This window comes from Bemisia tabaci, chromosome 6 (genome assembly GCF_918797505.1).
Source record: "Bemisia tabaci chromosome 6, PGI_BMITA_v3".
Taxonomy (NCBI): domain Eukaryota; kingdom Metazoa; phylum Arthropoda; class Insecta; order Hemiptera; family Aleyrodidae; genus Bemisia; species Bemisia tabaci.
Window position 1 is genome coordinate 48,614,941 of NC_092798.1, and position 111,250 is coordinate 48,726,190.

The 111,250-nt window shown below is 40.9% G+C and overlaps 1 protein-coding gene across 2 annotated transcripts; it reads left to right on the top strand.

Annotated features, from left to right (window-relative positions):
• Positions 1-24,057: 24,057 nt before the first annotated feature.
• LOC109031349 (uncharacterized) lies at positions 24,058-92,868 on the top strand. 2 transcript variants are annotated; one of them, XM_072301785.1, is made up of 3 exons: positions 24,058-24,433; positions 55,747-56,108; positions 91,166-92,868. In XM_072301785.1, the coding sequence occupies exons 1-3, from the start codon at positions 24,082-24,084 to the stop codon at positions 91,589-91,591; spliced, it is 1,140 nt and encodes a 379-aa protein (XP_072157886.1). In that variant the 5' UTR covers positions 24,058-24,081; the 3' UTR covers positions 91,592-92,868. The 2 variants fall into 2 exon arrangements, with proteins under 2 accessions (XP_072157886.1, XP_018898351.2); XM_019042806.2 differs by having other exon boundaries at positions 24,060-24,385.
• Positions 92,869-111,250: the final 18,382 nt, after the last annotated feature.

A 111,250-nucleotide genomic window follows, 5' to 3' on the forward strand; every position in this document is an offset into this window, starting at 1 on the left:
CTGCATGGTCTTTATTGCAGCAACATGTTCTATGGTAAAATTCACCACGTATTCAAAATATATGATATGATGTAATATTACCGCATTTACATCTGTAAAATTGTACACATGGGCTAAACAATACAAGCAAACACTTTGATAACTATCTTCAGATTTTTCATTTTTTTACCTTTTTTGCCATAAGGATTGTCAGAATAGAAATATTAAAACAATCACGTTAACTGTTATGTCATTGATAGATAGACAACGTTAATATACCAGATAATCCCCTATTGAAACTCATTTTTTTAAAATTTATATCACAAATGAAGGGCTTGGAGGACAAGGCGCATAAATGTAGTTGTTGCTATTTTGAGAAAAACGTAATTGAAGTTTCGAAATTGCATGGATCCTTATGGCGGAGAGAAAGTTCAAACTGACTTTTTAGTGCTTAAACAGAAGAAGTTGGGAGCGAATTTTTGACAGAATATGCATTAAGACTAGTACTACTTCAAATCATTGATACCTCGCATTTTTTTTCAAAAACTGCACTTATGCACATTGTCCTCCAAGCCCCTTAAGTACAATTTCCCTCGCCGTTTCTTGAGATTTCATTGTTTCTTGAGTAACTCAACTATTTTTATTGAGCAGGCATATTTTGTGTAATATGTCTTTGAGTTATTTCGTGGATCCTTGTTTAAGAAATGAATCGTGCATTTTTTGAAAAATCAGAGTGCATTTTGCTTGCCATCAAACACCAATATCGTGGATTTCAGAGCAATTTATGAAAAACCAATATTTTGAATTAACCAAGAATATTTTCAATAGCTTTTTTCGTGAGCGTGGTCTACTGAATGCAATGCTCGCAATAATCTAAATGTTCTTATTCGAAAAATATTTTACTGTAATCACAACCTACAATTCTTTGTCTACACAGAGTGACAGCTCGCTAATACACTTTTAAAAATGGTGTAAATCAAAATTACTCAGTGATACTTTGAGATAAATGCAAGATAAAACTATTCTAACTTCTTCGGAGCTTAAATATTGAATAAGCAGAAAAACGAAGGTGCACTCAATTTCACCAGGAAATCAATGAAAGGGACAAAATTAAATAAAGATGTACTCAGAATAAATCGGAAAGCTTAATGAGAATCTCCAATATGACTTCACATTTGGATATCCATCCAATTTTAACTTATAATTTATGCTTCATGGTTAGGATTCGTTCCTCTGTATCTTAAAATACAATTTTTGAGGAGAAATTTTGTTCTCAAAGCACGCCTTAGGCCCGATCAGTGGCGATTTTTGAAAGATAGCAACACTATTTTTCCTCCATTTAAATCTATTAAAAATATCGATTCTAAGCTGCCGCACCAAGTATTGATTATTTAACGTGCATTTAAATGGCGAAAAAGCAGTGTTGCCACCCTGCAAGAATCGCCATGGCCACAGGGTCCGGTCGAGGTCGAAAATTGGTTAAATAATTGTGAAATTCGTTCAAAAAAAGACCATAGCATCAACTCCATTAAAACTAGAGTACCTGTATAGGGAGAGTAGCGACAGATCGGTTCATGGAGGGCTTAGGGCCCAAAAGTGCAGCCACCCTTCTGAGCAACTTCTAACACACAAAATTTCACTGCCAGCCTACAGATTTCAATTCTAACCAAGATGGCTAAGAATGTACATAAATGAGCGTTCTTTCGCAAAAATAAGTAAATTTATGCAAAAAGTAAACCAAATACATGCTTTCTAAACGACGGTTCGTAACAATTGTATTTGTAAATCGCTCTGGACATTCGAAATTCATAGGTTGGCTGCCCTTTTGGGCCCTAACTTTATTCGCGGAGGCATCGGTGAAGGCCTGATGGACTTTCGGAGTTTCAGATCTGTCGCTACTCTCCCTATACAGGTACTCTAATTAAAACTGGTTCGACGAACATTTGTCCAATCATTATACTAAAAGGAATAACCTCATCATTAGACAACTAGCCGGAGTATTACTTCCAAGCATTCCGGCGCGGAGCCTTATATCTCAAATAATGAAATGAATTAGTTACAGCCCATGACAGAAGGCACCTTCTTTTCGCCCTTTTCTTGTCTTTGGCATCGTAAAGGCCAAATTTAATACCAATTAAGGCAGTTTTTTTTTTTCTAAATCGCACCGGGAAAACAGCAGGAAATGTGTCATTCCCTAATCTTCGTATAGTTTATTAAAACATTTTTATTTTCATTTCTTGTAGAGTTTCATCTCTTATCAACCGTTATTTACGTGCCTAACTGACGTTTGCTGAAGGCACGTTTCCTGAAAATTTTGGGACTATCTCATGCGAGCGACAAACACACACGCACATTCACCCACCCTTACACATGTAAAAATGATAAAACCATCGTCATGCGTCATTCACTTGAGCGCCTTCAAAATTCGCAAGTAATGATAGTAGGATTATTCGTAATATATCTCTCAGATAACAATATCTAAGTTTCAAGAGTATGCGTCACGCAAATCCACAGGAGTATGCTCTGTTATATATAAATACACATGAAATGGTGGCAATAGTATCACAGTATTTTATTGCGACTTGCGTTCATATCCCGGTGCATTTGCTGTTGGACAATCTGTGACTCTCGCTTGTGAAAAATGTTTGCGTTGAGACAGCCGATCAAGTTCTTCATTTACCTCTTTACGTTTACATTCATTTCTTCCGTGATGGTCAGTGCGGAACTTAAGGCAGTTGAAACTGAAAGTGGGGAGGGGCCGGACGAGTGCACTCCACAGTGGTGTAGGTAAATTTTTGTCCCTCTACTTCTAGTTGCAGAACACACCATGGACCTGAGATCGATCATTGCATTTGCGGATGTGAAAAAGCAAAGCTATAAACCCTGTCTAATTGGGACTTGTTTGTCTCATAATTTCTGGAATATTAATTGTTTATAAAATATTATTGGCAAATGTGTGCTCATGAATAAAACAGTTATTCCCAATTTATTTCATTTTGTTTCGAAATAAAGTAACAGCAAAAGTATGTGCCTGGTGTTTTTTCTAACATTTTGATGACCAAATGCAGACACCTCGGAAAAATGTTTTTAAAAATCTATCACACTTATTAATGGAGATATCACCGTCCGCGGAGGAAAGAACCTTTTGCACGCCGCACAGTGGATTGAATTGACGGGAGAGGTCTGACAAAATTTGAAAACTTTAAAAGCTTATAACTTCAATCATACGAAACTTTGAGGTTTCAAATGTGGTTCCATTGATTATCTCGTGAAATCTTCTTAACAAAACACCTCTTAAAATTTAGCAAGTGATGAAATAAATCATTAAAATTTGCCGTTTTTGTCAAAAATGTCATGTCCGAGCACTTTCCTTTACTCGATTCATTGTGCGCCGGAGGAGATTTTTCACAATAGCAATTTTTTTTTTCAAGTAGGGTGACAAAAGTGAAATTTAGATTTTTCGACAGACAAAACTCTACTAGCCACAGAATGGGTTACCAGAATTAGGTATTTAGGAAGGGCGTAAGTTACGTCTTTAAGTTAATACGTCAATTATTTAGCCATTTTAATAATGCCTATGTCTTACCTAATCTGTATTTGCTCAGTATTTGCGTACATTTTCTCATGGATCTGGTTACAAAGGTGGAAGAGTGGGGCTTTCACTAGGGTTGAATATTGTGGTATGTTTAACGAAATTTTGCAGTAAGGAACAAATATTTAGACGTATTTCTGCTTATCAGAACTTGCGTGCGTGAGGGATTTGCGATTTAAGTATTATTATATGCGTACAATTTCACGAGAAACAAGATGATGCCACTGGTTTTCTCTGCAATCAACTCCGAAGCTAAAAAAATCTCACAAAGTTGAGGCAGGAGATATCCAACGCTACCCTGAGAGTCGACCTTTATACATATAAAGACATACTCTCTATGCAAAGATAGGGAGCAAATACATTAGCAGGGTTGCCGTGTTTCCAGTTTTGGGGTTCTTAAATAGAGTGGCAACCCTGTTAATGTATTGGCTCCCTATCTTCGCATGAGAGTTTATCTTGATATAGAGGCGAACTCTCATAGCGTTGGATATCCCCTTCATTACGTCCTCAACTTTGTGTGCTTTTTTGAGCTTTGGGCTTGATTTCAGAGGAAACCAGTGGCACCATCGTGCATCCGGCGAAATTTTACAGATGGATCAGTTCTTAAATCGCAAATTCCTGACACATGTAGGTAAGAGCTCCATTGGCAGGAATCGAGGTATTTTAGTCTACTCTGACCCCCATCTAGAATTCCACCGAGCGATTAACCCCCCAATGAGTGGCAAAAATTTCTCAGGAAAAGGAAACGTTTAGCAAATAAAAAGGGGCGGGGCCAGAAGACTCGACGGGGTAGCGGAGACGATTGGCGCGGTTTGTTTACATAAACAATATCCCGTTTCATAACTGGAGAGCTGCGGTCGTCGGACGTTGCCATTTGGACGAATTTATGCTAAAAGGAACTTTTTATGAATAATGATTTACGCGCTACCGCTACGTAGTTCCTCTTGTAGTTCCGTTTTAACGTGAGTCCTTGTAGCATGAATGCATGTGTTTAGACTTAGTTTAATAGAGAGAAATCGACAGCTAGAAAAGATATGGACGTATTTATGCAAAAAGGAACTTAATGTTACACGCAAACCCTATGCACATAGTTCTTTTTAGCATAATACGTCCACAAAGTTTAACAAAGTACACTGAAAAAAAAATCTCGGTGTATTTACTAAGAAAAGGGTGAAATTACCAAGAATTCAGGGTTCTACTTGATCCCAGTTTTTTCTTGGTGTAAATCAGTGAAGCAATTATCTGCTATTTCTCGTTGAAACTGTCTTTAACTGCCATTGATTGTGTATGTAACGGAATTTCTAAAAGTAAGATGTAAGTAAAATATCCACGACTTTCATCAAAAGCATTTAATAATATAAGATGAGTGGATTTTAGAATCTACAAGGTTTGTCGCAGCATCTGGATGCTTGAAATTACCATACTAGTCAGTCGGGAACGCCACACTGGCACTGTGTCGCATAGTGTCAGCCGTATCGTGTTATTTACCATACCGGTATATTGGTAACTATGCTGCAGCTTCACTGTGTAAAAAATCAAGTAGACAGTATGGTAAATAACACCCAAACTCTGGTAAATCCCACCGATTATTTTTTTCAGTGCACGAGAAACAAGATGATGCCACTGGTTTTCTCTGCAATCAACTCCGAAGCTAAAAAAATCTCACAAAGTTGAGGCAGGAGATATCCAACGCTACCCTGAGAGTCGACCTTTATACATATAAAGACATACTTTCTATGCAAAGATAGGGAGCAAATACATTAGCAGGGTTGCCGTGTTTCCAGTTTTGGGGTTCTTAAATAGAGTGGCAACCCTGTTAATGTATTGGCTCCCTATCTTCGCATGAGAGTTTATCTTGATATAGAGGCGAACTCTCATAGCGTTGGATATCCCCTTCATTACGTCCTCAACTTTGTGTGCTTTTTTGAGCTTTGGGCTTGATTTCAGAGGAAACCAGTGGCACCATCGTGCATCCGGCGAAATTTTACAGATGGATCAGTTCTTAAATCGCAAATTCCTGACACATGTAGGTAAGAGCTCCATTGGCAGGAATCGAGGTATTTTAGTCTACTCTGAACCCCATCTAGAATTCCGCCGAGCGATTAACCCCCCAAAGAGTGGCAAAAATTTCTCAGGAAAAGGAAACGTTTAGCAAATAAAAAGGGGCGGGGCCAGAAGACTCGACGGGGTAGCGGAGACGATTGGCGCGGTTTGTTTACATAAACAATATCCCGTTTCATAACTGGAGAGCTGCGGTCGTCGGACGTTGCCATTTGGACGAATTTATGCTAAAAGGAACCTTTTGTAAATAATGATTTGCGCGCTACGTAGTTCTTCTTGTAGTTCCGTTTTAACGTGAGTCCTTGTAGCATGAGTGCATTTATTTACACCTAGTTTAATAGAAAGAAATCGACAGCTAGAAAAAATATGAACGTATTTATGCAAAAAGGAACTTAATGTTGCACATTAGTGCACATAGCACCTATGCACATAGTTTTTTTTAGCATAAATACGTCCACAAAGCTTGACAAAGTACCTTGTATGCTCCGAACCAGGAATTTAATCCCACAAAAAACAACATTAAATTGCGTCGTTCAGTTTGGAAACGACCCAACTCCTGAAATTTTAGAAATCCATTTTCTTGCTGAAAAATTACCTATCCTGGGACTCATGCAATTTCATTTAATTTAATTTTATTTCTTCATTTTTTAAGATATTATTTCTCTTTGACCTCCCAAAATGTTATTATTGGTAGCTTTCGGTGAGTCCAAAACCAGCCCATCTCTACGGTATTCAATCGCTAATATTTTAAATACGTAAATAATTGAAAACTTTGGTACCACTACCTACTATGCCTAGAATCATTCATCTGCGTCATACCATAATGTGACTTGGCTCTTTTCAGTGAAATTCAGTTCCGTCGATGCATAATATAAAACTTTCTCAAAGAATCGTTTCTGAAAATCTGAACTGGAGTTATTCCAGTTGTGCTTCCGTGTTTTTCGCGAGGAGGAAGTTTGAAATCATAGATCTCAAAATAAAATTTCAAACGCTAAGATCTCGCTGAAGAGGCAAAATTCTACATTTTCAACGTTTTATAAATTTAACTATTCTAGGTAGCCTCGTTTTGCTTGTCTGGACGATCTCTCAGTCTCAGAAAGTTATTTTTTCATATTTTCTTTTTTCTAATTTTTTTTTTTACGCGTTTTTCTGTTTTTTAAACCGCAAAAACTTCTCACTTTCAAATTGCCTGTACCTCACGCAAGATTCGACAACATCGGTCTGAGGTTTCCTCCATCGTTTTGTGGGAATAGCGATTAGGCGGCCATTTAGCCGACTCGGAAAGGACGCCGCGAAGGAAACTGTATCCAGAGATTGTCGCGGTTGTAATGATACAATGGATGTTTGTTGTAAACTGAGACTGTTTCCGGCATTTGAAGAGGCCTATCATTAGCCGCACAGACTCGCTGCAGGACGCCTTTATTTCAGCCTTTGCCCCCCCCCCCCCTCCTCTCCCGACCACGGGTCATTCCGATGCTGCGGTGCAAAACACGAGCGGTCGTTTTCATGTCGGATGCTGATTGCATCTCAGTTTTTTTTTTAATTCCGGTCGTTAGTTATTGCTTTTAATTTCGATACTCGACTCGGAGCTTTTGAGCCTCGGGTTCGAAATTCGAAGGCAGAGAAAATGTCATGCTCGGTGAGTGAGATGACTCTGCCGTGCTAAGGAAAAACGCCGTATGAACATTCGAGAGTTGCAAAATTTCCCTCGATAAAATGTTTGTTTTTTAGGAAAGCGATGTATATTTTCCCTTGAAATTTTCCAGAACTTCTGGTGAAATTGCTGATAAAATTATCTGAAAAATTTATAGAAAAATGTTTAAAAATTTTCTCGAAAATCCGTGATTTTCTAAAAGAAATTTGACAATGCCTAAAGGTTCATGCGGCGTTTTTCCTTAGCACGGCAGCGGTTGCGTCTAGAATGGACACCGCTCAGTGTAATGGGTTTGTGTACCTATCTGACGGAGCTCTTACGAATTAGGTTGGAAAATCAGTTTAAATGGATGGAAAAAACACCGGTTACGGTTCCGTAGATACGTTTTACTTTAGAACTTGCTAGTTTTTTATTTCCTCGACGCGTTAACCTTTTATTGAAATAAAATGATAAAATGTTAGTGAAGCTGTAATTTATGTATCATATGCTGTAGTTCTTAAATTGAATTCAGGTATGACCGTACTTAGTGTGGGGACTTCAGTGTCAAAAATTGCATTATTAACGCTCAAACCTGAAGGGTGAAGGGGTTCAGAAGAGGGAAACAATCCTTGAGTAAAGGATTTTGTCGAAACATCTGAGTAATGAACATTTTTAGCAGGAAAAATTGTTAATAATGTACACCGTACCAAAATTACAAAAAATGTTACCGATAAAATGAAAGTTAAATAGTTTATTATTTAAGACTACATTCTGCGTAACCCCGCGGAGACCTTTCGGAACTTTGTCCCAAAATAGCTCATGAGTCTGTAAAAACGATATATATTCTGCGATTGGTTTCTTTTCATATATGCGTTAACTATATGTAGTATAGCCATATGAAAAGTGGGTAAAAATAATGATGCTCTCTAAATCAGGAACGAGAGTTTAATGGATTTTACCACAGCCCAGTACGAGAGAAAAATACAGAATTAGGAATACGACTATTTCAACTTCAACTGCCCTGGTAAAAATTGGCAGTAGAATCTGTGTTCCAAAATATCATAGACCTACAGCCGGCTGTAAGATTTCCAATAGCTTCTATAGCCGGCTACACAATTTCTTATAGCCTTTTATAGAAGATGGCGATTAAGCAACAGCCAGGCGATAAAGAGTATGCTAAACGTTACTAATTACGGATACTAGGACTTGGTGAGTTTTTGGACTACTGCTCTCTTTTTGGGTCGTAGTATCTTGATTTATTTTACCAGGAAAGCTCCGTACTTTTGATGGATGCCTGCCATTCCTAATATATTAGAGCGCCTTTAGTGTCGTATGATACTGTGCAATACCTCTGGTGTGAAATAGTTGCTTCAAGCGCCAAGGCACGCTGCGGTGCGGCAGACGGGCAGCCAGCGCGAAACGCGCATTGGCGCCTACAAACCTAACAGGGATACTTCACGCGTTGCGCAATGCGCGAAGTATCCCTGTTAGGTTTGTAGGCGCCAGTGCGTCGCCGCTCCGCTTTGTGTTAGGCTCTTACATTTAATCTGGCGGAGTAAATACACCGAGAGTTTTTTTCAGTGCACACTACGAATGTCCTTTTTAACTGGTTACTTTCCAAGATAACGAATTCCCGATAAAGGAAGGTTTCCACGAGCACGCCAAGTGCCCTAATGTGAGCCGATCCCGCGGAAATCCTCCATGATAGGATTTTTAACCCCGCGCAGGGAGCAAGGGATCAGCTTGATCCCTTTTAACTCTTGCCCTCACTTTGAAGCTCTCGAACTTCGGAGCCTCTCTCTCGCTCCTCCAGCCCTAACATCTCTCCATCTCTCTCCGCCTCATGTGGCGCGGCACGGGGCTCCCCACCGCGAAAATAATTACTCCACCGTCGCTTTTATTGACTCTCAAAGGGAACATGCCTGATGCCGCGATGAGGAAAAACAACGCAAGCACATCGAGACGTTGCCAAATCTCCATACCTATAAAAATAGGATCATCTATAAAATCAATGCGTGTTTTTCTTCGCCATTTTCACGGAATTTCACTCGCAATCCGAGCTATAGGCTTCGGAAAAATCAAGGGAATATATTCAACGTTTTTTCGAAAATACACATTTTATCGAGAGAAATTTGGCAATGCTGGGATGTATATACGACGTTTTTCCGCAGCGCGGCGGAGTTCATAATAATACGGCCGAACGGTTGACATCTGCGATGTCTCTCTTTCCCGGCAGAGCGGAGCGGCTTAACATGATTTCATAATCTGCATCCAATTTGGTTTGTTGCGATTTGATTTAACGTCATAACACTGGCTAACGCAGTCACATCCAACTTTACACTTCCTTTCATCGCCGCTCGCCCCCGCCCCCAACCCCCCGCGCCCACCCTTAGCTTCCTCGTTCTTCCCCCTAGTCGATTCCACCGGTGATTAAGTCTCGCTTCATGTGATGTACAGTTTTCACCCTTGTTTTCTACTCAATCGTCCGTATGTTACCTTCTTCTGGCCATTGAAATAAGTGGACTGTAATTTTTTCTGAGTATTTGGTTTTCTCTTTGTAATAAAACTTTTTTCTTCTTCTTTTTTTTTAGAAATCGCGATTTGTTCAATGTTCGGCCGGAGAGAAGAGGCCGTCCATAAATTTCGTAACGCTCCAGAAGGGGGGAGGAGTTGATAAGAGCGTTACGCCATTTTGTTTTTACGTGTTAAAGATGGAGACCTACGTCGCAAACGCGTTACAAGGGGGAGAGGGTCAAAAATGCCGAGAAAATGTGCCACGTAATTTGGACGACCCCGAAAATATGCCCAAAGAAATGAACCAATTAAAGCGTGAGATATGTGTATTACATGCACAAATATGACAAAGGGAAATACACGGATAAAAAAATTCGTAGCACCTATAGGAATTGCCTGTTGATTATTTTATCCTTGGATTTCATTAAATTAGTAGATTATGAACAAACACATTTTTTTTTATGATCAAATATGAAAATTTATGACGTTTTGATCAGGAATATGAGCTTTTTTCAAGTATGGGGAAACAAAACATATTATGTAATCAAAGAAAATCAATGCTTGATCAAAATTTTGAATTTTCCTTTGATTGATTTATGAGTTTCTCTGCTTCACAAATTATGGGCACTTATCAAGTAATCGCTAAAAAGGTAACTGAAAACCTATTGCCTTCACTTCATACACTTTTTACTGGAATTTTTCCTTAAAATTTTGTCTTATTTTCTTGTCTACGAAGCTCATTCTGAAGCAAAGGGATTCTTACCAAATGCGAAAGACACTTATACAATCTCAGCAACATGTGATGGCACTTACTAGATTTTAAATTTCCGCACTCTTCTTATCGATGGCTAGAGTGAAAGATCTCGTACCTTCATTGCGATGTTTCAAAATTCTCGCTCTTGCTTTATTTTTTCGAAGAAAACAAGTCAACTTCATAACTTGAAATTTATACAAAATATTCTGCTAGGAAAGAAGAAAAACCAAAGAAGTTTTCACGAAATCATGTTGACTATAGCTTCCTAAAGAAAAATAGAGTATGACAGGAAATTTGCGACTTTGCGATCAAAGGTACGTGGTCTCGCACTCTGGCCATCGACGTGATGATAAGGGTCAATCACTGAAAAAAGGATGCCAAAAAATTTTTGTTAATTTTTGCCTCATATCATAAATTCTGACAGAGCCATTATCGGGAAATTCAGTATGACAGAAAATTTGCAACGTTGCAAACAGAGGTACGTGTCTCTGCACTTTGGCCAGCGATATGATGATAGGACCAATCACTGAAAAAAATATACTTAAAAAAATAAATTTCAATTTTTGCTCCATATCATAAATTCCGACAGAGCCAGTGTCAGAAAACTTCGTTAAGCTTTTTTTGGGTGTCTTCTAGATTGATAATGTAAAAATGACGTCATTACACGTTCATATGAACTCGTATCAAGGGCCGCTCCGCTCCGTCTCGTCTGGGGCCTGGAAGTCGCTTTAAAGGGATGCAAGGGACGGTAAGTGGGAGCGTCGTGGATGTAAGACTCAAATAAATTGGAGGATAAGAACAGACGACGACGATGATAATTTGTCACCAAAACGTGCGGGGGCGAGGACGGAGGGGGAACGGACGAAAAACAACGGAACGGATATAACTCCCGTGATAACTCCTGTGAGCTTAAGAATGAAATATTACGAATAATAGGAAAACAAATTGATGGTGTATTAGCGTCGAGCATCCAGCGGTGGAGGGGGTGGGGGGAGGGTGCGGGCCAGGAGGGGAGCCAAATAAGCGTACAATTCAATTTATAACTCATTTCATCACAGATGAGAACATTAAATAACAATAATAATCATAATAATTCTATTTTTTCGTCCCTCGGCGGAGCGCGTTTAGCGTAGTTTTGTCGCCCAGGGCTGGGGCCGGAGAGGAGGGGTGGTCCCGTGGAGGGGCGAGGAATGGAGTCGGGGGGTGGGGAGGGGTGGATTTGGCCGAGTGGCGCGAATACAATGCGCGACAAACAATAACATTGCAACTGGCTAAAAACGCAAGTTGTCCGCGCGGGGTATCTGGACGAACCGCGGTGGTGCCCGATGGGCCCTTCCCCGATTTTTGTTTGACTTTTTAAAGTCGAATTTAATCATATTTTGAGATGTAGCTAGGATATTGGTGCCAGATAATCATCAAAATTTTTTTAAAAAAAAAAAAAAAAAGAACCGGTAGGGTTCCTGCCAGTTGCCTTGGCTCCTTGAGGGTGCCTCGCCGGTCAGAAAGGGGAATTTTATTTTTATTATTAAGTTAGACCTCTATGAACCATTTTCAGGGGGATATTCCTTGTCACTGGGGAAAAAAACTTGGAAACATATTTTTAAAAAAATCAAGACATGCTATTTTGAGATTTAGTCAAGGTATTGGTAAAACACAAATAAAAAAAATAAAGAAAAGGAAAAATTAGGTTTTTTTTCGAAATGTTATATTTGATAATATTGGAGGTCAGGTTTGATCAGATATGGAAGCTTTTAGGGCTCGAGGGGGCAGCCAACGTTTGAACTCAAACTATCCGAAATGTTTACCTCTACAATTGATAATTTCCTTAATAATATAAATATTACGGCATGTATCAGACTTTGTTTTTACGTCTTCTCATTTCGTGACTTGTTATATGCTCTCGGTTTTGCGGAGAAACGCTCATATATAAACATTTTTAGCCATCATGATTTGACATTTATTGAATGTGACGGTTAACAACGGCGTTTCTTCAGTATTTTTCGCACAGGGGGGACCAAGGTGGCGTGAGGGGCGCACGACCCCCCGTTCGCCCAAAAAAGGGGGAAGAGAGAAGGAAGAAACGGAGGAAAGAAGAAGTGACGCTAAAATTTGGTACGTGCATTCGTGACAAAATTGACTCCAACTGCACATTAGATACTTTAAAAATTCAAAAATTTCCCCGCAACCCCTTTCCGCCTTTTTTGTCTGGATCCGCCTATGTTTCTTCGTGCGGGCGGGTTAGCTGCCCTTTTGGACACTAAGAGCTCTGTTCCGACACGTTTATACTGCCGTGCTAAGGAAGAACGCCGTATGAGCATTCGAGGGCTGCCAAATTTCCTACTGTAAAATGTTTTTCCTTATATAATATTTCCGTATAATATTTTTCCTTGAAATTTTCAGACTTTAGATACAATTACATACAAAATTATCTGAGAAATTGGAAGAAAAATATTCATAAGTTTACCAGGGAATTCGTGTTTTATCGAAGAAAATTTGGCAACGCCTTATGGTTCATACGGCGTTTTTTCTTAGCACGGTAGGATTGGAGATTCGTATTTGAGCCTCATTTATTAGCTTTTCCCCCGAATCTGACTGACACCTCATTTGCAGCATAAAACTAGGCATTGCGATTTCACGCCTCGCGTCATCGCGCCTTCAATTCTGCAGATACAATACGGACATTCATCAAGTACGAATAGTTGTATCTCTGCGCCGTCATCAATGCGCGTCCTTTCCCGTGCTCTATTTCCATCTTGTGTTGGTTCCGTTCATCTTATTTATTTAGTGTGGTGCTCCAAGGGCTATGTGAGCAACACAGCCGAAGATAGGAGCGACGTACACAGGCCTCGTTTTTTAACTTTTCTCCCGAATCTGAACGTCACCTCAATGGGAGCATAGAGCTGAGCATGCGATTTCACGCCTCGCGTCATCGCGCCTTCAATTCTGCAGATACAATGCGGACATCCATCAAGTACGAATAGTTGTATCTCTGCGCCGTCATCAATGCGCGTCCTCTCCATTGTTCTATTTCCAGGTTGTGTTGATTCCGTTTGTCTTATGTGTAGTGGTGCTCCAAGGGCTATGTGAGCAACACAGCCGAAGGTAGAAGTGACGTACACAGGCCTCGTTTTTTAACTTTTCTCCCGAATCTGAACGTCACCTCAATGGGAGCGTAGAAATGAGCATTGCGAGTTCACGCCTCGTGCCATCGCACCTTCAATTCTGCAGATACAACACGGACATCCATCAAGTACGAATAGTTGTATCTCTGCGCCGTCATCAATGCGCGTCCTCTCCATTGTTCTATTTCCAGGTTGTGTTGATTCCGTTTGTCTTATGTGTAGTGGTGCTTCAAAGGCTTTGTGAGCAACACAGCCGAAAAAGGGAGATGCGTAATCGAGCCTCATTTTTGTGAGTTGTATGAATATTTGTCCTTAGCACGACAGAATATTCCTCAGTACGTAGATATGCTCTACTCCCGTTGTTCCACTCTGCCATGCTGAGGAAGAATGCCGTATGAGCCTTCAGATGTTGCCATATTTCCTTCTATAAGAAACGAATTTCAGGGAAACTTGTAGAAAATTTTCTTCGAATTGTGGAATGAATTTTATTCGCGCAATTTAATCTGAAATACCCGCCTGATTTTTTCAATAAAAATTATTCACAACTCACAAAAACGAGGCTCGATTATGCCTCTCCTATCTTCGGCTGTGTTGCTCACGAAATCACGTAGTTCTTGAAGCACCACTACACATAAGACAAATGGAATCAACACAACCTGGAAATGGAACAATGAAAAAGACACGTGTTGATGACGGCGCAGAGATGCAACTATTCGTACTTGATGGATGTCCGTATTGTATCTGGCAAATTGAAGGCGCGATGGCGCGAGACATGAAATCGCAATGCTCCGCTTTATGCTACAAATGAGATGTCAGTCAGATTCGGGGGAAAAGTTAATAAACGAGGCTCTAATACGTCTCTCCCATCTTAGACTGACTCAACACTAGTAATTTTTTTTTTCTTTTTTAAATTGTCTATCTGATTCTTGATTAAGGATGTATTTACACATCTAGATCTAAATCTCGTAAATACCGGCGAAATATTGTGAAAACTTATCTTTAATTGCGAGAAATTTTTTCCTCCCAATTTAATCCACAATAGCTGAAAATGCAAGGCAAAATATGCATAACTCTGCACAGAAGTAAATATTTTATCAAGAGAAATTTGGCAATTCTCGAATGTTTATCCGGCGTTTTTCGTTAGCACGGCAGCATAAGGGATATATTTTCCCTCAAAACGGCAACAAGGCAGAGGACACGCCGAGTGATTTTGCGGATGTTAATAGTAGCAACTAATGAGTCAACTCGAGGCATGATTCAATTACTTTTTGGGCCATTACAATTTCGTCCGCTTCGCTTTTATCCTTGGCGTTTTTTATGTGCGCGCCTGTCATCGACTTCATCGTCGGCGTCGTTTTCAACAATATCATTTATAGCTACGACTGACTTCGTTAGAAACACCTCTCAATCAACCCCTGGGTTGTTTCGATATTCTGATTGTTTATTCATAATCCGATGGCCTCTTGTTCAGCTTCGAAGTTTCACCGCAGAAATCTCTGACGCGCCCCCTTTTAGCGTATCAGCACGTACTCGTAAGCAGGGGTGCGCTGAAAAAAAGTATGATATCATAAGTCTACTTAGTTTTTTACACAGTGAAGCTGTTTAGTGGAAATAACCAGAAGTATAGCAGTATTCGCTAAAACTCTGCCACAACTGCCACACACAAGCCACAACTGCCGTGCTAAGCAAGAACGGCGTAAATCCATCAAGATTTTCCCGCATTTTTTGGAACTTAACACTTCATAATATAAAAGCTGCTTTACCTATGCACCTCAAATTTTCAGGTTAAGTTCTTGATAGCATTTGAGACAGAATTCTGTAAAAACATTTTCCAAAAGTACACGAGTTTTTTTGCTCTGATACATTGATTCCAAAAAATGTAAAATGGCACTTACGGCGTTTTTGCGTTGCACGGTAGACATGAGAATCGATACCTGAAACACATGGAGCACCTCAAAGGAGGCGCACACACGTGGGTTTCATCCGAGTCGTCGGGGGCGAATCAATCGATGCACCTAGCGATAAGTTTATTACCCGCTCCGAGAGCGTGGAGGGGGGGGGGGAGGCGGGGAGTAAAAATAATGGAGCACGTGTTCGAGGCAAGATGTTTGTAAGCGAATTTCCCGCTCACAGCATGATTCCCGGTAATGGGCCCCATTTCCTGTTTTTCTTTCCGTCGACCCGGCTCGGCGCCGCACAGTGGAACGAGGCAACGGAACTGCCGTGCTAAGGAAAAACGCCGTATGCGCCTTTAAGAGTTGCCAAATTTCCTGCAATAAAACACAAATTTCCAGGTAAACTTACGGTTATTTTTCTTCCAATTTGTCTGATAATTTTGCTCAGAATTTCACTAACAATCCCTGAAAATTTCAAGGAAACATATTTATAATTTTACTCAAAAATCAACATTTTTTGAAAGGAAATTTCAGCAACTCTCGAATGTTCTTACGGCGTTCTTCCTTAGCAGAGTAGAGAAGAGGTGGGACATGGAATTTTTTGCTAAAATTTCAAATTTTCATGTTTATTCCATCCCAAAAATCAATTTCAAGAGATGTTTCTGAAAGCATATTTCACGGAAAAACCAATGGAACCACTTTTAAGCTTTTTCGCTTCGTATTTTCGAAAATTTAAGCTTTCTAAGTTTCCAGATTTTGTTCAACTTTTGCTACTGACTCGGCTCACTGTACGGCGCGGCGCCATCCCGGGGCATGCGCCCGGGGATCCCGCGTATGGGCCCGGATCATCCGGCGGGCACACACGACGCGACACGACGTCCTGACCCGTCAAACGCAGCTCGACACTCGACGTGATTGAAGTTCGACGAATGGGTTCCCGAGCTCGCATGCCCTGATGCCGAGCAAAATCAAGTTTGTATGCAAGGTAAATATTTTCCGAGGATTTATCATCATACCATCAATCCCAGTGGATCGTATTCGATAGTGATTCGATGTATCGTTTGGATCAAAACACTAGAACATAACCACATACAAACACTGGAAAAAAACACATCGGATCTAGAGTCCGGACTCTTAAAAACATCGACAAGAAAAAATACTCTTGATTCAATCGGATTTTTGCTTAAATGTGATTTGAGCGGATTTCCTCTTGATTTAAGCAATTTGGATCGTATTCGATGTATCGTTTGGTTCAAAACATTCATTACCATTTTGTACTTAGAATCAAACATCTATCACAAAAAACCCATTCACTCAGATTACTAGATTGACTTTTGAGGCTGTGTTTACATACTATGTTGAACCAATTAATTGATATCAATACAATCTCACCTGTTTGATGTATCGAATACCATCTGTATACATTTTTTCTTTTTTTCTTTTTTCCTGTTTTTATTTTTTATTTTATTTTTCTCTATTTCTTTCTTTCTTTCTTTCTCTCTTTCTTCCTTTACTACTACTTCCTTTCTTTAGAGGTGTAAATGGCCTTAGATGCTAAAGCACCGCTTTAAAATAAACTTATCTTACTGTTTTTTTTTTTGTTTTTTTTTGTTTTTTTTTTTAGCAAAATATTACTATTGACCAAGTAGCCTCAGTCAAACGGGGATTAGACTAGACCTCGGTATTAAACGTCGACGCATATACCGCAGTTGAGATTTACCAAGTTGAGATACCGAGCGTTTTTTTGGTTTCACCATTAATGTATGCTGAAATGGGTGGATGAGAACGTTGACTGCAACGTGGTTAAACAACGATGGGTGTGTTTAAAGTTTGCGCAGCTTCTCCGGCAGAAATTACCCGGATATTGGAGTCGCTTGATTTTGAGCCCGTAGTGAATTTAATTAACTCCTGTGTATGGAGCTGATGCTGTGGAAGTGCACCACTTACGGTTCCGTCATGCGTTGAGTGAAAAGTTTTTACCGAAAATACCATACACATTAATTAATTCTGATCGGGAGCTTACTGGCAGTGCTTGAACCAGTCTCATTAAGGAAATGCATCTGGTTTTACTCTAGATGATATCCTTTGTTAATTTGAAAATCATATCGACGGGGTGGGTCCGCAACCACGTATCTCATTTGCGGTGTTTCAAAATTTCCACTCCTGTTTTATTTGTTTAAAGGAGAACAAATCGACATTGTTCCATGAAATTTTCGCAGAATTATTTTCACAGAGAGAAGATTATCGCTGCAGTTTTTAAGAATTACCGTTCAGCAGTTTGCCATTTAGAAAATAAAGTGTGACAGAACGTGTGCAACGTCGCAACCCGAGATACGTTTTTGCGGACTTACATCCTCTGCGGTAAAAATTGGCAGTAGAATCTGAGTTCCAAAAAACCATCGACCTACAGCCAGCTGTAAGATTTCCAATAGCTTCTATAGCCGGCTACACAATTTCTTATAGCCATTTAGGCGATGGAGACTAAGCAACAGCCAGGCGATAAAGTGTATGCTGAACGTTACTATAATTACGGATGCTAGGACTTAGTGAGTTTTTGGACTAACGCTCTCTTTTTGGGCCGTGGTATCTTGATTTATTTTGCGAGGAAAGTTCCTTACTTTTGATGGATGCCTGTCATTCCTAATATATTAGAGCGCCTTCAGTTTCGTATGATACTGTGCAATACCTCTGGTGTGAAATAGTTGCTTCAGACGCCGTGGCACGCTGCAGTGCGGCAGGCGGGCAGCCAGCGCGAAACGCGCATTGGCGCCTACAAACCTAACAGGGATACTTCACGCGTTGCGCAATGCGTGAAGTATCCCTGTTAGGTTTGTAGGCGCCAGTAGGTCGCCGCTCCGGCTCCGCTTTGTGTTAGGCCCTAATATTTAATCTGGAGGAGTCAGCGTTATTCAACTCATGATTTTGAAATGTTTGCACATCCTGTATGGATTATTCTTATTTTAATTGATGAAAACAAATATGTATTAAAGGAAAATATAATGTGTATGTAAAGTGGTTCCGTATCAAACTTAATGATTTCCAAAGCACACAAATTTCTACACAATTTCTTATAGCCTTTTATAATCGATGGCGAAAAAGCAGCAGTCAGGCGATAAATTGTACAGCCTGGCGATAAAGTGTAAAACCCAGCGATAGAAACTGTAGCCCGGCTGCATACTTTTTTATCGCTTCGTATAGCCCGGCCGTATGATTTTCTCCGCATTCTACAGCCAGCTATATGATTTTCTGTAGCCTTCTTTAGCCGGCTATAAGAATTCCAATGGTATTTCGAAACGCAGCTCTCATCGCCAATTTTTACCTGGGTCGTCGATGGGTAGTGGCAGTGATTCTCGATTTTGACATTTTTCATCCCAAGCCTGAAATAATCACGTGTTGCAAATGTTTTCATTTGGTTTAGAGATTAGGTCTGGGCTAAATTTCTCTCTAAACGCCCCTTTGCGCCCCCCTTCGTGTATATGTCGCAGGCAATTATCAATCGCCGGCAATTTGCAAGCAATAAGTGAATCAATAGAAAATAATAGATTTTAGAAATATAGTATCAGGATTAAAGTACTGATATTTATTTACCCTTTAATGGGAGTGGACATTTTTCCCTCCATAAAAGCATGGTAGTAACAGATAAATTCACGAGAGCGTGTGGTGGAAACCATGAACTTAGTTGGGTTCAGTTGGGTCACGCAACTAAACTAACACCTTGACAAAGCGTTGAGTATCACAAAAAATGAAGGCGCTCCAATACGAGATCACGCTTTTGAAGGCATTAACCCATCAGGCCTTCATTACGCTGATTCGTATCGAAACAAATGTAAACGCTTGCTAACTGCCGGCGATTGCTAATTGCCTGCGACACATACCATCTCAGTAGAATAGCATAATACTGCCTCATCAACAGATAGACCATCTAAAACGCTTTCCGGACTTCTGAAGGTTGAATTTATAATTCCGATAAAAATTGACGAATTTCAAATTTTATGAAATTTATTCGAGCCTTTTGAAATTTCCTTTCCATCTCTGTCCATGACTCGATCAAACTCACACTGAAAAAAAAATCTTGGTGTATTCACTAAGAAAAGGATAAAATTACCAAGAATTCAGGGTTCTATTTGATCCCAGTTTTTTCTTGGTAAAATTACCATTTATGGAATCGGTAATTTTACTGAGAAATCTCGGTAAAATCATTGAACTTTCTCGATAATTTTACTGGACCTTGGTAAAAACGCCAATATTTTTTATCGACTGTGGTAGAATTACCGAGGTAAAATGGCAAAGTTACCGGGAATTGATTACCAATAAAAGTGGTATTCTTACCTGAAAAAACAGTAAAAATACCGGTTTTTAGGTAAGCTTACCAGTCTGTCTTGGTAAAATTACCAATAATTGGTAAAAAAAAGTGAGATGGTAAAAGTTCCAACGGACCCTGGTAAAAACGCCGAGAATTATTTTTCAGTGCAACCTCCAAAATTACCGACAAGCGGCCAGGGGAGCGCAGACCCCCTAGTTTTTGCGTCGGAGGAAAAAAAAACTACTCTAATTAAGGTCCCAGGTGCTGTTTGAAAGCCGCGCAGAATAAATTCAAGTCTGACCGCAACCCCAGCACCGAGCGCTAGCCTCCGGGCTCGAGGTGGTTTTTCATTTAAATCAAATGAAACGAACAAGCGGGGGAACCGAAGCGAGAAAAAAAACCACTTTATTGTCTCTTGTCTGTTCGAGAAATGGGAAATGGGTCGGTGCACAAATGCTTGTCCTCTGTTTTTTCTTGCGTTATTTGATTTGCCTCGCTCTAAATACATGTATCAATGCCAAGTATTAAAAACGCCGATCCATCGGATTCCGACGAAACCGCACTGAGACAATTTCCTGTCGCGCTGAGCATCCTATATCCGGTTTCGGATGTTCGTTCGTTGGGTTTTTTTTCATTTCTCCGGGGCGGGGGTGCAGGGTTATTTTTTACGCTCCAATCGAGGTTCGAGAAAAACGGATCCTTTGAAAATTATTCAGCATGATTTATTTCCCTCTTTGATTTTTCAATTACTTTCGGGCTGCCCGATACCAGTTCATAGCCTTACCCTATAGCCTCTCAATCTTTCTTTACGATCCTTGTAGCACTGTCCTCCCCAGTGCAGTCGGTTCTTAAGTCCAGCATCATCTGACAGCATGCAACTTTTGGAATGTTAAAAACTTGACAGTAATTGAACCGATTCTTCTCCAAGTCCCGTAAGCGCCAAAATTTCGAATGCGATAAGAACAAGAAAACCCGTTTTATTTGCTTTTTGGACATTCTTCAAATCCCAAGAATGTACGAGTATGTTCTTTTAGAAGGCTATTTGGAAATCAGAAATGATTGATTATACCTGAGGAATTAAAGAAAAAATAACTCCTTTACCACCAAAATAGAGACTGGCGCTTACTTGATGTGGAAAATAATCGGTTCAATTTAATAATGAAAAACCACATCGCACACTTTATAAAACGAATTGAGTTGATGCAACTTCATTCCGGCATTGAAATATACAGAATATCAAATAAGGAAACAAGGGAAATAGTACGATAAAGCTTTTTCAGTTAGATGGGCCTACATACCGGCATGCATTGAAAAGCTCTCCTTCTTTTTTCTTAAAGTAAATTATTATTCTCATTCACTCTTACGGCTAGAGAACTGAGGAGCACACCCCATTTTTCTCTTCTGCAAATAAATATGTTTGATAGAAATACATCCAATTCTCAATGTAGTGTCCCGAGTAAAAAGGTAAAAATGGCCAAGACAGTTTTATTATTGCGTTGTGAGCCAAAGTCCGAAAATAGGTACTTATACCAAATTCTTAAGTTAAAGATGAAGGAAGGCAAAGGCCCGTGAGAAATTGTGAGAATAAGGAGAAAACTAGAGAGTTGTGAAACTTAATTGATTTGTTCAATTGAGTAGTTTTAAATGAGATATTATTTTTTATTTTATTTCTGCTGCAGAATTTCATTTTTTCTATCTGATCATTTCACTTACACTCCCTTCGCCTCACATTTCTTGCAGAATTTAGTAAGATTATGGTACCCTAAATCACCAATCCTTTGCTGTTACATGCACAGAGAAAAAGTTCTATTTAAATCAAGAAAAGCTCCAATTGAATATTTCCTGCAGTTTATACAGGGTGTCTCACGAAAAACGAGCCACCTTGAATATCTGCCGAACGCGTCGGAATTTCGAAAAACGGTAAAAGACGTGTTCGTTTATATCAAGGGGGACACCTTTTGGCGTATTCGACATTTTCCCAAACCGCGGGAGGGGCGCGGGGCGGGGGGTGCCCCACCCGTAAGTCGAACTTTTCAAATGGCACCCCTACTTTTTTATTTCAGAAATCAATTCTACGCAAAAAAACAAGCCACCCTGTCCAAACCGAATGTAAATCGGACAATTTTTCAGTGATTGACAGAGTTTGAAACATTTTTTTCATGCTCTTTTCAAAAATTTCCCACGCCCAACGGAATCGCTGTATCAAACCAAACTCTCCGCCAAAAAAATTCTTAAGCATGGCACTTTCGATAAAAAAATAAAAAAAATCTGCTGCACTCGAAATCTGGAGCACGCGGAGCCCTTCTTTGCGGCATTAAAATTCGTTATACCGAACATTTCCGAGGGGCGCTCATCGGGAGGGAGCAGTAAGTTTTAGACAAGAATTATTAATCTTTTTTCTGAAGCATAAGAAACTGTGTCCATGAAGAAGCAGTTAAGTAGAAAAACAAATGGATTAGCTTTTTTGGGGGGAGGGGGGGGGGGTCAATGACTTGAGCCGGACCTTGATACTTCTGAGGACGCTATTTTTCCGCGGTGCGTTGTTTTTCTACTTAACTGCTTCTTCATGGACACGGTTTCTTATGCTTCAGAAAAAAGATTAATAATTCTTGTCTAAAACTTACTGCTCCCTCCCGATGAGCGCCCCTCGGAAATGTTCGGTATAACGAATTTTAATGCCGCAAAGAAGGGCTCCGCGTGCTCCAGATTTCGAGTGCAGCAGATTTTTTTTTATTTTTTTATCGAAAGTGCCATGCTTAAGAATTTTTTTGGCGGAGAGTTTGGTTTGATACAGCGATTCCGTTGGGCGTGGGAAATTTTTGAAAAGAGCAGGAAAAAAATGTTTCAAACTCTGTCAATCACTGAAAAATTGTCCGATTTACATTCGGTTTGGACAGGGTGGCTTGTTTTTTTGCGTAGAATTGATTTCTGAAATAAAAAAGTAGGGGTGCCATTTGAAAAGTTCGACTTACGGGTGGGGCACCCCCCGCCCCGCGCCCCTCCCGCGGTTTGGGAAAATGTCGAATACGCCAAAAGGTGTCCCCCTTGATATAAACGAACACGTCTTTTACCGTTTTTCGAAATTCCGACGCGTTCGGCAGATATTCAAGGTGGCTCGTTTTTCGTGAGACACCCTGTATAGCATTTTTCCAAAGAGAATCTCTCTGAAATAAACTGGAATCCTTTTTAAAAGAATCGGACTCTCCTAAAACAAGTATTATTTTTTGAAAAAACTAAAAAATTTTCGGGAAAAAATAGGAGCACCCCCTGATTCAAATAGACCTTCTCACAGCGAGAGCTCCATCATGATACACAAACTCTTGATATAACGATATCATTTAAAATTCAAGCGACTTTTAAACTGCCGTTCTAAGGAAGAAAGGTGTATTACTCTTAGGGCGTTACCAAATCTCTTTCAAGATATATAATACACATATTCATGGTAACTTCCAGATTGTTTTCTATACAAATTTCCAATAAAATTTCAAACGCAATTTAATTTAAAGTATAACTGAGAATTCCGAGGAACGACATTCATAACATTCCTCAAAAATCATCATTTTATCCGAGAAAATTTGATAATTTGAATTTGCCGAAATATCTCAAGCGCCATGAGACGTTTCAAAATTTCCGCCGCCATTTTACTCTTTTACAGAGATTTTCGGTTGAATTTGTTTAAGAATTTCACCAAATTTTATCGGCAGCACAAAAAAATTCAGTAAAATTTTCAGACAGCTTGGTTAAACAATTTCTCCGTAAAAAAACAAAATGGCGTCGGAAATTTTGAAACGTCGCATGGCGCTCGCGACACTCCGGCCGGAAGGTGACGACATGTGTTAGGCGGCGCGACCATCATCCTGCCCCCCTCCCACTCAGATCTAATTCCTCAAACCGCAAACACAATAGCCCACTCACAAGCGCGGCCCCTCGAGGAGCCGCGGGAGGGGAGGGGCGCCATGAATGGCAGAGGAGCCGAGGTGTCTAATAATCACTAACAAGTTTATTACCGCCGACAAAACGACGAAAAACGGAGGAAGTATAAACGACGAGTTTAAAGCCTATTACTCGCTCCTTCTGCGAGGGGGTGAGAGCGCGAGCGGCGCGGGGGGCGAGGGGTAGGGAAAAAAACACAAATGTTTGGATTGGGCGGAGTGGTTTGGATAAGCCCCTCCCACTGGACCAGCCCGATGGGCCCGGGCCCGGGATCCGTGACTCGGGTAGTGTGCTCATGGATTCGGAGTGTAGCAGTGGCTCGTCGGCCCATTCGCCGCTCTCGGTATCGCTGTCCGTTTCGCCCTCGCCGCCCCCCTCCCCGAAAGGCGCCTCCGAGCTCCAGCTCATGCTGCTCCAGCACAGGGCGCCCCTCGCGACGCCCTTCGGGCACCCCATGACGAGCATCGGGCCCGGCCCCCCCAAACAGCACACCATCGACGCCATCCTCGGGCGCCCCCGGAAAAACCCCCACCCCCACCCCCTCCCCCACGGGCTCCCCGATGTGCGGACTATTAATAATAATAACAATGAATCCAGTGGTAAGTGCATTGTCGATTTCCTTGCGTTTTTTGCCAGACAGAAAGGTGGTAAGTCCAGAATCTTTTCTAATTTTCTAGGGATTACATCTGTTTGGGGCAACAAATTAGAAACTTATGAACCACACTGGAGGAAAAAACACATTGGATCTAGAGTCCAGACTCTTGAAAACATTGACAAGAAAAAGTACTCTTTAATTCAAGCAGATTTAAGCTTAAATCAAAAGGAAATCCGCTAAAATTAAGAGGCTTGGTTCTTGATTTAAGCTTAAATCTGATTGAATCAAGAGTATTTTTTCTCGTCGATGTTTTTAAGAGTCTGGACTCTAGATCCAATGTGTTTTTTTTCCAGTTCAAGTAAAAAGTGAAAAATATTACTAGAATGCCTGCAGGACGGTGTTTCACTGGATTGATGTGTTATTTTTCATGTTCATTTGAGAATTACATCAATTCGGGACATCAAATTACAATTTTTTGGGTTTAATCCTGGCAAAAAGTGAAAAAAATGGGTGGGTTGCTAGGGGGCGGTGTTGTATTGGATTGATCCATTATTTTTCAATATTTATGGGAATTACATCATTTTGGAGGAATAAACAATAAAGAGGCCGGTGTAAACCAGAGTAACTGCAAAACAAATAGCTTGGAAGCATAGGGCAGTAATTCTTGGGTGCATTTTTGTTTTTAACACCTATTTTTCAATTTTCTTTGGGAAACAAAACACACCAAGAACTGGTTACATGGCAATGAAATGTTTCGGATAGGTATTTCAACGAGGGTGGTGATCTAGTTTTTTTGGATTCGTTACCAAATTTTTGTGTGTTTTGTTTTGTTGAGTTTATGGACTATTAGTAGGTATTTTCTCCTCAGAGATCAAATGAGCAAAGTTTAACAGAAAGGAAAGGAGTGACATTTTCAATACAAATGAGTTATGAGTGATTTTAAGGTCATCATCAAATACGTGACATTTCGTCGTTTTCCGGACGAAGTAAAGTAACTCCATTCCAAGACTGTAAAATTGACTCAAACGGTTAATGTACTTGCGCTATTTCTGTTCAAAATTTGTCTGATTTTTGCCGAAGATCAGAGGAAAAATCGGTGAAATTTTCAGTTTGAAATGTCCAAGATTTATCTGGTAAAAATGCAGTTTGCGAGGGAAAATTCGGCAACATTAAAATATAGTTACGTTCTGTCGTGAGGGAAACGAAGACATGTCTGCTGAAAAATCAAAGCCGCTGAACTCTTTTTGATAGTCAAAATATGGCCAGAAAGTTCATTTTTTCAAACTTAACGCGGCACGGAAACATGAAACTTTGAACCTTTTATATCCTCTATCATAACTTAATGTGACTCGATTCAATTCTGCTAAGTTTAGTTCATTTTCTTTGGGAAACATAACATAAGAATTTGGTTATCAGGCTAAAAATGCTCGGGACGGTGTGATGTTTCTGTCTCTGATGCCGCAATCACACGCTGAATTTACCAGCTCAATCTGGTAGGCAACAGTCATCGCCCAACGGCTAAAATTTCGCAAATTCGAGTCATTTTCATCCAGATGTGTATCAATCTACTCGAAGAGATCAGACAAATCCAACATTAGTCCGATGGTTGCTGAATTTTGCGCGTCACGCGCAAAATTCAGGCATCGGGCCGTTATGACTTCCACATTCAAGCCACATTCAGCGAGTGATTTCGGCATTAGACTTGTTTCTTTCATTTTTTGTGTTTCCGACATTGTTGAGTTTTCAGGATATTCGATATTCGATTTCGTTATCAGGATTCTATCATCTTCTAAGGGAGAAAATGCGCACAAAAAGAATTATTTTAACGAGGGTAGAAGAAGAAATTTATTATACTTGGAACCTCGCGCATATCTGAATTGTGGCTTATCATTTTTTGCTCCTCTTTTTTTGTTCACGGAAAAAAATCACGAAAATATATTAAGAAACTACGTCAATTAGCATTCTCCCTCCTAAAATATGAAGTATGACAGTAGGTAATAGGTTACGTAAAACGCCCTTAAACTGATAAACAGGGTTCCTGATGTTGAGCTATATCTTTATCTAGAATTCGAAAAACCATATTATTGAGGGTGTTTGCCCATGTCTCCATTGCGGTGTTTCAAAATCTCCTCTGCCATTTTATTGTTTCGCAAAGAAATAAGTAGACTCTACAGCTTATTTTTTATGAATATTTTGCTGCACTGGAAAAAAAAAACCACATTGGATCTAGAGTCCAGACTCTTGAAAACATTGACAAGAAAAAATACTCTTGATTCAATCGGATTTTTTGCTTGAATCAACACGAAATCCGCTTAAATGAAGAGGCTTGGTTCTTGATTTAAGCTAGATTCTGATTGAATCAAGAGTACTTTTTCTTGTCGATGTTTTTTTTTTTTTTTTTCTAGTGTGATAAAGAGGAAAAATCAAGGAAATTATCAGGAAATTAAGATTACTAGTTGTCCAATGATAAAAAAAAACACCTGGGTGTTAGATTTCCTGTTTTACTGGTAAAACAGGAAATCTAGAACGTCGCAAACTGAGATACGTGGTTTCGCACTTTGGCCATCGAGCTCATGGTCTAAGATAAGTCGTTTTTTTATTGTGAGGAACGACCATCGATATGTCTTCTGAAAGCTCGGTAAAAGTATTTATGAACCCTTTCTGTAAAATTTTACAAAGCTTATCCGTACATTTCCCAAATCGTTGCTTCTGTTGATGAATAAATGCAAGGAATTTAGAACAGAGTTCTAAGTATATTCGATGTTCAATACTGCCGTGTTAAGGAAAAACGTCGTATGACCATTCTGCTGTCGTAAAATTTCCTCCGGCAAAATATATATTTTGGGGAGAAGTTATGCATATTTATTTATTTTAGTTAAACTTTCAGATGTTTTAGATTAATGTGTGAACAAAATTGACTAAAAATTGGAAGAAAAAAATATTCAGAATTTTTCCAGTAAATTCGTTTTTTATCAAAGAAAATTAGGCAACGCCTGAAGGTTCATATGCCGTTTTTCCTTAGCGCTGATTCATCGGTACTGAGACGAATTACACTATCTTCGACTATCCTTTGATTCAAACTGGTTATCCTATAATGCAAAGAAGTGGGTTCAAAATGGTCTATTCTGAAATGATTCGAAATTTGTTCAAATGAAATGTCATCTTTCCTGTTGTGAAGAATAATCCAAGGATATTTTCATCATCAGGGTGGACATAGATTCGAACAAACCTTTATTACTTTACTTATTTTTAGCGAAACGTGTCCACATTGATAGAATCAACTAGCACAAGAGTGTAATCATTATTTTAGCAATTTGTATGGCGTGGTGAAAACTTAAGAATACTCAGTTTTATGGCAAGATGCTTACCTATCGCTTCAAGAAATAGTGCGATCCAACATAAGAATAAAAATTGTCTAATAAATGCAAAAGACAGGGCTATGTTGTTGCATATTGCACATTTTTTTAAAATTTTATCGGCACTACACTTATTTGATTAACTTAAAACTTTTTTGAAAACCGATTATATAGCACTTACTAAATGTGCCCGCTCGAAATGGCCATAGTGCGTAGAGAACAATAAGAAAGTATGGTCTGTATAATCGGTTTTAAAACAAGTTTTAAGCTAATCGAATAATAACAAAAGACAAGAGAAAAATAAATAAATGAAAATAATAACGTAGATATGACTCATACTCTGAAGCGATTATCGCTGCTTGGAAAAAAGAATGAGATCCGTCGTTCCTCGAACGAAAAAACGTCACTATACTTCGACGTTGCTTAACTTCTTTTCGCAAACTATAATTTTACTAGGAAACCGTTGGGCATAAAAAAATTGAGTTGTTATTTGATCCGATTTTACACCCCAGGAATAGGTATGATGCGCTTATCCGTCTGGGAAATGACAATTTACATTTCATTTTAAATTACCAGAATCCTAGATCTTGTTGAAATGGTCACGTGAAATTGCATTGGATTTTTTTAAGGGAAGATCTTAAGAGGCTCTTAAGGAAACACAAGGAAAAAATTGTATAACAATTTTTAATCTTTAAATGTTGCATTTCAACAACGATAAACCTTTTTTTTGGCTACACAGTTAAAAATAAAAATGTATTACACTTTGTGACTCCGCCAGTGAGGTACTATAAATACGCCCTACTTACTTGACTTGCCGAGCCACAAAATATAATTCGGAACCAAGAAACAAAATAAAATAAAACATTTGTCGTTGGTTGACATGCATCATACAGACATTAAAATTTGCAAAGTAGTTATCCCTTTACCATGTATATGGACTGCATTTTGCAAAAAGGAACCAAGAGCATTGCAATGTTCCTAAGATTGTGCAACTTCTCTTGTCTTGGAAGAAAAACCTGTTCATCTACAAACATTTTCTACTTCACACGCTAAAAACTGTAAATTTAAGACCAAAATTACCATGTAAATTTCATATTTTTGCATGATTACAATAATTTTATTGCAAAGGGTGAAGTCGCACAATCTTAGCAACATGGCAATGCTTCTGGTTCCTTTATGCAAAATGCAATCCATATATGACTTCCCATCGCTAAAAGACTGAAATTTCTTAGAAGTGGGGCAAGAGGAGGTTAGCGGTTCGCGACATTCGCAGTTGGTTCGGATGCAATTCTGCAACGGCATGCAGGGCAGGCGTGGCGTGGGGCAGAACTGGAGGCGCAGCAATTAAAAACTCATTTACCATGACTGTGGCTCTGTTTAATTGCAAACTATGCATATCAGAGGAATCAATTAACTCAAGGTGTGTTACCTCGCCTTCCCCGGCGATAAGTCTCCTGGCAAACATGGAATTAAAGCCAGCAATAATTAATCATTTTTTCACAGTGAGACCTTTGTGGTGTTTTCCTACTTTCCTTTTAATTTAATCAATGTCCCCTGATGATAAGAACCAAGTGTAATCTCAACGACGATCGCGAGAAGCTGGGAACATAATTCTGTTCTACCACACGCAAATACCGCCGTGCTAAGGAAAAACGCCGTATGCACCTTCAGGCGTTGCCTAATTTCCTTTGATGAAAAACGAATTTACTGGAAAAATTCCGAATGTTTTTCTCCCAATTTTTCGGGCAATTTTGTTCAAGATTCAATCCAAAACATCTGAAAGTTATAAGGGAAAACACGCATAACTTCCCTCAAAAATAAATATTTCGGCAAAGGAAATTTTCGACAGCGGAATGCTCTTACAGCGTTCTCCCTTAGCTCGGCAGTAAAGTGTGGCTTTCACTTCATCTCTGAATGACATCGATACATTATTCATTGGACGTATTTTGAATGTGCGAGTAAGTAAGATCTTTCATGGATTTGATTACAGATCGTTAATGCTAGAAAGAAGACTAAAATTTCATTGGATGGAGTATACTCTACTAACTCTAATCTAATTTCACATTTTTTTAAAAATTGTTCCACGGAAACACTCAACAGAGTAGTTTTTCTTTCTTTCTTGGACCTAAATTGAAACTGAGTGCATTGAATTTAGCAGTAAAATTAGAACATTGCTAGTATCATTAATAGTTTGCAAAAAAATCCATGGGACACCTTACATGGGCAACTTCAACTTAGGTATACATGTACAGTATTACTATGAATGTCGTGTAAGGCGCTTTGCCATGTAAGATTGTTTCAGTGGTGGAAGTGATCATAGAAACTTTTCTGCCTCTATATTCGCAGTCCAACATTATATCATGTATTTCTTGCAATAATTTCCAATCGGAATTTAGGATGACATGGAGCATTACGGAATGAAACCCTGTAAGCTAGGACAGGGGATCGAGCTGAGAGATTTTCTATCCCAAAGAACGGAACTTCCTCAGGAATAATTGGCTGAAATCAACTTCCCCGGAAGATCTTGAGAGAGAGACAAATATACACCGGCGCGTATGCACAATATATCGACGGTGAAACTACCAAACCACGTATCTCGGTTTGCGACGTCGCAGACTTCCTGTCATACTTTATTTTTTAAATGAAAAACTACTTAACATCCAGTCTTGAAAATTTCTGTGATTTTTCCTCTTCGTGCGGAGAAAATTCTGTGAAAATTTTAAGGAATGATATTGATTTGGTCTACTTCCAAAAAATAAAATGCGAGCGTAGATTTTTAAACACCGCAAACGAGATACGTGGTTTGGTAGTTTCACCGTCGATATTCTCTTACACTTTCAAGGGCCATTGAAAATTCACGTTCCCCATTCCGACACTTAGCTTCTCCGGGCAATTTCCCTCCTGCTAGAGATAAAAAATTTTGATCCGATTTTGGATCCAAAGTCTTCTTTTAGGTACGTCGGAATTTTCTCCCGTAAAACTCAAAACTCCAACTTTTCCAAATTATGATCTCCTGCTAGGAACATATGGACGTATTTCTGCCAAACGGAACTACCTATGTTGATCATGACGTGAGCCCTGTCATTCGTATATTCCCATGGGTTTCGGGGCTCATGTCTTAATGCACATGGTTCTGTTTGGCAGAAATACGTCCATATAAAATGCTCCTAAAGGTCAAAAAGCGAAGTTGGAGATCCGGAAATCTTTTTCGACTTATTTCTCCTTGTTTTTACAAAAATATTCTATTTGAACTACAAGAATTTTGCGATCAAATCCCATAAAAAAATGACAGTAGTTTTACAGAAAGGTGAAGTATTTAACCTAACCATCGATATTTCCCAATTTGAAGCCATGCTAAAGAATCGATTATTGAGGTGTTTGTCGTGAACACCCTGTCTATCGATCCTTTCCCATAGGTTTAAATGGCAGATACATCGATATACCGCATAAGAACTCCACGCAGTGTCGCTGTCATAAATGGTGTGTTGCTCCATCTCTATGCGGTCTAGGAAGATCATTCGAGTTCCGGACGCAACCACCCGACATAATTTTGGTCTGCGTAATTAATAGCGGAACCGGAAACAGCATATTAATTCGCGGAAGGAGGGGGATGGGAAGGGTGGGAGGGGGAAGGGGTTGACCTCATGCGTAAAACGCGCTGCGTTTACCCAGATGAGCTGTGCGATAATGGAAACGCGATCCCAGTCTCCACTGATCACCTTAACCTTTAAAGGCCAAGGTCTTGCGGTCAAAAGGAGGGATTAGAAGGTGTAAGTAGTAAAAAAATAGATAATTTTCCGGGTGAAAGGAAGAATTTTTCACAAATTATTGGCAAACAAAATGTTTGCGAAAATTTAAACCTCAGTGCTGAAATTCCTCTCAAAGGCTTGCAGTAATAAGTTTTTCCTCGCTATTTTACAGAAATAGTCGACTGTGACTGAATTTCATTTGCCGCAAGTACCGTAAAAAATTATACAATTTTATCAGAATTAGAGGTTTCATCTCCTTCCGCTGAAAAAGTCCACGATTTACACATCTGAATTCACTTTATTCGTACCCTTCTCTTCTCTCATCGCACCATCGCCCGCTCTACCGTGCTAAGGAAAAACGCCGTATAAACCTTTATGCGTTGCCAAATTTCCTGCTAAACTTATGGATATTTTCCCTCTAATTTTACAGATAGTTTTGCTCGCAATTTCAACCAGGGCTCCTGATACTTTCAAGGAAAAATAATTTCCTTAGCAATTAACATTTTATCGAGGGAAATTTGGCAACACTCGAATGCTCATACGGCGTTCTTCCTTAGCGCTATCCTCCGTGGGTCGCCATGCCCCACACCAAAAGGTGTGAACACACCATCCATTCGTAAACGGCTCATGGCGCGAATTAAAATTTCACGCCAGCTCAGAGAGGCGGACGGAGGGAAGAGGCTCATTTGGAAGGGAGACAGCGCGGAGCCCGGGGGGGGGGGGGTGTCGGGGGGCGGGCCAAGATGGAGATCAACCGGGTGCCGCTTGCCACTCTTGGTTAGCCCCCCCCCCCTCCGACCCCCTTCCCCTCTCCCCCACCATCGTTACCGTCTGGAATCCGAGTTTGACTTTATTAAGTCTCTTTGTTTAGGTTCCAAACTTAATTGAATTGTATCTCAAGTCTAATTACTCGGCGGGTTGCGTTTATAATTACAACCCTTCCTCTTTTTTATTGACTTTCCGTGCAATCTCCCAGTAATTTACCGTCACCCCCTCCCCCCCTCGCCCCACCGGTTTTCGCTCCTCTTTCGCGCTCTGTCGCTCTCCTCTCTCTGTTGCGCCTGCGCGCTTTGCTTTCTCTAACAATTAAATGTATTGATTTTTAAGGTCGCGCGCAGATTGTCACTTTGCTGTTAATTTCCGAGGGAATTCCTGCGTGCGCTGGTTGCGCTTGTGATGGAGATTGATGAGCCCGTGCGATTTGTGCGAGGAGTAGGGTCGTGATACACCAGCGCAGTGGCACAGTAAATACGCTCCTCCGTTAGCGACGTTTCAAATTGCTGCCATACACTGGAAATAAAAGTTTCTTTAAAAAATTTGACAATAAAAACAGTACTCTTGATTCCATCTGCACTGGAAAAAAACACATTGGATCTAGAGTCCAGACTCTTGACAACATTGACAAGAAAAAATACTACTGATTCAATCAGATTTTTGCTCAAGTCAAAATGAAATCCGCTCAAATTAAGAGGCTTGGTTCTTGATTTAAGCAAAAAACCGATTGAATCAAGAGTATTTTTTCTTGTCGATGTTTTTAAGAGTCTTGACTCTAGATCCAATGTGTCTTTTTTTTCAGTGTGATTTTTTCTAGAATCAAAAGGAAATCTGCTTAAATTAAGAGGCTTGGCTCTCGATTTTAAGCGAAAATCCGATTGAATCAATAGTGTTTTTCCTTGTCAATTTTTTTAAGAATCTGGACTCTGGATTCAAGAGACTTTTACTCAGAGTATTTAAATTTAACGAAACTAAACTTTTGAGAATCATCAATCGACTTATAATAGGGATCGTTGATTCTTGAAAGGGATAGCGGTAGCATTTGATGAATTTAGGCCAAACACCACGGCTTAAAGGAGTTAATGCTGCATCATTATGACGCAAACAAAACCTTTGCTGTTCATTTCCGAGGGAATTCCTCGACGTTTTAAAATTTCTGCCATACACATGCAAGAATAATGTTGGATCCAGCGTCCTGACTCAAAAAATTTGACAAGAAAAAATATTCTTGACTCAATCGGATTTTCGCTTGAATCGAGAGCCAAGCCTTTTAATTTAAGTGGATTTCCTACTGATTCAAGAAAAATTCCGATTGAATCAAGTGTATTTTATCTTGTGAAATTTTTTGAGAGTCTGGATTATGGATCCAAGTAACTTTGTCCTCAGTGTATTTTAATTTGATGAAACTAAACTTTAAGAGTCACTAAATAACTTTTATTGGGGATCGTTGATTTTTGAAAGTGACTGCGATAGTGTGTGATGAATTTAGGCCAAACACCACGGCTTAGAGGAGTTGATTTTGCATCATTCCGCGCAAAGAACACCACAAATTTTCCAAAAAATGACCTTTAGAGAGCTGATTAAAGATAAACAGAGAACGATAAATCGCGAACATGAGAAAAACACAGATCAAGTTTGGCAGTGCTCTTTTAGCTTCAGAAACTGTTGTCAAAAGCTTATATGGACGTATTTCTATCAAACGGAACTATGTGCATTATGACGTGAGCCCTGTCATGCACATATTCTTATGGGTCTCAGGGTTCATGTCTTGATGCACATAGTTCCGTTTGATAGAAATACGTCCATATGCACGTAATAGCTGATTTCATTTAGAGAGTTATTCTTGAGTGGTCCTTCAGCTACTGTTATTTCTATGCCACGGGCTTGAATTCAGAAACTTTGGATACACCCTGTTCTACATGGAGAGCAAGGGTGGAAATACGAAATCCAGGAAAAGGACAAATTCAGTCGCATGCCAGCGGCTGCTCAGGGGAGAAAAGAGACAGAGACAGAGAAAGTAACACACGAATCACGCGAGAGTGAGAGAGACAGCGGATTCGGGGATCAAGCGGGAGAGAGTAATCCTAGCGGGCGCGGGCGCACGTCAAATTAATAGAGCTGTCAGTCTTTCCTTCTTTTTATTAACAAGCCTAATCGCAAACAAAAAGCCTCTTTTTCAGACATCTTCACTCAATTAACCCGCTCGAGGACTTAGAGTCGCCCTTTCGCGCGCGCACTCCCCCGCCAAGACCCCGGCTGCCTTGTCGCCCAATTTTAGGGACTGCTCTGAGTTTTCGGGGGTGAATTTGAGACGAGCTTTGTGCTTTCGTCAATTCTGTGGCCTTTTTTAAGACAAAAATCTTGTTGGACCTCCAGGTTTTACCCAAATCTCGGCCGAGAGAAAGTAACGTTAACTGAATCAGTTGTTTCCAAAAGGGAAAATGACAATTTTTGCATGAGCCTTGGGTTGCCTAGAAGGGCATGCTAACAAGATCATCAGGAATAGAACTGTTCCCTTTTGAAAACAACTGATTCAACTATACTGTTAAGCAAAAACGCCGTATGAGCCATCTAGGCGTCGCCAAGTTTTCCTCACCAAACCATGAATTCTCAGAATTTTTTTTTTTTTAATATCCTCTCCAGAATTTTCAGAGGATTTTGTTCGCAGTTTGATCTGAAATGTCTCAAGTTTAAAAATTCGATAGGAAAATAAATCATTACTTTCTGCAAAAATAAACATTTTCTGAGAGGAAATTTGGCAAATTTCGGATGCTCATACGGTATTTTTACTTAGAATGGCGGTATAGTTGAGGGTTGATTTTCTTTGAAGATCTTTAAAGATTCTTCGAGTTAATTTTGTAAAATTTTCAAATTTGTAAAATTTCCACTCGCAAGTTTGTTTTTCACTAAAATAACGTTAGGAGGCTCTCATTGTGAGTTTTTCATTAAATTCCTGTCGTACTTTGTAAGAGAAATTTTAAGTCGGAAGTGCTAATCTCTCATTTACCATTTAATTTTCACAATTTTAACGAAGTCAGCATGATTTTAATGAAAAGACGCGTTGCTCTCATGACTATCCGTCTGACGGCCCTAAGTTTTGAAAATTGCGGCAACATGTGCCTTGGATTATTAGCGGAAGACGATTCCAAACCAACGCTACTTGGTCGCTCCTCTGACGTAAAGGCGTATCTCGGTTTCCACATGAGACCCAGAATGCATGAGTTCATATGTAAAACAGGGCTCACCTCGAAATTGAGATACGCCCTTACGTCAGAGGAGCGCTGACTTGACGTCTCGTCGCAACGTCTTGTTCAATTCCCAAGGGAGCAAGAGTCTGAACAAACGAAACCGACTTGTTAGAGGAGAAACAACCGAAACATGCACATTGGGGTTGCTCATCAGTCTACTACCAAGCGGTCTCTCGTGCTCAGCTGACAGTCCTCGGAGCAAGCTCTGGGCTATTTGTATCAGTATTAAGAGACTGAGAAGTCTCAGGGACTCTGTAAAATCCTGTTACATCCGTATTAAATCATTAGGATTCACAACAAACAACGGAGCTCTTACATATTATGTCAGGAATATACAGTTCAAGCACTGATTCCTGGGTGAAATTTCGTGAGAAACACTATGCTGCCATTGGTTTTCTTTGAAATCACCGTCAAAGTTCAAAATAGCTCTCAAAGTCGAGGCCGTAATGGAGAAGATATACAACGCTACCCTGAGAGTCCACCTCTATATCAAGACAAACTCTCGATACAAAGATAAGGAGTAAATACTTAGCAGGGTTGCTGTGTTTTCAGTTTTGGAATCTCCTAACAAAAAAAAAAAGGCAACCATGTTAATTTATTTGCTCCCTATCTTTGTCCTAAAATACCCTAACTGAATCAATAAAATAAGTTATGAGGATCATGAATTTGGCACCCACGTTAAATGTTTCAGCCCTGAAATTTTAGAACCAGTGAGAGACTTCATAAAAGCACTACTTTTCGTTCTCGATGTAGTATTCACGGAGCTGAAGGATTATACGATAATAATCGGAAATGTACATTAATTATAAGGGACCTTGATATCGGGCATCGCCGTCTCCTAGACACGAGAACTAAATTTCAACATTGCGAAATTTCCACTCCCGAACAGGGCCGGATTTTCCTACTTTCCGCCCATGGGCCGCCTGTATTTTGCCGCCCCCTTCTCATTCGTTTTGAAACATCAATAAAAACCATCAAGTGAACTTGCCAGCGGGGGAGGGATGCATAAGACTCGTTTACTCGTGTTGAACACATTTTTTGGGAGAGCCCTGTCAACACTTCTAGCAAAAGGTCACGGAACTTTGCGCGAAAGTCATGTTTCGTAAACTTATCTCTAATGGACAAGGCCTTCCATTCTTAAGAAATGAACGAAAAAATTATGCAAGAACAAACACAAAATTTGGTTTAATGATTTTAACTTCCACCGCCGCGCCGACTGCACCGTGTTTGGCGCAATGCGTGAAGTATTCACGCAGTCTTGTAGGCGCTATGCGTTTCACGCTGACCGCACTGTGTTTGGCGCAATGCGTGAAGTATTCATGCATTCTTGAAGGCGCTATCCGTTTCACGCTGACCACGATAACCGCACTGTTTTTGATGCAGTGCGTGAAGTGTTCGTGCAGTCTTGTAGGCGCTAATATGTGTTACATGCCGATTGCCGCGCCGAGGGCTTCTCCTTTTCATCTCAAGTCCTCGTCATCGTTTCTCCCTAAGTCGCGCCGTTTCAGGCCAAATTGCGTGTTTGGTCTCTCTCTTAACTCGACTAATTAAAAGTGTTGTCTCTTGTATCACTGAAAGACGACAAAATTAGAAATTACTATACTCTCAGGAAATGAGAGATTTTGTAGCCTTTTCTCGTTTGTAATTTTTTTTTCTAAATCCGATTTTTTTTACACCTACATTTAAAAAAATTGCAAAATTTGCCGCCATGGGCCGCGGCCCATGTGACCAACCCCTTAATCCGGCCCTGCTCCCGAATGGTATTTTTACTATGAAATTTTTCGCATTCCCAACTGAAAATTTCATTGATTTTTTTTCTCTAATTACTCACAAAAATCAGCAGAATTTTGGTCATATTTTCTTCAAAAATGAATTTCAAGTGGATTGCATTTTGCAAAAAGGAACCAAGAGCATTCCAATGTTGCTTGGATTGAGTAACTTAAATTCTCCGCAAAAAATTACTGAAAACATAAACAAAATTAAATTTACAAAGGTAATTTTCGTCTTGAATTCATAATTTATCGGGAGTTAAGATAAAATTTGTTTAGATGATCTGCTTATATTCACAAGGTGAAATAAGTTGCACAATCTTAGCGACATTGGAATGCTCTTGGTTCCTTTTTGCAAAATGCAATCCAAGTAAGGGTTAATTTTGCAACTTCAAGATTGAGTTAAGCTCCTTCATGTACAAAGCGAAAGCGCCAAGTAGTGATTTTGCCAAAATCAAACGCAATTTATCCGTCAAACTGACCATCCAAATGCTTGTAAAATCAAATTGAAAATAGAAATCTAATCCGGTTAATTCTGCCGTGCTAAGGAAGAACGCCGTATGAGCTTTCAGACGTTGCCAAGTCTCCTTCGATAAAAACTGAATTTACGGGGAAAATTGTGAATATTTTCCCCCAAAATTTTCAGATGGTTGTGCACGTAATTTCATATATAAAATATCCGAACGTTTCAAAGAAAAATGTGCATGAATTTCGTCAAAAATACATGTTTTGTCAAGGGAAATTTGGCAACTCTCGAATGCTTATACGGCGTTCTTCCTTAGCACAGCAGAATTTTGGTGACGTTTAAAGGTAGACACCCGACGCCGACGCCTGCCAATCTCCATACGACGGCTTAACACGACGCTGATCGAGGCGTAAGTTTATTAGTCGAACCTGTTTGCTAATTAAGTGGATTGAAACGGCCTGCGAGATGAAAAGATTGGCTCAAAATATGCCGTGGGCGTTGCTATCCAGAAGCTGAACCAAAGTTGAACGTCTTAATTATTTGAGCACCAATCGAACGAGAGCGAATTAGTTAAAATTGCAGCGGTCTTACTTCACAGCCACGGGTTGTCAAATGGATTATAGTATTGGTTTTTTTTTATCACGCGGCTTCTCGTGGCAGATTTAAAAAATAAAATAAAACAATAGATATTTTGATAATACCTATTGAACTAGAAGACGAGGGGCTGGTGCTAAAATGGAAGCGTATTCAACTGCTTACATCATGTAATTTAATATGAAGAAAGGTTTAATTTCACATTTTTATGCTTAAAAATTGGTGAATTTTTCACAAAATATATTTCAAACCTAGATTTAGTTGAACTCACCAATATCTCGATTTTTTCAAAAACTGCTCTTATGCGTCTGATCTTCCAAGCCACTCGATTCTAATTAACTTACTTTAAAAGCATGGAACACAACTTTTCCGGCAATAGAAAAATCTGGGGGCTGATTGATGGAATGGACAGGCAAAGCTTTAGAAAAAAAAGATAAAAAGGATATGGGAGGGATCCTATTGGTACAAGAAAAGTAGAAATCAACCACGGAGTCTTCTCAGATTATTTCAAGCAAAATTATAAGAAATGCCATTCTTAAGAATTTGTATTCATTGTGCGCAAATGCAGATGGCTTCTGCTGAAAAAAGCCTCTCAGCGGGTTCATTGTTAACATTGATAGACAAAGCTATAGATAACGAAGATAAGAAGCATATGAAGGGATTCTATATAGGTGAAATTGGGTGGTTGCGTGGGACAAAGGATATAGGTAATAGACACAAGAGACTCTTTAGTTGGTCCATCATTTTCTCCTTTAGTCTATAGGAACCACCCAAATTAACCAATAGGAACACTCAATATTCCCTATGTCCTCTTCGTAGTAGAAATTGCAGCAGCAAGCACTCCCTCAATGCGAGAGAGGCTATAGGAAAACGTGAAATTCTTTGCAGGCGCAAGGATACAACTATTTCACCTCGAGCGATAATCGGGCGGTATCATGAAAATTGAAGGCGTTTTGAAAAGGTTTCATTCCTTGACCGTGCGTTGTCCAGATAAGAATTGGTCGAACCACGCCATTATCATTTTGTCTTCTTTGTCTACAGCTTTGTCTACCAATTTCAGCAATCAGACCCCTGAAATTAACTCCTAAACAAGGTTTAGTTTTTCTTAGGCGGCAGTAATAGAAATTGCAGCAGCAAGCACTCTCCCATACTCCATCCCATAGCTCCATACTCCCTATGTCCCTTTGTCTATCGCTTTGTCTCTTTGTTTGTACTCTGAAAAAAAAAAATTGGTAGATTTTACCATTCCTTCACGCGGTATTTCACACAGCGTGAATTCAAAGTCGATTCTGCCAGAATAATGGTTACCTGTACCAGTATATAGTAACGTTTACCTTTCTTCCGGCAGAATTGACTCTGAATCGACGTTGTACACTGGAAAGAAAAGTAGCTTGGATCTAGAGTCCAGACTCTTGAAAACATTGACAAGAAAAAATACTCTTGATTCAATCGGATTTTTGCTTAGATCAAAGGGAAATCCGCTCAATTAAGAGGCTTGGTTCTTGATTTAAGCGAAAATCCGATCGAATCAAGAGTACTTTTTCTTGTCGATGTTTTTAAGAGTCTGGACTCTCCATCCAAGCAGTTTTTTTCCCAGTGTATGAAATACATCGTGAAGGAGTGGTAAATTCTACCAATTTTGTTTTCAGTGTATGAATTTCAACAATCAGGATCGGAAGAAAACTCGACTAAATCTGACACAAGAGCTTGTCCGCGGCGCGGCGCAGAAGCCGAGGGCACGTTAAAACAGAGGTGGCCGGGCTGTTTAGGTAATTAGTTTCCATTAAAGAGATTATCATAATAAGAAAACGGATGAAATTAAAATGAGGCCGGGCCGCGTCCGCGTCCGCCAGTGAGCGACGTCAATCTTGACACCTCTCTAAAAGGATAACAGCCTGTCCCGTCCCGGGTCTGCCCTCAACCCCGACTCCTACGCGGCCAGCGGCTCATTAACTTTGTATCGATATTTTTATAAGCTCCGTCCGCGATTATCTCCGCATCCGAGTTCTGCCGTTCTCGAGAAAAACGACGTATGTAGATCCGGATGTTGCCAATTTTCCTGCCACTGAAAAAAAAAGTTCACTGAAAAAAAAAAAAAAAAAAAACACATTGGATCTAGAGTCCAGACTCTTAAAAACATCGACATGAAAAAGTACTCTTGATTCAATCAGAATCTAGCTGAAATCAAGTACCAAGCCTCTTGATTTAAGCGGATTTCGTTTTGATTCGAGCAAAAATCCGATTGAATCAAGAGTATTTGTTCTTGGCAATGTTTTCAAGAGTCTGGACTCTAGATTCAATGTGTTTTTTGTTTTCCAGTGTTCGGTCGCATCTACCGAATACATATCACCCCAAGTAGTTCGGTTCGTGTAATCGAACTTGTGCGGTAAAGTGAACTGCCGAACAAAGTTCAGTCAAAGTTCGGTTACACGAACCGAAAGTTCAGTATGACAAACTGAATATTTGGCATGATATTTGTATGATGGAACACCGAACGTTCGGTTCACATGACGACTTTTTTTTTCAATGCGGATAATTATTTTTTTTAAGACTTGAGAATTTGCAGGTGTCTACATTTTGGTGGATTTCATGTGTAAGATGAAACTTCCCAGAGAATTGCGAGTACGATAATATCCTTGATTTCTAAATTGAGCAATTATTGGAGGAGATATGACAAAATACCGAATCTGCTAGAATAGATGTGCTTAAACGGGATATGCCGCCAGATGAAGTCACAGGGCGATATATCTTCTCACTTTCAAATCCATATTCTACAATTTACCATACCATGAAAAAATCGTGAAAAATACTGCAAAATCGGCTCATTAAGCAGTCTCAGATGAATCAATAAAATCTTTCCTTGCAACTTCTTCCTTTTTTTTAAAAAAAAACTTTTTTATTTATACACCGTAAGGAAAAGCAACCGATTTTTTGTGTTTCTGGGATGAAGAACCTGTTAGGGTGGTTGACATGTTTTGTTCAAGTTTTCTTCGGGTTGCACTAACAAAATTTTGGGGTTGAAAATTTACAATATTTTTAAAAGTCAGGTGGGCGATCCGCCGGACTCGAACCTGTATCGCATTGTTGGCAACAGTCCGATGAACTAGTTACCCAAAATTTGCAACCTCTGTGTGACATCGAGAGCTCCTAGAGTGTATCAGTTACAGCAGGAATCTCTCTTCATCCCCAAATGCCTCAGAGTAACCTACGACTTTTGTCGATCTATCAAAAATTTTGGTCCGTCAACCGAGCTCTTTTGGTCGATATGACCGAAAAAAGTCACTCAAAGTAACCCCCAGTAAATTTGTTTTTTATCAAAGGCAATTTGGCGACATTTAGGGACTTGTGCAGTGTTTTTCCGTAACTGGACAGCGTTAATGTTAGGATGTTCTTACTCACACCATCTCTAAAGCCCCGTATTTACGTTTTTGTGGTGGTGATCGTGGTCCGAAGCGCGCGCTGGCTCGAAATCCTTCATGATAAGATCGGAACGCGTACTCGACGGCCGTCCTGGCGGTTTATGATAAAACCACGTATAAAAAGAGAGTTTTCATTGGAGTTAGGTGAGTCTTGCTAAGCAGGGCAGCGTCCTCGGCGAAAACCCCCGTCAAGGATTACTTACCGATTAAGACTACGTTTATGATCGTTTAAACGCTTAATCACCTCCCACTCATCGTGAGGTTCAAGCAAATTCTTCGGTGTAAATTCCACCTAGCGGGAAAGACCTATTTTGAAAATAATTTCAATGTTGATATTTTGTCAAATTATACTTTACTAGCTCTACAATATAAAATCATAAGGGTAACAGGTAACGCATAAGGCATAACGAACGCCTGAGGCGCAAGGCGCGAGAATTCTCTGGTTCGAATTCCTTCCTGGTAAAAAGGAACTATTTTAAAAATAGATTCTATTTTTTTCTTCTTTTCAAGTTAATATAAAATGGTTTGCCAACGTTTGAGACTGAAGTTTTCAGAACTTAAAAGAGGAAAAATGATGCTCACATCATGTTCATGCAATTTTTTTGCAATTTTCGGCCAATTATTATAATTTTCTGGGTATACGCAGATATTTTATCTTTATGCGAGCCCGCATTATCTTTAAGGTTTCAAATGATAAATCAGATTTTTAATTCCCTCAAAACGAAAATTTTAGTACAAACCGGGGGAAAAACAAAGTAACACCAAGAAATGTGGCCCGAACTATACTTTTACCACCTTAAAGTACAAAGAGCACCTACTAAGGATTGGGTGACGTGTATGTTCAGGTCAGATAGAAACCCTCTTCAATATCTCAACAATCGCGAGGTCATTTTCTCTGCGAATATTTCAAGGTTAGGTTAAGTCAAGCAAAATAATTGGAGATAATTTAAGTCAGTTTGAGCCCAAACAGGGATATGTCAGTCGAGAGGGAAGTGGGATACTGGATTATTAGCGTATCGATTTATCTCAGCCTTTCTTCCGTAGCTAACAGATTGTGTTGAAAACTAGGATTTGCTCCCTCTAGAATCGATGTAAAATGTGTAAATTTCATTGCCTAATAAGGCAATAAGACAACCTTCCTCCCATCTCTCGTCTCTCCTAACTTTGTCATGCCCTCCCTTACTGATGCCGTCTTCCTTTTGCGTTCAGTCGTCAAAGGTTGCCATATCGTCACCCAAAATAATGACGAAAGGGCGTATCTCTACTTCCACAAGAGCCCTGAAAAGCATGAAATTATATAGAGAATAGAGCTCACGTGGAAATTAAGATACGCCCTTATGTCAGAGAAGCGACGGTATGATATATTTCGGAATTATTTTGCGTTATTGTACTGTATAGCGTAATTTTTTTGAAGTTTCGTCCTTCAAATTTTACTGCATGGAGAAACCGTTTTACGCTAAAACATGTCTTGTCGTGTAAGGTCTTTAAGTTGAATTTCACGCAAAAACCTTTCTTTGATTTTGGTACTTGGTAAAAATAGGGTTTTTTCTTAACCCTTTCAAACGGAGAATAAAATTGAAAATATTAGAGATGTAATAGGTAAAAACTTTTTTCACAAAGATTTTTGAATCCAAGCATCCTTGCATTTGATCTCTTCGATCAAGAATATACATGCAAAAGTATGAGAAAATCCAAGTATTTAACACCCGAAATTCGCAAATCTGGACGATTTTGAAATGATTTTTTCGATTTCTTCGATATAAATAAGAGTCTAAGCAAACGTTTCAAAAGAAAAAGAAAGAGAGGCTGAATTTTAAGGTATACAAACAGGTTTCTTAAATTTTTGGTCTGCAGAAATTTTGAAAATATTAAGCATATCATATTCGATAATATAAAAATCTTATTTAAGGGTAACCCGTCATGTATTACGTCCGAGGCACGAAGCGCTTTCAGAGGGTTGGATCGTGAAGCAGTCATGGGGCGTACCCCCTAGTATTTCTTTGAAATAACTAATAATAAAGACTGATTTCAATTTACTGAGTTAGATACACCATGACGATCTCATTTTCCAGATATTCAGATTGCTGTTTTTCTTTTACCGGCGTTTAAGTCTCCGAGGCTTATTATTGGATGGGCTCAATGTCAAATTGGACGGAACTTGACCTCACTAATACTTTCAGATTGTTGGATTTTGAGGCTTCTTTTACTTTTGTTTCGAAACCGCTTTGCTTTATCTAGCCTATATATGTTATTAAGGAAAATTTAGTGAAAACACTCATCCTTCACACTCTCTCCCTCTCACGGGGTGTTTCATACCACTTGTACCACCTCTGGGCTTTTTTCTCGGTTGTTTTAAGTCGCACGAAGTCAGAAACCGCGAGATTACATAATGAATCTACCCCAAATAATTTGAACTTTATGGCCCCCAAAGCCCCTCCCCCCGACTTCCCTAAAGGAAGCAACCACATCAAATTCAGAAAATATATTGGGGACTTTTGTGACGTAGATATATATCCTTCAACACTTAAAAATGGATTGCATTTTGTAAAAAGGAACCAAGAGGATTTCAATGTTGCTAGGATTGTGCAACTTACTTTTTTTTGCAATAAAATTACTGGAGTTGTGCGCAATAAAATTAAATTTACAAGGCAATTTTTATCTTGAATTTATAGTTTATTGAGATTAAAGATCAAATTGTTTAAATGATTCATTTATATTTTCAGAGTAAAAAAAGTATAGTGACATTGGAATGCTCTTGGTTCCTTTCTGCAAAATGCAATCCAAGCGAAATAGCGTAATGCCCTCCTCGCCCCCACCTCCCCTGACAGAGCATTACGTAATACATAAACAGCCCGATGAGACGCCTTAAAGTTTCAAGCGTCGACGGTTGAACAAAATCACAACCCTTTCCTTCCAGGTTCGAAACATGGCAACGCCGCCAAACTGGCAGCGCTCAACAGTGATCGCGTGATGAAAATGCATCGGGGTAGTCTTCAGAGTAAACACAACTAGTTAGCAGTTAGCAGTTGCCAGGGGTTTACTTACCACCACCCGCACCCCTGACACCACCACCCCCACCCCACCCACCCCCTGTGCGCCGATCACGTGACGCCGCTAATTGCGACAATGCCTCTTTATTGCGAGCTTGAATTTGCGCTACGGGGGTGTGGGAGGGGGCTAGGTGCAAGGAAGGGGACGCGACAGACACTAATTTCAGGATCGATTCCTGGTCTTTTTGTATCAGGTCGAATCAATCGCGTTAAACTCATCATGGTTGTGATGCCGTTGTTATTTGTGAATTTTACACTATCGTGACACCTCGGTTGTCACGATTTAAGTAAAATTAACGTAAAATAGCAGAAAAATAAAACTGTGGACAATTTTTTTTATAAAAAAAATCGGACTTGTAAATAGTTTTATTTTAAGAATGTGTGTGGGATGTAGGGAATAGTTGGTGAATGATGCCACTAATTTAACTCTTGAGTCCCTTTTATTGCATACATCGATAGATGAAGGCTAATCCGAGGATTCCTCGTTGGCCTTTCCTCTCATTTAAGTCTCTTTGCTTCAAATTGGCTTCAGTTCCATAGCCTCGTGGTCTTATTCATGCATGATTTACACTTTCATTTTCCCCTATTATCCTAGCACTGCGGGCAAAGTTTAGCAAAGGGAATCGGAGGGCACTAAAAAAAAGAGGAAAAAATTAAGAATGTTATGGGCTTGCCAAGGGGCTCATATACTTTGTCCTGAAAAAAAACTGATTTCCGTGAAAATTATATAGTATGCACAAAATCAAGTCACGTTCGTTTTTACATTGAGCCATAGAGAGGGATGAAATTTGAAACAATTTGTTTTTCCTTTCCGAGTTCATTTCATTCGGTTTCCTGTCCTTCAACACCGTAAATTAATTTTTAATACACAGATTCGGAAAATGGATAGATCAGAACAACAAAATGTTCATCAAATGTATGTTCATAATCAAAATTTCTATCTTACAGGGCTGTTATCGAATCATCCCGATAACGTAATCAAGATTCTCTCGTTACTTTTTACTGGTGGTTTCAGTTTTCAATCAAACCATAAAAATTCTCACGTGGCAAACTTTTATCATGAGTATTTCAAATGACTGATTTTAATTAAAAAAACACATCACGAAGACGAAACCACGTTTCTCGGTCTGCTACGTTTGCACACTTCCTGTCATACTTTATTCTTAAGTAAAAAACTACTCAACGTCAATTCTTTAAAATATCCACGATTTCTCCTCTCTGTGCGAAGAAAATCTGTGAAAAATTCAAGGAATGATGCTGAGTTGCTCTCTTCCAAAAAAATAAAATGGAAGCTGATTTTTAAAAACACAGACAACGAGATACGTGGTATTGGAGTTTCACTGTCGATCAGCTTTGTGTGCAATACTCTTAAAGTAAGTTTTTGGCAAAATTTGTTTCAAAATCTTTCAATGAAAGAGCTGAAAACTTCCGTCGCGAATTAGGAAGCGCAACGTCTTTATATCCCCCTCCTGGTGCACTTTTAGCGATGAATCAGGAGCGGAGTTAGTTGAAACGCAAGGGGAGTTGAATGTATTCAAATCAAAAGGGACGATAGCCATTGTGACCTGGGCCTGAGGTCCATAAGAATACATGCACGACAAGGTTCAACTCACAATTAAAGAAGTTCCCTCTGATTTAAATACGTTCGATCGCTCCGTTTACCCCAGTCCGCGAGGTAAAAAGGGAAACGCGCACATAAAAATCATATGTCCCCGTGAATTGCGGTGCAATAATTTTTTATAATGGAATGATGGAGCTACTAAGAGCTCTCAATTGCATACGTTGACGGGGCAACTTGCATGTCCACCTGCTCAAGTTCTCTTTATATGTATGAGCGCAAGCCGATACGACCCTTTTATAGACACATTATTTCATGTTTACAAACTACAATCGGAGCTTTTTTCATCGCACAGGCGTCTACATGTACACATGTGCGCCCTCCCTCCTGACCCCGGGGGCATATTGTAGTAATATGAACGACCGGTCGACATCAAAGCCACAAAATTGATGCAAAATGGCATAGTGATAGTTCGATTTCCTCGACCGGCTATAGTCTGCACTAGGGAGCTACACCCTCTCACCGCTACGCCCCTTCCCGGGCGCTTCGCGCCTTCTGTGGGTTAATTTAGCATAAAATAAGATACTTATTATTGCCTTCCTCGATAATTCTGACCTATCGTACACTTTACAAATTTCCTCTCTTTCCATACACCGAACAAAATTGATGTTGATTTTACATTCTGGATGTAAAAAAAAGTGTACGAGGACTCACAAAATACTGAATTACTCGCGACAGCATTTAGTTTTACATATTGACATTGCTAAGGTAACTGCTGTAGCGGTTAATTTAGAATTATGTAAGTTCTCGCGCACTTTTTCTGCACCCAGAATGTTAAATCAACTTCACTTTTTTTTCGGTGTAGGAATTACCGAAAATGAATGAACTGCTTCGCTAAATATGGTCGGTGATGATTTTTTTTAGAGCTTTGTCTTATTTATCTTCAAAAGTAGGAAGTTTGGATGAAGCCATAAACGAGAAAATTGGCCGAGGAAAAACAGGAAAAAAATCATCAATAGCAGTAATGAGTATCTAACATGATTTTGTACAGTTGTTGACGTCGCCAAGTTAAAACCGCGCCGCGCATTCTTGCAAGGCCTTTTGAGGGAGAGAAAGGACACTCAGAGTTAAAAGTGCATGCACTTTAGAGAGGGATAGCGCGCACCGCCCAGATTGCTGCTTCATTTCGATCGTGGAAATGATTGGAGTTGTTGGTCGTTTAATTTTTACACTTAAGAGTATATTAAATTACGGACTCTTTTAAGAGGGTCTTGAAGCGACTCGACCCTTTCATGTTGCCACGTTTGACTTAGAAAATGCTTACTGCAAATTCAGCGCAAGGTCCTCCTTTTTACGAGAGATTTTGCAATCGTGAAATATCTTAGTGGTCTCTGAGATGCAACTTATGAACAAAGTTGCCATATCTCTGGGGTAGGGTTAAGTATCCGATGCTCCTCGGTGTGTTTTTTGCATATCCGTCAAAATTGAAGGAAAATGTAACTGAGCAATATCAAGTGCTCCAGCTTTTATGGCATGAAACTTACGAGAAGAATGATTTCCCAAAAGAACATCGAAGAGCATGAACAGCCATTGATGGCTTAGAGAAAAAAAAAAGGAGGTTGTAAGGTTGCGGAAGTTGTAATAGACGTTTTTGTCATCGCTTTTCTGGAAAAGGCGGTGTAGTTAATAGAAAAAAAGTTACTTTATTTAGATTTAAATTATGTTTTGAGTTGAATTAGGCAAAAAAAAACCCGGACGTTGTGGTCCGTTTTTCATACATTGAATTTCGGATTTTGCAAGAATATCGACGCCATATTGTACCTACGTACGTCACAGAGTAAATAAGTCTTCTGAATGTTTTAAAAAATGGCCTAATAGTAAAAAGTCATTTGGACGTATTTCTGCCAAACGGAACTACGTGCATTAAGACAAGGGTCCTGGGACCCATAAGAATACATGAATAACAGGGCTCACGTCATAATGCACATAGTTCCGTTTGACAGAAATACGTCCATTCCATATAATTTGAAATCATATTTTGGGTTGAACAAAGCATATCAAGAAAAAAGGACGTTACGATCCGTTTTTCATACTTTGAATTTCGGATTTTGCAAGAATCGACGCCATATTGTACCTACCTACGTCAGAGGGTAAACTAATCCTCAAAATGCGACCACCTCTTTTTTTCTCGATGAATAGACGGAGGATCAAATCATTTTTCTCCAATGCAACAACAACGCGGGAAGGCTAAGAAAACGTGATATTGTTCGCAGGCGCAAGGATACAACTATTTCACCTCGAGCGATGGTCGGGCGGTATCATGAAAATTGAAGGCGTTTTGAAAACTTTCGTTCCTTGACCGTGCGTTGTCCAGATATGAATCGGTCGGATCACTCCATTTTCCCTTTGTCTTCTTTGTCTACAGCATTGTCTATCAATTTCAATGCATCGTGGCAGCCCTGGGCGAATCTCAACCGACGTAACTCCAAGAGTGAAAAAATAATTCGAGGAGATCCAAGATCGATCATCTATCTCTCTGTCGCGGCGGCTCGCTCCCTCTGGTCTCGCCTCAAATAAACCGGGAGCCGAGTAGATGAGACAGCATGTTTGCTCTGTGTTTACGGGCGGGCCGTCCCGTCGGGCGTCGGTATGCCGAGTCGAGCGGCTAATGGAAGTGTTGGCGCTTTTAACACGAGCTACTTGCATCGCGCTCCTGTCAATCGCTTTTTAAGATGAAAATAAAAAATAAATAAATACAATTAGTCTGCGGCAAAGCCCGTCGCCCGGCTTCCATGTATTTCACCAGTCATTATTTCAGTGCCCATTCATTCGCGGCCTTACAGACTCGTCAGCTTTTTCGCAAGCACTGACCTTTGCTCGGATTAACCAATAGGATCGCTTAATTCTCTCATTGTATTCTATGTCTATCAGTTTCTTTATCAATTTCAATGATCTATCTACAGCAGGCTCGTTATTTAAATTGATAAACAAAGTAATAGACAAAAAAGACAAAGGGAAAATGGTAGTCCAGGCAATTAAGCCATGAAAGGGGCTATATCCTGCAAAAATCCCGGGTAGCAATGTTTTCATCGTTTCCTACGTAATTTTTGACGCTGAATCCGAATTTCAACTTTGCGCCATTTTATTCGGACCGGAAAGTTGCCAAATTTGGCAAAAATGGCCTAAAATCGGCATTTTTTGCGGATTATGGCCTGTAACTCGCCAAAAATTGATCCGACGACAAAATTAGTTATTTTCAGAAATAAAGCTCGTTAAATTTCCTATAAAAAAGTTCCTATACATTTTTTGCCTAGGGGCAAAATTAAGCGCGCTGGCGGGCGCCAAACTTTGAAAAATGAGCGAAAATTGCGTTTTTTTGCGGATTATGGCCTGTAACTCGCTAAAAATTGATCTGAAGACAAAATTAGTTGTTTCGGAAATAAAGCTCGTTAAATTTCCTATAAAAAGGTTTCATACATTTTTTGCCTACGGGCAAAATTAAGCGCGCTGGCGGGCGCCGAACTTTGAAAAATGAGCGAACATTGCGGGGTTTTTTTGCGGTTTTTGCTGTATGTCTCCTTTTTTACCCGTCTGCAGAGTAATTTCTGGACAAATTAAGTGAAGATAATAAAATTCACACTGAGTTCCATGAATCGATGTGAAAAATAAGCAGCCCAACACATTGCAGTGTTGCCAAAATTACCTAAAATTGTTCGTTGGCGGTTTTGGACCATTAATTGCCTTATTATCCGTCTATTTGTTTAGTCTCCATTTTGTAAAGCGGGGATAATGAATCGAAATCAGCGAAAAGGAGGATGAAATAATTCTTTGTCACAATTTTTTTCATCAGAATGAGGTGGAAACACTTCAGAGGGTCGTGCGTCCACTAAAGTGCTCTATCGTGACACTTGTAGTGAAGTTGCGCCAGGACATCGAGCTCCTTGAAAATGGCATAGATCGAACAATGCAAAGTATGAAATTAGTTTGGCAATTAATATAAAATCGATTAACTTCATTTTATATAAAAGTAACGTACATATTAAGGCAGAATATATAAATATAATTATTAGTACTTGCTTCCACGCCACCCAAGAGGTCCAGTACATGGCGCGTTTTATTTTTGCGTGGTGTCGCCACAACCTGAGACCAAGTTTTTCACGAAACTTAAATTCTTAAAAATTACTCATCTCAAAAATGGTAAGTATGTTTTAATTATTATTGCCTCACAAATAAGGACGTGCACGCGTACATTCACAAACATTCAGTCACTCAATCATAAAAAGCGGCCAAGAAAAGGACCTTATTCAAAATCGGCCATTTCCAACACCAGCCAAATCTTCGTAATATTTTCAGGGTTGATAGAGAACTACTTCTCAAGTCCAAAACACTGACGATTTTTGAATTTGGATAATTATGGCGGGAGGGGAAGAGTGTTAAAGTTAAAACTTTAAACGAGCATATCTCGTGAACGGTTTGTCGTAGAGAGATGGTATTGGTCTCAAAATTTAGAGAAAATTATCAGATTTTAGCTGGTATTCATGAAATCGGTCCATTTTGAAATTTTCATCCATTGTTGCCACGTTGCCGTAGCTCAAAATTTCAATTTTTTTACATTTTGAGCCGCAGCGTTGAAGGGAACGCACGAAAAATTACAAAACTATTATTTTATGAAAGTAGACCGTCTAAGCTTTAAGAGAAGCTCAAGATCATCCATCCAGCAACTGTACTACAAGTGTCACGATAGAGCACTTTAGTGGACGCACGACCCTCTGAAGTGTTTCCACCTCATTCTGATGAAAAAAATTGTGACAAAGAATTATTTCATCCTCCTTTTCGCTGATTTCGATTCATTATCCCCGCTTTACAAAATGGAGACTAAACAAATAGACGGATAATAAGGCAATTAATGGTCCAAAACCGCCAACGAACAATTTTAGGTAATTTTGGCAACACTGCAATGTGTTGGGCTGCTTATTTTTCACATCGATTCATGGAACTCAGTGTGAATTTTATTATCTTCACTTAATTTGTCCAGGAATTACTCTGCAGACGGGTAAAAAAGGAGACGTACAGCAAAAACCGCAAAAAAACCCCCGCAATGTTCGCTCATTTTTCAAAGTTCGGCGCCCGCCAGCGCGCTTAATTTTGCCCGTAGGCAAAAAATGTATGAAACCTTTTTATAGGAAATTTAACGAGCTTTATTTCCGAAACAACTAATTTTGTCTTCAGATCAATTTTTAGCGAGTTACAGGCCATAATCCGCAAAAAAACGCAATTTTCGCTCATTTTTCAAAGTTTGGCGCCCGCCAGCGCGCTTAATTTTGCCCCTAGGCAAAAAATGTATAGGAACTGTTTTATAGGAAATTTAACGAGCTTTATTTCCGAAACAACTAATTTTGTCTTCAGATCAATTTTTAGCGAGTTACAGGCCATAATCCGCAAAAAAACGCAATTTTCGCTCATTTTTCAAAGTTTGGCGCCCGCCAGCGCGCTTAATTTTGCCCCTAGGCAAAAAATGTATAGGAACTGTTTTATAGGAAATTTAACGAGCTTTATTTCTGAAAAAAACTAATTTTGTCGTCGGATCAATTTTTGGCGAGTTACAGGCCATAATCCGCAAAAAATGCCGATTTTAGGCCATTTTTGCCAAATTTGGCAACTTTCCGGTCCGAATAAAATGGCGCAAAGTTGAAATTCGGATTCAACGTCAAAAACTACATAGGAATCGATGAAAACATTGCTACCCGGGATTTTTGCAGGCTCTTTTCCTTGTTTGCCTGGACTATGGAGTGATCCGACCAATTCATAACTAGACAACGCACGGTCAAGGGACGAAACCTTTTCAAAACGCCTTCAATTTTCATGATACCGCCCGACCATCGCTCGAGGTGAAATAGTTGTATCCTTGCGCCTGCAAAGAGTTTCACGTTTTCCTAGCCTTTCTCGCATTATGACTGACCTTTGCTCGGATTAACCAATAGGATCGCTTAATTCTCTCATTGTATTCTATGATAATCACTATGCCTATCAATTTCAATGATCTGTCCACAGCGGGCTGATTATTTAAATTGATAGACAAAGAAGAGATAGGGAATATGGGGCGTTTCCTATTGGTTGAAATTAGTGGTTACTATAGACTAAAAAAACCTGTGGGCTGATCATTGGAATCGATAGACAAAGCTATAGACAAGGAAGACAAAAAGGATATGGAGAGATCTTATCGGTGGGGGCGGGTGGTTGCAATGGACAAAGGAGATAGGTAATAGACCAGATGACGGCAATGCACGAGAGACCCTTCAGTTTGTCCATCATTTTCTTCCTTATTAGTCTATAGCAACCACCCATTTCAACCAATAAGAACGCTCCATATTCCCTATGTCTTCTTCGTAGTAGAAATTGCAGCAGCAAGCACTACCATAATGCGGGAGAGGCTGAAGGAAAACGTGAAATTCTTTGCAGGCGCAAGGATACAACTATTTCACCTCGAGCGATGGTCGGGCGATATCATGAAAATTGAAGGCGTTTTGAAAAGGTTTCGTTCCTTGACCGTGCGTTGTCCAGATATAATTGGTCGGATCACTCCATTTTCCCTTTGTCTTCTTTGTCTATTACTTTGTTTATCAATTTAAGTGATGAGCCTGCTGTAGACGGATTATTGAAATTGATAGAGAAAGTGAAAGACATAAAATACAATGAGAGAATGAAGTGACCCTATTGGTTGAAACGGGTGGTTGTTGCAGACCAAGGGCGAGAATGAGTGACTAACTATCACTTTCAGTCTATAACTTACCTCCTTCGTCCATTGCGACCCATTTCCACCGAAAGGATTGCTCAATTTTCCTTTCATCTTCTTTCTCCATAGATTTGTCTATCAATTTCGACAAACAGTCTACTGTGGCAAAGCATCGGCATTGCTAGACAGAGCGATAGACAATGCACTGGTCAAAATTTTTGGAGTTAAATTCTGTGCCGGAGTGAAGAATTAAATTGTTCAAGTCAATAATTGTGCAACTTTGGAATGGAGTTACGTTTCTTCGTCCGGGAGACGACGAACTGTTTAGAGTTTTCGCGAGGTAAAATTAATCGACTATATCAAACGAATAAAAGTATATTTCGTTTTTTGCCGGCTCCAAAGTTGTTAACAGTGGCGTGGCGCGCTTCGATATATATAGATTGATCTACCATTTTAACCTATGGAAAAGGATCGATAAACAGTGTGTTCGCAACGAAAACCTGAATACTCGATTCTTTACCATAGCTTCAAATGGGGGAGATATCGATAATCGATCATTCGCGCCTCGCCACTGGTTGTGAAATGGACCGCGTTAAACAGAGAGGAACCAAGCAACATCAGCTATTGCCAAATTTAAGAGGGGAATTTGATTTTTTAAGAGGACGTTTGTGCGGATTCCTTTGAAAATATAAAGGAATTTGCTTTGTATTATGGAGAAAATTCATAGAAATTTGCACAAAAATCCGCACAGCCGTTTTCATGTAAAAAATGAAATTGTTCGATTAAATTAGGCAATAGCTGATGTGGCTTGGTTCCTTTCTGTTTAACGCGGTCCAAACAGTGCTAACGGCCTGCGGACACCATTTCAGATAGAACAAGGAAACGCTCCGAGGAGCCCGCCGACCGAACTGACTAAGAAATTTGTCAAAGTCATGAAGCAATCGTTAGTTAGTATATAAAAAGTTAATCAGATTACACGAAACTTAATTGATGTATTTCCTGATGGGCGCAGCGCCGGCGGGGAGGGGGAGGAGGGGGACGAAGGGGGGGTGAAGGGGGGGCGAGGGCTCACGCTAGGCGACCATTACGGCGGAGGGTTCGCGTGCCTCCCGGCTCGCTTCATTATAAAATTAAATTCGCCCTGAATAAACATTACCGGGCGAGTGAGGAATGAAAATTGTTATTTTATGTTTTAATAATTCACCTAATTACTGTTATTGCGATCGCCGGCGCTAGTGGGATAATGTCCGATTAAAGACTGTGCGAAATCGCCGAGATATCATTTGCGGGCCACGCTATGGCACCCCCGACGGCCCCGACGCAGCTGTAAATAAGCGCCCGTTTTCCTAGGTCCTCGGCACGACATTCCTTCGTTTGCGCGCGGGGAGGTTTTTAGCTACCCTCTGCGTTCTTCTCTGCCAAACTCTTCGTAGTCTATCAATCGTATTTATCATATTATACATGCTTATATCATGCAAAACAAGGAAACAGTGGAAACAAGGCTGAAATACATAAAAATACACGGGACGTTTCGGTGTTCCACGTCACCATTATCAACCGCTATAAAAGTACAAAAATAAAAAATAAATTAAAATCAAAAGAGAGGGGCTGTTATCATTGCAGTCTTTTATCACTCTATGTAACGCCGTGCTGGTCTCTTTTGATTTTAATTTATTTTTTATTTTTGTATACTTTTTTTAGCGGTTGATAATGGTGTCGTGAGACACCGAAACGTCCCTTGTATTTGTATGTATATTTTAGCCTTGTTTCCACCGTTCCCTTGTTTTGGATTTACTAGTTCCGTTTTGGGCTGCTTGTGTACCTTTGTCTTTGTTCTATCCCAATAGTACTGTAGTACTCCCAGTACTGTACTGGAGAAGGTAGTACTCTGGAATTTCGTTGTCTCTCGGACGAGAGAACTTAACTCCATTTCAAAGTTGCAAAATTCACTAAAATATTTCATTTTTGTAGAAAAATTTTGTGTACAAAATTTTCCTGATTTTTGCATGAAATCAGAGAAAAAATCAATGAAATTTACTGCGGAAATTGCGGTTCAGTGAAATTTGCAGTTAAAATGCCCAAAATTCTCTCAGTAAAAATTAAATTTGCGATTGAAAATTCGGCATCATTGAAATGTAGTCATTTTCCTTGTCAGAGAAACGACGATTTGGTAATTATTCATTACGAAATCGACTCAAACTGCATATTAGATGCTTTAAAATTTAGGCAATTTTCGGGAGGAACCTCTCGGACCCCCTTGCGCCCCTACACCCGTTCGAAGTTTCTGAATCCGCCTATGTTCAGCAAATCCTAAAAAACGAAAATTTTAACGGATTTTTTCTTCTTTTTTTCTGTGCAGGGGACAACAGTTGCAATTCGACGGACCCCTTAAAACCCTCCCATATGCCCCCCTTCCCCCGTTCGAAGTGTCTGGATCCGCCTATATTCAGTAAATCCTAAAAAACGATTATTTTAACGGATTTTTCCTTCTTTTTTTCTGTGCAGGGGACAACAGTTTCAATTCGACGGACCCCCTTAAACCCACCCAAATGCCCCCCTTCCCCCGTTCGAAGTGTCTGGATCCGCCTATATTCAGTAAATCCTAAAAATGACAATTTTAACGGAATTTTTCTCTTTTTTTCTGTGCAGGGGACAACAGTTGCAATTCGACGGACGGTCCTGGATCCCTAGCGGTGGCCTCGGATCTCCGATGTCGGTCTCGCTCCCGGTCGGGGGACTACAGTCACAGCGAGGAGGAGTGCGGGGGCGAGGACACGGCGCTGCGGATAGGCAACCCGCACAGCGTGAGCCCCGGGCCGAACCCCGGGCACGGCGGGAACTCCGGCCCCGGGCTCTCGCCGGACAAGAAGAAGAGCCGCCGCAACCGCACCACCTTCACCACCTACCAACTCCACGAGCTGGAGCAGGCCTTCGAGCAGTCCCACTACCCGGACGTCCACAGCCGGGAGGAGTTAGCCTTAAAAGTCAACCTCCCCGAAGTCAGGGTCCAGGTGAGAGCACTTCTCCAGTCATTCTAACACTGAAATAAAAAAACTCCCGCCGTGGAGACATACTGTCCGCGTTCCGGGCGTAGCACCTGGAGCAATCGAAGCTACGGCTCTAGCACCCGGAGCAATCGAAGCTACGGCTCCAGCACCCGGAAGTTCCGGCCTCTGAGCCCGGAACGGACGGTATGTCTATACGGTCAAATCTCCTCTGACAAAATGTCTATTTTTGAAGAGTCTTATAGCACAATCTATGAAAAAGCCGTAAAATATTCACACATTTCCCTGAAAATTCATTTTTTATTGGAGGAAATACGACAACGTTTGAAGACACGTACGGCTTTCTTCCTCAGCTTGGCAGAATAGACGTTCAAGCACTTTTAAATCCGACTGTGACGGAAGATCCGCACTATATTGCTTCTTGCATTTTTTTCCATCGGAGAATGACGTCAGACGATCTTCTTTCGCGATCAAAAATTGTGTGAACTTGTGTGGACTCTAGTCAGTATTTTGACAGAACTTGATAGTCCAATCTCGCTTTTATTGTGGTGCCTCCTTCTTCGTTGATTTTGGAACAACCAAGGAATACCTCAATTCCACAGTCCCTCCCATTCTTTGAGAGCTCGCAGAAAGCTGCATTGACTTTTTTAGATTTCGATTACAACCACGAGTGTCGTCATAGACACAGACTTATAGAGTGCCTGTAAATATGTTAGCGTTGTACCTCGTTGGAGATCTTGAGCATGCACCACTTAGAACTCCGCGGGATCATTGTGTTGGTGTTCCGAAAACAATAACAACGAGGATACTTTGATTTAACTCGATTTAGGGTTCGGCTGGATGTCAGGGGGTGATTTAATGCCGTTTCATCGACGTAGGTAGCGATTGAGGGAAGCGATATTTATGTGCCTTTGTCATGAAATATCCCTGTAACATAACTGTATAATGAGGCCGTGTCAAGTATCCGAGTATCCGGATCAGAGGCTAGGCACCGTCAGGCTTGCAACGTTGCCACCGATCCCAGAAATCCCTGACTCCTCCTTTACTCATATGTGACGTCATCTGTGCGGACTAAGTGCCGTATTCGTGGTCGTTCCTTAAATAGCTCATTTCTTTGGAAGGTTCCATATGGTTTAAATTTTTTGAAAAAATTGAGATCACTGGAAAAAAAACACATTGCGGATCTAGAAGAGTTGAGACTCTTGAAAACATTGACAAGAAAAAACACTCTTGATTCAATCGGATTTTTGCTTGAATCAAAACGAACCCCGCTTAAATTAAGATGCTTGGTTCTTGATTTAAGCTAGATTCTGATTGAATCAAGAGTACTTTTTCTTGTCGATGTTTTTAAGAGTCTGGACTCTAGATCCAATGCGTTTTTTTTTTCCAGTGATACTAATGATTTTAGCCATAACAGGTCTGAAATATATTCTGTAAAAAATTCAATCCCACATTCAAATTTTCAAGCATTAAAAAGTGAGTTTGAACGCTCTCTCCGCGCCGTAAAGCTTCCATGTAATTATGAAACTCTAAACACGTAAATCTCGATACAGCAAAAACTTACGTGCCTTGCCCTCCAAGCCCCTCAATATTTGTCAACCTTGAGGGAAATTCAGCAGTATAACATTAGAAATGGATCTTATAAAGGGATTTCAATGATTAGTTATTGCAAAAAGTACAAAATCTGCAAGCAAAAGTTCTATGATTTTGACAACATTTAATGTGCCTACCTTAAAGTTTACAAAACTTGCAAATTGATTTCCTTCGTATCTTGCTTTTTTTATTTATTATTTAATATTTTGTTAGTTTTTTCAGTTTTTTTAATATATTTAATAGTTTTTTTTAATGTTACCTTCTCTCCTGATCCCCTGGTTTCCTATTTTTCTCTTAGACGACGGCTAGGAAAATTTCCCATCTTCAGGTCCTTCTTCATCACTCGTATGCTAGGTTTCTTGGAGTGGAATTCAAGTACACTCCCCAGCAGCATGGGAGTGATCAAGAAGGACCCGAAGATGAGAAATTGCCTCGAAATGGCCATCGTCTGAAAGCTAAATAGAAAACTAAGAGATCAGCAGGAGAAAAGGTAAAATTTTCAAAAAAAATATTTCATTTTTTGGGGTGATATTTCGTTTCAATCTCTGTCAAGGACCCATTTCCAATGTTTTACTATTGAAGTTTCCTCGAGGTTTGGAAAAATCGTCCTTTTTATGATTTTCCGTCAAGCATCTCCTTGAATGAAGGTGGAGCATTTTTTTTTAAAACTTAAAACTGCAGATCACCGGAATTCTGGTCTCGGGATTGATATTTTTTGAATATTTCTCTTCTTAATCGAGCATTAACATATTCGTAAAAACACTCCAAGATCATTGGAATCGATATTTGATACATGAATATTTGTCAATGGTGAGGTACGAATGATCGATTATCGATAATTCTCTAATTGAGGCTGTAGAAAAGAATCGATTATTAGGGTGTTCGTTGCGAACATCCCGTGTATTGGTCCTTGCCATAGGTTTAAATGGTAGATAATTCGATATATCACAAAACACGCCACGCCACACGATCGAGTAATGAATTCATATCTGGACAACGCATGGTCAAGAGACGAAACCTTTTCAAAACGCCTTCAATTTTCAAGATACCGCCCGACCATCGCTCGAGGTAAAATAGTTGTATCCTTGCGCCTACAAACAATTTCACGTTTCCCTGTAGCCTTCCTCGCATTGTGGGAGTGCTTGCTGCTGCAATTTCTACTACAGCCGTTTAAGAAAAACAGAACCTTGTTTAGGAGTTAATTTCAGGAGGCTGATTGTTGAAATTGATGGACAAAGCTGTAGGCAAAGGAGACAAAAATGATATGGGGGATCCTATTGATGAAAGCGGGTGGTTTCAATGGACAAAGGAGGTTAGCATTAGACTAACCAACGGGAACCCACGAGAGGCCTTTAATTTATAAAAACCGTCCCACAGTGGATGGAGTCAATCAGAAAGGTCGGACATGAAATTTTTGACGAAAACTGCAAATTTTGCTATTTATTCTGTCACAGTTTAAATTTCAAGGGGTACTTCTACAGGAAAATTTTACGAGGAAATCAATGGAGCCGCTTTCAGACCTGCAAATTTTTGCATAAACGGAGTCATAAGTGTTCAAAGTTTCCAAATTTTGTCCGACCTCTCCTATTGACTCGATCCGCTTTGCGCCACAGATATAATAATATGTCCGTCAGTGGAGTAGAAATAAACCCAGCTCGGCGCTAGTTGCGGCAACGGATCCTCCTACAAGGACAACCCTTTCCAACCCCCCGGCCACCCCGTCCGCCAACATCCCCCAACTCCTCTTCTCGAGCCCCAATAAATTCGAGTGTACGTAATGTCATAAATAAATCCACTCGATTCGCATAAAGTGATAAATTATCGGAGCCTCCCGACCGAAACCTCAGCGAGCGAATACTCCTCCGTGATAAGAAAAAAACGTCATATGAACATTTGGATGGTGCCAAATTTCCATCAATAAAATGCATATTTTTGTGTAAGAATTATAATTTTCTGTTTTACTTTTTTTCGAAATTCAATGGAGTCATGGCCGACCTACAGCAGTGGCGAGGCGTGAATAATCGATTATCGATATTTCCCCATTGTAAGTTATGGTGAAAGATCGATTATTAAGGTGTTCGTTGCCGACGCCCTGTCCATCGAGCATTTTCCATAGATTTAAATGCCAGATCAATTAATAAATCGCAAAGCACGCCACGCCACTGATGTAGAGAGAATTAAAGAGCCGCGTACAATGTTCACTGAAAAAAAGCTAATCTTAAATTTGCGGCCAAATAATATTTTTTCTTAAATCAAGAATTTAGATGCTTAATATATACTACTACTTTACATTTACTACTTTTTTCCTTAAACCAAGCATCAACCGAAATTCTGAAAACTTTTGCCTCCCTTAATTTAAAATCTGAATTTTTGCACATGCACCCACCTTTCATATTCTTTGTCAGGCATTAGTAGCCTATGTTGCTGAATGTTTCTAAATAAATTAATTAGCTAACTAACTATTTTTCCTGTATCAAGAAAAATTTAGCTTGAATCAAGATAAAAACTCTCGGCGGAAAATTCAAGAATCATCATGCTTGAGCCAAGCACAGTTTTTTCAGTGTCCGCGATATTCCTGAAAAATAAACATTTTTCTGAGAAATTTGCCAAAATAATTGATTAACTAACTATTTTTCCTGAATCAAGAAAAATTTAGCTTAAATCAAGATAAAAACGTCTCGGCGGAAAATTCAAGAATCATCATGCTTGAGCCAAGCACAGTTTTTTCAGTGTCCGCGATATTCCTGAAAAATAAACATTTTTCTGAGAAATTTGCCAACGTTTAAATGCCAAACGTCGTTCTTCCCGCGGACGGCAACGGTGCTGACGTTGCGCACATGACGTTGGCTCTTGTGCCGTTCCTCATACCGTTGATAAACATGCAACTCATCTAACGCTCCTTTGCACGACGCCCGACTGTTTTAATCTGCCTCGCCCGGGAGAAACCACTTATCCTTATTCGACACCCATTGTGAGTTACGCGGTTCTTGCCGAGCGTGGCAGTAATCTGTTCCCTTTTTTCCCCGGGGGCTATTGATTCCTCTTTCGGAGTCGTTACTCTGATGGCTATCAGCTTTTAGACAGGTATCGAACTATCGAACGATGGAAACTGTGGCTTCCGCTTAAACTTCGTTTGGCTGCAAATTTTGATTGAGCTTTCCTTACTTCCCCGTCGAAGCTTCTCTTCAAACTTTCAGATATGCGAAGTGGTCCTGTAAGTGTCGCAGGCAAATTGTCAGATCAGGCATTTTATCAAATTCCTACGCAAATACTGCCGTGTTAAGGAAGAACGCCGTATAAGCATTCAGAGTTTGCCATATTTCCTTCCATAAAAAACGTATTCGCTGGGAAAATTCTGAATATTTTTCCTCAATTTTTCAGACAATTTCGTTCACGATTTAATCTAAAATATCTGAAAATTTCAAAGCAAAATATGCATAACGTCCTACAAAAACCCATGTTGGGTTCGGGAAAATTTGGCGGCTCTCGAATGTTCATACGGCGTTCTCCCTTAGCACGGCAGAATAGTCAAATATTCTGACTTAAATTAAAATTCTGATTCTTTCGTCAATTTTAGACAAAACGAGTCATTAATTTCTCTTGTAAAAAAGAAATATTTGTAAAATTTGGCATCGTATAATCGTATTTTAAACGGTTAATAGCTCGTGAACGAACATTAAGGTGGAAATTTACAGAATGATATAAAGCACAGAATTTTTAAAACCTTAAGATTTAAATGTATGAAATGCATTTGGAGACGAAGCAACAAGGGAGTTGGTAGATTTGATTAGTTATTTTTTTAAAAAAAATATTTAAAACTGGTGATCCTCCGGTTATAAATTTACATAGTTTCATGAACTGTCAAAATTTGACTATCTGACTAGGCATTTGATAAAAGCCCGATTTTACTAGTTGCCTGCGATAATAGCAAACTGCATGATTGAGTGGAATAGATGTATTATAAACTTTACCTAGAGGGAAAATACAAGTTGTGTTTTAACAAAATGGACTCATGTAAAGCAAGGAAAACTATATTATCCATTTTAACGTGCTAAGGACAAATATCGTATAAACTTCAAAGATTGCTAAATTTTCTTTGATAAAATTAAGACTCTCTGAGAAACTTTTTTTCTGATTTTTCAGGCAATTTCATTCACAATTTTATGTATAATATCTGAAAATTTCAAAGAAAAATATACATAACTCTCCTCCAAACATTTTTACCAAAGGGAACGTAACAGCATTTGAATGTACTTACGCCGTTTTACATGCGTCTGCAATATTGAAAGTGCTATAGCGCGAAGCGTGAACTTGTAATGCTCTGCTCTATGCTGTCAATGAGTTGTCGCCTAAACTCGCTAGAAAAGTTAAAAATCGAGGCCTGATTATATCATTCCTACCTTGAGCTGTGTTGCCTTTATAACCTTTGAGACGCCATTAACACAAACGGAACCAACACAACATGTAGATAGAGCAAGGAGAAGGACGCGTGTCGTCAACGGCGCAGAGATACAACTATTCGTCCTTGATGGATGTCCGTGTTGCGTCTCCTTAATTGAAGGCGCGATGGCGCGAGGCGTTAACTCGCAATGCACTGCTCTATGCTCCCATTGAGGTGACGCTCAGATTCTGGAGAAAAGTTATAAAACGAGGGCTGTATGCGTCTCTCCAATCTTCGGCTGTGTTGAAGTTCAATTTTTTTCTTCTTTTTAAAATTATAAGTAAGATTCTTTTTACTCTATTTAATCGTTGCTTTTTAACGTTTCATTGCTTGCCCGGCCTTTAAAATCCAATAATTTTTTTTTCGGCTCATAAATCATCCAAATGATGTCAAGTTCTTAAATAGGGTCTGTCTTAAAATTATTTTTTAAAAAGCTTAAGGCTGACGGTAGGTAATTATCTCTGGATACACGGGCTGTCATCATATTTTCAAACCATGACTCAAATTTTCTACTACCGCGAAGTGGCTGTCTAAAAGCGCAAACCGCTTGTCGGAAGGCTGGGCCACGTAACTGCCAGCAGCCCGATTGTTGAAATTTATGTCGGCACGACAAGAATCGAAAATCGATATATTACACGGCGCAGATAGGGCTGTGTCTTGTCTTATCGTGCCGACATAGCCAGTCGCCAGTTTCAACAATCCGGCTGCTGGAAAGGACTCTATTTGTATTTAGTTTTCTTTTTTGGCGCTGCCACAAAAATTCTTGTCCTCAAAACAGTGGAGGGAGGGAAGGAGAAGACGCAAACTCAAAACATCCCTCTTATTCCTCCCTCTACGCTCCCTTCTCTCGGCGACTCCTTCCCGCCATTTGGGCGCAGAAGAATAGGCGTTAACTGGGGCTAGTTAGCACCGGAGTGGGGAATTTCCAGCGCGACAAAACTTAACTCCTGGCTCCAGTCGCGGCCACGAAGAAAAGGTCGTTATACGATCAAAAGTCCTTGGTAAAATTGAATTACCCCCTCCGAGCCCCGCCCTGAGAGGGGGCGCTGGGAAAAGTCGAAATCGTTGTATAGCGGCGACTCAAGTTGGCATAAAGACGTAACCCCCCCCCCCCTCCCGCTCCCATCAGCTCCTTCCTCAACTAGTGGACCGGTGGGAAGATAGGGTGGGAAGTATGAGACCCCTTATTTTTCCGACCTCGAGGAGACAGTGTTGCTAAGTACGACTGAAATTCAATGAATGGTAGGATCTTATCTTTGAACGAAGCTTTAAAACGTGGATCCATACTACCGTGTTAAGGAAAAGCGCCCTAAAAACTTGTTTTTTTTTGTTTTTTTTTGCAAAATTTCCTCTCGATAAGATATTTATTTTTCGTAAAAGTTAGGAATATTTTCGTTGAAATTTTTAGGGTGTGGTAATATAATTTAAAATGAAAGTGTCTGGGGAAAATGTGCGCACATTGCGTTGTGTAGAAGATTTGGGGTTCTTCCGCAAAAATCTGGCAATGTCTGGATGTTCAGAGGGCAGTTCTCTTTAGCACGGCTGTATATGTATTATGTGATGACCGTCCGTGGTAAAAGAAATGTTAATTCCGAAAAACTTAACATTGAAATAATAGCACCACTGTCTAGAGATTTGGTTTTTTCCCCGATAATTTTGGAAGAAAAATGTTTGAAAAATATAAGATGGATAAAAGTCACCAAATTTAGCCTAAATCATTTTAAGTTGCCTCAAATCTTCTCATATTTTATTTTTTACAAAAATATTGAGCAGATTGCTCTTTGAAAATGTGTGAATAACGTTCCTCGTAAGTTAGCGGCACTTCATAAAGAGTTTCATGCCATCACATTGGTTCATATTTCTTGCAAAGAAATGACTTGGGATATAAATATGCTGTTTCTAATTAAAGTCCAAATATCGATGACTAAAGTCCGAAACCATAGATCTCTGTTGCGGCATCGGTGTCTCAAAACGCCAGTGCCTATTTTATTTTTTCGAGTAGAAACAACTTGAGCTTTATAGCTTGGAATTTACACAGAATATTCTGCTAACATTGAAGTAAACTCAAGGAAGTTTCCAAAAAATTACGTCGACTTGTTTTCTGCAGAAATAATAGAGTACGGCAGGAAGTCTGCAATGTCGCAAACAGAGATAAGTGGTTTCGCACTTTAACCATCCACATTAACTTCTTTCCGTTTCATCGTGTAACTCGACCTTCGCACAGAAAATCGTGTCTTTGATAGCAATGATTGGATACAATCATTCGTGCTCAGCGGATATAGGTGTGGTATATTCAATGAATTGAAGGCGAACGGGCTTTTCTTGGCGCTTGCAACAAGACTTGTTTGTGAGTTTGACGATTTGATGTTGCGTCTCGATATTATGACCAATTATGCAAAAGAAGACTTCAATGTCTTCAAAATTGAATACGAATTCGAAATGGCACGGCCGTTTAAACAAGTGTAAGGCGAAAATTTTGTTGCAAAAACAACCGATTATATCAACTCAAACTCGGTAGGTCGATTTGGGTCCTTAATTTTTCTACCGTTAGAAGGTAATCGGATTGAGTTAAGAAAAACAGTCACATCCACATTGTGGTGTTTAAAAAACTCATTTCCTAATTTATTTTCTTCTGAAGGAAACCAACCAACATTTTCGCTTAAACTTTTGTGGAAAACCTCCCACTGAGAGGAAGAAAAATGGCAACAATTTTTGAGTGAGAATGTTGACTGGCTTTTTTCTAAAAAAAAAAATAAAACAGTTTATGAGATTTTGGAACACCCTAATATAGATGTGACTGTTTTGCTCAACTTTATCCAACTATATGTATCTTCAGGGAAACCCAATGTCCTCAAATTTTCAATATAAAACTGGGGCTTTCTCTTAACAGAAAGTAACGAAAGGCACGAAGTGTCGGTCGGAGCTGGGTTCTAGGTAGAACAAAAAAAGTTACTTAAAATTAAAATTAAATAAAAAGACTACTTCCGTGTTACAACCTGTCAACATTTAGCGCGGACGACTTCCACATTATTTGCCGTCGTGGAGCAAGGAGAAGATTCGAGATGACTGAGGTAAAAGGGGTCACTTGTGTTGCCCTCCTTAAACGCTTCAAAATAGCTTGTTAATGTCAATTCAGCTTGAAATTCGATTTGCGCATCAATGCTCTTGGTTTCTCCCGCTTTCTCGAGAGAGTCGAAAAGAATTTGGCTCAAGCGTTTACTGCCGGTGAGTGGAGGCTTGTTGTCGCATCACGACTCAAGAGTGTGCCCTCGAGGTATTGCCACACCCTATTCAATCACTGCGCTCGTCAATTTTCATTTTTCTGGAAGTCAATGAACTTCAAATTGCCTTGAAAGCTTTTACTGCTGAAGAAATATTTTTTGGACGTAAAGCTGTGGTTGTAATTGTTTTAATTTTATGAAATCCTATCTGATTATTCATCGATGTTGGACACTTAGTTTAACCGTTCCTCGGCAGTCTTATACCATTTTAGGGGCTTGGAGGGCAAGGCGCGTAAGTGCAGTTTTTGAAAAACTTAAGAAATTAATGATTTCAAGTAAAACTAGTCTTAATACAAATTCTGTGAAAAATTCGCGTCCAAATTCACATTTTTAAGCATCAAAACAATCAAGTCAGTTTGACTTTGAACTTTCTTTCCGCCATAAGGATCCATATAATTCCGGAACTTCCGACTTGTATTTCTCGAAATAGCAAAAACTGCACTTATACGCCTTGTCTTCCAAGTCCCTCACTTGAAATCGGTCGATCTTCTTTTTATACAGTTAGTTATTTTCATTTCCAAAAGTGTGGAGCTAAAGGCTCTGACTCACACATGGACGGAACCGAAACTGCAGTATGCGATTGACACAAGCAATGCGAGTTAGTGGCGAGGCGTGAATAATCGATTATCGATATTTCCCCATTTAAGGCTGTGGCAAAGAATCGATTATTAAGGCGTTCGCTGCAAACATCCTGTTAATCGAGCCTTTTCCATAGGTTTTAATGGCAGATCAATCGATAAATCGCAAAGCACGCCACGCCTTTGAATGCAAGTGACGTAAGGGCGGTAAACCGTGACTGCGAATCCGAGAGCAGCGATTGACTTGAAAACGAGGAAATTGATAACGAGCGCGACTCAGCATCCATTTCGAGGAACCAATCCCCGTCCCCCGTCCCCCTCCCTTCGTCCCTGCTCCCCTCAATTTCTGCGGATATGATCCGACGGGAGGAATCAGAAATTGATTAAACGGTGCAACAAAGACACACCGAACCCCGCTCTCCATCCACAGGTGATTCGCTCCAAGATTGCCAGATTTTATGATTAAAGCGGATTTATTACATCGATGAAACGAGGGAAATCTGCTGAATTTTCAGCACGATTCGGCAACGTCGATTCAGTCCGGGAACAGATGAAAACGAGGACCCCCCCGCCCCCCTCCCGCATTTCACCCGGCTCTCCGGTTGGCTAACGCGCCGGGACCAAATTGAAAATCATGTTTACAGGGTAAGGAGAAATTAATATAAATTATACGGAAAGCGGGCTGAATAGACTGAATTTAGGTTATAATAATTGGGAATAAACCTCGTTTGCCGGGCGGGGCCGAGGGGGGCGCGGGGGGTCTAACTAATATGGAACCGGCGTCGGCGGAGGGGGCGGGCCGGCGAGGGTAATAGGTGACGCAGGATGATTACCTCTTCATAATAAACCCTTAATTAAAACTTTGATTAATAACGGCTAAATTAAGTGTTAAATTCATTATGCGCCCGCTTCTCGCTCGGCGGTGTCTCGATGTATCGACCGGGGGATCGGAATTCGATATATTAGCCGCGCTTGATAGGGGGGTTCCTCGATCCTTGTCACCGCGATCTTCGGGGGTAGGTTAGACGACGCAGGGGGGTGAACCCGCCATTTTGAGCGCAATGCTCAGCCTCCCGCCCACCCCCCTCACGCCGTCGCTGTACATGGCCGCTCCATTTGGATGTTGTTTATCAACATGAACCCTTCGCGTCGTAATTAAATTATTTTTTGCGTGGGAACGAGATATTCTGACGCCGAGTCGGTACCCCGAGTTACGAGCCCCCTCCCCCGCGTCCTCCCCCTCCTATTGCGACCCCTCTCCATAAGCCCCCCGGGTTTAATTGAAATGATTCGATACTTTTCGATCCGTGGCCTTTGCCGACACGTCGCACAGTGGATCGAGTCAATGGAGAGTTCGTATGCAAATTTTTTATTGCTTCATCTGAAAGTCCTTAAAGAGCTGATTTCACAGTATTTTTTATAATTTTTTTCTGATATGGGCAAAAGTATGAAAATAGATTTAAAAGTGAGAAAATGCACCGCCTAGTGACGTCATCTGGCGGAATTTCCCATTTAAACAGACGTATCTCAGCAGATTAGATAATTTTGTCATATCATCTCCAATATTTGTTCAATTCATGAGCAAGGGTATCCTCGTCTTCAGTTCACTCAGTAGCTCCCACTTAAACAGGAAATTCATCAAATTTCAGACACCTGCAAATTCTCCTTTACAGAGGTCGGACATGAAATTTTTTTACAAAAGTGCGAATTTTGATATTAATTTTGTCACGTTTTAAAGTTCGAAGGGTGTTTGTAGAAGGAAATTTTACGAGAAAATCAATGTGACCACTTTTGGAACCTCAAAGTTTTGTATAAAAGGAGTTAGAAGCGTTTAAGGTTTCCAAATTTTGTCCGACCTCTCCCACTGACCCGATCCATTGTGCGTCGATAAAAGTTATCGTCGCTCCTCTGACGTAGGGGCGTGCCACAGTTTTCGTATGAGTCCTCGAAAACGTGGATCTAAATGTAAAATAGGGCTCACGTGGAATTTGAGATACGTCTCAGGACCGAAAATATCAGCGGCTGAGCGTAAAACTTGTGGAGTTTTTTATTTTTTGCAGTATTGACGAATCGTTTTGGATTAATATAGTGACTTGCGATTTGCGGAATAGAAACTTACGTCAAAGTTTTGAGAACTCGGTTTTGGCTTCAGCGCGCAGAGATGTTTATGGCGGATCATGGTATGGTAAACAGATATTGCACAGTCATATTTATAAAGAAAATTGATATCACTCTTAAAAATTTTGAAAAAATGTTGAGTGAAATTCTGTGCCGGAATCTATGTAGCACTTAAAAACCCCGAGTGATGTGAATGTGGAGCACGGAAAAAAAAATTATTGAGATATTATTTTGACTCAAAAAGTCGTTTCTTGTCGACCAAATTTGGCGGATTTAACATAAAGTCAGTTCTTTTGAGTTAAAAAAGTATGGTTTTGCTATCGTTGAGTTTAAGTTAGTAAAACGATAACGAAATAACGTTTCTTTAACTTAAAATAACCAACGTTTGTCGACAAGAAACGATGCTTTAAGTCAAAATAACAACTCAAGATAAAAGTGTTTCAGTGATTTTTTGCGAAGTATCATACGTCTTTATGGTGCTGATTTCACTTCGCATCCATATCACTCGGGGTGATTTAGACTCCAGCGCCGAATTTCACTCCTCTATTTTTAACAGTGAAAAGACGATTTTGAAATTCGCTCGGATTGCACGCACATTTTTATAAGTTTATCATGTAAAATGCGTGAATTTACATGTAAGATTGTGAGACGAGTAGGAGACCACAAGAAAAATGAACATTCACCGCCCATAGAGCACCTTGAGCCCTCGTCGGAGCACACAAATAATTTTCGTCCCTCAGACATAAGCGCATAACTCCATTCTCACGCAAGCCCTCCGAAAACTCCGAGGTTATGTGGAGGAGAGAGCTCATTCGAAAGTGCACTTACGCTGTTTGATCGTCATAAACGTCATTTTCACGACGTTAGGAAAACATTCCTGCTGGCGGCTTACACCAGGCATGCAGGACAAGAAATATTGCACCCGTTGGGTCACAACCGCCGTGTTACGGAAAAGAGCCGTAAGTACATGCTACGATGAGCCTCACAACCAATAAGAGCATACGCTAACCGTAGCTCATACGGAAATACACTTATGGCTCTCTTCCGTAACTCGGCAGACAAGGAAAGCCCTGCGTGGCGCGGGGGATGTTTCAGCGGGCAGGGAGGGAGGGGGAGGGCGTCTTAGCTCACAAATAGCGGAATAACAACTCGGGAAAGGGGGTGGGCTCCAGAAGGAATAAAATAAAACGGGAGCGTTCGGGAAACATGTCGTTTAAGTGTGGGAAATAAAGCATATTGGCTCCTGTCTTGAGCGGCGTTAGCCCACCCCGAGCCCGGCAGAGCGTGAAAAGCCCGCTATTTTCATGAGATCATTAACTGCTTGTTACGGAGAGTTATCTGCCTGCATCCCTCGCCGTATCTCCGTTCCGCGGGGCGCGCAAGGGCACGTGCAAACGCCGGCTCACGTCTGACTGGAGATACTGTCCTCTCCCGCAGTACCGCCCCCCCCGCCATACCGGCTTAAATTGCTTAATAGAAATAATAGACCGGTTAAGTTGCGATGTTCGTGGATCGATTGTTTCGATTGATGGCGCCTAGATAGCGCTTTCGTCTCAGTGAAGTTGCGATCCGCGTCGATTGTATCGAGAGTGTGCGTTCTTTTTGCGTTTGCTCCTTGGAAATTTTTGAATTTCGAGGGTCGATTGCTTATTCGACCGATGCACCTAGATAGCGTTTTCGTCTGCTCGAGATTGCGATTCGCGTCGACTGTATCGAAAAAGTGCGTTCTCTTTGTGTTTGCTCCTTGGGAATTTTTTAATTTCGAGGGTCGATTGCTTATTCGACCGATGACACCTAGATAGCGCTTTCGTCTTATCGAGATTGCAATTCGCATCGATTTTATCGAGAGTGTATGCTCCTGTTAGTTTCTATCTTTGCGACTATAATTGCGGGTTTACCGGGTCGACAGTTTCGGTCGAAGTCTCCTAGAAAGCGCTTTCGTCTTATCGAGATTGTGATTCTCGTCGATTGTATAGAGAGTGTGCGTTCCTTTTGCGTTTTCTCTTTGGAAATTTTTGAAAATCGAGGCTCGATTGCTTCGATCGATGCCACCTAGTGCTATCGTATCGTTGAGGCTTGCGATCCGTAAAGTCGTATCGAAAGTATGCGATACTTTTGCGATTCCTACCTCGGTTTCGACGGGTTTATTTTTATTTCATTCTGGGTTTCTCGTCCGTTTCTCAGCCTCTCGTTTGAGCTCTGTGCTTTGCTGGGTCTTTAGCAGCTCGTTACGGAGGTTAATTCGTTTTTCTCATCATCACGATTGAGCCGCGTTTCGTTAATTAAGTTTATATCCTCACGTGAGCAGAAGTAGGTATCGCTCCTAACTTTTTCCAGTCGAAATGAGGCACTTGGATGAATTTGTCTTGCTCAAGATACAAAAAAAAGAGATTTTGAACAGTAATTTATGATACAAAAATTTAAACTCTGGTTATATTTTATACATTATTTTTCCAATATAACTAAAAAAGGGTTAATATGAGGTACCTGAATTGAAGCACTGGGTCCAAAAAGACATCTCATGGTTGCGATGTCTCAGAATCTCTACTAACTTTTCATCCATTATAATTAGAAAAAAATGTATGAAATTCGTTGAAAATTTGTCTGAATTTTCCTTATGATTTCGCAATGCTGAGAACGAAAAATTTCAGAAAATTTACCCAATGGTTTCCTCTCTGGAATATAAATTATCAGTGAAGATTCTGAAATACCGCAACCGCAAGAAATGCCCTTTTAGCACCCAACCAACGCCGCAATTGTATCTGGACGTATTTTAATGAAAAGGACATATATCCATTCTGACTTGAGCTCTAGAATCCATAATTATACATGGATGACAGCGTTCATATCATAATGGATGCAGTTCCTTTTGATGTAAATACCTCCATCTACGAAAAATCCCACCTAAGTTGAGGAACTTGGATACTAAAAACAGGCATGAAGCGCAATGACCACATTAAATTGAACACTACATAGTGCAATTAGGTAAGGCTGAGTAAAGACTGCGTGCGTAGGAATAAAGTGAATGAATGAAATGCAAGAATAATAAATTATAATTAGGATTACGACACTGCAAATCATCCGACTTGCAGGAAATATTTGTGACGAATGTGACACTCGGAGGGGGAACACACTTCATTAAGAATGGCCGATCAATGCGCAATAGCGCAGGAAGAATAATAAATGGTAATTCGACACTCGACAATGCTATGTGAAAAAACAGATGTCACTGCGGTCGTTACTATTGCTTTTCATTTCTATTACGGTTCAAGCAGCATAGAACTGCATCCTGCCAGATATATTAATTTGATAGGAGAGTTGGAAGAAAATATTGCGGCACTGAGGGCAAGATTCTCAGAAGGACACTATTCGTTTTCGGCTATTGGAAAACTCACATTGAAACCATTATTATGGCAATTGTAACCACAGTGTTTTCTCAGAGCGCAGTCTTCGAAAATTCCAAGTAATTTTACGAAAACTTCTCCAGCAAAAATAAATGCATCACTGGTCAGCAGGCTGACTGATTATTGAAATTGGACAAAATAATAGGCAAAAAAGAGTAAAATGGAGCGGTTCTATTTACTGAAACGGGTGGTTTCTACAGACTTAGGAGGAAAACGAACTAATCATAGGGCCTCTCGTTGGTCACCTCTAGTTTATCTATTATTTACCTCTTTTCCAAATCGCAACCACCCTTTACCAATAGTATCGCTCAAGTTTCTCTCTGTTTCTTTGTCTATAAATAAATAAAGAAAAACTGAGAAAGAAATTTTAAAGTGTGAAGAAATGTTTTCGTGCCTTGTATTTTCATATTTTGCTCGCTGTGATAACATAATGAAGGTAGTTGGATACAATGAATTGTTTTTTGACTATTAGCTCGTTTGATATATAATTTACCATGTTTTTGTTTATATCTTTGTATTTTGATTCGAATAATCAGCAGACTGACCGGTGTCTTCTGAAAGTAACTTTTATATCATAGGGAAGATAGCTGTGTAGGGTCTCTAAAATATAATTTTCTTAACTTGGTCTTGAATAATAAAACAAGCAGTTCCAACGCCCAAGCGTTGAAGGGCGCTTCTTTGTCAGAGCATATTACTACCAACTTATGTACCCGAAGACTGACGAAGCTGGAATTTAAAGTGGGATTCTTTAACCGCAAAACCCTTCAAAACTTCAGATCGACCGCGAAGACCTGAAACTTTCCACAGGCATTTTGTGATGAATTTTAGTCGGTGGTGAATGGAAACATAAAGGATTCACTGTAAATCAGACGACGGGAAAGAGCGGCGGAACCTCTAAAGCTGGTGCGTCAACGCGATCTAGCGGACAGCGGCGTCGCGACGCCGCGAGGTAGGGCGCGCAGGTCGCGGGGGAGCGGGGCCGCGTGAAGAGGAGTTCAGCATAGGGGCGGGGAAGCGCGGGTCGCGGGGAAGAGAGGGACCGGCCGGCCGGCGGTGACATCGGCCATGGATGAAAATATAGGCAGCGCTAATGTCTCCGCTAACTGGAGTTGGGGGTCCTTATTCATTCTCTTGGTCCATGACATAACCTTAAACCTTCCGCTCAATGGTTGGCTCAATGCCGCAAACAGCTGACGTGTCGATGCTGCGCCAAGAAAATGAACCAATCACAAAGTAGCACAGTAATACGTCACTAAAATGAAGAGATCACGTGACTGTTCGTAATATTTTCAAATCGATCTGAAAGTACTGCCTCAGATATAAGTATTTAAAGCATAAGGAGGCCCTAAAATACTTTAACCAGGTAATACGTCCGTGCGAGATTGTTATGCTTAAAAGCAAAACATTTCACGAAAACTTTTACGAATACCAGATGCAGAAAAAAATCCAATTTTCCCGGGTGTACCAGAATGGCGTCATTACCCATAAGGCAAAAGGGCATGTAGTATAGTACATGTTACATCGGGGGAGTCGAACGGTTGGAAAGGGCGCATCTGGTACCCAGAAGCGCCCAAAAAAGGCCACGTGATAACAACCACTGGCCGAAACGAAACCGAAGCGTTCTGATCGGCAGAGACCGGAGTTCAGATCGTCGTTTTAAAACACATCAACGCAGCTCGCCGACCAAAGTGTTTCGCGAGGGCGCGTTTCCAATTTAAAATTGTCATTTAATTACGCGACAACTCGATCGTTTAATTACCCAATGATTTAAATTAAACCGAGATCGAGCGCGAACGGGGCGGGGGAGGGGGCGAGGGGGAGGTTTTCACGGTTCTCAAACATCCTGTGAGCCGCCCCGGGGCAACAATTATCATACTTGCGCGCTCGCTACAAAGCGACAATCCCCGAATAAAGCCGCCCCGCGCCACGTTGGGAAGTTTCGCGCTGGCGAGGGTGGCGAACCTGGGTTCCGTGGATCGTGTTGGATCGGCGCAGGGAGCCACCCTCGAGAGGGTGAAATTTCCTAATTTGACAACGGGGGAGGACAGTGACATCGGTGGCTGGAAGGACGGGAGCGGGGGTGCCGCCAGCCATTTAGGCACTAATTAGCCACCCAATAGCCGCGAGCTACAAGTTGTGCGTGCAGCGTTGCCGATTTTTTTGCGTTTTGAACTAAATCGAACTATATTGAACTATATTTAACTATAATATTCCTTTATTGAACTATAATTTCTGTAGGTAGGACAAATGGATGGTATTTAGCAAAAAGGTACTAGCGCGGTTCCGGTGTTCTGAAAAAGTTGCTTCTTCATAATTATCTAAAAAAAATATCCCAGAGTAGCAAATTGTTTTGGATTTCCACCATAAAATTGTTACTTTTAAAGGAAAATAATTGTGTAAATTTTGATACCGCACATATATTGGGTATTTTCAAAAGAAAAGAAGAAGTTGCACGATTTTGAAAACACTAATCGTGCTGGTTCCTTTTTGCTAAATGCGAGCCTAATTTGCGAGATCCTGGTTTTTGGAAGGGGTGAAAGTATGAGAATTTGACGGATATTTCGTCGCTCCCTAAACTAGAATTGTATGTAAATTTTAACGTTACAAAACTTGTCACCGGCAGATTGTATTCTTGTAGGAAAATTTTTGGGCGCTTCAAACCTAAAATTTCACAGATTTTTATTTCCAGATCTCACGTATAAATCAACAAAATTAAGAGCAATTTAGTCTAGAAGTCAATTTCATTAATTTTAATCGCACGAGTGCGGACCGCGTTTAGGAGAAAGGAACCAAGCCATTGCCAAAATTAAATTGCACAATTAAATTTGGCACCAGCTGATAAGGCTTAAAGAAAACGCACATCCTGCTTCATTCTTATGGTATATAGGGAAGATAGCAGTACGAGACCGCTAAAATATGTGCATTGCTCTTAACTTGCACCGAAAAAAATGAAGTTCATTCAACATTCTGGATGTAAAAGAAGTGTGCGAGAACTTATAAAATGCTGAATTATCAGCCACAGCAGTTAATAGTTAATTTAGCAATGCCAAAATGTAAAACTAACTGCAGTAGCGGGTAATTTAGCATTTTATAATTTCTCGCACACTTCATTTACACCCAGAATGCTGAATCGAACTTCACTTTTTTTTCGGCGTGGTATTGGCGAGAAAAATTTGGCAAGCCTGGATCCGCGGTCCATGGCGGGTAAGAGCCTAATTCGGCGCAAATCAGGGCCGGGAGCGTCGCGACGCGGGTCGCGTGACGTCGGCGCGTGCCGCCCACCCGCCCGACTTGTTTATTAAACGTATATACACGCAGATATGTCCTTGCACCGGGCGCCGGCGTCACCAAACAAACCTCAGCGGAATCTGTGACGTTTGACGGGACTAATAAGCGCCTGTGTCCGGCGCAGGGTCGCGGGGTGGCCCCACGCGGGCTTGTTTGTTCGCTCCCCGGGCGGCACCCACGCCCGCCGCCGGCCGTCGCGCCCCGAGCAAGTGCTCGAATAAGCTGCGACAATATTAAAATCCAGTTGCGGTGCGTTTGAGTTTTGCCAAGGCGCGGGAGTCGGTCCATTGGATGCTGTGGGGCTGGGATTTTGGGAAGTTGTCATGATTGTACCAGTGTCACACGAGTAGGTTTTTCATGAAGGGTATGGATTCGATCGACATGAATCGATCGGGAAATAAGAACGTCAATCAATCCACACTGGAAAAAAAACACATTGGATCTAGAATCCAGACTCTTGAAAACATTGACAAGAGAAAATACTCTTGATTCAATCGGATTTTTGCTTGAATCAAAACGAAATCCGCGCTTAAATTAAGAGGCTTGGTTCTTGATTTAAGCTAGATTCTGATTGAATCAAGAGTACTTTTTCTTGTCGATGTTTTTAAGGTTCTAGACTCTAGATACAATGTGTTGTGCACGTAAGTCGATTGACATCAACTCAATCGACAAATAATTAAAAAACCGGTGCCGATTTGATCGACCTGAATCGATTGAAAAATGAAAACTTGAATCATTCGATGTGAACCGATCGACACCAATGCTACCGTGCTATAGAAAAACGCCGTATGAACCTTCAGGCGTTACCAAACTTCCCTTGGTAAATCACGAATTTTCGGAAAAATTTGTAAATATTTTTTCTCCAATTTTTCGGATAATTTTGTTCGCAATTTCGCCTTAAGTTCCTGAAAATTTCAAGGAAAAATATTCATAGCTTTCCTCAAATAAACATAAACATTTTAATGAAGGAAAGGCAACTCTCGAATGTTCATACGTCGTTTTTCCTTCGCACGGCTGAATGAAGAATTTTCACGAAAAAATGTTATTGATTCATCTGAGAGTACGTTATGAGCTTGAGTTCGCAGTACCTATTTTCCATAATTTTTTTTCTGGTATGGGAAATGTTAGAAAACAAGTTTACCTGCTAAATTTTACTCGAAACTCAATGAATATATACTTTTAACGATGCTATGTTAAGGTTCTCCTCAAACCTCCCCGTTAAAGTGACGTGCTTTTGAAGTTTTACCATTGGTACGTCTATCTACGCATCCGAATAACACTGGAAAACAAACACATTGGATCTAGAGTCCAGACTCTTGAAAACATTGACAAGAAAAAATACTCTTGATTCCATCAGATTTTTGCTTAAATCAAAAGGAAATCCGCTCAAATTAAGAGGCTTGGTTCTTGATTTAAGCTAAAATCCGATCGAATCAAGAGTTTTTTTTCTTGTTGATGTTTTTAAGAGTCTGGACTCTAGATCCAATGTGTTTTTTTTCCCAGTGAACGATTCATTTAACTCGAGCATGGACGAGTCTCATCAAATGATTCTCCTGCCGTTTGAGCAAAAACAAAAGGCACATCATATCCTTGTTCAACGGTGAGAGAGCAATTATCGGGAGCAGTTGATGAGTTAGTTGACCGCATGAGCGTTCCCCGCGCGGAGATCAGTCTGCGAAAGAGTTGGACGTTGCGGTTAAGTGAGCTGTCCTGCTTCTGATTGATGGGCTTCGCGCCTTCACCCTTTCGCCCGACAACAGGTGGCGTTTCCCATCACCCTCCACCTTCGACAGTCGAACATTGCCCAGAAATTATCTGCCGAATTGACAGGATGAGTGCCCAGGATGAAACTAACCCTCGTTTTGGATGGGATCGATCCAATTCCTGAATAGTAATGGGAAAATTGGTGGGAAACCCGGAGGTTTCTCCTGTAAAATTCTTAATTTTCCAGAATTATTCCGGTCAATACTACCGTGCTATGGAGGAACGCCGTATGAGCCTCAAGGCGTTGCCAAATGTCCTCCGATAAAATGCGAATTTGCTGGAAAACTTATGGATATTTTGTTTCCAACTTAATACTCGCTGATAAAAAAATTTCTTGAGATATTATTTGACTTAAAGAGTAGTTTTTTATCGACGATTTTTTTTTTATTAATTGAAGAAACGTTGTTTTGTTATCATTAAGTTTACGTAAAAAAACGATAGCAAAGCAAGGTTTTTGTAACTCAAAAAAACTGACTGTAAGTTAAAAAAAAAAAAAAAAAAAAAAAAAAAAAAAAAAAAAAAAAAATTCAACAAGAGACGATGCTTCTAGTCAAAATAATAACTTAAAAAATGTTTTTTTCAGTTTAGAAGTATGATCACAATTGAATTAACAGTATCTGAGCATGTCCAGAAAAAACGGTCATAACCCTCTTCAAAAAGTAAAATTTAATTGGCGGAAATTTGACAAATCTCGAATGTCGACATGTCGGCGTTCTTCCTTACCACGGCAGAATAGTACTGTGCTAAGGAAGAACACTGTCTGAACCCTTAAACGTTGCCGTATTTGATTTAATGATAAACGAATTTCTAGGGAAACTTGTTGAAAATTTTCTTCGATTTTTGCAAATAATTTTCTCCGCAATTTAATCTGAAATACCTGATTTTTTCAATACAAATTATTCACAACTCAAAAAAACGAGGCTCGATTACGCCTCTCATATCGGTTGTGTTGCTCACGTACTCTTTGAAGCACCACTACACACAAGACAAATGGAATCAACACAACCTGGAAATAGAACAATGAAAAGGACGCGCGTTGATCACGGCGCAGAGATACAACTATTCGTAATTGACCGATGTCTGTGTTGTATCTGCAGAATTGAAGGCGCGATCGTGTGAGGCGTGACTCTTGCTCCGCTTCATGCTGCTGGTGACGTGTAGCTTATTGTTAGACTCGGGGGAAAATTTAAAAGACGAAGCCGAATTACGTCTTTCCTATCCTCGACCGTGTTGCTCTTGTAGCCCTTGAAGCACACCACTACGAATAAAAAAAAAAAAAAAAAAAAAAACATAATATGGAAATGGAGCGAGGAATAGGACGTTGATGACGGCGCAGAGATACAACTATTCGTACTTGATGGATGTCCATAATGTATCTGCAGAATTGAAGGCGCGACGGCGCCAGCATGAAGTCTCAATGCTTCGCTTTATGCTGTTAATGAGATGTCGGTCAGATTTGAGGGGAAAAGTTAATAGACGAAGCCCTAATACGTTTCTACTATCGTAGACTGAGTCGACATTAGATTTTTCGTTTTTTAAAGTTTCTGTCTAAAAAAAATCCTTTTTTAAGGGTGTATTTTATATACCTAGATCTAAATCTCGTGTATACCGGCTTCATAAGTCCCTGCTCAGAATGGACAATCCGGGCAATTTGACACGGATTGATATTTCTAGGGGTAGATGTCGAACAAAATTCCCCGACACTCAATTTTCATCAATTTGATGTTGGATGCCTCTTTACGACGTGTTCGTACACTTGTATCTAAAGCTCGTATATGCCGGCCTCATATAACCCACAGGACGAATGTTTTTAGCAAAACCTTCGGTCAATTTGACCCAGCTTGAATATCTATAAGGATCAATAGTTTTGATCCGCATGAATCCAAATTGAGAGAACTGATAGATCGTATTGATTCTTACTGATTCCATTAATACTGCAATAATTGCAGCTGATGCAAAACCATTAATGCCTATCTTATAGATTGAAGGCGAATTTATCTCGCATTGAACTGAGCAAGAGTCTATGTCTACACTCGTCATTTCTAAAATGCTGGGATTGAGACCGCGTAACTAATGGTTGATCCAAACTAACGAGGCACGATAAAATTGAAGAGGAAATTCAAAAAAAGAAAATAAGAAAGGCAATAGAAAAAACTTTTACAAAATCTAAATACATTTTAACAGGAAAATAAAAACTATTGAGCTATTCTCAGAGCACACTTGTCTTTAAGTATAAATATTGTTGCCGTTTATTATTCAGCCTTCGAGTGATTATTAAAAGGGTTTAATTATAAAGCCAATCATTTTCCGTTATCATAATAAAATAAAACCACATGATCGTCTAGCTGTGGATTTGTGATGTTAGTCCGCTCCCATGGTTTTTTTCGCACTGGCCGCGGAAGTTTAACCACAGCGCAACATGCTCTGAAACGTGTTGTGATACAAGGGGGTTAGGGAATAAAGGAGTGAGCGCAAAGCGCATTTTTTCGCGGCCCTAATTTCATTATTGCGAGGAGCGGAGACTCACGGACGAGGCAAGGGTTAATTGATAATGGGTCCTTTCAAAAGCTACGGTTAACACTTGGCGAAAATTGAATCTGACGGCATGAAATTCGTTAACTCCCTTTCCATTTACCAGTCGGGAAGGAAGTTGGAGGCGCAGGAAATCTGATAGCTGACCCAGATAAGTTACTCTAATCGCTGCCTACCTCTAATATGAGAGCTCTCCTCCGAGCGGCACTTAAAATAGGAAGCCAAGAGATGAATTAGCACAACACAGGAAAAAAAACCCGGTCGAACTGAGCGGGACAAAAGGGGCTGGTAGCATCATAATCCGTAAATTAATGTGCCAACCCATCGAGGCTCCTTGTGAAGGATCCTCGAATCGTCGTTGCCAGATTAAAGGATTCCGTTATGTCGATCATGAAACTAAAAATAAGTCAGTACATAATTTTTAATATTTCAAAACGCTTCTTTTTTCTTTCTCCTTCTCTTTCTTCTTCTTTCTTTCTTCTTTCACGAGTACGAATTTGACAGTGATGAATGGACCGCTTTTAGCAAAAAAGAACCAAGCCACATGAGCTATTGCCAAATTTAACCAGAAAATTAAATTTTTTACAAGAAAACGTTTGTGCGGACTCCTTTGAAAATTTTAAGGAATTCGCGATGTCCTATGCAGAAAATTCACTAGAATTTGCACAAAAATCCGCACAACCGGTTTTATGTAAAAAAAAACTAAATTGCCTAATTAAATGGCAATAGCTGATGTGGTTTGGTCCCTTTCTGCTCAACGTGGTCCAAATGACAATTCAGTAGCCAAATAAATTGAAAAATTGTATGATGAAAATAGTTAAAATAGTTGTCAAAAGTAGCGATCTCGTAGCGATAAATTGCAATGAAATTGCTATTTCGTATTCAAAAATCGAACATGACTATAAATAGCAAGTTCGTATTTCATAAGTACATTAAATTGCTAGGTATTTGGTAGAAGTCTTCTGGCAATAAACAGACGCATAAAATTGACTATAAATATCCTCTTTTCACTATTAATCTTGAGATTTTGCTACACGGGCGCTGAAGTAACAAAAAGTAATTACGAGAACTGAGTAAAATATTTTCCAAACCTCGGAGTTCATGTAAAATCGAAATGAGATAGTTAAGACGCATGATAAAAAAACACAAATTTGTGTTCAGTTTCATCATATTCGATCGAAACTGTCTGACTGGGACTTTACACAAGTTCCAAACTATCGAAAATATTTAACCCACTGTTCTTTAGTTTGATTTTTTGAAAGCTGTAAACCGCATTACTAGGAAGAATTTTACGCTACTTCGAGCTTTTGGACCCCTCACTTTAATTTATTCGTCACAGTTACATTAAATTGAGTTGCATGATAAGTTTTATGAAGATATTTTCAAAAATATTCACCAGGGGATAGTGTTTTTGGCACTTTAGCTCAGCTTAGTAAAAAATGAGCAGTTTTGTCGAGTGGTCAGATTAAAACTAATCGTTGGTGAAGAAAATGCAGCGAGCAGTCACGCGGTAATAGGGGTGAAATAGATTTTGATCGGCACCCCAAATGGGGGAGGAAAAGGGATGAGATTACGGTCCGCGAGTTCATCTTTTTATTCAAACGACACCTAATTACATTACGACAATGGACTTGTAAAAACTGCTACAGTTTTCATGCAAAAACCCCGGTGGATTGTTGATATCTTGCCGCTCTGTGGGTCGAGGTAGAATTTTCCTAACCACGTCTTTGGGTGGCCAGACATCTTACCCAATTTTGTTTGATCCAAATTTTTCACTGTCCCCTTATAAAGTTAGTCCGATAGTTTATTTTTGAGAGAAATGCTCTATGAACCAATAGTTTGCTTAGTCCAGTTATAAGCAATGGTATAACTGCTAAGATTTTGTCAAATAATGGAATGTAACCTTTAGATGCCCAAGCCAGATCAAATTGACCCTAGGATCGCTGAAAACACGTACTTCGCAGGTTCCATGGGACTGGTACATCCGAACTGAGATGTAGGTCTACAAATACATCTAATAAAAAAATAAGACATCAAATTGAAAAAAGTACACAATTTAATATCAACACAACCGAAGATAGGAGGGACATTTTTGGGTCTGGTTTTTATAAGTTTTCTCCCGAATCAGAGCGACAATTCATTGGCAGCATAGAGCTGAGCATCGCGAGCTCACGTATCGCGCCGTCGCGCCTTCAATTTTGCAGATGCAACACGGACATCCATCAAGCACGAATAGTCGTATCCCTGCGCCGTCATCAACGCGCGACATTTCCCTTGCTCTGTTCTCATGTTGTGTTGGTTCCGTCTGTCTTATTTGTAATGATGCTTCAAAAGCTACGTTAGCAAAACAGCCGAAGATAGAAAAGATGCAATCGGACCTTTTTTTTTTACCTTTTCTCTCGAATCCAAGCGATACCTCATTGACGGTATAGAGCGGAGCATCGCGTGCTCACGTCTCGCGCCGTAACGCCTTCATAATTTTGCAGATACAACACGGACACCCATCAAGCACGAATAGTATCTCTGCGCCGTCATCAAAGCGAGTCCTTTCTCTTACTCTAGTTCCATGTTGTGTCGGTTCTGTTTGGCTTATTTGATGCGGAGCTTAAAGGGCGACGTGAGCAACACAGCCAAAGTATGACTCGGGTTAAATTAGTTGGTCAAACTAGGTATCGGGTTGAAAAAATTGGGTTAAAAAAACTCTTGGCGGCAAATTCAAGAATCATCATGTTTGTGCCACACACCTTGTTTTACAGTGAAACGCACAAAAATAGAAGAAAGTCACAATTTTTATATTTTGCGAAACATGAAAAGGAACCGGAAGTTTTCAATATTTCAGAAATTTCTGAAATTTCGTGAAATATTTCACGTGAAATTTCTGAAATTTCGTGAAATATTTCACGTGAAATTTCTGAAATTTCGTGAAATATTTCACGTGAAATTTCAAGATTTCACTTTTTATGAAAGTTTTTCATCCTGGCCTCGTCCATCAATTCCGATAATCAGACCCGTGTGCGACGACCGGTGCTGGATGGATGCTCGATGCGTGGATGAGCTGTTTGTGTTTGAAATTGAGCCCGCGCCCACCGGAGCCCGAGCCAGGGACAAGCTCGAGGACAGGGCATTTATAAACCTCTTGAAAATGCCTCTCCGCCCTTCAACCCCCCCCCCCCCTCGCTCGGCGTCGACGATTCAACTACCCCTTTGTCGGGGATGAATTGAAATGAGACATGTTTTAAGTTTGTTTAGCGCGCGCGGCACGGCACGACGCGGACAGCCGTGGCGGACGGAGTCGCACCCCTCAAATCTCACCCCTTGTCGCCTCCCTCCGCCTCGAGCTCTCCGTATATCCTCACCTCCGTCGCCTCGTACAATAACCGAACCCGAAACGGGCTAATTTGTCGCTAATTTGCCAGCTTGTCTGTTTCCTTCGCGCTCGGGGTCTACCATAATAATGCTAAGTCGCACTGTCATTCGGGGCTTTGAAAGAAAAAAAACGAGAGGCGAATGTAAGTCATAAATGGACTACATGTTACAATGAGGGATTATTATTTGGACTACATTTCGAAATTAGGAACTACAATCTCTAGCTCATTTTAGAAGCAACATATGTGTCATTGGTGTCCTGTAAGTGTTATTATCTATGATCCAGAAGTTACGGTTCATAACTGGAAAATGAAGTCCACTTGGACCCGCTTTAAGTAGAAAAAAACTAAGCCGTATCAACTACTACCTTAACTCGGCACTTTCATTGTTTACAAGGAAACGGTTGTGCGGATTTTTGTGAACATTTCAGCGAATTTCCAGCATAGCACGAAGCAACTTTTTTCAAAGGGATCCACAAAAACGTTCTCTTGTAAACATTTAAATTGCACAGTTAAATTTGGCAATAGCTTGTGGCTTGGTACCTTTCTGCTTAACGCGGTCCATTTGGACTACATTTTGAAATTAGTTTGAGGGGTTGCTCTAACAGACAAATAGCGAAAATGATGGACTAACTGTGAGATCTTTCATGAGTTTCCGTTGGTTTATGTCTATTATTTATCTCAATTTTTCCATTGCAACCGCCCGTTAAGACCAATAGGATCACTTCATTTTCCCTTTGTCTACTGCTTTATCCATCAATTTTAATAATCAGCCCGCTGGCGCAAACATCAGGAAGCTGCGCGAAAGCTGTCGAGGGCTTTTCCACCGTTCGGAATTCGAGGAAACCGAGTGGAATAAATAATAATCTAATCTTCGGATGTCGGTTGCATTTTCCACTAAGGACTCACCGCAAGTGTAATTTACTGACGAGATAACAAATGTATTTACGCGCAGTTCCTAAACCCCTGTTCCCCATCACACCGCTGAGGAGAGGCATTACACCGCCGCCGGAGAAAAGAAAAATGATTGTGCCGCTCCCCTCGGCTCTCATCCCCCTCTATTTTCTCCGACTTTTCATCTGCGTTTTCTTCTTTCGTTTTTTTCCTCTCTTTCCCGTCGTGTCGCTCGCTCCTCCATTTCCGCTTTCCGGTGATGGATGTGTCTGTTTCCGTTTCCGTCATCGAAAGCTAACCATTTTTCCGATGCCACTTTCACGTCCTTCCCCCACAAAAAAGGAAACTCCATTTCGGAACAATAAAAAATGAAGGGAAAGGGATGAGTGTTGCGAGAGGGCGTAACAGAAAGGAGAGGGCTTTCTTCCATCGGGTAATTTGTTGAAATTCAGAAGAAGACAATAGATCGTTAAATCCAATTTAGGATCGCCAAAAACTTACGTTTCCAAATGAAACAATTCTTGGTGAAAAAAATGTCCTGAAATTTGAATAACTGCATTAAAGATAACATTTGATTATCCTCAAAAGCATATCTTGGATACGAATATTCGTGCTGAACGGCTGGCAGTGTTGCATACCTAAAAAATTGAAGGCTAACGGATTTTTAGTTCCACTCTAAATAGGCTACGTCTCTTACGTTTCATTACGAGCTTGTACATCAAACAGTGTCGACTCTTTGCAAGAAGCACTATTCTGCAACTCTAAGCCAACTACCTTGTCTGAATTTGACAGGCTAACCTGCCGTGGTGAGGAAAAACGCCGTGTGAGACTTAGGGCCTTGCCAAATTCCTTCTCATGAAATATGGATTTTCAGGAAAATCTGTGAATATTTTTTTATAAATTTTTAGAGGATTTTATTCACCGTTCAATGGGAAGTATTTGATAATTACAAGGAAAGGTACTTGTAAACTTCCTTCAAAATACATGTTTTATTATGAAAAATCTGGCTACGCCCGAAGGTTCATACGCCGTTTTCCCTTTAGGACGACAGTAATATCCCACTAAGAATCACGAGACGCCAGCACAACGATGCTCGACTCATCGTCCCATCAACGCGTCCATTTTCTAGCGGCCCTATTTTTCTCGCTCTATAGTGGTGACGGAGGCGGTGACCTGGCGTGCTTTGCAATAAATCTATTGATCTGTCATTTGAACCCATGAAAGCGGATCGATGAATATGGTGTCCGCAGCAAGCACTTAAATAATAGATTCTTTACCATAGCTTCAAATGGGGAAATATTGATAATAATCGGTCATTCTCTTCGCTCTACGGTGGTAAAGTAACGGCGTGGCAAGCTTTGCTATAAATCGATTGATCTGCCATTTAAACCCATGAAAAAGGATCGATACATATGGTCTCAACAACGAACGCCTTAATAATCGATCCTCTACCATAGCTTCAAATGAGAGAATATCGATAGTAATCGATGATTCAGGCTTGGTGACTGATAAAGTCAAGCGCGCGGCGCCGTGAATTAAAAGTTACGGGGTGCAGATAAACGCGGGGCAATTAACGGGTCTTGATGGCGCGCGGGCCGGCGGGGCGGGCTGCGGGTCGCGGGGCAGGGGCCGGGGAAAAAGTAAGAAGAGGGATGAAAAGAGATGAGCGGCGGGTTTTGATTGGCTCCGGGGACCACAATGAAGTTCCTCCCCTAACGGAATGCCCCCGCCGCGCCCGCCGCCAGCCATCTCGCGCCCTCGCGGATGCTGCCGAGGACCCCGCCGCGCCGACTCCGCCAAACCCCGCCAGCGCCCCTACCCTCGAGCTCTTTCGGTTTCGGACCGCGGTGCTAAGACGGACACATTTGATAGAGGTTCGCCCGGTTATGAGGAATGGATTTTGTTAGGCTTCAGCGAATCGATGATTATGACAGTAATACACAAATTAGCCCGAGTAATTGGACCGCGCTAAGCAGAAAGGAAACAAGGTACATTACGACGGTGAAACTACCGAACCACGTATCTCGGTTTGCGACGTCGCAGACTTCCTGTCATACTTTATTTTTTAAATGAAAAACTACTTAACTTAATCCAGTCTTGAAAATTTCTGTGATTTTTCTCTTTGTGCGGAAAAATTCCGCGCGGCGCGTGAATTAAAGTTAGGGGTGCAGATAACGCGGGGCAATTAACGGGTCTTGATGCTGCGGGCGGCGGGGCGGGCTGCGGGTGCGGGCAGGGGCGGGGAAAAAGTAAGAAGAGGGATGAAAGAGATGAGCGGCGGGTTTGATTGGCTCGGGGACCACAATGAAGTTCCTCCCTAACGGAATGCCCACGCCGCGCCCGCCGCCAGCCATCTCGCGCCCTCGCGGATGCTGCAGGACCCCGCCGCGCGACTCCGCCAAACCCCGCCAGCCCCGACCCTGGAGCTGTTTCCGGTTTCGGAACCGCGGTGGTTACGAGGGACACATTTGACGTATTCTGCCAAACGGAATTGGATCATGACGTGAATCCTGTTTGCATACATTATTATGCGTCTCAGAGTTCATGTCTTAATGCACGCAGCTCCGTTTTGCACAAATACGTCCATTTGTGAAGAGGGTCGCCGGTTATAGAGAATGGATTTTGTAGGCTTCACCGAATCAATGATTTTATGACAGTAATACCTAATTAGCCGAGTAATTGGACCGCGCTAAGCAGAAAGGAACCAACCACATCAGTTGATTTTGCATAATGTTAATTATGGGCAGTATTTAATATTTTACGGTAAAAAATGGTTTAAGTGTCGAGAGATTTGTGTGGCAAAATTCATTCAGATGAATTTAGTGCTTAGTCTGGCAGTCAGAGCGAAAAGCGAATTCCTTGAAGGCATTTATCAAATTGAATTCCGCACAAACGCCCTCTTACAAAAAATTAAATTGCCTCATTAAATTCGGCAATAGCTTCTGTAGTTTGGTTTCTTTCTGCTAGACGCGGTCCAATTTAACTAAAAAAATACAAGAAAACGGTTAACCAAGGCCAGAAAAAACTAACACAAAACCCGGGACGTTTCGGGGTGTTTCAACACCCTCCTCGACCAGGAAAACATAAACATATAAAAAATCACCAAAGATTATGATTCTTTGTAATATTTTAAATATTTATATCTCTGGGCCGAGGAATGGGGTTGAAAACACTGCAAACACGTCCCAGGCTTTCTGTCTCTTGTTTTTTAGCCTAGGTTATTCGTTTTGTGTTTTTAGTTAAATTATTATATTTAAAAAAAATATATGATGTTGTACAGTATTACAAATAAAAGAACCGCAATTATACAACACTTGATTAGCTTTTAGCTGACACCCAAATTCGTCGTTTCCTTCACGAAAGAACATAACTACATTTCAATGTTGCCAAATTATTCCTCGAAAAATTGGCTGTTTAACAGGATAATTCGAGAACATCTAATTGAAAATGTCACCATTTTGTCTTCTGATAGTAAGTAAAAAGTAGACTAGTTTTTTACCAATATCACGCAGGTTTACTTTCGTAAAAAATGTAATTGTTTGAGTGGATTCTGCAACCTTGGAATGGAGTTACGTTCAGTGAAAATTTGAAAATCTTGATCATAAGGCAAACTATTATCAAGCAAAATTAACGTACTCATAACAATATATTTATGAAGACAAAATATGAAGTGAATTCGACTTAGTTCCCTAATTTAAGAGGCTCTTCAGTTTAAATGTAAAACGCTTTCTTTTGGTCTCTTCATATTATCTTTAATCCATCGCAACGACTCCTCATCTAAATAGATATCGAGATCACTTCGAGGCACCTTTTTTTAAAATTCTACAATCGGATGATGTGGCAACAGGGATGATTGGATCATTTGACAGTTTTTTTTCTGCAACTGAACCTTTTAAGATGCTGGATTCCGATAGCGTTTACACAAATGGATGATCTGATCAGCCGGCGGCAGCCCGTGCCATGTATCGGTGGACCTATCACTCGACATTCCTACCTTTCACTCTCAACAGATGGCCTGCGCCTGCGCTGAAGAGGATACCTTCTTGGAGAATGTTTGTCACCTTCTCCGCCTCCTCTCCCGAACCGATGACCTGAAAATCATCGGGGAAATCATTGCTAAGTCGAAGATTTAATAGAAATAGATGGATGGCTTCTGAAAATACAGAAGTCTCCTCAAATGCAATGTTTCAAAATATCGTATCTCCTCTGACGTAAGGGCGTATTTCTATTTCCACATGAGCCTCAGAATGCATGAAATTATATGTAAAACAGGGCTCACGTGAAAATTGAGGTATACTTTTACGTCTGAGGAGCGATGTTATAATATCCACACTCAACTTCCATGTAAAGGTGGTTGTGGTGGGTAGGACCAACGAGCAGTTTTCAAAGAGTATAGTATCAATGGACTGATTTTTGAAATTGTAGACAAAGCTATAGATGAAGAGACATAAGAAAAATAGAGCGATTCGTCTATAGTTGAAATGGGTGGTTGCCATAGACAAAAACGGAAAAAGAGGTTGCTGTTAGTTAGTTGCTGCTTACTTCTTTTCGTCGTATCCATTACAAATTGAAAAAACGTAACTTCATTTCATTTTTACCCAATTTCTCCTTGCAAACATCACACAACTAGAAAGATCTGTTGAATTTTAAATGGAAAAATTCACTGATTTTTCCTCAGATTTCATGCTAATCAGAAAAATGTTGGATACAAATTGGACAGGTTAATTTTTTAAAATAAATCAATTGCTCGAGTTAATTCGGCAACTTTAAAATAGAGTTACGTTTCTTAGTCCCGAATACGACGTTTTGTGCATTGCAACTGCCCACTTTCATCGAAAGGATCGCTTCATTTTTTCTATGTCCGCTTTGTCTGTCACTTCGTCTGTCAATTCCGATGATCAGCCCGCTGTCGCTGTCCTACCGCGTTTTCCTGAGACATAGAGAATTAGGCTCTCAGACTCGATTTTATGCCCACTGACATCCATCAGCACCAAGAGGAAAAAACCTAACCACCGTATCAGCCCCCTAAAAGCACGGCGTGAGTGCTCGATTATCGATATTTCCCCATTTGAAGCTGTGGCAAAGAATCGATTATTAAGGTGTTCGTTGCGAACACCTTGTCTATCGATCCTTTTCCATAGGTTTAAATGGCAGATCAATCGGTATATATCGCAAAGCATGCCACACCACTGACGCACCCTCCTTCCCGTTGAACGTTTTCCACCAATCTTCAAACATTTTTCAAACGCCTGAGGCTGAATTTAATTTGCGACTCTGATGAAGTAATGATTTGAGATAAGTATATGACCTCTTCCCCTGCCTCCATTCCTCCTCTTTTTTCCTCCAGTTGGAGTACATAATGAACAGAGCTTTCTTTTAACGCTCCGAATATTGTTGCTTTAAAAGCTCCTTCGCGCGGCTGAAAGTAAATTAAAAGCTCGTCCGAGGCTGGGCGGTAATATTTGAACCACTTCGGAGCTTCGCGTCCCATTATAATCTGTGGTGGCGTGCTTTGCGATACATCGATTGATCTGTCATTTAAACCTATGGCAAAGGATCGATAAACAGGGTGTTCGCAGCGAACACCTCAATAATAGATTCCTTACCATAGCTTCAAATGGGAAAATATCGACGTATCGCAAAGCACCCCACGCCACTGATTATAATATTGTTTAAGTATTGCACTTAATTCAATTTGCGTTTTTTAATGGAAAATAATTATTCCGCGACGCTGGATGTTCGGTCTGGGATCTCTGGAAATTACACGTGTGAGTTTTGAAAGCCACCATGGATTCTTGAATTTTAATATCCGGGAATATAACGGCAAATTTTTTGACGCGATTCTATCTTATACGGCTGGTGCAACTATGACTGCCTAATTTTTTTTATTCTATAGGTATATCATTGTTAACTCGACTAAGTAAAATGTCGTGAAATATCAAAAACTCAAAGTAAAGTACAAAACATGAAAACAAAATTATATGCTTAAATGCGAGAGGAAAACACTGTTTGAACACCCTGATGCTGATCATGTCAAAATTCGACTTATAGAATTTGGACTTTCCGGCCAACTTGTTCTGAAATAGTCATGTCTTGCATATGTAGTAAATTTGGTAATTTTGATGCAGAATATTCTATAAATTACCAACGAATAATTTTATAAATAATTTTATAAATAATTTTATAAATTATTATATAAATAATCCAAATATTTTATTTTTCTCAAATAAGATATTTAATGCGCGAACTTTTAGCAACTTTTCAATGTCATCAGAATCTCTCAGATGGGGACTGGTTTAAGTTCAAGATGACCAAAAATAGGCAACCTCGGTTATTTTGAACCGGTTGGTTATTATTTTTAGGCCTGGACGTCAAATCTGAAGTCCATTGTTGACACTGGTATGTTGTACATACCCAAAAAAGAAATAAAGAAGTCTAAAATCTACACGCTTTGGAGCAAACTTCATCGAAAGATGAGCTGCTCGACGCGAGGTGGCGCAGAGCGCGCGGCGCGTGTCCCGATACGCGCACGGCTCGAGCGCGGCGCCCTCCCCTCCCTCGCCGCGCGCAGTTTCTTTTTAACCTCGTCAAGGAAAATTGGAATTTTGATTTTCCTAAGCGATTTCATTTGAACATACAAATTCAATAAGTGGTTTCTGCCCCTTCCCTCGGCTCGGGCGCCCCTCGCCCCTGCCTTGCCTGGCGCTGGCGGCCCCATCAAACTCAATAACGCCCGGCGCGGGCCCCGGGGCTTCGCATACATGTTCACGTCCTACGTCGTCCGCCTCCTCTTTTATTTTAGCAATATTACCTCAATTGCCAATCTTACGCCCCCCTCGGAGCGCCGCCTCGAGTTTTCGCGACGCTCCGCCAGGGAGCGACATCCACCCGAATCCTCAGTTCTTGGCGTTTTCATCTCTATCTAGAGACATTTCTTAGGGAGCCGTATACAAGTATTACGTAACGTATTAAGGGGAGGGGTTTGATGCATTGTTACGGTGCATTAAGTGAGGGGAGGGGGGTCAAACCCAGCGTTACGTAATAAATCCGAGTGAGGGGGGGGGGGGTGACTTTGAAAAAAACGTGCAAAAAATTGAAAACCTTGCCGTTGCTTCCTTGATTTTTGTAAATTGAGCGGGAGGGGGGAGGGTGAAAATCGGAAAAATGGCGTTACGTAATACTTGAACGACCTCTAAGAGGACCCCACTCGCATTCTGCCTCGCTAAGAAAAAATGCCGAATGAACCATCAGGCGTTCACAAATTTCATATGATAAGATACAAAATTGGGAAAGATGTAAATATTTTTCTTTCAATTTTTCAGACGATTTTATTCGCAATTCATTTGAAAAAAAATCCGAAGTTTCACTAAAAAATGCATAACTTTCCTCCAAAATAAATTGTTTATCGGGGATTTGGCAACAGTCGAATGTGCATATGGCGTTTTTTCGAAGCGTGGTAGCATTAATGTACCTTAAGAAACAGAGTATGACCATTGAAGGATCCACTTGCGATTGGCTAGTTCGAATGGCCAAACATGGCGTAAACTGTCGGAAATGACCGAAATTATAATCAGAAATAGGCAAAAATATCCAACAATGCACGAGGTATGGTTGCTCTACTAGGAATGGTGTTTCCACAGCGCACTGGGGCGCTCTGCGCCGCCTAAACGCCACATGAATCTGTCATGATGGAGATCTTCCGATAGCTGGCATCCCTCCATCTCTTTTTGGATGTCTTCTATCTACGTGATATTATCATGTGGTACAATGAATTATCATCTAATATGCAAATATCTGTGTTTCAGGTATGGTTCCAGAACCGACGAGCAAAATGGCGGCGACAAGAGAAGATGGAAGCCACGCGGCTGGGCCTGAGCGAATACCACCACTCGCTCAACTCCCTCGGGCGAGTACCCGGTTCCAGCCTCGCCTTGCCAGTCGACTCCTGGCTCGCCACACCCCTCCTCTCCGCGCTCCCAGGGTTCCTCCCCCACCCCCAGACCGGGTACCCCAGCTACCTGACGCCCCCCACCGCCGCCTCCCTGCCCCCCGACCCCATCTCCGTGCCCCCCACCCGGGGCTCGGCGTCCCCCGACTCCCTCCACCCCATCCCCCATCCCCACTCACCCCACCACGACCCCCGCACCGCCTCCATACAGGCGCTGCGGCTCAAGGCCAAAGAACAGGTGGAATCCATTACTAGGTCTTCTAAAGGTCTTCAGATGGTCTAAAGCTTTGTAAATATGTTTATAGTTGGGGAAGAGAAGGTGTTTACTTGAGTCTTCGAAAAGGTGTAAATCAGGAAAACAGACCAAAATAAAGAAGCTACGGGCTGTATGGACTTACCGTCTGCTCCGGGCTCAGAGGCCGAAAGTTCCAGGTGCACTAAAAAAAAAACACATTGGATCTAGAGTCCAGACTCTTGAAAACATTGACTAGAAAAAATACTCTTGCTTCAATCAGATTTTTGCTTAAATCAAAAGGAAATCCGCTCACGACTTGGTTCTTCATTTAAGCGAAAATAATCCGATTGAATCAAGAGTACTTCTTCTTGTCGATGTTTTTAAGAGTCTGGACTCTAGATCCAATGTGTTTTTTTTTTCCAGTGTGCTACAACCGGAATTTTTAGCGTCTGAGCCCGGAACGCGTACGGTATGTCTATCTAGCCCATGGGTACGGTTTTCACGGCCGGAGAATTTCTTTCAGTGCAAGCATTTTAATAAATTGAGAGAGGAAGTTGTAAAAACATCCGTGTACAAAAATTTACTAATTATGTTTCACACGAGTATTGAGTTAGTAAACTTTATTTACAGTTTGAGCAGGTTAAAATGTAGCTCTTTCATATTGTCTTTTGGGATTATTTACTTTATACCTATATAGCTCTCAGAATGCAGAAAACAAGCTATTGCTTATCATAGAATTCGTCTGTTTGTATCCTTTTCTAAATGATTACCACAGAAAATGTCTAACAATGATTGTTCAATCGCTAAATATTAAAGAAATATGTTTTTTTTTTTAAATTTTCACGTATACCCTCTGAAGATGATGCTGTATGCTGAAGTTCAAGCATTCGAATAATTGAAATTTCGGCTTGAACATCGACACATGATTCATTACTAGTTTTCCCATATTTTTCTTTTCATTTTATGCTATTTTCTACTTATTCTCAAATTGTTCATCATCGAGTCTCAAGTGTAACCTTCATGATTTCACTCCATTGATACTTGATCAATGTGTTGAAATCATCCATAAAGGTCACTCCCTTATCAGACACATGTCCAAAGATGTAAAGTGATTCGTTACTTACAATATAAGTGTGTACAATATGAGTGCATCCCGCTCCAGGAATTGATGTGCGCTATGTGTATATAAAATACAATAATTATGGTTATTCATCGCGCAAGGTTTGCACAAGCCATAGTCAGTGTAATATTAAACTTATGTATATAATATGTTCTTGTATATACTTAACACGATCACTTGTAAATAAAATTAAATTATTATCATACCTTTCTCTCGCCTTATTTTCTATCATACAAGCTAGTGAAACTCGGGGAAATTGCCGAGTTTTAATTTATTTATTTGAACATTTAAATCTCATTTTTTTCGGAATTACGATTATTTGGACGTGTTTAACCTCAGTCTAACTACATTTAACGTTGCCTAATGGCCTGGTTTTATTTTATTTTTTCTTCAGAAGTCGGAGCAATAAACGCATGCCTTGAACATTTCTGCGGAACTTTTAAATTTTATTTTATTTGTCTATTTATTTATTTATTTATTTATTTATCTATTTATTTATTTATTTTTTAAAAAAAAAAAAAAAAAAAACATTTTTCACACAAAATATCCTTACACAATTTCACTTCAAGATATTGCTGAGTTTTCCTGTGAGTAAATAACTAAATAAGACACATGCCTATTAAATTAAAATTAGACAATATCTGATGTAGTTAGTCTGATTCTTGTCATAGTCGTCCATTTATGGCCAAAATGGCCCAAATCATACACTGCAACTCGTAAAGTGCAACTCACTACAGCAAAGATTTAATGGTCAATTATTGAGCGGCTACTTAGCTCCAGATTTTCAGGTATGTTATGAATAATCTCTGAGAGGCTCATCGCGCTGACGAAGACCAAATTTGATCCTGAAGCATTTGTTTAAATTACTCCAAAATCATTTCTAAAATGAACATCGAAGACCAAAGCGCGAAACCACGTATCTCTGTTTGCGACGTCTCAGACTTCCTGTGATACTTTCTTTGTTTTTTGGGAAACTTGTCAATATATTTTCTTGAGAGATCTCTTGATTTTTCCTCTCTGTCAGCAAAGTATTCGGTATTAATTTCAAGCTAAAAAGTTGGCTTGTCTCTCTTGGAAGAAATGAAATAGCAGCGGAAATTTTGAAACATCGCAATGAAGATATGTATGGAGATGGAGATGGTTATGCACTTCCACCATCGGTATAGTAAATAAAAGTAGAATGCACTATTTCAATATACCATTTCCTAGATGCACTGCAGTGTGATACTACGGGCAAGTACACTTGAAGGACTTGGATGACAGGGGCATAAGTGCAATTTTTGAAAAAATTGAGATATTAATGACTTCAAGTAAAACTGGCTCAATGCATACTCTGCGAAAAATTCGCTCAAAAGTTTCAGTTTTTAAGCATCAAAAAGTCAATTTTAACTTCCTTTCCGCCGAGAAGATCCATGTAATTTTGAAACTTCATGCAAACACGTATTTCTCGAAATATTCACGTATTAATAATATAATTTCACGTAATTACGCGCCTTGTCCTCCTCATAAAAATGGTTTTAAAGAACAGCATTTTAACAAACTGATCTGTTATTACATTTTGCTTGAATAAGGTACCATAAAACCAGTTAAAATGTCAAAACGTTATTCTCTGACGTGTGCACATGAGGTTAAGCTGAGAAAATTATTAAAAAAATAAAAAATAAAAGAAAATACAATTTCTGAATGATTAATGATTGTAAATGTCTTTCAAAGGTCGTTTGAAATTGGAAGATAGGACATGAAACAGAGCAAACATGCAGAAAAAATCGAAAAAATCGTCGCTTCCCTGGCGAGGAAAAGAGCCTCCATTCCAAAGATGCTACATTGACACAAACGATTCACTTTCCACTAGCATATGAGTGTGCGATAATTTCTGTCCGAAATTCGTCAGAAAAACTTCGGCAGTATGCTACCGTGCTAAGGAAGAACACCGTATGAGCCTTCAGACGTTGCTAAGTTTCCTCCGATAAAAACCGAATTCACTGGAAAAATTGTGAATATTAAATTCCAAAATTTTCAGACAATTTTGTACGCAATTTAACCTAAAATATCTGAAAATTTTAAGGAAAAATATGCATGAATGTTGTCAAAAATACACGTTTTATCAAGGGAAATTTGGCAATTCTAGAATGTTCATACGGCGTTCTTCCTTGTAGCACGGCAGTATAAGCATAGGGTTTGCGAGCAACACAGTTCATTTTAACACAATTGCGTCCAAATGCTGCTTCGTCATAGCACACCGACCTCATGTCCCCGAGAAGTGCGGTTGAGGGCGAAAAATAAGGGATTCTCGTTTCCGTGATCAACCTCGGTTAGGAGGGATTATTTAGCTGCTGCAAATTTGCAGGTGGCATGTTTAACACCGCCATTTTCGTCTGCTCTTCCATTACGTAATCGCTTTGACGGGGACGTGGAATTTAATTCATAGTTTGCGGCATTTCGCTTCCTACGTCCTACCACGGCGAAGTAAAATCAGGGGCGAACTTAATTCAACGAACTAGTTTTCTTACATTGCATTTAGCGTGGCGTGCTTTGCGATAATTCGATCCATCTGCCATCTGAACCTATGTAAAAGGATCAATAAACAGGATGTTAACAACGAATACCTTAATAATCGATTCTTTACCATAGTTTCAAATTGGGAAATGCCAAAAGCGATCATTCTCCTAGCCACTGTTACTGATCAGCTTTATATCAGCTGATAGTATGAACACCGTTTGAGTGGGGTAATTTGGGCCCGGAAATCTCCCTTAAAAGGAAAACCAGGGTATCATTTGGACTGCATTTTGCAATTTGGACCTGTAAATTCTGGCTCATCTGAAAAAACACATATCGTCACCTTCCAGGCAAAGTATCACAAGCGCCATGCGACGTTTAAAAATTTCCGCCGCCATTATATTTTTTTACAGAGAAATTGTTCAACGAACCTGTCCGAAAATTACACCGAATTTTCTTTGTGCTGCCGTTAAAATTTAGTGAAATTTTCGAACAGATTCAACCAACAATTTCTCAGTAAAAAAATAAAATGGCGGCGGAAATTTTTAAACGTCGCATGGCGCTTGTGATACTTTGCCTGGAAGGTGACGATATGTGCATAGGGAAACTAAAGGCATATACGTTGTTTTTAAACCGGGCCGGAATTTATAGGTCCAAATTGCAAAATGCAGTCCATTTGAGCTAAATCGTTGAGGAACACAAGACGTAAATTTTTTTTAGAACCTTACCTGAATGCACTCAAATACTGCCAGTGCCTGGACACCCCCCCCCCCCCTTGTCTACACGACTGAATACTGCCAAGGGACTGGTCTAATTGTGAAGTTAAGTAAGGAGGTAAGCACCAACCTTACCCACCCTATAATCGTCGTTTCCGTCACGAAAGAACGTAACTCCATTTCAATGTTGCCAAAGAGCCTCCCAAAATGCCGCCCCTTTTTCGGTATTCGATCCGACCATCGCACTAAGGTTTAAGTGGAAGCTTATAATAACAGAAAACTCAGGAAAAAATTTCAAGATGAGTATAGGAACCGTTTTTGAGTTACCGGGGGGGGGGGGGGGGGGGGGGGGGGGGGGGGGGGGGGGTGGGGGGGTGTGACGGTAATACTTTCCGTCACTTAAGTTCCGAATAAGTAATCACCTAGGAAATTTTGTTTTATTTTAAACCATGTCCAGATTTTAAATCTTATGTAAAAATTTCGATGGCTACAACGGTAGCAGGTAATTGCGACAGTAGCGCACTCTGTAGGGTCGGTGAAGTAGCGGAATACCGTAGTACACCGGTCGGCCGCCACGCGCCACTCGAGCGCTCTCGCGGAGCGATCCGGACCCGACTACAGCTGTTTAGCGTGTGCACGACGTGACGTCTCAGTCGTTCAGACTCCTAAGAAAAAGTCGGTTTTTTATAATTTTTTATTTATTAGTTAATTGTTTTCAGCAAATTTACTCAAGAAAGTCGCGAAGCTAATTTAGGCAAATCATTTGATGTAAGAATGAATTTATTAAATTGTATATTTAACTTATTGGAGTTGAATGAAATTGGTCAATGCGCACGGAAGGTAGATGAAATGAATTTGATCGGGTCCCGACCGGTACGACGCAGCGGAGGTCCGATTTTTCAGATCCTTGTATTTCCGATTTGCAAATCTGTGCACGTGATGAGTTGCACGCTTGCAAATGAGAGCTGAGCTGAGCTCCTCACCGCATTTATCCTCTTGTGTGACGCCCCTGTATATGGGTAGCTCCTATGGTGAATAAATGCATGAGCATGAGTCTTTTAACCTAGTAATCTCTTATTGAAATGTATTAAATGAATTTTATTCTTATTCGGAAGCAGATTTAATTTAATTTAATCATGGAAAATAAATCTCTCATAATTGATCAATTTCCAAGTGTGCACGTGTTGAGTAGCACCTGGGACTTTGGTTATTATTGGAATTTATTTTGGAAAATATTTATTTCGTATCCTAAATCTACCATTCAAGATTGAGTGCACGTGGTGAGTAGCACCGGTTGTTTGGGAGATTTAAGGTAAAATAAATAATCAAAGAGTAATTCATTCGAAAGTTCGAAAACCTTTTTGTCCCCTTTTCCGTTCCTTTCAAAGTACCCATTTTAAAAGTCAATCCGACCAACTCATTCACCTTCAATCATCCTAATTTTGATCTCGTATTTAGTTTTATTTTTTTTTTGTCTTGAGAATTTTTTAAGTTTGTAATTGTGTTCAAAAAGTAGTTTCTTTTCTCGTCAATAAAAATTGACTCTAGTACGTTCAAATTTGCTCTCATTATTCCTTCCTGCCAATCCTGTCCTCACCTCAGGAAAATTTTATTTTTGATCACGCACTTCGAGTGTGTTGGCGCCCGAACCCAGGCGTCCCGACGAGCATCTGGCACCCGAAATTTGTGGCTTGATCTGTTGAAGCTCGATCCTTTCCGGAAGGCTTGCTTTCTGACGATCAGGATCGTACGAGCTCTCGCTTTTCCTCGCCACAGGGGGGAGGGGTCAAACTTCGGCCTTATTTTTCACTATTTTCTTGTTGAATTGATGTGTCTTGGGGGGTGTTATCGTTGTTTACACATGTTATACACACCGGTTCCTACGTATTTTTACACGCAAAATCGAGTTTTAATGTAGACAAGTCGATATATAGATCGGTTAAAGGTTTCTTTAGCGGAGGAATTCGAGGCACGACCTCAGCTTAGAACGCCTTCAAATCCAGCGATACTCTCCGCTTTGCCAAGGAGTTAGTTTAGTTGCTTAACCGAACCTAACACAGATTTTTGATGACATTTCACGAACTCGCGAGTGTGCTAGCTGGCACCATGTTTCCAAGAAGAAGGGGCTGACGTATGTTTGAATTCAAAGCATAATAATCCCTACTTCCAATCTTGTTTTTTCACTTTAAACCGATTTAATTTTTTGATTAAACACGAATAGATTGCAATTTGCGGCGATTGCTAATTGCCTGCAACATATATACCTAAGAATGTTTGTGAAGAAATTAATGAGAAAAAAAACTACTGACTGAACAATCACAATCACTGCCTGTGAATATGTTAATTAAACAATACTAAAGCACCTTATCGATGGATGATGAAAGTGCACATGTGCGAATCTCGGAAAACACGATTTTCCAGGAGGGTAAAAAAACTGTCTGCATTCCTCTTTATTATCGGTAGATGGGTAAAAATTCTTGAGGATAGCAAGAATAAGATGGTTTTTCAAACTCCATCAGCAGTTTCAATAATTTCTCGAACTGTTAGAAAATACGGCAGAAATGCCGAGATTCGCGTTTTTGGCACTAAGAATCGACACTTCATCAAAAGAAACGCATTTTTTAAATCAGTGTTTTAAATTTATTGGTGGATTTGGATCATTTAAAAACTAAAAAAAGGGTTTCAAACTTAAAATTCCTTATCAGCTAAGATTAGGTTCCATCCACCCATCCATCCATGCTTTTAGCTTTTTTAATGGACAAGCGGACCTTTCCTTCAATTTTGATCATACACAGTTAATCAACGAAAGCTCATTTTATCCGTGCGAAACATTTTAAATTCACAACCGTTTTTGAGTAAGTTGCGATCTTGTAAACGGGGACTCTTCCAGTCTCACTTCAGAATACGATGACCGAACAAAGGGACTTAAAATGCACAATCTAATCAAGCCACCAGCTCTTCTTCGAAATAAGACATAGAGACCAAAAACAATCTGATTATTTTTTCGAAAAATAATATTCCATCGTCATTTTTCCATTATGCGGCTCGATTTAGAACCCAAAAATATGAACTTTATGGTCAACATCGTTGAACAAGGCCTCTCACAATGGATGCAGATGAGCGCCTTCAAATCATTCCATAAACTTAATGCAAAATTCTGATACCACTAATCGTGCATACCAGCAGTCACTTTGCATACCTGGCCATTTGAAGGCGAATCATTGACTTCAATCCGAGGGGACAAGCCGGAAACTGCCCCCCTGACCCCTAAGGAGCCAAAGCCGGAGGCCAGCCACCTGGCAACTAAGAAGCCTAACCCAGGGGGCCAGCCCCCTGGCCCCTAAGAAGCCAAAGCCGGGGCCAGCCCCCTGAACACTACGGAGCCAAGCCGGGGCCAGCCCCCTGAACACTACGGAGCCAAAGCCGGGGGCCAGCCCCCTGAACACTACGGAGCCAAAGCCGGGGGCCAGCCCCCTGAACACTACGGAGCCAAAGCCGGGGGCCAGCCCCCTGAACCCTACGGAGCCAAAGCCGGGGGCCAGCCCCCTGAACCCTACGGGGCCAATGCCGGGGGCCAGCCCCCTGAACACTACGGAGCCAAAGCCGGGGGCCAGCCCCCTGAACCCTACGGAGCCAATGCCGGGGGCCAGCCCCCTGAACCCTACGGAGCCAAAGCCGGGGCCAGCCCCCTGAACCTAAGGAGCCAAGCCGGGGGCCAGCCCCCTGAACACTACGGAGCCAAAGCCGGGGGCCAGCCCCCTGAACACTACGGAGCCAAGCCGGGGGCCAGCCCCCTGAACACTACGGAGCCAAAGCCGGGGCCAGCCCCCTGAACACTACGGAGCCAAAGCCGGGGGCCAGCCCCCTGAACACTACGGAGCCAAAGCCGGGGGCCAGCCCCCTGAACACTACGGAGCAAAGCCGGGGCCAGCCCCCTGAACCTACGGAGCCAAAGCCGGGGCCAGCCCCCTGAACACTACGGAGCCAAAGCCGGGGGCCAGCCCCCTGAACACTACGGAGCCAAAGCCGGGGGCCAGCCCCCTGAACACTACGGAGCCAAAGCCGGGGGCCAGCCCCCTGAACACTACGGAGCCAAAGCCGGGGGCCAGCCCCCTGAACACTAGGAGCCAAGCCGGGGGCCAGCCCCCTGAACACTACGGAGCCAAAGCCGGGGGCCAGCCCCCTGAACACTACGGAGCCAAAGCCGGGGGCCAGCCCCCTGAACCCTACGGAGCCAAAGCCGGGGGCCAGCCCCCTGAACACTAAGGAGCCAAAGCCGGGGGCCAGCCCCCTGAACACTACGGAGCCAAAACCGGGGGCAAGCCCCCTGAACACTGCGGAGCCAAAGCCGGGGCCAGCCCCCTGAACACTACGGAGCCAAAGCCGGGGGCCAGCCCCCTGAACACTACGGAGCCAAAGCCGGGGGCCAGCCCCCTGAACACTACGGAGCCAAAGCCGGGGGCCAGCCCCCTGAACACTACGGAGCCAAAGCCGGGGGCCAGCCCCCTGAACACTAAGGAGCCAAAGCCGGGGGCCAGCCCCCTGAACACTACGGAGCCAAAGCCGGGGCCAGCCCCCTGAACACTACGGAGCCAAGCCGGGGCCAGCCCCCTGAACACTACGGAGCCAAAGCCGGGGCCAGCCCCCTGAACACTACGGAGCCAAAGCCGGGGGCCAGCCCCCTGAACACTACGGAGCCAAAGCCGGGGCCAGCCCCCTGAACACTACGGAGCCAAAGCCGGGGGCCAGCCCCCTGAACACTACGAGCCAAAGCCGGGGCCAGCCCCCTGAACACTACGGAGCCAAAGCCGGGGCCAGCCCCCTGAACACTAAGGAGCCAAAGCCGGGGCCAGCCCCCTGAACACTACGGAGCCAAAGCCGGGGCCAGCCCCCTGAACACTAAGGAGCCAAAGCCGGGGGCCAGCCCCCTGAACACTACGGAGCCAAAGCCGGGGGCCAGCCCCCTGAACACTACGGAGCCAAGCCGGGGCCAGCCCCCTGAACACTACGGAGCCAAAGCCGGGGGCCAGCCCCCTGAACACTACGGAGCCAAAGCTGGGGGCCAGCCCACTGAACACTACGGAGCCAAAGCCGGGGGCCAGCCCCCTGGCAACTAGGGAGCCTAACCCGGGGGCCAGCCCCCTGAACCCTAAGAAGCCGAAGTCGGGGGCCAGCCCCCTGAACACTACGGAGCCAAAGCCGGGGGCCAGCCCCCTGAACACTAGGAAGCCAAGACTGGGGGCCAGCCCCCTGAACACCACGGAGCCAAAGCCGGGGGCCAGCCCTCTGAGCACTACGGAGCCAAGGCCGGGGGCCAGCCCCCTGAACAATACGAAGCCAAGACCGGGGGCCAGCCCCCTGAACACTACGAAGCCAAGGCCGGGGGCCAGTCCCCTGAAGGGGGGGTCGGTGTACTCCAGTTACCTATAGGTGCATTTAGTCATCAATGATTCAAAAATGAGTAATTTCAATGCCAAATAATCGTCGATTTTCCGCAAAGAATCTTAAAAAATCGTTATAACCGATCGATACGTCGACTCGTCATCATTAAAACTTGATTCAGCGTGTAAAAATATGTAGGAACCAGTGTGTATAACATTCGTAAACAACGATAACAACCCCTTCGCCGCATCAATTCAACAAGAAAATAGCGACGAACTTACTCATCTTGAAATTTTTTCCTGAGTTCCCTGTTATAATAAACTTCCACTTAAACCTTGGTTTGATTGTCGAATCGAATACCAAAAAAGGGGCGAAAATCAGCCTTCATTTTGGGAGGCTCCTTCTCCTCGCAAATTGCGTATTAACTAGGAGAATCTTGGTCATTCTTAACTGAGAAATTCAGTGTTTTTTCTTCCGGTTTAATGCAAAAATCAGAAATTTTTTGAATGGAATTTGCACACTGCACAGGTACCTTTTAGTGTAGAAATTAATTGTTTGAGTCAATTTGGCAACCTTGGAATGAAGTTACGTTCCCTCGTCCGGGCGACGGCGTGGTAACACCCGTAGATCGTCTCTTTCCTGCCAGGATATCACAAACGTCCTCCATAACCATGCATCGAAAAATTGAATTGTTCAATAAGGAACTAGTATTACCGACTCATTACGAATAGAGTGTCGATGGCAAAACCATTGCAGATTCCGCCCTACCGACTGGACTTCAGATTTTTTTGATGTGCGCAACTTGCTTTTCGTTCGATTTTACTTGTAATGAGGATATTTATTTGACTATATCTTTTACGTGTAACACTGCCATGCTAAGGAAGAACGCCGTATGAGCCTTCAGACGTTGCCAAGTTTCCTATGATAAAAACCGAATTTACTGGGAAAATCGCGAATATTATTTTCTAAACTTTTCAGACAATTTTATACGCAATTTAATCTAAAATATCTGAAAATTTCAAGGTAGTTCAGGTCAAGGTGCATGAGTGTTGTCAAAAATACATGTTTTATCACGCAAAATTTGGCAACTCTCGAATGTTCATACGGCGTTTTTCCTTAGCATGGCAGAACAAACCCAATCTTATTGCTAATGTGGCCCGAAGGATGATCCTGAGATTATATTTACAACCAGAATAATCTCATGCACAAACTATCCAGCTATTGAAGCAGCCGATCGGTACTTCATTTTAATTTGACAACTAACTGAGTGGAGCAGAAAAAGACGGAGACAGACATATCCAGAGCCAGTTGCGAGACTGAGACACACAAGAGAAGGGGCACAGCACAGAGACACGGCACAGGGCGTTATTAAAACAACAACCCTGAAGGCATGTCACCGTGGCAGTGGTGTGTCGCTCTCCCCTATAACCCTCCCCCACCCGTCATCTCGAATTTTTATATTAACTCCCGATTCCTCATCTTCCCCATTACATATTGAGTCGTCGGAAAACAGTTTGTTTAACTTTCTCACAGTAGATCAATGGGACAAGCGGCCAATCAGCAATCTTCGAAGGGTAGAAGTAGAGTCCCTTTATACTGAGAGTCAAGACAATGTGAATCCATTTCTGATTGGTTCCCGTATTTTAGGCCTTCACAGTGTCACAAACGGGAATAAAGATTACAGTTCCACCGATTGCGAAGATTATAATCTGGAATGAACCGGGGAATTACGGGTTCGGCAAGGAACAAACGGAATGAGGGAAGGAACGAAGATAGGAATTCGAGAATGGGCCGATCAAAGATTACGAAAAACGTTCAATTTCTGTAATCTTTATTCCCGTTTATGACTCCATGAGGGGTGTTGTCTTGACTCTCAGTATAAAGGGACTCTAGGTAGAAGAGAATAACGATTTATGAGCTTAAAGCCCATGATCACTATTCTGCCGTGCTAAGGAAGAAGGCCGTATGAACCTTCGGGAGTTGCCAAATTTTCTTGGATAAAATGTTTAATTTTTAGGAAATTTATGAATATTTTCCCTCGAAATTTTCAGAGTCTTTAGATAAAATTGCGAACTAAATTATCCGAGAAATCGGTAGGCAAATATTCAAAAATTTTCCTGATAATTATTGATTTGCCAGGGGAAATTTGGCAATCCTGATGGCTCATACGGCGTTTTTCCTTAGCACGGCAGTATTGCCTATAAGGCGGCGATATACTGGAGGCTCACAAATTTTTGGTGATTTAGCCATTTCTCACTTTTCGTCTTTTAAAAGTTCGCAAGAGACACATTCTCCTCCCTCTCCCTCTCCTCCCCTTCCCCCTTTCTCTCATTAATTCAAGAATGTCGATTGGTCCTGTCCAAGTTTATGGAGCGACTCAATTGTAATGTTTCTGGAATATCGACGGTCAAACTCAAAGCCACGTATCTCCGCTTGTGACGTTGCAGACTTCCTGTTATATTTTTTTTGCCTTGGAAAACTAGTGAAAGTAATTTCTTGAAAAATTCCTAGATATTTCTTTTCAGTTCGTAGAATATTCCGTAAAAATTTCAATCCGTAAAGTTGAATTGTTCCTTTTCGAAAAAATAAAATAGAGGCAGATATTTTGAAACACCACATGGAGGTATGCGTGGCTTCGTACTTGAGCCATCGATATGTTGGATGCAAAGAGTAAAGAATGAGAAAATTTTTCAAATGCCTTTGCAGATGGTCAAATATTGAAAGATTACGAAAATACTGTCTCACCGATATTATGTAAATCAAGTTTGGTCGCATGCAAGTGGGTAAACAACTTCCTCGGCATATTAATTAGAGGCGGAAATTTTGAAACACCGCAACGGAGATACGCGGTTTTGCGCTTTGGCTATCGATACGACCATTCATGCTTCGCGGTGGGTATGTTGCCTACGCAACAAAATGAAGGCGAACTCATAAGGACGGAATGTACAAACAGGTCAAGGACGTCTTCTATCGGTTAAATCAAAGCTCACCTGGGGCGATATAATGGACTAATATGTGGGTGCGAATTTAAGCATTATGAAGTGTGCCTTCTCTACGACGAAAATGTTTGAAAAAACCAAGAAATCGAAAGTACACATGCAATATATGGAATTTTTTTTATGCATTAATTCAAACTTTCCTTTCATAAAAAAGCTGTTTTCTCGTGTAATATGGCAAGGACAACCGAGGGGTTCAAAAATGCAAAAGAATGAAGTTGAAAAATGGAGTTTTGTCGTTTTTAAAAGTACTAATTCATTCATACGTTCATTGTTTTCTCTTTTCTTTCATAGAAAACAGCAATTTTGAATGTAACATTTCAACAGAAGCTATAAATTTCAAGGAAGATCGAACCGTCTGCGATTTTCAAAAATCGCTCAACTTCAACTTTTGCTGGCTCCGCGGATACGCCGACCCCTCTCCGCATACTCTCTATCGATCTACATCTTTCGTTATACCTCCTTAAAACGGCCACTTAATTTCCGAACGCTCCTTTGTGAAATCACCACTCATCAATCCCAACCGAAGCGTTTTGAAAAGGTTTCGTTCCTTGACCGTGCGTTTTCCAGATATGATCAATCCATTTTCCTTTTGTCTTCTTTGTCTACAGCATTGTCTATCAATTTCAATAATCAGCTCCCTGAAATTAACTCCTTAACAAGGTTTAGTTTTTCTTAGGTGGCAGTAGTAGAAACTGTAGCAGCAAGCACTCTCACATTGCGAGAAAGACTAGGAAAACGTGGAATTATTTGCAGGCGCAAGGATACAACTATTCCACCTCGAGCGATGGCCGGGCGGTATCTTGAAAATTGAAGGCGTTTTGAAAAGGTTTCATTCCTTGACCGTGCGTTTTCCATCAATGAATTGATCGGAATACTCCATTTTACCTTTGTCTTTTTTGTCTGTTACTTTGTTTATGAACTTCAATAATCATCCTGCTGACGGGGTAACTACGGAAATACCTGCTTAAAATTTTATGTTTTCAAATTCGCACCTTTTAAGCGTGCCTATAGGGCTCGCTTTTTGAAATCACTCGGATGTACTGTAGTACAGCACACCGATCGACCAATGCTTTTCAAGGGGCGGTCCGAATTTTTTTTCCGTCGGATCCGTTCTTCCGTTTTTGAACCGTTATAGTGTCAAGCCCTGAAGGTCATTCATCGAGAAACCGAATTATCCTGTTACTGGAAACCCTTGAGAACATTTTCCCGTGGAAACCGTATTATTTTCTTTCATAGGTACGTCAAATAAGCTTTTCTACGCTCGGAGGATTTAAATTAGAAGTTTAAATGCCGCCATAACTATTTAGCGAATCAGCGTCTTTTCAAAAGCGGTTAAACCCAAGTTGGCTGCATCTCCATAGTTACAACTGCAGCGAAGTGAGCAATCTCCAATTCGACCAATTGGAAGGCAGAGTTTTGGAGGTTAGGTTCCCTTGTTGATTCTCTGAGTGTAAGTTGCATTTTTTTTTTTTTTTTTTTTTTTTTTTTTTTTTTTTTTTTTTTTTTGGTGTCACGTTTTTTTTTTTTTATTTCCAGAAAAGATACCTTAAAGTCTCATTTTAATACAAATCAATCGAAGAAAAGAGAAAAGACAAAGTTTGACTCATTAAACAGAGTAAACTCCATACTCTGCTGCTGCAAACTGAGCAATCTCCAACATGACGCAACAAACTGAACAATTTCCAAACTTTAATTTGAAATTCTGAATGAACCAATTCAGTTAAATGATTTATGATGTTATTTTCTTTGTTCATCCAATATAATTATGTTACTTTCTTTATTCAATAAAATGTATTTACATTCAACGGTATCAAATCAATAATTCCTCCCCAATTTGCAGAGAGTACTAATTTATACACATCTCGTTGAAATGGAAATAGTGCACACACTAGATTTCAGTTCTTCGGCACGCTTTTCCAACATATTCATGTTGGATGTTTCTTCTTGTTTTTATTTCATCATGAGACTAGTTTAAAAAATTATACTGTATACATGCTTGAAAGGGCGACTAAAAATCACTCGTAATTTGGGAAACAGCAATTTGGAATGTAACATTTCAACAGAAGCTATAAATTTCAAGGAGGATCGAACCACCCGCGATTTTCAAAAATCGCTCAACTTCAACTTTCGCTGGCTCCGCGGATACGCCAGACCCCTCTCCGCATACTCTCTATCGATCTACATCTTTCGTTATACCTCCCTAAAACGGCCACTTAATTTCCGAACGCTACTTCGTGAAATCACCACTCATCAATCCTGACCGAACATTTTCCTTCTCGGCGATGAGAGAGTTAACGTGGCCGGCCGGGGCGAAGGAACAAGGAGAACGCGCCAATCCGACACTCTTCAACTCCCTCAACCCCAGTTAGCCCCCCCCCCCCACCTCTCCCTCGCAAGACGATCGAGACTGGAATCCGGACAAGGCGTCCAAATGAAGTGAGTGTCGGTAAAATGGGTTAAAGTGGACGCGGAGGGAGAAGTGTTTGATGGAGGCCCCACGGCCGAGATTAATCCGAGAGAGGTCTTACGCCGCCGATTTAATAAACGCCCAACGACCCCCCTCCCGCCGCCCTGCCCTCTCGGCTCGCCCCGAGAGGCTGGCAGTGTAGAAGCAAATGAAAAGGAAAGACAGTCGATTTTAAACTAATAACGAGCTAAGTAAGTGCCGGAGAAGAAGGCTCACCGATAAGACTGCCCACCTCCCGAGCTGGAGCGCCCTCTGGATTCCACTTGATTAACTAGAATAAACACGAATTACCATTTTATTAGTTCATCGCCAGCCCGGCCCCCCTTCCCCGCAGCGCCGCCCGCGCGGGTCTTTGATCTACAATTTGTTCGTCGGGGGCGCTCACGGGACCGGCGGGGCGACGGGGGTGGGGGGAGGGGGCGAAATTCCGGGACGAAAGAGAAGAAGAAAAAGGCTGAGCGAAGTTTAAAATGAAAAAGCTCACTCGAGCCGTAAATACGGCGGGGGCCGCGGACCGACTTTTATTAACCAAACTCCCTATTAACTCCCGCGGAAAAGGAGAGAGGAGTTGACATCACGTCCCCGCCCGCATCCCTCCCCCTCCACCCTCCCCCTCCACCCTCCCCCTCCACCCTCCCCCTCCACCCGCCGCCGCCCGTACCGCGGGGGGATTTAATTTACCCCGTTGATTGTTTGCGAAACCAAAGAGAGATATTCCAATATAAGATCTTTGTAAAACCTCTCGCTGCGGTGGAGCGTGGGGGCGGAGCCCCGGGGTCGAAGGGAGGGGCGAGAAGGGCGGCAGGGGGGAGGGGGGAGGGGGAGAATTTTAAAAACAAAACGCCATGGTCGGAATCGTCGACAGCGTGTGTTTTTAAACGTTTAATATCCCCCGTTTTAATTCCGGCTCCGCGCGGCTGTTTGCGTTGCTGAGGATGATGCGGTGAGAGCGGAATTCGACACGGACTTAGCATAAACTAATTTTCTTTCTGTTTTCAGATGTGGTGAGCGCGACATAGACCCCCTCCCCCCCCTTCGCAGCCCCTTGGGTGGGTCGCTTTGAAATTCAATCAAAATCTGGCGCGGGGCGTTAGAACAGGTCGGGCGGTGGCTCCCTATCGGAAAGTTGCGACGCTTGATGAGGGAGCTTCAATTTTAAGCTGGTTTAACTCGGTGATGGTGATCCCTGTTGGAGTGAGTGATCGAGGTGAATCCGTCATTCGGACTGCATTTTGCAAGAAGGAACCAAGAGCATTCCAATGTTGCTAGGGCTGTGCAACTTGAGATCTGTGCAGTAAAATACTGAACTGATGCAAACATTTAAATTTACAAAGGTATTTAGTAAATATTTAATTAAACTTTTTAATATAAAGACAAAGATAATTGATTTAATCATTTTATCAGTGTAATTGATACACTTTCGTTCAGTTATTTGCCTTTTGATTATATGAATGTGTAGCTTATTGGGACTTGGGATTAAGGATAAAACTTGTTCAGATGATCAGTTTATATTTGAAAGGTAAAAAAGTTGCATAATCTTGGCACCATTGGATGCTCTTGGTTCCTTTTTGCAAAATGCAATCCATATCACAATGTTGTGATTATTATGCAAATCTAAGTTTTTCCTGAGATAAACTAATTATACTTACTGATCTGAAAATTACTTGCTACCGCTACAACTAAGCAAACACGCCTTGTATTGCTTGAGAAACGACGGAAGCGAGAGTGCCTTCAATTCCTGAACATGCAACACACGCATCACGCATCCATGGAACACGAATAGTAGCAGTTAGGCGCAACAACCGTTATTGGTAAGTGCAATCTCAACAGTGTAGTATTCGTAGGTCGAGATGCTGACCGATTTGTGGTCTTAGATACTTTGGCCTTGTGTCACTATCTGGCAATAATGGCACGCTAAGGAGGAACATCGTATAAACCTTCAGACGTTACCAAATTTCCTTTGATGAAATATGAATATTCAGAAGAATCTGTGAATATTTGTCTTCGAATTTTTTAGAAAAATTTATTTACAATCAGATCTACATTATCTGAAAATTTCAAGAGAAAATATGTATAAATCTTCTTAAAAATAAATATGTTATTCGGAGGAAATCTGTCAACTATTGATTGTTCATCGTTTCTTATCACGACGCAATACATGCCCCTATATCGATACTTTAATTGTTTGGGTGCTTCAGCTGACAAGTCCAGTGCATCTTTGAAGAGAGTGAGGAAAGTTGGAGTGCCTTCAATTTTTAAGTATGCAACACGCGCATTCGTTGAACACGAATAGTTGCATCAAGGCGCCACAATCAATTGGATCACATTTGGCAATAAAGAACCACTATTTCTGGCCCATTTTAGAAACAACATACATGCCATTGGTTTCCCTGAGCAGATATGTGCTTTATAGAAGAACCAGAGATAGTGGTTCCTCATTGCAAAATGTAATTCAATTCAATCTTCGTAAAGCGTACTCTTGCTCACTGACCTTACAACTATGTTCCAAACATTTTCTCTCTACCCATTGAATATTCAAAATCGGATGTCATATGAGGCGAAATGCGCACTGTCATGCTTAGGATCATTTTTAGGCCTTTCTTCATCTCATGAAAAAAAACCGGATTTTTTCTAAGGCCCAATAGAAAAATGCTCCCAAAATTCTGTCGTCCTGGTTCAAATATTAAGTAAACTTTCATCTAATAACGTCGGTAAATGAATGAATGAACATAGACGCTTCAAAAAATAAATTAAGAAATAATTTGTAGGGTGATGAAAGTTCAATCCTCCGTAAAGCTCTGCCTCGGAAGTTCTCGGACTTTCCGTCGGATAAATGGGTGCAAATTGCACGGGCCAAGTCAGGGGTCCAAGCGGGAAGTCGCGGCGGTCGGCGGGGGGGGGGGGGGGGGGGCGGCAAAAAAGGGATCGGTTTGGGTTTTGTCAGCTGTTACCTGATTACATGATTATCGCGTGCGCGGTAGACAAACTATAATTTCATTAAAACTTTCGCGAGTCGGGTGGCAGCCGGGGGGGGGGGGGGGGGGGGGCGAAAGGGGGCGGCTCGCCTCCTTGGCTGCTAAGACTCGCGGACTCGGCTCAACGTTGCCGTACTTCGCCTTTTTGTGGGTTTAAACCGTGTCAAACGGGGGTTAAATCTGAAATCTGGCAACGATGGACGGGGGCTCTGTGTAAATTAAGCGGCTCGTCACTCGCTCTCGTCAGTGCCAGAGCGTGATATGCGACCAGTATCGATTATTTAACAAGTCCGTTTCCACAACCCCCCTCCCCCCTCGATCCCTTTCGCTACCTCCATGGCGCTGTCCCGTCCGGAGTGAGGGAAGGAATAGCTCCGGAGTTTCCGCTATCTTATCTGCGGTCTGATTATTGATACCGATAGACAAAGCTAAAGACAAAGAAAAATACGAGGACGGAGCGATTCTATTGATTGGTTGTGACGGGCGGGTTTCATAGATAATAAGTCTCTCGTGGGTTACCGTTGGTTAGTCTAATGCTAACCTCCTTTGTCTATGGAAACCAACAACTTCCACCAATAGGATCCCCCCATATCCCTTTTGTCTTTGTCTACAGCTTTGTCTATCATTTTCAACTATCAGCCCCCTGAAACTAACTCCTAAACAAGGTTTTGTTTTTCTTAAGTGGCTGTAGTAGAAATTCTAGCAGCAAGCACTCTCACAATGCGAGAAAGGCAAGGAAAACGTGAAATTATTTGCAGGCGTAAAGATACAACTATTTCACCTCGAGGGATGGTCGAACGGTATCAGGAAAATTGAAGGCGTTTTGAAAAGGTTTCGTTTCTTGGCGGTGCGTTTTCCAGATATAAATTCATTACTCCATTTCCCCTTTGTCTTTTTTGTCTATTGCTTTGTCTACCACTTTCAACAATCAGCCCCCTGAAATAAATCCTATACAAGGTTTTGTTCTTCGTAAGCGGCAGTAGTAGAAATTGCAGCAGCAAGCACTCTCACATCGCGAGAAAGGCTAGGAAAACGTGAAATTGATTGCAGGCGAAAAGGATACAACTATTCCACCTCGAGCGATGGTCGGGCGGTATTTTGAAAATTGAAGACGTTTTGAAAAGGTATCGTTCCTTGACCGTGCGTTGTCCGGATATGAATTTGGATCACATTTTGCAATAAGGAACCATTATTTCTGGCTCGTTTTAGAAACAACAGGTGGATTGCATTTTGCAAAAAGGAACCACTAGCATTGCAATGATGCTAAGATTGTGCAACTTCATCTTTTGCAATAAAATTGCAGTAATAGTGAATAACTATGAAATTTAGATGATAATTTTTGTCTAAAATTTACAGTTTTTAGCGAGTAAAATAGAAACTGTTAATGGATAATCGGGTTTTTCCTCCAAGACAAAAGAAATTGCACAATCTTAGCAACATTGCAATGCTAGTGGTTCCTTTTTGCAAAATGCAATCCATATATGCCATTGGTTTCCTTGGACAGAAAGGTGCTTTTATGGAGGAGCTAGAGATAGTGGTTCCTTATTGCAAA

What these genes read in the sequence shown, in the direction of transcription:
- LOC109031349 (XM_072301785.1), top strand. Translation starts at nt 24,082, where the DNA reads ATGGATTCGGAGTGTAGCAGTGGCTCGTCGGCCCATTCGCCGCTCTCG. An exon ending in TTTTGCCAGACAGAAAGGTG is followed by an intron (nt 24,434 to 55,746) that starts GTAAGTCCAGAA and finishes TTTTCTGTGCAG; the next exon opens with GGGACAACAGTTGCAATTCG. An exon ending in TCCCCGAAGTCAGGGTCCAG is followed by an intron (nt 56,109 to 91,165) that starts GTGAGAGCACTT and finishes TCTGTGTTTCAG; the next exon opens with GTATGGTTCCAGAACCGACG.